A 143,735-nucleotide genomic window follows, 5' to 3' on the forward strand; every position below is an offset into this window, starting at 1 on the left:
TTAGACCTTTTGCTTCTAAAACTATAAGCCAAACAAACCTTTAAAAAAAAAAAGAGAGACTCCTAGCTTCTGGTGTTTTGTTATAGCAACAGAAAACAGACTAATACAAGGCTCATTGACAATCCTCCATGCAAACCCACCACACAGTGACCCTGTAAACATTTGTGAGTTTTAAGACCTTCTAAAACTGCCTCAAAGGACCTTTTATAATGTAAGAAATGTTAGGGAACCCACACAGTACACTATCCCAATGACCCAGTGATATTGTTCAAAGGCAAATAATTTTACTGTCTACAACAGGTTTGAGAAACTGTAGTGTGAAGTTGTTCTGTCCTATTTGGTATTTATGAGGGATACACAACCTGATGCAATAAACTACTTTTGCTAAAAGACAGGGGTCATCATAGGACTCAGCAAGATTGTTTATTTGTTTGTTTGAGACAGGGTCTCATTCTGTAGCTCAGGAAGGCCAAGAATACACTAACAAGCCCAAGCTTGTCTCAAAGTTGAAACAATCCTTCCCCTACCTCCCAGGTGCTGAGATTATTGGCATGAGCCACCATGTAGTGGGTAGCCATTCCAGCTTGGATCTGGAAGTTCCAACCCCCATTGAGACTCTGGCAACTGTCAGGCCTACGAGGCGGGGCAAGGGGAGGCACCTGGAGACTGGAGAGCTGGATGGGCCAGCTCTCTCTCTGTGCGCTCTCTTTGTGTCGGGATGCTGAACGGTGAAGGTGGACTGTGCAGAGCTCCGGAGAACACCGCTGGATTGCAATACACCTTCCTCAGACCCTGTGACCTACCTTTCACTTAATTTGTGAGTTACGCCATTAAATAAATGTCCTTTTAACTACATGGAGTGGCCAAAATAATTTCTCCAATACCACCACACTTGGCTCACCACTGAGTTCAAAAATTACACTTTTGCTAGGCCATTTCTGATTATTGCTTTGAAATCTCAGACTTTCCCTGCAATGCTTCCAGTGCATTTATTTGTTTGTTTAATTTTTTATTTTTGTTTATATTTTTGCTTTGTTTGGGGTTTTTTGTTGTTTTTTGTTTATTTTCTTTTCTTTTGATTTCATGACAGGGTCTCTCTATGTAACAGCCTTGGCTGTTCTGGAACTTGCTTTGTAGACCACACTGGCCTCAAACTCATAGAAATCTGCCTGCTTCTGCCTCCTGAGTGCCAGCATTAAAGGTGTGTGCCGCCGCCACCGCCCTACACTAATGCCATTATTTTACAAGTGAAGAAACAGAGGCAATAGACAATGAGTAAGAAAGACAAGCCCTCCACTGTTGTCTCCATTCCCATCAACTAATGTGTACTCTACAATCTGACACATCCTATCATCTGTAACACTTTATATTGTTTCCATTTAAAATTATTGCCAAGAGTATTTCTGTGCCAACACTAAAAAATGTTCTTTTGAGACATGGATTTTCTGTGTAGTCCTGGCTGTCCTGAAACTCACTCTATAGACAAGGCTTGCCTCCAACTCAGAGATGACTCTGCCTCTGCATCCCAAGTGCTGAGATTAAAGGAGAGTAACACCATATCCAGCCTATGAATAAATCTTATTCTTTGGGGATTATATGAATTTAGTGAGTGGATCTACTGTAATTCACTTAACTAATGGCCTTCTATGACCATTTCATTTGCTTGGCATTGTCCTATTGTGCTGATTGCTGTAGTGAACATGGTGTAACACTAATATTTTGTACGTCTGAGAAGATGATTCCTGTAAACTCCTAGCAATGAAATCGTAAGGCTAAAGATTATAAATATTCATGTCATAAATATTATTAAACCAGGAAGCAAATGTTTAGGTCATAGATGGTTTCCAGTCATTGTATTTAATGAGTAAAAACTTTTATATTTTTATAAAGGAAAGACTTATTTTCCAGGTACTGGTCTAAGTGCTTTTTAAAGTTTATTTCTTTGGCCTTTAATGTAGAAAAAACATGTGTTTCTATTGATGTTGATAATACTCTGCTACATAAAGAGTAGAACTTTCCCATAGTACTTTGGGCATGAGTACATATGTCTCCTGTAGTGTGAGAGCAGGTCAGAATCCTGTGGGGAACAGGGACGCTCCTTTGAGTGTGCTCCAGAATTATTGTAACCCTCATAGATAAACATTTCTTTGAGGGAGGGGAGTGTCAAATGAAGCCTTTCAACAGAGAACTAGTTCATCAGTTCAATGTTGTGGTTACAGGCCACTCACTTTTTTTCTGATGCCCACAAAATAATTTATTAAGGATATCATTTTGTCTCTTTTGGGAGTTTGGGGAGGGTGAGGCATAGTTTTATGCAGCCCAAGCTGACCTCAAACCTATAAACCTTACTATGTAGCTGCGGATGACTGTGAACTTTTGATCCTCCTGCTTCAACCTCCCATGTGACTGCCACATGCCACATCTACTTATAGCATCTATTTAGAACAATGTATCTAAATTTAGGAATTAAGGAAGGATTCTGATTACTGTACCCTGTAGACAACTTCCTTCTTCTTAGACCTTTTATTTTTCCCACAAGAATAATTTAATTATAATTCAGTAAGTGTACACTATAAAGTATAATTATAACATTATGTAAGTTTTCTCTAGAACAAAGACATTATAATGTAGACTAGATTTCTATTAAGCTACATACATTGAATATAGTAAACAAACTATGTCCCATTTAAACACTACAGAACTACTAGCTGGTAGTTGGCTGTGAACCACAAGACTGTGGTTCCCCTATCATGTGATTAGTAAAAGTACAGCAGAAATCTAGCTGAATTCGTGTGAATCACCCTTCCCTTCTCAAAGGAAAAAATCTGTCTCAGAGTCATCGTTTTCAAATATGAGAACATTTGTGGGTGGTTAACATTTTAATTTCTCAGTGAATACATATTTATTCATACCCATTAGAAATAAGTCAGAATCTAGGGGGGAAAGGCTATAATGCCACATCAAAAGAGAGCCATCCTTATCTTATTGTGCTTCTATTCCTATTGCACAGAATAATCACATGTGGTTGCAGGTTGTGATTTTCCTAGATTTTTTTAACTAGTATATATTGAACCATTTTCTCAGACCTGCAACATACATTGACATTATTTCCAAACAATATATTTGTAAATGTAGGCACACACACACACACACACACACACACACACACACACAAAGTTATATTGATGTGTTTTACTCTCCACCATTGAACATTTAAGTTTTTCTAATATTTTCTCTTTGTTTACCCACCAACTATGAATGTTTCCATGAAGAGTCAGAGGGTTGGGACGTTAAGTTGTATAAGCCATAGGTTTCCTTTGCAGCCATTCAGGCCTGCCACTGCAGGGGTGTCAGAGGATTTATAAATGAACCACTCAGATGGCATTGTTCCAGGACCTCTGCCCTCTTCCTTTCTAGCAGGAAGCACTTCCACTTTCCCTGGGATGAAAGCTCCAACACATCCTGCATCCTCTCTGGACCTTGACTCAGGTAACTCTTGTTCTTCTGAAGTTTTAAAAACCCTTTCATTCTTAATAAGGTGTGGTGATATATACATTTTAAACTTTTGTCATGATATTAATGGTCATATAGAGTACTAACTAGTTCTAGAAAAAAGGCTTCATCTAATTTCTTATACATGATTTCAGGTTTGAATCTCTCTCAGTTTTCTGCAGTGAGCAATAACCATGCCTAACAGTGACTTTGAAGTCTCTAATAAGATGATGGGACCCCAAAACAACAGTCCCATCAGGACTATGATAATGCCACCAAGCTGACAAACACCAACCAAAGATTGACCTTGGATGACAAATTGCTCAGGACAATATCCAGATGGCTAACAGATTACTATAGCCAGGACTTGAGACAAGCCCTATACTTTCGCATTATGCAGAGACTGAACAATAGATGATACAGCTACTTCTCCCAGGACTTGACAATTAACCCAAATTTTTTCTTTTCAAGATCCCCTAAAGATGCCTTGCCCACCTCCCCACGACCACCACAGCAGGAAGCAATTTTAAGAACACAATGCCCACATTCTCAACAGGTGGGGTGGGTGGCTTTTAGCCTTTCATGGGTTATGGATAATTGTCATTATTGAGGATGGTTGTTTACAAGTAGTTAATTGCTAATAGTCAGGAAAAAAAACTAAAACAAAGGAGACTAGATCCAGGGTTCTTATTTGAAAAAAAAAAGAGGGGAAAAAAGTATATATATATATATATATATATATATATATATATATATATATATATATATACACATATATGTGTGTGTGTGTGTAGAGAGAGAGATATGATAAGATAAAAGGTAGATTATTGAAACTACTCTGAAAAAAAGATATAGAAATGATAGGATAAAAGGGTAGATTATTGAATCTACTCTGGAAAAAAAGATTATTAATTGTTAGAAAAATATGGTACATATGTTTCTAATCAGGTTCAAGGTATTGTACCTATACAACTCATTTAACAATGTAATGCAATTTTCTAGTCCTTGAAAGTTATTACCAACTAACTAGGATATAAAGAAATGCAAGTTAGTATTTTGTCACCTATTACAATCAAACTCGTAGTCATATTAGGTATATTAGCTGCATCAACCCTAGAAGGTCACAAGAAAGACTACCTTGTGGGTTGTCAGTGAACCCAGAACACAAGACCTGGAGAGCTAGGTGACCAGGCTGAGGGCAGAAAGAGCAGCAGAGATGAGGGAGTGTGGTCTAGGCTTTGGGAGAAGAGGAAGAATAGGGACAAACTTGTACTTTGTGAAATGACCAAAAGTACCCCAGGATGCTGCCCTACCCCTCCCAGCTTTTCACTAGGAAGCACTGAAGAGGCCTGGCCCCCTCTTCACTCCTTTGTTTTCTGTCAGTGAGTGTGGATGCTGCAGTGTGAGGTCTGGGGCAAGTGGACCTTGTGAGTGAGACTGGGTCCATCATCCAGTTTCCCTCACTTGCACTACTTTTAGTCTGACTACAGCCTTGGTAGGCTGCATCTCCTACACAGGTCCCCAGAGGCTAGGAACATGAGGCATTTCCTAGGGACTACTAGAAAACATGCATCTGCTTATGTAGGCTACATGTTCTGTCTGCAGCACATACTCATCACTAGGTATCAATGCTTATTTGTGTACTAGAACATTCTTTGTGTGGGTCTCCCAAACTTGGTTTCTCTCTCCTCTCTCTCTCTCTCTCTCTCTCTCTCTCTCTCTCTCTCTCTCTCTCTCTCTCTCTCTCTCTCTCTTTCTCCCTTGTTCTACATAAGCTAAACCAACCCTTCTGAATGCTGCTGATCAGATGGTATTTTGTGTGTGGAAGAGTCTGGAGTAGCCAGTGTCTTCTGTCTGTGCTCACACCCCATGTTTGTTCCATCGATTCCAAACAACCTGGAAAGACTGATGTGAAGGCCCCACTGACTGAGGTGCCAAGTGCAGTGAGTTCCTATCCACAGCCCGTGCTAGCAGGTGTAAACACTGCATCCTTCCTCTCAGGTTCACAATCACAAACACCCCATCTCAGTCATTATGTTTGGTGTACCACTTCCCCCTCCAGCATGCACCCCACCTCTCGCCTCCAACTCCCTCCTTTCTCTTCCGTGATGTCACTGCTGGGGAAAGACAGTCTGTGAGGAACTCTTCACTTTCGGACAACTTCAGTTTCCTTACTCATGCCATGACATCATGTCTACTCAGGATATTCCGTTTTTTCCCCAGCACCCCCACATCTTTCCCAGGCCCCAGAGTCCCTATAAAGAGAAGTTCCCAGCTCAGATCAGCACAACACTCAGCCAGCTTCTGCAGCTTCTGGTCTCTGCAGTCTCAGCTCTGTTCCATCCTCTCCCTCAGCAACACCATGAAGCTGTGTGTGTCTGCTCTCTCTTTCCTCCTGGTCGTGGCTGCCTTCTGGGCTCCAGTGCTTTCAGCACCAGGTAACTGGACTTTGCTATGGATGCTCCCTTGGAGACCCAGTGGGTTCAGTTTTCCAGATGGGGCCAGACCAACAGTGGGATTTGGTCAGAGGAGAAAAAAGAGCTGGAAGAACCCCGACTCTGCTGTGAACAGTAGAGACTACCAGACAGTCACTAATAGTGAAGCTCCTGTTTCCTTAAGAATTAACAGCCAATAGAGGGAAAGGTGGTCTGGAAGCCAGATATTGAATTGGCTTTCTCTCTGGTTTAAGCTTGTCTGTCCCTATGCCTTGATTTCCCCCACCTGAAACATGAAGGAATGGAGAGGTGTTCTGACTCAATCCAGTTTCAATCTTGGAGAATTTTTCCCCTTCTTCGAGGACTGTCTTTCTAGAGTAAAAGTCTCATTCTGGGTGGAGGACCATGCATTCAAGGGACCATGTTTAGGGTTCTAGTAGTCCATAGGGAAGATCTGGAATAAATAGCAGGTTTGAACTTAACCTAGCTTTTTCTTCCAGTGGACTCTGACCGTCCAATTGTCTGCTGCTTTTCTTACACTGCTCGGACGCTTCCTCGAATCTTTGTGACCGATTACTATGAGACCAGCAGCCTTTGCTCCAAGCCAGCAGTGGTGTAAGTACACACTGGGGGGAGGGCAAGACTCAGAAAGGGCCAGGTTCAGGTGAAAAGGGTAACAGAAGGGATCCAGTTATAAGTGTTGAAGCCGTGCCAAAGAACAGTGAGGTCATGAGGTAACTTTTTGAGTTCTGATAGAAGCTGAATAATCATTAAAATGGGAGAAGAAGATAGCTACAGGCTATGAAATCAGAAACAATCAAAACGATGCATACTTACGTAGAAAAACCATTTAAAAGAGCAATGAAAAATTGGGATCATATTGATCATAAAACCCACCATGTCCTAATATAGGGAACCCCAGGGGTCGCAGCTACACACCCAGAAGTCAGAGTTCCAGGAAGTCTAGTGTCAGGGTTATGCAGGAAGGATCCCATCTACCATGGTTGCCCATAGAAGCAATGCTCAACAGAATGAGATGCCTATCACCCGCAAAGGACAGTGCTAGATATCCTCTAAGGTCCCATGGGATTCTCATCTGCCCTCTCCTTCTTCTACAGATTCCTCACTAGAAAAGGCAGGCAAGTCTGTGCTGACCCCAGCCTGCCCTGGGTCAATGAGTATGTGAATGACTTGGAGCTGAACTGAGCTGCAGAAGGAACCACTTCAGGGAAGGTCTCCTGAGCCCTGACACTCTTCATTGAGAAGTGCCTTGCTCCTTCCATTCAGAATTCCTCTCCCCCTTCTTAATCAAGTCTTTATATAGACTTTGTGATTTTATTCAGGGTTATTTCTACTACTTATATTTAGTTAAAGGACATGTGTCTCCTTGAGGATGGTCCACCATTTCTCTGCTATTGTGAATATGACCATGCAATTGATTTGAGGCATTTTCATAATAAATCTTTCTTTAAAATATAGTTTGTAATTTTAAATTGATCTTCATTTGGGTTGAAACAGCCTGGTGCTATTATGGATAAACTACAGTTTGTAAAAGCAGTGAGAATGAATAAATACTGAGACCTTAACATGTCTGCTTGGTTACATGGACTCAATACATCCTCTCAAAGCTTCTAATGAAAATGGAAACACCTATATGGGGGTGGGGAACCAGGGCCTACAGTTTTACAAATTAAGAAATAAACACAGGGGTTTTCTGAGGCTTGTAGATTTGTTTGGGAATAATCCTGAATGCATGACCCAGAGGGACAATGTTGATCCTAAGGGTCATTAGATTGACATCCCAGAGGTAAACTGTGACTGGAAGAACAACACAACACAGAGGGAAGGGGATGTGGTTCAGTCATAAGGGGACTTCATTGTCTTATTATCACTGTGACATTAGAAGAGTCACTTTACCTTACTATAACTCAAGTTTTCTGACCTGTAAAAAGAACCCCAGAAGATTTATCTCCCTCTTGAACTCCAGCTTGTGTCCCAGGGAAACAAGGATTTCTGGAGTTTATATTAGCTCATGAGTCAGCAATCTAAACCACAAAGCAAATGGGATTACAGAGCCTAAGTGTCTGGTTTGGCTGTAAAACATCGTGGACCCAAGCCATGACTACTTAACAATTCTCAGCCACACTTACTTCATCTATGACAGAGAGAAACGTAGAATTGAAAGAACAGTAGTTCTGATCAATATTTCATAGACTGGCAGTGTGTTGGAGCTGGGAAAGGACCCCTTAGGCCATCCAGTCTAACTCTCATTTTGTGGAAAGTGAGGTTAAAGACTGAGAAATAACTTAAGAAAGGTCACTTAGTGTGTGGCAGAACGACAGTGCAGCTGATGTCAACCCCCAGGTCAGTACCCTGTACTGGGTATCTTTCCTAGTGACACACTTCTGAGGTCCCCAAAGGGATGATGCCATGAGTAACATAGACAAGGAGAAGACAGCCTTGAAAGACATTTCATCGTTGCCTACTGCATGAAAGTGTAACCGGATCCTCTTCTCTGAGCCAACAAGCACATTTCCTTCCTTGGGCCACAGTCAGCCACTCCTGGCATCCAGGCTACTCCATAGAAAGGGACCTAGAGCAGGTCTGAGAGATGGGGACTAAGAACTGTTGGCTTCTGGTTTCCTTTCTCTAGATTTGAGCTGAGGTGTCCAATATGTTAGCACTGGCCAGAGTGCCTACTTAAATTTCAATGAAATTCAACTAGAATAAAATTGCATTCTGCCTCTCAGTCACACTATTCACAAGCACTGGTGCCTACCATGTTAGAAAGGACTAGTGTAGAATCTGCCCAGAACCACCAGTCATTACAGAAAGCTCTGTTGCATGGCACCATCCCAGCAATCCTGACCTAAAAAAGAGTGATGGTCAGGGAAGTCAGGGTAGCCTAGAAAGTTATAGATAGACTCAGAGATATACAATTCCATTCTGAGTGGATGGGATAGCAGAGAGAATGGATTGTCCTTAGATCTGTGTCAAGGTACTGATCGTTGTAGAAGACTGAACAGTGGCTTCCCAATAGGACCACATCAAAGCCCGAGAATCTGTCATTGTTACCACAGACAGAAGATGGGATTCTGCAGATAGCATTAAGTTAAGGATGCTGGGGCAAATACCCAGTTAGGCTCCCAATGTAGCCATGCACCCTGCTAAGGGAGGCAGAAGGAAATTGGAAGAAGGGGACTAGACAGCCATGTGACAACTGAAGAAGACACCATGCTGCTGCCTCTGCAGAGGGCCATGGAGGCCATGGGCAAATGTTTGGAGAGATGTCCCTAAGGTGAAGAGGGTTTGCTGCTCTTTCAGAGGACATGAATTTATTCCCAGCACCCATATGACAGCTCACAGTCATCGCTGACTCCTGTTTTTTAGGAAATCCAACGCCTTCTTCTCTTCAGGCTTCCATGGGTAGCAGGCACTTGTTTATACACACATGCAGGCAAACACATAAATTTTTTTAATCTTAAAATAAAAAAAATGTAGATCTAGAAGCTGAAAAGGGTAATGAAATGGTTACTCCCCCAGTATGGTTAAACTAATTTTGAACTTCTGACTCCCCCAAAGTTTAAGGAATTAAATGTGCCTTGTTTTAAAACATCAAGATTACCATGACTTGTCATAGCAGTAGTAAGAAACTGGTACAATTGACAGCTGAAGAGTCACGCACTGACAGTGGTGACCCTGCAGGTGCAGAAGAGATGGAACATTCTAGAAAATAAGCCAAACATCCCTAAAGAGTACTACAAGGTGAGGTAGACATACTCCAAAGAGTTGGACTGCAGTGAAATAAGGCTCTGTTTCAACAGGTGTCGATGAGGGCTGATTCTCCCCCGAAGGTTCCTGACCCTCAGAGGGAATATCTCTTAAGGTTCCAGTGGCATGTTGGGCATCTTGAACTCTTAGCTGGACATGAATCCATCCTCTCACTTGCAGATGAGGCCTAGAGTAGAGTCATGGCCTATTCGTGTTGGCATGATTGCTGAGAGAGCAGGGTTAGGACCAGGATCAGGATCTCCTCCTTCATAATTAGTTCTTGTTCCCATATGGCCACACCTGGGGCAAACAGGGAAGGAGGAAGTCAGCTCCACAGAGGTGGGATCCCAGAATTTCTGGGGCAGTTCTATGAGGAAAGGCTTCACCCAGGAACAAGAAAGGATGGGGCAACGTGGGACTCCACCTGCTGGATCGTGTAAAAGTTTGGTCTCCACCTGCTCCTCATGGCCAGTGACCTCCTTTTCCAGTCTACTATGAGATATCTTACGTGCTGGTGTGGTTTTACATATGGACTTTCTCCAGGTCTCTGAGTGTGCAGTAGAGCCTGAAGAGAGGAGGCAGAGCAAGGGAAGGGACCTGTGGCTTCTACAGCAATGTCTACATGCTAGTGTGTACTGCTCTCCTCCCTTAGGGCCTTCCTCCCACACTCTATTTCCAATAAGCATGGAGGAGGCAGGTGTCCCTATGACGTGGTATATAATGCTCTGGGTATACGCCTAGGGGCAAAATAGCTTGGTCACTAGTAGTTTTCTTTTTCTTTTTATTTTTGAGAAATTTCATATTGATTTCTACAATATCTGTATTAATTTATAACCCTACCAACAGTTAATAAGGGTTCCTTTCTATCCACATTCTGTGGTGAGAGGAGTGTATATGCACAAACACATACACACACACACACACACACACACACACACACAACACAACACAACACACATGTATATACTGCAACTTTATTGTGTTTTTCACATCCAGGAGTTTTCTAGACTCAGTACATCTGCAAACAGGGACAGTTGACTTCTTTCCTTCCTACTCTCTTTTTGCGTATTTTTCTAAGTGCTTTGGGAAGACTTAGATATATTGAATAAGAGAGAGGAGAGTTGGTATCCTTGTCTTGGTCTTGGTTTCAGAGGACATGCTCTCAGTTGACCTCCCCTTAATATAATGTTGGCTATAGGTTCCTAGTATATAGCATTATTCTTCTAAGGTGTCTTTAATCTATTCCTAAAGTCTCTGGAATATTATCATGAAGGCATGTTCAACTTTGCCAAATGCCTTTTCAAGTCCATCAAAATAATTGTGTACTTGACTTTACTTATATGTTCATGAAAGAAATTGGTTTGTACATTTTGGTAGTATCTTGACCTAATTTGAGTATCAGGATCATACTGGCTCTGTAGAATGAATTTGGTGGTGCTCCTTCACTAATATCTAGTGGAAAAATTAAGGAGAATTTGTGTGAGACCTTCTGTGAAAGTTTGCTAGAATTCAGCATGAATCTGTCTGATACTACAGCCTTTCTTTAAATGGACATTTTTAATAACAGCTTCAATCTCATTTCTTATAATGGTTCTGTTTAAGTTACTTATATCTTCAGGGCTTAATTTTGGTATATGATATGTATTTAGAAATTCTTCTACTTCAGCCATTAGGACCAGACAGGAGAATGAGACCCACATGCCTGTGTGGGGCAGCTTGCCATGGGTGAGTACTAGAAAGCAGACCCCTACTGGGCACCTTGTGGCACCATGCAGACAGGCGCCATAATGTGACAATACTTTATGACCTGGACACTGTGATGTGAAACTGCATCATAATATACTATGGAATGATTATTTTTTATGAAGATTTGTAAGTCTATTGAAGAGTCTTCCCTAGATTTTTGTGTAATGAGTATTTGTAAGGATTCCCTCTACTGATGGGCTATAATGTTCACTAAGCAGAAGTATATGTATTAAAATTAACAAGTTTCATGTAATATGAAAGAAAAGAAATTCTTGTATTTCTTCTGGACTATCCAGCTTTTCAGAGTACAAGTTTTCATAGCAATTTCTAATAATATTCTGAATTTCATTGAAGTCACTTGCAGTGACAACCTTTGATCTCTACTTTTATTGATTTGCATCTTCTCCCTCTCCTTTGTGTCAGACTAGCTAAGGGCTTTCAATATGATTAACCTTTCAAAGACCCAACTCTTTATTTAATTGGCATTGTTTATTGTCATTTTATCTCTGCTTCATTAACTTCTTCATTAATCTTTATTATTTCTTGAAGTCTAGTGTGGTTTGGACTGACTATTGATTTCAAGAGTCTTGGGATGTATTCTTAGGTTATATATTTGATATCTCTCAGGTTTTTATAGAGGAACTATCTACAATAATCTTTCCTCTTAGGATGACCTTGGCTACATCCTAGAGGTTCTAATAGAATATGTTTTAATCTCCATTTGTCTCTAGGAGTTTTTTTTATTTCTTCTCTGATGTCCTAGATCACCCACTGTTTGTTCATAATGCATTGTTTAGTCTAAAGAATTTTTATGGTTTCTGTAATTCCTCATATTGTTGATTTCTAGTTTTATTGCATTATGGTCTGACCAGAAACAAAGATTTACCTCGATTTTTTGTATTTGTTGAGTCTTAGTTCTCTCTTATAATGTAGTTGATGTTAGAAAAGGTATCACGTGCTGCTAAGAAAAATCCAATTCCATCTCTGTTGGGAGCAAATATATATAAGATAAATGTTAGTCCAGTTCACTCATAGTATATTTTAGCTATGAAGTTTCTTTTTTTTAATTTAGAAGATCTATTTAAGTATAATACTGGAATAATGAAGCCCTCACCAGTACTCTGCTAGGACTTATGTGCCTCTATGTTTTATGAAACATAAAATGGTCTCCAAAGTATATAAAGAACTCAAGAAACTAGACATCAAAATACTGAACAGTCCAATTAAAAAATGGGCTAAAGAGCTAAACAGAGAATTCTCAAAAGAAGAATCGCAAATGGCTGAAAGACATTTAAAGAAATGCTCAACATCCTTAATCATCAGAGAAATGCAAATCAAAACGACTCTGAGATACCACCTTACACCTGTCAGAATGGCTAAGATCAAAAACACTAATGACAGTCAATGTTAGAGAGGATATGGTGCAAAGGGAACACTCTTCCACTGCTAGTGGGAATGCAAACTTGTGCAACCACTGTGGAAATCAGCATGGCAGTTTCTCAGAAAATTGGGAATCGATCTACCTCAAGACCCAGCCATACCACTCTTGGGCATATACCCAAGAAATGCTCAATCATACCACAAAGATACATACTCAACTATGTTCATAGCTGCACTATTTGTAATAGCCAGAACCTGGAAACAACCTAGATGCCCGTCAAATGAAGAATGGATTAAGAAAATGTGGTACATATACACAATGGAGTACTACTCAGCAGAGAAAAACAATGATAGCATGAAAGTTGCAGGCAAATGGATGGAACTAGAAAATATCATCCTGAGTGAGGTAACCCAAACCCATTAGAACAAACATGGTATGTACTCACTCATAAGTGGATTCTAGATATAAAACAGAAAAAAATCAGACTGCAACCCACAGAACCAGGGAGGCTACATAGCAGGGGAGACCCTAGAATGACTGTGGCTTATAATAAGTTTTGGTTTTACTCAATTACTGGGCAAGCCTCAATCAAACATTTCACTATTAGGATAAGAATTTATACTGTATAAAGCTGATAATAGGAAAATTAATTGATTGATTGATTAATTAATTAATTTAAAAAGAAATCTAGAGACCCCAATATTTGGTGCATAGATCTTACAAATGTTATGCCTTCTTGATGAATTCTCCTTTTTATTAATGTGTATTGTCTCTTTTTATATCTTTTAATTAGTTTTGAAGTTTTCTTTGATATGAGTCTAACTATGCCTGAATTTTGTTTTCCATTTGCTTGGTAGTTTATCTTCCATCCTTTGATCATTAATTTTTGGTAGCTCTTTGCTTTTATGAACATGTTTCTTGGAGACGACACATAGTTGGTCCTTGAATTTTCATACATGCCATTAGACTGTACCTTTTGTGATAGGTTGAGGGCATTTACTGTTATTTAGAGAAATGAGTTTCCTGTTTCATAGAACTGTGGTAAGTGATCATTTTGTTTTGTTGGCTTGTTGCTGTTTCTCTTCCTTTCTCCTGTGTTAATTTTGAGGGTTTGCTGAGTTCCTCTATTGGGCATGGCTGTTTCTTTTCAAGGTCCAATGTGTTTGTTTGTAGTTCTGATAGAGTGGACATTTTGATGTATTTGCATGAAGAATGGCCATCTTTCTTCCTCCCTGGAAAGCATCCCACTAGGAAGGTTTTACAGTGCTGGGGTAGATGTTACAGATTGCCTTAATTTGTATTTGTCTCAAAATATCTTTACTTCTCCATAAATCTTGAAAAATGGGTTTGGAAAGAACCTGTAATAATGGACATTATATAAAATTTAAAGGAATTAAATATATCCAAACAAAAGTAAGTGTTCCCACACCTCCTTCCCCCCAACAAGTCCAACTCCCTTCCAGAGAATGACAGCTGTCACTCTTAGGAGTGCATTCAGACATTTACAAACATTCATAAAATGTCAGGAACCAGGACAATGTAAGCAACAAGAAGTGATCACTCACCTGGGCCTCAGCTCTGCTTTCTCAAATTTGTCCTGAAGGGGATCGGCTCTACTGTCATTGGTCTATCTTCTTGGTCACCTACCCAGACCTGCCTTCCTTCTGTACTCCATCTAAGCCTGGTCCTGCTCTTTGCTTCTGTGGCTAAACGTAACTCTATAGTTTTGATTTCAAGTGCATGACCTAAAGTGGCCAGACTTACAGTCACCATAGTTTCTTCAGCTTTTCCCCTCCACCCTGGTTCATTATCTTATCAATCTAGATTCTACTTACATTCCTCTGTTTCTCTATTCCTCAAGACTTCTGAAACCTCTTGAATTCTGCTGTGGCCTATTAACTCTTACAGCCATTTCTGTAACACATGTATATATGTATGTATGTGTATAGAGATAGAGAGATGGATTTATTGTGTGTTGTATATTATGTGATTTAAGAGTTGATATTAGTGATTAAGTTTGGAATAAAAAAAATCTGTGTTTGCATTTGCCAGGGTTACCAAGAAAGCAGAACTGCCTGGGAAGATGCTTCCATTAAAACTGGTGTGTATTAGGTCAAGTGCTGGTGGCACATACTTTCAATTCCAGCACTCAGGATTCAGTTTCAGACCCTGGAGGATCTCTGAGTTCCATACCAGTCTGGTCTACAGAGCAAGTTCCAGGACAGCCAGGGTTACACAGATAAACCTTGTCATAAAAACAGAAACAAACAAACAACAACAAACAATAACTACTGCTATACCTTGTGAATTTTTGGTTATTCCATAAATTATGACATTATAAAAGCACACATAAATTTGCCTATGTTTCTGAAACAACATGCATACAACAGAGGAGAGAGAGTTACAGGCATCCAGGAATGTCTCTTCAATCTGGAGGAAGGACTGGAAACACATGGAGCAAGGCTTGTGGCACACACACCCTCAATCCCTGAGAAGTAACCCTGCAAAAATAAGATAACTCCAAAGCCAGTCACAGGATGACAGGGTGTCCCACAGCTGCTGGTGTTTTACCACTACAGCTCTTTCTCTGAGGGTCTACAATTGGGACAGCAAGAGAGGCAGGCCCTCCACTCGGGGACTAGGACACTGCATGTTCTCCTATGGTTCCCACCCCTTCTCTGCTCATCTATGCCACCTTCTTTCTAAAGACCTGTCTTAAGCATTGGTCTAAGACAAACAACCATGCTAGGAAAGCCTGCCTCCTTACTTTCAACTGAATGTAGTCACTTTGAAATCTGCGAGTTTCCTTCTCTTCCAGGAGAGACTAAGAGGGATCCAGATTCCACACATGTTTTTTTTAGGGAATCTCATCGTCAAATTTATTCCAGCACAACTAGGTTCTTCGTAAGGGATAAACAACAGTCCATGGTATGCTGGAGCCATACACGGCATCTGTGCTTCCTCAGTTAGTGGGCACTTGGAGGGTTTCCATCCTGTAAATTTTACAAGACGCTCTCACCAACACTCAAGTAGCAAATTTTGTCTGAATGTGTTTTTTATTCTATTACTCCATTATGTAACAACTCTGTACGACTTTCTGAAGAATTTTCAAATTAATTTACAAAATCTGCTTCCTTACCTTCCCACCAGCAGTGGTTGAGGGTTCTAGATTCTCCACAGTTTTAATCAATATGTGTTGGTTACCTAGCTTTGTTTTTTAATTGACTAATTGACTATTTGATTACTTAACTGGGTGATGCATAAGTGGGGGTCAGAAGACATCTTTTGGGAGCCAGGGATCAAACTCAGGTTGTCAGGTTTAGGGACAAACGCCTTTACCCATCAAGCCATCTCAAAACCCTGGTACCTGACCCCAGAGCCTAATGCAAGCTAGTCAACCACTCTAGCACTGAACTGCAGCTCAGGCCTCTTGTTTTGTGTTTTACTTTTTATTTGGAGACAAATCTCACTCAATTGCCCAGGCTAGTCATGAACTTGCACTCTTGCCTCAGCCTCCCGGAGTGCTGGGATCATAGATACATAACAAAATCCAATATCTTTTCATGTGATTATGTGATTATTAGCCATTTATATAAATATCTTCTCTGGAGAAACATTTTTCACACCCCTTCTCTCTTTGAAAAGTTGTTTTCTTTTTGTTCTTGAGTCACAGGAATTCTTTACCTACTCTGAATCTAGTTTTTTGTTTGTTTGTTTGTTTGTTTGTTTTTTAAGTCAGGTTCTCTTGGCTGTCCTGGAACTCACTATGTAGACAAGGTTATCCTCACAGAGAACTACCTGCCTCTGCCTCCCAAGTGCTGGGATTAAAGCTGTGTGCCACCACACCCAACATAGTCCAGTCTTAAACATATGATTTGTAAAGATTTTCTCCCGTTCCGTGAACAACCTCTCATTTGTTAATGCCCTTTGATGCATGAAAGTCTTTAATTTTGATGAAATCCAGTTTTGTTTAATTTTATTCTATCTTGTTTTTACACCACATTTTTAAAATTATATTTAATCCAAGATCCACATCTATATGTCCTTTTAAGAGTCTTTATTTTCACTCTCTGTCCCTTTCATCTTAATAAAACTCTTGTTAGTGCAAAAGAAAAAGAGTCTTTATTTTGAGTGAGTGTTTTTTTGTGGTTGTTGTTGTTGTTTATATTTGATGATGTAGTGTGGCTGTGCACATGAACAGAGGCCACGCACACACACAGGTCAGAAGATGACTTTCAGGAGTTGGTTCTTTTCTTCCCACTTGGGTCCTGGGGGTTGAACTCAGATTGTCAGGCTTATGCAACAAACACCTTACTCCATGGGCCACCTCACTGGCCCACTGAGTGAGGTTTCATATGTGAGAGTAGGAATCCAAATTCACTTCTTCTCAAGTAGAAGTCCAAGGAATTTTCCAGCACCATTAACTGAAAGCCAGCTTCCCCCTTGGACTGATCCTGGTCCTTGTCATGTGTGCAGATCATGTTTAAAGGACAAAGTGCTGAATCACAATGTAGACTGTGTCACTATGCCAGATCATTTTCAGAATCTGTATTTGCTGAAGTGGACCTTTTAACCTGAATCTTTTGAATGAATACCTTATCCCAGGGAAAATATACTCTTGGTCTTGCTCACCCATTCAAAAGCATGTACTCAATAGTAATTGATGTACCCATGGAGACGTGAGAGAATGCCACTCCTTAATGGCCTTTATTTACCAGCAGTCCAGAACAGGCTCCTGCCAGAAAGAACTTCCAAGGCAGGGTCTCATGAAGCCAAGACCCACAGGGACCTCATACTGGAAGCAGGCCAGGGAGGAGATATTTCTAAATTTTCAGTTCAGTTGACTAAAACAATTTGTTTTATGTTGTAAAACAATGGACCTCCCAAAGCCACAGGTGCAGCTTCATGAGAATGTTCTGCTGGACAGGATGTGCTTGGAGGGCTGGGGTTGGGGCTGAGGGCAGGGCTGGGGAGCAGTTGAGAGGAGCACAACAGCTCAAACCAGGACAAACTGGAATCACTTTGCGGCATCTTTTTCTTTTAATTTTTCTAAGACACAGTCTTGCTAGACCAGGCTAGCTCTAAACTCTCATTCCTCCTGCCTCAGTCCCCAAAGAGTGCTAGGATTACAGATGCATGCCACCACACCCAGTGCAGCAATGAACGCTTTTCCTCCTTTTTTAAAGGCAGGGTCTCCCTCAGCAGAACTCACAGAAGTTCAGGTTAACCAGCTTCGAACCTGTGCCTGGTTCTCCCAAGTGTCGAGGGTCCAGGCTGGCACTACCTCACCTTGCTCCATCATAAACAGTACTTTAAATCATAACGCTTAAACAACATAAGATTGTCTTATCATCAAAATCCTTTCTCTTCCTTTATCAATATTTCTACTACATTTAATCATTCTTGACTCTTGTCAGCATGGGAACTTCTTTCTAAAAACCTCTCATGTTTTCATCTACCCAAAATACATATATATGGTTGAGAAGCAAGACCACAACAAAAACATCTAAAACTGGATCAACAATCTTGTTGCCCAGAGAAACATCACCGACCACCTTCCAGTGTATATTTGCCCACACTTCTGTGACACTGTCTATGTAGCCCAGCTTGTCCTTGAACTTGTGACTCTCTTCCTCAGTCTCCTGAGGGCAGAGACGTAGGTGTATGCCACTGTGCCTAGGTGATGTATCTATTCTGTGTGTTTAACCCCTCTCTCTCGCTGTTTCTTTTCCAATGGTGGGGATTGGAAATAAGGTCTTACCCAGGACAGGAAAGTGCCCAACATGGAACTGTGTTCATTTCTTGTGTTTTAATATGAGTAAGATTAATAAAAGAAACTAAGGCTAGTCTCTTCCTTCCCTTCTTTCCCACTTCTGTCCCTGAAGAGATGATTTGAAATAACCATATTTTGTTTCTACTTAGTCATTCTGGGGGAGCCATCCAGCTCACCGCCCTCTCAGAGGCTCTTTCCATTACTCTGGACTGGAAGGTTCTGTCTGGGTTCGATGTGGCTCAGTTTACCACATTGCCATGTTAGACAGCTCAAGTTCAGGTTTTATAGCTGACTTGACACAGAACAACTAGATGAACTCTGTAACTCAAAGCCTTACTAAGCCCTAGATGGTACAGAAAATGAAAATGTATTTGGAAAAAACTAAGCTTTGACCTGATGCTGTGTTTGGAGTAGCCTTCCAGCTTCAGGTGTCTCTATCTAGCTTTTCTAGAATGTCTAAAGAGCCTTAGACATACTCCAGTGTTCAATTAATTCCTACTAAATTCTTACTACTACCATAGCTTGTGATCTTGTGGACCACTTTGATGAAGGAACATCAAATTGGCAACATGATTATTGAGAAAGTCTGTATTACATGAAACTGCTTGTGTACATTGGCCTATATTTTAAAATTGCTCATATGATTTGTTTTCTTGCATTTTCTTTGCTGATTAGTTTGCCAATAAGACAATGAGCTCCCCACAACGTTTGACTGGTCTATTGGGGTTAGATTATCAGAGCACACAGTCAGTGTGTACACTGTTTGCTTAAATGATTGTCTGGGTTTATTTCCACAGCAATTATACATTTAGTGTCCTCGCTGGTCCCCTGGAGTCCCTCGCTGTCAGTTTGGTCAGATGATGCTGACTGCAGCAGATCCCTCGGGAAGTTCTTAGAGGAAACCTCAGCCTGATTTCAAGATTGCCTCACTGCTTTCCTGGTTTCTCAGCTGATTTAGAGAACTCTGGTGTCTGGGGGTGATGGGTCTATAGCAGCCCTGCCCATTTGTATTTTGGAACTGGGGGAGATGCCTTGTTTCTCGTTTTATTATCTATATGTTTTGAACATTGTTATTTGAATTGGCCTGTGTTTTCATGGCAAAATTTTTGAAGAAGAGTCAAACCTTATGTCAATGCTACACAGCTAAAACCACCTCGCCAGACATCAAGTTGAATTATTCACTTTTGTGAGGCATCTGAGCGGTCAATACTTTTGCTCATTTTCCTGCATTTCCTGTTGATTTGTAAGGGATTCTAGACATGAGTAGTTTGTTGGAGACTGTAATCATTTCACCTGGCACACCTTCTCTTTCCACTCTCTTGTGTCTCTGAATGAAGAAAACCCCTTAATTTTAATGCAATCTGGTTGACTTACTGTTATAAATAGCTGCATATGTTATAAAATATTCCCCCACAGTATCTCCTAAACGTTTGTTTTATCTGTCAAATTTAGGCCTGTGATCTATTTGGAATAGATTTTGGGGATGGCATGAAGTAAGAGTCATGTTTCCTTTTGGTTTATGTGAATGATTCAAGTAATAAAGGTATTCAAAAGATCATTCTTTTAACATTTGTTCAAACTCCTTTGGCTTCCTTATTATAATGTGAGATATATGCTTTTCTCACATTGACCAGTTTGCTATTGTGCATCCATTTACTGTGGCATTATAAGTCTTTAGAGCAGATACCTTAAATCCTGTGACTTTGTCTAGAATTATCTTGATTATTATTGCTTTTAGGTTTTTCATGTAAATTTTACAATAAATTTTTATTTTAAAAGCCTTTGTAATATTTTGACTAAGAATGTATTAAATTAATAGTTCAATTTAGGGAAAGTTATTTTCTCATAATAAATGATAAGTCATCTGAACATGGTGGTGCACACCTTTAATCTCAGCACCTGGGAGGCAAAAGCAAGCAGATCTCTGTGAGTTCAAGACCAGCCTAGTTTACAGAGTGAGTTCCAGAAGAGCCAGAGCTATACAGAGAAACTTTGTTTCATAAAAATAATAATGATAATAAATAAATACATAAATATGATAACTCTTTGAATCCATGAACATGGTGTATGCCTCCATTTTTTAAATTACTTAATTTTTAAAATAATTTATTTATTTGTATTTTATGTATGTACATTGGTGTTTTGCCCACATGTATATATGTGTAAGGGTGTCAGATCCCCTGGAACAGTAGTTACAGTTGCAAGCTGCCTTGTGGGTGCTGGGATTTTAACTCTGGTCCTCTAGAAGAAAAGTCAGTGCTCTTAATTACTGAGCCATCTCTCCATCCTCCACTTAATTTTACTGTAATATGCAATTTTCAGCACGCAGTTTGTTAGGTTTATTCCTAAGTAACTAATGTGTTTTAATGACAGATTAAGCATGTTTAATTTTTAATTTTATGGGTTATAAGGTGTAGACACTTTTAACTGAATCCCTTTCCTCCTTCCAGGCATTTGATGAAGCAGTGCAGAGAACACAGGGATGTCAGAAGGAAAAGGATGCCTCGGGATGAACTATGGCCTCCCATCCACCATGGTCAGCCTTCCATAGCCATGGATATATTCCCATAGTTTCATTCCTTCCCCAAAGACCTCGAAACATTGTCATCAGTGCTATACCCATTTTCCTTATTATTCCAGACCAATGGACACTTGAACTTCTCTGATATTTATTTAACCCCCAAATGATCCTCACAAACTAAATGTTTCCATGGACCCATGATTAGTTCCTTGTAGTGCTTTTTGTTCAAATAATGTGTGTGCTTATAAACCCAGAAATAAATTACCAAATACCTTTATGAGGATGTATTTTTAATGTCAAAAATTTTGATGAACCCACAAATGTAGGATAAGAACAGGTTTGGCAGCCTCTTTGCACTAGGTCTTTTCAAACACATTATTTTGTTTCATCTTGAATACTTCTCACGAGGTAGATATTCATAACACCCCAGTTTTCAGGTGGGAAACCAGAAAGGACCAAAAGTCTTTTCCTACACTTGCCTGGTTGTGTTGCTCTCTAAGTGCTTCCTGGAGTCGCTTAGACAACACTGTAAACATAGACACCTGAGGACATTGTCAGTACAAAGACAATCTTAAACCAATTCATTCAGAGTCTGAGCAATTATAAACTAAACAATGAAAAAGGAAAGCAACTAACCAATCTCCTCCACCAAAGCAGGCTGGAGAACACCAGCCAATAACAATATATGGCAGTATTTATAAGTAGCAGAAGGGCCAGAAAGAAACAGCACAACTAGTTACAACTTATATGGTTAATTGGTTACAGAGCCTCCTGCAAGTGTTGAAGTTAAACCACTCATCGGTAACTGCAGTTTCCAATAGGCTTAGTACAGAGCTTGATCCAAATTAATGGCTTCATCCAAATTGCACCCATTGGTGCCTGTCTCTCCCAACTTGCACTGAAGATTAGTGTCATGGCCCCTCCTCCAGAGGAAGCAGAGTCTGGCATTTGGGTCAGGAGCAAAGGTATGAATGGTGGTGGTGGTGATGGTGGTGGTGGTGGTGGTGGTGGTGGTGGTGGTGGTGGTGGTGGTGGTGGTGGTGGTGGAGGTGATGCGGTGGATTGTGCCATCTGCTGGCTGCTACTGTACAGTGCAGAAGGAGGAAATACCTGTAAACCTCACCTTTCTTCTGTTAATCTTCACACCTTTTCTAAATAAATACTATCAGTGTTTCTTTGGAGGGGGTTGGTCTTTTCGAGACAGGGCTTCTCTGTGTAGTTCTGATGCTTGTCCTGGATCTTGCTCTGTTGACCAGACTGACCTCGAAACTCACGGAGATCCGCCTGGCTCTGCCTCTTGAGTGCTGGGATTCAAGGTGAGCACCACCACCGCCCGGCCACTATCCATATTTCAATCACAGAGATATTGGGCCTCAGAGATATGGCACATGTGTCCTAAATCAAAAAGCTTGTGGATGGCCTAGCTGATGTCTTTGCTTCCAAAACCAAAACACATTTCTGCAAATCATGCACCTCCCCAAATGCAGTAAACATGGGAAGTCAGGGTCTTCCTCTTTCTACACTTTCCTCTAAGCTGTATAGAACAGAGTAAAAGCACCCAGCATCTCAGAGCTGTGACCACAAATGTGAGTGGCAGTGGCTGTCCCTACTGACTCCCTCACAGCAAAGCTCTACACTTGGGGCAGTTTCTTCTCCTCACATTCACCTTCCTCAGCTCTGAGCAAAGGCTAGCTAGGGCAGAGAACTTCTTCTCAGTGTATCATCTTTCTTGATGGTTGGGCTTTCTCTGCAGCCCCCTCCCCTCTCCCTAATCAGGACACCAAAGTTACTATATCCATGAGCCTCCTGGCTTGGGCAGTGGGGACATCTGTGCCTGGTCATTGTTCTGGTTTGTGAGTAAACATGAGCACTAGCACCACAGGCTTGGCAGGTGTGAGGAGGTTTCTTCTTAAATCTCCCTTGAAGGTTTAGTTCGAAAGCTCTGCCCATTCTTTCTTAGCTCTTTGCTTTCATGTAAGTTGTTTATGCTCTCAGAGCCTAGTTTTGGATTAAGAATTAAGGAACCTTTTTTCCAGAACAGGAATTGAACTTTCAGGGAACCCGAATTCAGTTCCCAGAACCCACCTAGGGCAGTTCATAATCACCTGTAACTCCAGGTCCAGGGGATCTGATGCCCCCTACTGGTCTCTGTGAGTACCTGTACTCACATGCACATACCCATACACAGACACATACACAATTTAAAATTTTGCAAAACAATAAATATTTTCCCTTTTATTTTATTTTACAATACCATTCAGTTCTACATAATAGCCACAGATTCCCTTGTTCTTCCCCTTCCTGCCCCCTCCCCTTCCCCCCAGCTCACCCCCTATTCCCTCCTCCTCCAGGGCAAAGCCTCCCCCAAGGACTGAGATCGACCTGGTAGACTCAGTCCAGGCAGGTCCAGTCCCCTCCTCCCAGATTGAGCCAAACGTCCCTGTATAAGTCCCAGGTTTCAAACAGCTAACTCATGCAATGAGCACAGGACTTGGTACCACTGCCTAGATGCCTCCCCAAACAGATCAAGCCAATCAACTGTCTCACCTATTCAGAGGGCCTGATCCAGTTGGGTGCCCATCAGCCTTTTGTTCATAGTTCATGTGTTTCCATTCGTTTGGCTATTTGTCCCTGTGCTTTATCCAACCTTGGTTTCAACAATTCTCACTCATATAAACCCTCCTCTTTCTTGCTAATTAGACTCCCAGTGCTCTACCCGAGGCCTAGCCGTGGATGTCTGCATGCAGATTCCTCAGTCCTTGGATGGGGTTTCTGGCACAACTATTAGGGTGATTGGCCATTCCATCACCAGAGTAGGTCAGTCCCTGCTGTCTCTCGACCATTGCCAGCACTCTTTTGTGGGGGTATCCATAAGTGGGAGCAATGAAGGGCGAGGGTCGAGGGAAAGAGAGAGGGAGATACCAGCGGGATCAAGAACAGAGAGGGAGAACAAGGAATAGCAGACCATGGTAAATGAAGACCACATAAGAAAAGGAAGAAACAAGGTACTAAAGAGGCCCACATAATGCACAACAATAAATCTTTTTTAAAAGGGTACTCATTTCATAGAGATCTCATGATAAGTAGATGAACCTCGATGTGAACCATTTATCTGGAAATGGCGCAACAATGATTTTGGAAAATGGTAGGGAAACCCAACAGGAAAAGGGAAGTGAGAGTTGCTGTCTGTGCAGACATCCTTCATCAAGAGGGAGTATTACTCACATGTGAAGAGAACCCACCATGTTTAGTGTGCTGTAAATCTCTAATGAAATCCCAGCAGGCCCACAGCCCTCTCCTCTTGCTACAAGTTTGGATAGCATCTGTACCCACAAAGACTCATGTGCTTCTACCTTGGTTCCCAGTGTGATGGTGTTGGCACTGGAAAGGGAACTCATGTGACTTTAGCTAGGTCCTTGGAGGACGGCCCTCATTAATGCCTGTCTCATGGGTGGGTTGAATCTTGCAGGGGTGGGTTAGAATCATCTAGAATGGGTTCTTATAAATGTGTGTGCCTGGGTTTTCCTGAGCTCTCCCTTCCTGAGTCACCATGTGATCTCTCCCTTCCTCATGCCACCAGGATGCCATCCACTGTTTTGATGTACTGAGAAGGTACTCACCAGTAGCTGATTGGACAAGGCCCCACCTGATCTTAGACCTTTTACTTCTAAAACTATAAGCCAAACAAACATTTAAAAAAAAAAAAAGAGACTCCTAGCTTCTGGTATTTTGCTATAGCAACAGAAAACAGACTAATACAAGGCTCATTGACAATCCTCCATGCAAACCCACCACACAGTGACCCTGTACACATTTGTGAGTTTTAAGACCTTCTAAAACTGCCTCAAAGGACCTTTTATAATGTAAGAAATGTTAGGGAACCCACACAGTACACTATCCCAATGACCCAGTGATATTGTTCAAAGGCAAATAATGTTATTGTCTACAACAGGTTTGAGAAACTGTAGTGTGAAGTTGTTCTGTCCTATTTGGTATTTATGAGGGATACACAACCTGATGCAATAAACTACTTTTGCTAAAAGACAGGGGTCATCATAGGACTCAGCAAGATTGTTTATTTGTTTGTTTGAGACAGGGTCTCATTCTGTAGCTCAGGAAGGCCCAGAATACACTAACAAGCCCAAGCTTGTCTCCAAGTTGAAACAATCCTTCCCCTACCTCCCAGGTGCTGAGATTATTGGCATGAGCCACCACACTTGGCTCACTATTGAGTTCAAAAATTACACTTCTGCTAGGCCATTTCTGATTATTGCTTTGAAATCTCAGACTTTCCCTGCAATGCTTCCAGTGCATTTATTTGTTTGTTTAATTTTTTATTTTTGTTTATATTTTTGCTTTGTTTGGGGTTTTTGTTTTTTGTTTATTTGTTTGTTTTCTTTTCTTTTGATTTCAAGACAGGGTCTCTCTATGTAACAGCCTTGGCTGTTCTGGAACTTGCTTTGTAGACCACACTGGCCTCAAACTCATAGAAATCTGCCTGCTTCTGCGTCCTGAGTGCTGGCATTAAAGGTGTGTGCCACCACCACCGCCCTACACTAATGCCATTTTTTTACAAGTGAAGAAACAGAGGCAATAGATAATGAGTAAGAAAGACAAGCCCTCCACTGTTGTCTCCACTCGCATCAACTAATGAGTACTCTACAATCTGACATATCCTATCATCAGTAACACTTTATATTGTTTCCATTTAAAATTATTGCCAAGAGTATTTCTGTGCCAACATTAAAAAATGTTCTTTTGAGACATGGATTTTCTGTGTAGCCCTGGCTGTCCTGAAACTCACTCTATAGACCAGGCTTGCCTCCAACTCAGAGATGACTCTGCCTCTGCATACCAAGTGCTGGGTTTAAAGGAGAGTACCACCATATCCAGCCTATGAATAAATCTTATTCTTTGGGGATTATATGAATTTAGTGAGTGGATCTACCGTAATTCACTTAACTAATGGCCTTCTATGACCATTTCATTTGCTTGGCATTTTCCTCTTGTGCTGATTGCTGTAGTGAACATGGTGTAACACTAATATTTTGTACGTCTGGGAAGATGATTCCTGTAAACTCCTAGCAATGACATTGTAAGGCTAAAGATTATAAATATTCATGTCATAAATATTATTAAACCAGGAAGCAAATGTTTAGGTCACAGATGGTTTCCAGTCATTGTATTTAATGAGTAAAAACTTTTATATTTTTATAAAGGAAAGACTTATTTTCCAGGTACTGGTCTAAGTGCTTTTTAAAGTTTATTTCTTTGGCCTTTAATGTAGAAAATCATGTGTTTCTATTGATGTTGATAATACTCTGCTACATAAAGAGTAGAACTTTCCCATAGTACTTTGGGCATGAGTACATATGTCTCCTGTAGTGTGAGAGCAGGTCAGAATCCTGTGGGGAACAGGGACGCTCCTTTGAGTGTGCTCCAGAATTATTGTAACCCTCATAGATAAACATTTCTTTGAGGGAGGGGAATGTCAAATGAAGCTTTTCAACAGAGAACTAGTTCATCAGTTGAATGTTGTGGTTACAGGCCACTCACTTTTTTTCTGATGCCCACAAAATATTTTATTAAGAATATCATTTTGCCTCTTTTGGAAGGCTGGGGGGGTGCTGTGAGGCATAGTTTTATGCAGCCCAAGCTGACCTCAAACCTATAAACCTTACTATGTAGCTGCGGATGACTGTGAACTTTTGATCCTCCTGCTTCAACCTCCCATGTGACTGCCATATGCCACATCTACTTATAGCATCTATTTAGAACAATATATCTAAATTCAGGACTTAAGGAAAGATTCTGATTATTGTACCCTGTAGACAACTGCCTCCTTCTTACACCTTTTATTTTTCCCAGAAGAATAATTTAATTATAATACAGTAAATGTACACTATAAAGTATAATTATAACATTGTGTAAGTTTTCTCTAGAACAAAGACATTATAATGTAGACTAGATTTCTATTAAGCTACATACATTAGATATTATAAACAAACTATGTCCCATTTAAACATTACAGAACTAGTAGCTGGGGGTTGGCCAAGACTGTGGTTCCCCTATCATGTGGTTACTAAAAATGCAGCAGTAATCTAGCTGAATCCCTGTGAATCCTCCTGCCCTTCTCAAGGGAAAATCTGTCTCAGAATCATCTTTTTCAAATATAAGAAACTTTGGGGTGGTTAAAATTTTAATTTCTCAGTGAATACATATTTATTCATACTCATTAGAGATGCGTCAGAATCTACAGAAAATAAAAGCTATAATGCCACATCAAAAGAGAGCCATCCTTAACTTGTTGGGCCATGTGCTTCTTATGTTCTTTCCTATTGCACAGAATAATCACATGTGATTACAGGTTGTGATTTTCCTAGGTTTTTTTTTACTAGTACATATTGAACCATTTTCTCAGACCTGCAACATACATTGACATTACAATATATTTGTAAATGTAGGTGCGCGTACACACACACACAGACACACACACACAGTTATATTGATGTGTTTTACTCTCCACCATTGAACACTTAAGTTTTTCTAATATTTTCTCTTTATTTACACCCCGACTATGAAGGTTTCCATGAAGAGTCAGAGGGTTAGGACGTTAAGTTGTGTAAGCCATAGGTTTCCTTTGCAGCCATTCAGGCCTGCCACTGCAGGGGTGTCAGAGGATTTATAAATGAACCACTCAGATGGCACTGTTCCAGGACCTCTGCCCTCTTCTTTGCTAGCTGGAAGCATTTCCGCTTTCCCTGGGATAAAAGCTCAATCACATCCTGCATCCTTCCGTGCATTGACTCAGCTAACTCTTGTGCTTCCCCAGTTTTAAAAGCCCTTTCTTTCTCAATTAGGCCTACTGATGTCTGATCCAACCAAGGCTAACCTGAAATTCCCTACTGAGCCCTGGCCCCTTTATTCCAGGCTATGGCACCCCCTTAGCAGCTCCATTGAGTAGGGGAGCCCCAGGACAACTAGAAGTATGGAAGAATAAGAGCAAAAAAACCACTGGACTTAAACCTCAGGATAGTCCCCGCAGTGTGTCAGGTGCACTGTGAATGTGCTACCAAACTGGGCTCACTTTGCTCCCAATACACAAACTCTGAAATGAAGGGATTTACACAAGAGAAATGAGGAGATGGCCAAGGACAGAGAGAGGTGAGAGATCTCATCTTCCTGAAGATAAGAGTTTCCAAATAGCTGATGAGTGGGGGAAAGATGCTTAGTAGTTAGGAAGTAATCGGAGCTTCCAGCATGTGTCATCAAACTCTCATGACCCCACATCAGGTGACCTCTATCCCTCTAAAATAGCAGCTGGTCCCATAGGAGCTGGGATGCAAGGAAAGCCGTGGTCCATCACCTCACACACACACACACACACACACACACACACACACACACACACACACACACACTCCTTCTCTTTAGTCATATTCCTGTCACCTAGAAGGAGGAGATGAACCTGAAATTGGAAAGCAGGTAAGACTCTTAGCCCTGGCATGATGATATGCTCTGGCTTCTACTCCCACATCTCTTAAATTGTGTAAAGGGCTTCCCATTTCCAGCAAAGAAACAGGAAAATCATAGACACCCTAGGAAGGCAGCACCCAAGCACTGTGGAGCCACAGCAGAGAGCTCTTCTCTTCTGCTTCATACTGTCTCTCTTTCTCCATGGTCAGGAAAGCTCCATGGTCTCCATGGTCAGAATCGTAGATGACAAGTCTGTCCCTGAGCATCTTGTCAGTCTAGAGAATAAGTGTGTGCAGGGTGAAGCCATCATTTAGCCACAGGCCTGAATTCAGAACACTTGGGTCTCATCTCTTTAGACACAGGAGCCTCATAGCCAGGCCATTGGGTAGGATGGGGGACCTGTGTGCACTCTGGCCTGGTTTCCCAACACCATGAGGATGCCAGTCTTGCGTCTGATAGACAAAGTCCCCACAGAGGAATATTTCTTGTGCTTGTCCTCTGAAGCTGGGGCATGAAAGCATTGTCCTACTCTGCACCCCAAAAAGACTGGTTGCACCATCCTTTAATTTGGCTTTCTCTGTCCTGCTTCCATCTCCCTAGCAACTTTTCCCCTGCATTCTTGGGACATCTTATAAGCTATAGACCCAGATTGTCACTCTGTTGTCACTCACAGGCTTTTCCTCAGATTTTTTTTTCCTGCCCTATGTAATTTCTTCATATCTAAATTGATGACAAAGTCTTTATTTTTTTTGTTGTTGTTGTTTGTTTGCTTGCTTTGTTTTGTGTTTTGTTTTTGAGATAGGGTCCCTCTGTGTAGCCCTAGCTGTCCTGGAACTCACTCTGTAGACCAGGCTGGTCTCCAACTCAGAGGTCCACTGCCTCTGCCCCCCAAGTGCTGGGATTAAAAGAGTAGCAACCACCTCCTGGCTTTTTTTTGTGGGGGAGGGCCTCCACTGACTATCGAGGTGGGTAATGAAAGGCTTGGTCCTGACAGACATTTGACCCTTTAAGTATAAGTAACAGAATCAGCCAAATACTAAAGCAAGGAAAGCCATTTCTTTGAGAGGGCACATGTGTGGCACAAGGGCCACTACTCAGTCCCCTGCCCCAGTTTCTCAAGTGCAGCCCTTGGCCCCACTGTCAAGAAGAGAATCAGGCACTCTGATTGAGATGACATGGGGACAAAGGCCTTGACCCCCTGACTTAAGTGTCTTTGCCTGCCTCAGGTTTATTGCTGTAGTGACACAAAGCAGCTTTTGCCTTTGTAAAGGTACAAGGAAAAGCAATGTTCAATGTCAGCAGTCATCACAGAAATGCAAACCAAAACCATGAGAGACATTATCTCACCCCAGTTAGAATAACTATTACACAAAATCCCAAAATAGCAAAGACTAGTGAGACTGTAGAGAAAGGGGAACTCCCGTCGGGAAATCTCGGCAGAAATGTATATTAGTACAGCTATTACAGAAAACAGCACCAGAGTTCCTCAAATACATGAAACCAGACTGCCATCTGATTCAGCAATCCCACTGCTGGGTATATACACAGAGGAAAAGAAATCACTATATCAAAGACATACCTACATTCCCTGTTACAGCATTATCCACAACGACCAAGATATGGAACCAACCAAGGTCCACGGATGAATGAACAGATAAATGAAATGGCACACATACTGGTGGTAGAATAGTATTTAGTCGTGAAAAGAATGAGGTGCTGTTATTTGCAACAGCATGGATGAAGCCAAACGACACTGTGTTAAGTGAAGTAAGCCAGGCTTAAAAAGACAGATACTGTGCATTCTCAGGAAAATGTTGATGTCATGGAAGTAGAGAGTAGAACAGTGATTATCAGAGGCTATCTAGGAAAATTATACAGGAGAAAGAGTTTGGATAATGGGTACCAAAAGACAGTGGAGGAAATGAGTCCTTGGTTCCATAGCACACTAGCTCACTCTGCAGTCTACATCAATTTCTTATCTATTTCAAATAACTAGAAAAGATTGAAGGCTCCCAAAACACAGATTGATCAATGTTTGAGGTGACAGGAATGATGATTATCCTATTCGATCACTACATGTTGTATATGTAAACTGAACTATCACACAGTACTCATAAATATGTATACATGATACATGTTAATCTATAACTTAAATTTCATTCAAAAGTTAAAGAATTACAGAAATGTAAGTCAAAAGACTAGATATGTCTATAAGTTCATCTCTTTGAAATAATCACCATTTATAGTTTGGTAGACATTATTCCCATTTCTTCTATAGTACAGCAGTAATTATGTACCTTCATATACATCCTATCTCATATTCCATTACAATATATAATAAGTAATGTCTAGATGTAGGCCCATTGCCTAATTGCCACCATGCATCCAGAGACATGTCTCTGAGGTTTATCTGTGTTCATGGAGGCTTTTCTGCCTTGAGGAATCTATGAAGGCTGCTGCTAAGGGACCTGGGACTGTGGAATCATTATATCAAGAAGGGACATGGTCCTGTCTGTTCTCCAGCCTAGAAATCAGGTAGATGCACTAAGCCCTGCTTTTATCCTGTTGTACAAGACATATGTGTTCCCTGTGGAAAATTCAGAAAAGGTATTATCCATAGTCTTCTCACATAGAAAGCCACACTGGCATCCTATATGAAAGCTTTTACATACATACATACATACACACACACACACACACACACACACCCTATACTATGTGCCCATGGCTGGACACAGCCCTACCTACTGACGTCAAAACCAACATCATAGCGGTAAGCCCTGCCTGGACACTAGATGCAAAGAGAAAGAAGGCAGCTACAGCATCTGAGAATTAGGAAACATATCATTTCTCCATGGTCAGAAGACCATGAAGACACAGATAGACAATATCTTGCTTAGAAGCCTTTACAAACTTAAATAACCTGGGAATATTCTCAGTTAAAAAAAAAAAACATGTTTAAAGAGCATTAGGATGTCAACTTATTCTCAACAAGTGCTGGAAAGAACAGGCTTGGAAGGAAGTTAGCCCAAGCCTTGCCTGCCGGCCTTTCATTCATTCCAACATGCCGCCGTTCATACTGCCACCTGGTGGATGGGGCTGTGTCACTGCGCCACTCCACTCCTCGTTTTCTCTACTGAAAGCCTAGGACTGATTGTTGCCACGGTAAATCTAGAAGATGCGTCAAAATAACCTGGGAACTAAAATCACAAGAGCAGAGATTGAATGAGTAATCCAAAAATAGCTTGCAAACACACATTATCTCGGGCTTATGGGCCAAGCCTAGATATGTGGGTGACAAGGACTGTGCAAGGGAATCCTGCTGATGAAGAGGTATCTCGAAGCACCAACTAGATCACCACAGTGTATTCACTTAATTATGTGAGTGTAGTATCCGGCATGCATCTTCCACACTTGTCAGAGTAAGGTGGCTTTTAAAGGGTTGCTGTGTAGCAAGGGCATGCATGAGAATCATTTCTGAGGGGAGTCTTATTAAACTCTAGCCTGCACCCCAAACCCAGAATTCCTGCTTCAGTAGGTCTGATGTGGAAGCTAAGAATCTTCATTTCTTCCGAGGCATCTGTGCAATGGACCGATAGTGGTGGCCCATGAGTCTGCTCCGATTGTAGGCTAACTACAAAGCGTTTGTCAACCCCACCCTTCTCTCTGAACGTCACAGTCTCATTCTTATGCTGAAATCCTGGAGGGTCACAAACATTCCCCCTCTTGTGTGACAAAATAATTATAGTGACATAACCCCCATTCCCCATCCACCCACCCCTGCCTCACTAGCCTGAAAGTACTATGGTTTTTGACAAATGTCCACCCAAAGACCCATGTGATAAAGGCATGGCCCTTAGCCCCTGGCACTATTCAGAGATAATGGAGTCCTTTGGAGGTGCCATCCCATTGGAGGAAGTTAGAGCATTGGAGGCATGAACTTGAAGCAGGTGTCAGGACCACTGATTGCTGCTCCCTTTCTACCTGTTGCCTGCCCTGAGGTAGGTAGTTTCCTCTGCCACGTGGTCCAATTGTGAGGTGCAGCTTTGCTCCAGGCCCCACAAAGCAATGGAGCTGACTGACTATGGATGGAAACTTACGAAACCATGAACCAGAATAAACTTTGCCTCTTTGTAAGTTGTTTACCTTAGATGTGTGCCATCACAATCACAGAAAATGATCTAACAGGCAGGCACAGCGTAACAACAGAATTACAGTATAGGTCGGTGCTATTTAAACGTAATAAGAATGTGGTGTTCCTCAGGAGCTGCTCCACCCGCCACTGTTACTTGGAAATGAAATCTCTAAACCACCTGTTCCCCCTAGGAGTTCAGTGTGGGGCACTGTTAGCATCCCATGTAGTTTAACCAAGTGAGGGATTCTAGGCATATTGGACATTGAAACAAAGAGAACGCCCGTCCCTATTCCTAGGCTAGGCTCTGTGCACCACCTTACTGAGATTTGGATCTAATGCCAGGTGAACACAAGGGGGAGCTATTCAAGTTACAGAGGTAAGGGGTGGATATGCAAATTCACAGAGGGAAGGTGTGGAGGAGAGAGCTTGGAGACAGGAAGACAGGTAATCAAGAAGCTGAACCGTAGCTAAGGAAATGACTCTGGATAAAAGCTCTTGCTGCACAATGGTGTGAGTTCAAATCCCTCATCTACACTAAAAGGCAGGTGTGGCCATCCATGTGCCTATAAATATAGGACACTCTATGGGGTGGAGACAGGAGGATCATGGCAGTTTATTGTCTGCCAGCATAGTTCTACTTCAGTAAGAGACCCTGTCTCAAGGGAATAAGGCCGAGAGTGATAGAGTGGGACATCGGATGCCCTCTTTTTGCCTGTTTCCATGAGCACATAGGTGTGTGTATCTGCAAATACACACATGCATACACCAACACACATATAGCCCACAAACATGAAAAAGAGGAGGAGGAAAAGGAAGATGCAGCCGCTGTGTAAAATTGGACTAAGTATGGCCATGTGTGACATGGAGCTAGCCCTTGAGAATTTTTAATAACAGGGATAATAATAACATTATTAATATTAATAACATAATAACTTAATAACAGGGATAGAGCTGGTATGTGTGTGTGTGTGAAATGAAGCATGTACAAGTGTCCAGTGTGTGCCAATTCCCTTTCTCCCCACCCCATTTCTCTTTGTCACTCAAAGTGGCCTCCATTCTTTAGTAGTCTCAATGATGAGGCAGAGGGGCTATTTTCTTCCCCTTGGCATGCTGGTATGAAAGTATGTCATTACTCAACACTAAGAAAGATCTTTCATTCAGAAATGTCAGATACCTATCAGGGTTAGGCTTCAAATGTCTATCTTGACCCAGGTTGCAGGTGCCAGTCTGGTTCAGTGGGAGGGAAGGTGTCATCCTCTCTCCGTCTTGGAGCATCGACGCTGTATCAAAGGAGACTTCACTCAGCAACACGATGCTGGAGTTAAAGAACGTGTCCTCAGTTGCACAGGTGTCTGCTAGGCTGGCATTGGGGTCAAGTGAAGACGTCCGGTCTGGCTCTGAAGCCCAGCAGACTCTCAGCAGCTACACTATCTAGATCTGGTTCTGATGGGAAGGTGCAGTGGGAGGACAGGTGCTTTTCGTTCTCATGGGGTGCGGACCTCTCACTATGGTCTATGCCAGGTCTCACGCTCTAGTTTCAGAGCGTAAGGGGCATGAGAGCTGGTATTTGGAACAATTCAGTTCTCACTAATCAATGTTGGCAACAACTCCTTTGTCTTGCAAGCATTCTTATGGAGGCGCTTTGGGTGGTGACAGTCTCCTCTAGACAATGTGGTGTTCTTAATTGCCTGTAACTTTTCTTTTGATCTTGTCCCAACGAATGACTCTTTATCAGAAATTGTTCACATGCTACACTTCTTAACTATATTTCTATATAGGAACCATGAATCCATGTGTGAGCACAGAGCCAACAGCAATGCTAGATTAAGCCATGGAGTCTCTTCATGGCTTAATTATGTCCAGTGGAAAAACTTGCACGGGTCCTGACTCCTTTTTATTTATTTACTTTGTAGTATTTCCTTAGTACCTCACACACTTTTGCACAAGTTGTCCATAAGTGGCCTGTTCCAGAGACCAGAAAGACAAAACAGCAATCCCTTTTGTAGATGTTCATAGTACCGAGAGCTGACAGTTTAAAGGATGTTGTGCCAAAGTGTGAACACACACATACTATATATATTTTTTTCTCATCTCATATGCCCGATAAAGGATGACCTCTGTCAGTGGTAGCAGGGGAAGCAACCCAGAAATGCCATCAGCAACCTGAGGAGTTCCCCTCCCACTTAGAGACTTCTACCCAACTATAGGCAGATCTCTGACTCTACTACAGAAAAGAACTTCGGGATAAGCCAGAAGAGGGCAAGATTAGTGAGTTGACGTATTTCGACAGGAAGATGGACAGGGAAAGGATGGTACAGAACATAAGCCTGAGTGTGTGGGCTTCTCAAGGCGAGAGTCATGCTTATGCGTCTTGGCAACATCTTTCTATGTGGTTTTGTGATTTCTAAATTACATTATTCAAAGAGTGTCATTTATCAAAAGGTTGAGAGACTAAGTAATGTGTTTTAAATCAAGTAAATTTTTTAAAAAGTATTTTATATATATGGATGTTTGGCTTGTACATATGTCTGTGTGTCATGTGGGTGCCTAGTATCCACAGAGGCCAGCAGGGGACATTAGATTTCTTGAAAACTAGAGTGACAGACAGTTGTGAGCCACCATATGGGGGCTGGGACTCGAACCCAGGTCCTCTGAACCATCTCTCCAGCTCCCAGCATTAAAGTAAAACTCTGTGTAAATGAAATAATAAGATGGTTTGTGAGGTGTGTTGTTTAGATTTAGAGATGAAAAAGGAGGGCCCCAAACACTCTGGCCTCGAATAAGCAGAATTTGTTCTTTTAAACATCCTTGATAACAGGAGGTGCAAACTAGCTCCCAGGGGGAGGGGCTCCTTTCCCTTCCTATGACCCTTTCACCTTTCCCCTCTTTCCCTCCTGCTTCATCCCCACTTCACAGATGAGACCACTGAGGCTCAGCGACTCTACCTGTACTATTACTTGGAAAGATGTCTGACTAAACCTACACTGATCAAATCCTCACCTTCAGTATCCTGGGGACCACTCCCCTTCACGTGGTTCGAGGCAGATGAAGAAGGTGAAAGACAGCTGAAGTAACAGTGGAGCAGACATGGCTCTGACATTCTCACCTGCGGTTTTTCTCACTTGAGGTCCCCTCTTCTAAAATGACTCAAGCCTGTGTCAAGCTGACACTGTCTTTGTTCCCAGCCAGCAGGGTTTCTATAAATTTGCTTTCATCACGGGCTATTTGCTTGTCTCCAGCTCCCTCCTTTAAAGTGGGAGCTTCCTTGAGAACAAGTCCCACGCCTGTTGCCTCTATCACCCCTGCACTGAACACGAGCTGTGTTGCTCGGGAGCAGACTCACAAGCAGGGTTCAGAATTAATATAGCTCCTTCTTGCTGACATGAATTCGTATCTACACTCACACTTTTAGTGGCCACATGGTGGGATTCCAATGGGGGTTTACTGAGCTCCAGTGCTGTCACTTTAGAGTGTATGCCCATGGAATACCCAGTTTGGCAAACTCAAGATCCCAGTATGGGTCCTAGGTAGGCCCCCCTTCCTGTCCTCCCCCAAACCTTTACCATTCTCCCATTCTTATTCGTCTCTCTAACTTCATCATCTTGTTAGAAAAAAAGAAAGTAACCACACCCAATAATCACTAAGGACGATAAACACCTGTCATGCATCACTGATGACAAACCCCTCCCAGCTGTCAAGATCCTCCCAGGAGAGAACATAAGGCAGTGACAGTAGTAATTAAGTATTATTCATTAACAGAGTTCAATAAGAACTATGACGAGTCTGAAGACCAAGTTACGCTCGTAGGGGTTGGGCTTAGGAAAGTTCTGGAGGTGACATTTGAGCTAGGATGATTGATAGATAAGGACTCGACTTTTGACAAACAAGAATGCCCACATTCAGAGAAGAAAGGGAAAGGAATTCCACATTCCAGGCACAGCCGAGCTGGGCAAGTTAAAAAGCTACCGTACTCACCAATGTGCATGGAGTAGAGCAACCAGGACTGCCTGGGTGGCAGGGACAAGTGGGGCCCGAGAGATGAGATGAAGGGGCAGGATGGAACTCACCAAACTCAGAAGTCCCCACTCAGCTCTGAGTATCCCTAGGGACCCAATTAGCACATGCTTAGAGAACCAAAAATAAAGTCAAAATAAGGCTATATGAAAAGAAATGAGAATGATTTCAATATACCTTTGACTTTTGTGCAATTTCAGAAAATATATTTTTATTTCAGGCCTTGATATTGTTAAAAAAAATATGGAAATGAGCTGTGTAATCTCCTCAGTGTTTAAGATCTCTAAGTCCAGATGTTACTGGACTGGACATTGTTAATATATAATGGAGTTTTTATCTAAATCTGTCAAATGTTAATAATGGACTAAACATAATTAATGTAATTTTTGGCTGTATATACTGTATATACTTATTGGATAGATTTTCTTGTATTAGTTATAAGCTTTCTTTAGTTTTAGACAAAAAGAGAGGAAATGTGGTGGTATTGTGTTCCCCAAAATATCGTGTACCTTAATAAACTTAATAAACTTAGAGTGTTATGGGTTGAACATGAAATGTCTGCACTATGGGTTGGGTGTTTGGACCACTTGATCCCAAACTGGTGGTGCTGCTTGGGAAGGATTCAGAAACTTGAGAAGCTAGAATTTGGCTGGGGGAGGTAGGGTACTGGGGATACGACGTAGGAATTATGATTTGATCTCTGTGTCTATGTCTGTCCGTCTGTCTTGTAGTTGGAAGTTTTCCTGGTCTCACTCGGCACCAAGGTCCCACAGCCATTTATAAAATTCCTGTGTCCCACCTGGCCCTGCAACCACTCAGACCCAAGTAAACACACAGAGGCTTATATCAATTACAGACTGCATGGCCATGGCCTATGGCTCAAGCTTCTTGCTAGCTAGCTCTTATATCTTAAATTAACCCATTTCTATTCATCTATAAGTTGCCACGTGGCCATGGCTTACCAGTCTGCTGGCATGTTGTTCCTTCAGTGGCGGCTGGAATCTGCTTTGCCTTCCTTTCTCTTCCTGCCTGTCTGTTTGGATTTTCCACCTGCCTCTAAGCTGCCTTGCCATAGGCCAAACAGCTTTATTTATCAACCAATAAGAGCAACATATTTTCACAGCATACAGAAAAACATTTTTCTCTCTCTCCCTCCCCCCCCCCTCCCTCTCCTGCAAAGCTGTGAGAAATCTCAGCTGCATACTCTGCCATACCTTCTCCACAATGATAACAGTACCCTCAAACAGTGAACAGTGAACTGGAGTAGATCCTCCTTCCAGTTACATTAGCCAGGTATTTTTTCACAGTGACGAGAAGTCAGTGGTGTGCCAGGCTTTAGACCTATTGCAGAAATTGTACACCAACGGCCCTCCCTTTGGGCTAGGCAGAGTGGGGTTAAAGCAGCTTGCAAAAATACTTTCTGCATGGCCCATAACTCTACCTTTTAACCCCCGTGGGGGAACTAGCAGTGTATGGAGTCAGTTGTTTATCCGAAGGACCTCCAACTTGTGGCATTTAAGAACTGTGACAAATGAAAGGAAGAGGCTCTCCCTGTAGCCCCAGAATTAGGAAACAGGGTCCTTGCAAAACATCAAGTTCTCTCTTCCTCCCTCTCTCCCCTCTTGTTCGTGTGTGTGTGTGTGTGTGTGTGTGTGTGTGTGTGTGTGTGTGTTCCTAGGAATCAAACTTAGGGCCTCATGCCCTCTACCATTAAGCTATCATCCCAGCCCAAGTACTTGACTCTCTAAACTGAAATTAGCCATCTTCCCAGGGACCTACCAAAAGGGACAACAAACTAACCCCTGCTACCCCTTACACACACACACACACACACACACACACACACACACACCCCACACACACACTTCCACCTCATTTCGTGTTAAGGTATTTTATAAGACACAGTGTTCGTGGCCAAACATTATGTGTGCCCCTCCCCCACCACTAGGGAAAAAAGAGGGTATATCCCCTGACACCCAAATTAGATTGGTAGGCATGTCTACAAGAAGGAGGAAATGAAAGTTCACACCTAGGCAGATTGTCACTATTACCCCATTCCAAGTCCCACAGCAGTGGTGCAGCCTGAGAGGCATTCTGGGAGAGTTTAACATGGATATTACCAGCTAGGGTTCCCGGAAACGCAGGTTCCAAGCAGCAGAGATAATCACATCCAAGCGGAGGAAAACCACAGTGGCTTACTGTCTCATCAACAGGTGGCTGCACCCCATAGCGTTCCCGCTGCCTCCCCCTGTCCTCAGTTACAAGAACAATTATCACAGCGCAAGGAGGAGGGGAGTGGAAAAGCAGATGTGGTCCTTCCTACCCACACCCAGATCCCCGACTGTAATTCCCCGAGGACACATTGCTTATCCCAGCACGGTCCTGGCCCAGAGTCGGCCTCTAATACTTCTTTGAAAATGAACGAGAGCCCCTCAGCCACCCCAGCTTTCCAGCTTCAGGAGTCCTATTTGTGGGGCAGAGGAGGGTGTTGTTGGCACAGAGCCTGGCTTGGGTAACATGGCACTACCCAGGACGCACATGGTGTGTGTATTTCTAGCAATGCTAGTTTCCGGGCGGGGCTTTGGCTTCCACGGTGTGCAGACCCGCCCCTGACTTTGCATTCTAGCTCAGTGGGTGGGAAGGTTTAAATTCTAGCAGCTCTCAGCTCTGCTGTGTGTTGGTTAAAATCCTCCACTAGCAGCATGAAGCTGGGAGCCTTCCTCCTCTTGGTGTCCCTCGTCACCCTCAGCCTGGAGGTACAGGAGCTTCAGGCTGCAGTGAGACCACTGCAACTTTTAGGTAAATACGGGCAAAAAGTAGCATTGTTCTGCCTTGAATGAAGGTATCAGAAGTTAGGCCTTCCAGAACCAGTGCGCATGCGCGCAGGAAGTGAGGTGGAAAGGGAGAAAAGATTCTTTAGGATCCTCCTTGATGGTCACCTCTTAGCTCCCTAGAACAGAATCCCTCTTCTGCCTTTTCCTTCTCTCTCCATTTGCCTCGTCACCTACCTGGACTCCCCGCTCCTGCTTGCTCCGCAGCCATCTCCATCTCTCCGCATCTCCCTCTCTACCAGCTCCTTCCTCGAACTGTCTATTGAAAATCTCTCTCGATGTTAAACACGGGTCAGTCTCAATCTTCTTTACCAACAATATTCTCAAAAAGGGTTTTGTTGCCATAGGGTTTTTGTTGTTGTTTGTTTGTTTGTTTGTTTGTCTGTTTTGAGACAATCTCAGACTACAGCCAAAGCTGGCCAGGAACTTACTATGTAGCCCAGGCTGACCTCAAACCCATGGCAATCTTCCTGCCTCTTCCTTCTATGCTGGATACAAGCGAGGAGTATTCTTAATTCTCTGACCATTCTTCCTTAACCCTTTGGTGACACCTCCTCAAGTCCTGACCCATTAAACCCCTGATGCATTCCTCTTGGGTCCTCTGGAGGAGACTCCTGACTCTTCTCAGTAGTAATGTCTGTGTCTCCACTGATCCTGCAGCCTGCTCTTGCTGTGAACCGTCTTCAGATCCAGCTTAGGCCTCTCTCCTTCACTCTCTTCCCCACTCCATCAACTTCCTGGTTTTGAAACACTGCATCTCTCCCGTCCTTGGCCCTCCCGTGGCCTCACTGTGTCCAGCCCTGATTACTCCACGACCCTGCCATTGCAATAGCTTCCCCCAGAGCTCTCCCTGTCCCTCGCTTCCTTCTTCAATGTGGTCTAGTTGAATCTTCTCTGCCTATGCTTTCACAGCAGATAATCTTCCCAAGTGACAGCAGTCACCTCATTCTCTCAGCCTGTCAAGTGGAATCCCAAATCCACAGGTCCTGGCCACCCGCCTGCCCTCGGCAGGGTCTGCTTCTCCTGCTTTACTTCCAGAGGCTCCCAAACTTGCTCAGCCCTCTCCTCGCCATTCCTCCTGGCTCCCCATATTCCAGGGGACACAGAGAGGCAAATGCTATGTCTAAGGGACAAGACTTGAAGAGTCAGTCTAGAGTTGTGGGAGTGTGTCTGTAGGTCCTGTGTCCTAGGAAACACACCAGCCTCTCAGAAGCCCTGCCCTATTACATTTCTGCCTGGTGAAGTTTTGCATCTTTCCTCATAGCACTCTATCTGCTTTCCTCTACTACTCTTACTTGAGAATATTCCTGCACTTCAAGGCTTACTTGTTATGATGAAGAAGAAATGTCTATCTCCTCTGAGCTTTTGGAGCCCTCTGGATCTACCTTGCAGGACACTTGTGAAACACTGCTTTGTTTGCAGGACCTTAAATATAAGTCTTACTTGCATTGGAAAGCTCAGGGAGCCTTATACTTTTTGAGTGCTTTATATATAGCAAAAGCTCAGCACATAAACACTTAATGATTGACCAAACTAATGTGAATAGGGATAGGGAGTCTTCAACTTTCTCATCCTAGAGCAACAATAGCACTGGAAACACTTGGTGGTCGTGTTACAAAACAGAGCCAGGGAGACTAACCTCACAGAGTGGCTGCAAGGCAACCAGCAGGTCAGAATCTCCCCTTCTCTTCTCCATGTCCTGTGCTGTGGGGAAAAGATTTCATATAAGCAATGTTCAGCCTTCTTTTCCACAAATACAGTCCCTCTGTCCATACCTCTAAAGTAGGCTTGCTTTAATAAGATTATGTGTGTGCCTTGTTTTTAGCAGAAATAAACAGTAACAGTTTACAAATTAGACTATGTATTGAGCTAAAAGAAACTAGTGAAATTTGTCTCTTTGTCTGTCTGTGAGAGGGTAAATTCATCATGTAGTTCAGGTTGGCCTTTAGCTGATGATCGGCCTGCCTCGGCCTACGAGTGCTGGAATTACAGGTTTATCCCACCTGCCTGGCTTTCAAATGATTTTTTTCTGACTTAGGCACCTGCGCTGAGCTCTGCAGAGGTGACTGGGACTGTGGGCCAGGGGAGAAATGTATCAGCAGCGGATGCAGTAGCATCTGTGCTACAAATTAAGAACAGGTAAAAACATCTGGCCCTTACTGTTACCTGAAATCTTGCCTAGACCGGGCAGGTTATACATTTGACCCCCATGAGACTTTCCAGAAATTGGTAGGATAGGATCCTATGTGTCTCCCTATAGCTTCTCCCCCTTTTTTTTCTCTATGAAGAAGATGCACCTACCACAGGATGGTTGTTTTCCAAACCTTTAGAATAATTTCCCAGCCCAAGCTACCCAGGAGGAAAAAATCAGGCAATATTTGAGCAAGAAGATAAAAAAATCACCCATTATTTTTAACTATGCACAAATATAAAAAATATGTTTAAAAACAAGAATCTTGTAGCCTTTTGATTCCTTAACTATTTAATTTAAAAATAATGAATCAACAATTTTAATATCAGTACTTATCCTCAGTCCCAGCCCATCTTTGCCTTCTCTGTAGTCCTTTGTATAGACTCTTTTACCAGCAATCTCTGTAGATGTACATTTAAGATTTTTGTCTTATAATATTAACATGACCATAATGACTATTAAAATGTGCACGCCCTTATTAATTCCTTTGGGATACAACCTGACATAATCAATGATCAAAGAATATTCTCACATGAGGCCCTTGATTCACATTGCCATATTGACCTAAGCACATGCTTTCTCTATTTAAAATTTGATGGGATTCATATTATTGTATAAATTTCCCTTTTTAACTTTCAGTACCCATTAACTGAAAAAAGGATAATAGAGCACTACTGTGATTAAGTTGTATTAATATGGTTAAATTGCATTAGCAGATTTAGAATGTACTCTAAACACCAAACTGTTTGGGCCAACAGACTGATCAATGGGTAGAGGCTCCTGCTGCCAAGACTGTCGATCTGAGTTGATCCCTAGAATCCACATGGTGGAAGGAGAGAACTGGCTCCCCAAATCTGTCCTCTTTCCTCTCACACGTATGCCATAACAAGCACATAACTGCACATACACAAACATAAACATGCACACAAACACTAATAAATTAAAACAAACCCAAACTGTTCATGTTCAGGACACTGTATTTGTCCCGCCCACCTGTAGTGCTTGCTGGCTTCTTGACACTGCTTTAGATTTCCAGAATCAAGAACTACTGTTTCTCATTGCATTCTGGGTAGCCAGGTACCCCCAAACAGCAGGTCTTAAGTATAATTTTTATATCTATTTCTCCAACTAAGAATGGTCTCAAGGGCCATCTTCTCTCATAATTGCTCCTCTCTTTCTATAGCTTCTACCCGGGAAAAATATGCCTGTCTGGAGCTCCGTGCCCAAGAAAGCAGTTGAAAATGGAGGCCATGGATGAAGATTACAAGGAGCACAGTGGGGAGGGACCAGGACGTGTTTCTTTTAATAAATCATCATTGTAAGAGTCTCCATGCTACTTGAATTATTTGGTTGGAGGTTGTTATGGTTTGAATATGACATGTCTCCCACAGACTCATACGTTGAGGGCAACTGGTCCATAGTTGAGGGCACTGTTTAGGAAGCAGGGGCATTACTGGAGGAGGTAGGTCACTGGGGCATTTTGCCCTGGGCCCACCTTGTTTCTTGCCACTTCCTGGTTGCTTTAGGTGGACAGCCTCAACCAAACACACCTGTTGTCATGATAAATTCTGCTTTGTTACATACAGAGCAAAACAGAAGATCCAGCCAAGCACAACCCTAAACCTCTGAAACAGTGAGCCAAAATAAATCCTCCTTCCTTTAAACCGTTCCTCTCAAGTATCTAATCCTAACAGTGGAAAAGCTACTAATGCCAGTATGTTGAGTTCTGATAGCATCTATCCTTGGGGGGGGGGGGGGATGTGAGTCCACCAAAAAAAAATGAACATACCTATTCTGTGGTCATCACCAACTGAAGGGGAAAAAAAAAATACAGAGTTCCCAGAGAGGCCTTTGAAGACTTCTTGCATTGGCTTGAGTTACGTGGTAGCAGCCCCTACACACCAGCCTCCTACCCTGAGACTGGAAACTCACAGCTGAGCAGCAGTATATTCTATAATACCGGGTCATTCAGTCTGGAATAATACTTTATGTGGGTCATTGTGGGAGCCCGTTCTCGGGTTCCTCGTGGCTTTACCCAGCAGGTCCGAATAGAGGATGATCAGGACCACAGGCCTGAGTGCAGGTGTCTGAGATGGTCTGCACTTGGCTGTGCTGGGGGAGGAGGTCTTTTGCTCCACCCCTTGGCATCTCTATAAAAAAAACCCGGGCCAGAGACAGTCCGGGCCCGTTGGAATAGGTTCCAGGCCCTCTCGAGGCTATCCTTTATTTTCTGTCTGTTTATCTCCGCAAGATTCTCCACTATAAATCCTTCTATCTAATATTTCCTGCTGATTGCACTCAAGAAAACTCTAGGGAACTGTGGGGGTGGTGGGTAAACACCCCACAGGTCATCCATGTTGCTAACCCCAGACTGTTCGCACAGTCTCTTCATACCGCTACTGTGGTAAAAAAAAAAAAAAAAAAAAAACGAGGCTCTACATCCTTTCAGCTCCGTGCAATGTTTTGACATGTCTTAAACACTGCTTCAGATTCTTGGGGTCAAGCAAAGAGAACCACTGCTATAACCACCAGTTTATCTCACTGGGTGGAGGTACTTTTGTGCCTGGGGGTAAAGGAGATCAAGGATTCTGATACGATGTATCAGACGATGTAGTGGACGATGTCCCATAGTTAGCATTTCTATCTACAGGAGTGCTTCCCAACTCCAGCCCGAATCTCGAAACTCTAGCTATGCCAGCCCTGCCCAGGAGCAAACTTTGTGAGAGGATAAGGAGGTGTGGATGACGGAGTTTCCAAGCCTTCTTTCTGCCACCTTTTACAAGACACCAGGCTGAAAGAATGATACCCCAATAACACCACCGCTTGCAGACCTATAGCTCAACAGAGCTTTCCGGAACTAGAGCACACCGCGAGGCCCTGCCCCAAGCGGTGCGCCGGAAGTGTTTCCCAGCCAGCTCACGTAGGAAAAATGGCGGCGGTGCAGGTCGCCTCCTCGCTTCCTTGTGGGCAGCCGCGAGAGGCCCGGCGGGAGCTGTCGCCCGGGCGGGACGATGGGTTCCGCCGCTTGTCTGCCCGGCTCCGCGCGCTGCAGCCGGATGACAGCACCGCGTCCCGCATGGAGATCCACCTGCTCTTGGACCAGCTCATCTCCGAGAACTACGGCGAGGGAGGCGGCGTGGCCCCCGAGGTAGGCGGCGCGCCGCACCCTTCCGGGACTACGGCCGGTTCCCCTCTCCGGCCCCTCCGGGTGTCACCGGTCCGCCGGATGACTTAGTTCCCGACTGGGTTTCTCCCTCTGCCGGTGCCACAGTCTCTGCCCTCCATCGGAAAGTGTGCAAGCTAGCGTCTTCCAAAGGCTTCTGCTCTAACGCCCTCAGCTGCCAACCCTGGTGAGCGGTTGCAGCAATGTCGAGGATAATGTTTAGTTGGTTTCATTGATGAACACACTGAAACTCACAGAGGTCCAGCGTCACGGTTTTGGCAAACGGCAGAGCTAGAATTGGAGCCTAAGTTTGCCTTCGTGCCCGTCTTTTCTGTTTTGTTTCCGTCCTGGCTCCTCCTCGTTTGCCTCGCTTCTACTGCCAGAGTCATCTTACTCATCCACACCAGACCTTGTAAATCACTAATTCCCCGAGTCCTTGAGCCAGTCCTCCCATGGCCCACTAACACCTCCAGCTTGATAGCTTTCAAAGGTGAATACTCTGTCTCCCACACTCCGGTCCCCAATTCATTCTACCCCACCCCGCCCCAAAGACCCACAAGGCGCACACGCTGCTTCTCCCCTTTATCCTGGAGCCTGTCCGATTAAATTTCTTCAGAGTCTGTCTCAAACATGTATCTCAGTTCGCTCTCTCTTTTTTATTCCCATTGTCTGTGCTTTAGGCAAAACAATTCTTGCCTAGACTGTTCCCCTGGTCTCTCACTGATCTTCCTCCCGTCTAGCCCCTTTCCAGACTAGTCTTTGCCAGAATCTACTATTTGGTTAAAAAACAAAACAAAACAAAACAAAACAAACAAATCCATAAAAGTGTAAACCTAATTAGAAATTTTCAATGTATATTGGCAAATGGCAGAAGCAAGCTGCTTAATAAAACAGTCTAGGGTTGGGGATTTAGCTCAGTGGTAGAGCGCTTGGAAGGCCCTGGGTTCGATCCTCAGCTCAAAAATAAATAAATAAATATTAAGTAAATAAATAAAATAAAACAGTCTATAGAGTAAGAGACAAGTGTGGGGCTCAAGGAGAGAGGAGAATTTTAAAAATAAGTGTACATTTACATATGAAGGGGGGGGGGGGCGAAATCCAGAAGAGCTCACCACGGAAAAGGGAGCAGAGTAGAATTAATCCCAGCACTCGGGAGGCAGAGCCAGGCGGATCTCTGTGAGTTCGAGGCCAGTCTGGGCTACCAAGTGAGTTCCAGGAAAGGCGCAAAGCTACACAGAGAAACCCTGTCTCGAAAAACAAACAAAAAGAGTGAAGTTAAGGGAACTTTGATTTATATGCTTTGATATTTTGTGCAACAGCAACAGGTGTGCCTTCCTACTTTTCTCTCCCCTTTCTCCTCTTGGACCCTGGGTGCAGTCTTGTGCAGCTTGCTGCTGTTCAAGCACCTGGGGACTTTTCACATCTCCAAGGCTTCCCATACTCCATTCCCATCATTTGCTTTTTGATTACTTGTCTGTTCATTCTTCAAACCATTCCAGATTCTGCTTAAAATTCATCTTCAGGAGTCCTTCCTACCGAGTTTATACAGAATTCTTTCTGTTCTTAATTTATTGTCATTATTTGTGTTTTCTGTCTCCCTCGCTAGATTGTAAATTCTTTGTGGTTCAGGGAAATGTTTGTTTCACCTTTGGAGTCAAAAAAGCTAGCCTTTTAACCTGGCTCAGAGCCTTTTTGTTTAGCAATCAACAGTAGCTGGTGTAATTTGTGAATAGCGTCTTCTTCTTTTTCCTTTTCCTTTTTCTTCTTTTTTTGTAATTTTTCTGATTTCATATAAGAGTCATGTAAGGGTTGTTTCTGATTTGCTCAATAGCATTGAATGTCTGGCTCACTTGGTATTTTTAGCCGTAGTGTGTGTGCTTTTCTATGCTGGAAGCCCTTTTGTTATGTAATTGTACTGTATGGTAAAAGTTCTTTTCCTTCTTTTTAGTACTTCTTAATTCTTGTTATATCCTAATTCCCCTAACCCTTATTTTCTGCCTCAACTTTCACTCAGATATTTTTCCTCACTGAGCGTGGAACATTCACTATACTTTTCCCATTATTTGACTGTGCTTTGGGGTGTTCACTTGGCTGACCAGTGCATTTATCTTTTTTTTTTTCAATAGGATGTCAGTGCTCTTCTTGTGCGGGCTTGTCAGTTGGTGCCTCTTAATCAGAATCACCTTGTCAGCAAAGTGTCTCAGCTGATCCATCTTCTACTTAACAGATTACAGGTAATCATGTATGCAACTTTAGGACTCAGATTGTGAATGCACATATGATAGGCTCATCTTTTTGTTTTGTTTGGAGACAGAATCTTCAGTCAGGTTGGCCTGAGAAAGACCTTGACCGTCTGATCTTTTTGTTCATGTTTAAAGTGTTGAGATTACAGATGCTTGCTACCATGCCCAGGTCAGTTATCCTATCTTTTGAAAAGCTTGGAAAAGCAAAATGCCCTGAGCTGAGAATGTAACTCAGTGATGGAGCCTTGCAAGGCCTGGCACCCATGAGGCCATGGGTTCAATCACAGCAACAGTACCACCAAAAAAAGCAACGCTTACTAAGAGTATATCTTAGATTTTTTTTTCATGGAAAATAGAATGACCAAGATATATATCCCAGAACACAATTACATGATTCCCTATTTCTTTCCTACAAATATTTTTCCTTTTTCTTAAGACTATTATTTTTGTGATTTACATAAAACCCCACAAGTATCTTGGAAACAGAGAGCCCCAGGATAAAAAGTCCACAGTTATTTCTATCAAGGTCTGTTCTGCAGTTCTCCATCTGTAAAACTGAGTAAATCCTTGTGTAGATGAATGTACGCCTATCGTTTGGCATTGTGTCAACCAGAATCCTTCAGACTGCCGGAGAGGAGAGCATTCAAATGAAACCAGAACCCTGCTACCGGGCAAGAGGACGGATGCTGGTGTGAAACCGCTGTGTGTGTTAGATGCTGGTGTGTAACTGCTGTATGTGTGTGTGTTAGATGCTGGTGTGTAACCACTGTGTGTGTTAGATACTGGTGTGAAACCGCTGTGTGTGTGTTAGATGCTGGTGTGTAACTGTTGTGTGTGTTAGATGCTGGTGTGTAACCACTGTGTGTGTTAGATGCTGGTGTGTAACCATCTGTGTGTGTTAGATGCTGGTGTGTAACCGCTGTGTGTGTTAGATGCTGGTGTGCAGCCACTGTGTGTGTTAGATGCTGGTGTGTAACCCCTGTGTGTGTTAGATGCTGGTGTGCAACCGCTGTGTGTGTTAGATGCTGGTGTGCAACCACTGTGTGTGTTAGATGCTGGTGTGCAACCACTGTGTGTGTTAGATGCTGGTGTGCAACCACTGTGTGTGTTAGATGCTGGTGTGTAACTGCTGTGTGTGTGTGTGTTAGATGCTGGTGTGTAACCGCCGTGTGTGTTAGATGCTGGTGTGTAAGCAGCTGTCCATGTTAGATAAGATGAGGTTGCTTCCAAGTTCAGAATGTCACAGACAGATGTGGAGTGGCTTCTGAATTTTCACTTTTGTCATGTGCTTCATCTCTTTGTCACTGGCAGTTGGATAACTTCATGTCACCTGTGGCGTCTACAGCCCATAACCAGCTTTCTAGCATTTGACGACACTAAATATGAACTTGAATGTCCATAAATTGGTTTTTGATTAGAACATTCTTTCTCAAGATTATAAGCTCTTAGGAACAGGCATGTGTCATATCTTCTTGTTGTATTCCTCTTACATTGTGACAGATACATAGTTAACAGATATGTTTATTTGCTGTGTGTTCGTTGAACAATTTCTATGGATTAAATCAATTTAATTGAATTAAGATGTTTCAGTATATTGAATCTTGTATCTGTATTTAGAGTTGTCAGTTACTGATTAGTTCCAGGAAAAGTTCCAGGACTACCAGGTTCTACTTTGGAGATATCAAAGGGGATAGAGACTCTGTAGCAAGGAGAAGGTCTCCCCCATCTTGATCAAACATAGAGCTAATGCTTCGGTATAAAGAAGATGAACGTGTACTCTCTTATGTTAGATCACCTGTATTTTTTCCTTTCTTGTTAGGTGGTTGTGGATGAGCAGAACTTGGATTTCCTGTTGACCTATACGATCTCAGCTATTCAGCAGTGTAGCTCTTGGACACACATGGAAATTCTTCAAGCCCTGGCAGCTCTGGTTTACTGCAATGGTTCAAAATGTCAAAAGGTAGTGTCTTGGGTTGTGTTCCGTTGCTGTGATAAACACCACAACCAAAAGCAACTAGAGGAAGGAAGGGTTTATTGCATTTTACAGCTTCTAGCCTGTCATCCAGAGAAGCCGGGGCAGGAACTGTAGCAGAAACCACAGAGATGGTGCTTACTAGCTTGCTTCCTCTGGCTTGCTCAGCTATCTTTTTTTATACAGCGCAGGCCCAACTGCCTAGAGATGGTGCCACCCACAGTCGGCTGGAACCTTCTACATCAGTTAGCAATTAAGAAAGTGCCCCACAAATATTTCCAGTCTGATGGAGACAATTCCTCAGCTGAGGTCCCCTCTTCCCAGGTGCCTCTAGCTTTGTCAGGTTGATTACTGAAGCTAACTGTGACAGGTAATTTAAACTGTTATGTCTTTCCTTTGAAAGGCTATTAGCACAGACCGGAGAGTCAAGATACCTGTTTCCAAGCATCCATCCTGCCACTAATCGCATGTATAGCCTTACTTACTGAGTCCCTTGGAGCCTTACTTATTCATGTGTAAGATGTCGCTCTGAGGATGAAGTGAAACAGTGCTTGTCACTCTATAACTGTTGACTATTGCTATCATCATCATCATCCTTCATCCATGTATCCAAGACTAAAGAGCCCCAGCAATTACCTAATGATTCTTACTACTGATTCCTGACATATGTTTGGATAGCCATTGATGGATTTACCTAATAGCTAATTTTTTTTGATATTTAACTGCCCTTTAGTTAAGAAAATATTGCCTAATAAGTACAGTCTTCCTAGAAGCTGTTCTTATACCCACACTGTTGATATTTGTTTCAGTATCTCCCAGACTTGCTAGGCAAGAGCGGCCTCTTGATGAAGTTAAGTGACTCAACATACTCTGATCCTGAAGTCCGGAGAGCTGCAGTGCACTGTATGGCAAATTTATGTCTCAGGTATGTGGATGCAATCAGGCTTCCCAACAGTAGAAGGTAGGACCTCTCCTGGGCCCTTCGTAGATTGTTCTGTCTGCCTGAAGCCAGAACCAACTTAGAAAATAACCTAACTTAAGGTATGCCCTGTGATGCGTGCCTTTGATCCCAGTACTCAGGAGGCTGAGGCAAAAAGATCCTTAGCTTCAGGCTATCCTACATAGTAAGTTCCAGAACAGCTTGGGCAAAAGCTGTGAGACTGTGTCTCAATAAACAAAAAGAGAAAGAACCTTCTCCATGCCATTTAACAAGGTTATCTTATATTGTTTGTTTTTAATTAAAGAAAACCTATCAAGAAATGAAGGGAGAAGAGCACACTAGAAGTGAGAGGTGTGCAATATGTCAGTTTATTTTCTGTTAGTGTAAGTTTTTATCATAATTCTTTTGGAAAGAATATTCATGTGAATTTAGACTCTTGTGCAAGTTTTTAAGTCCAGTTTCTTCTTTAAGAAGATGGAGCTGGTCTGTAGTATGCAGTAGCAAATGGACAGCACAAACTTGACCCTGTCTCTGGATAGCACTGTGTTGTCCAGTGCCTGGGAAAGCAGACTTATCATGGTCTCACTCTGCAGGATCTGTCTGCAGTATTTCCCTCCTGTGACTGAATGGCAGAACCAAAAAAAAAGATTGTTTCCTCTACACACCTCCTCCACTACACTTCTCTGACATTTTTCTATAGAAACTTCTCTTTCCCCTTCATATGTGTTCAGGCCTGTGCTAGTCCAACAGTAACTAATCGCCAAGATGCCATTTCTGGAGCACAGTAGTATTCAGAGATGTGTTCCAGACTTAGCAGTCTGCATTGCTGTTGTTAATACTTATCTATCGATAAGCACTGTTTCAAAGGAGACTATTTGAATTGTTTTCTCTGCTGTGGGATGATCCTTCTATACACTGTGAATGTGTGTTGCTCTTATTGGTTAATAATAAATCTGTTTTGGCCAATAACCAGGCAGGATAAGGTTTGGTGGAAAAAACCAAACTAAGGAGGGGATGGAAATGGGCAGAGTCGGAAGAGTCATGAGCCAGACAGAGAACAGAGGTAAAGACTGTGAGCCTCAGGGCAGTACATGGAATAATAGAAATGGGTTACATTGTAAGAGCTAGTTAGTAATAAGGCTGAGCTAATGGCCAAGCATTTATAATTAATAGAAGTCTCCGGTAATTTGGGAAGCGGCTGCCTGGTATTTGGGAACAGGTAGATGAGACAGAAAAGCTCCATCTCCATTTATATTTCTCTACATGTGTTTTAGTGTGCCAGGACAGCCATACCTGGAGGAGTCCTACCAGAACGTCTGTTTCCAAGCTTTCTTGACCATTTTACAGTCTCCAAAATCATCTGATATGGATGATATAACATTTTGCATGGTAGGTGGGACTGCTATTAACATCCGAACATTGCAGCCATAGAACAAAGGCTAGAGGAGTGACTGATGTATTAGTTTGTTCTGGAAAGATAGAGCTACATGTATGTGTAAATGGTGTCTATAAGTCAGGGCTGAAGCCACATCTTTGGATTCAAATGATAAGGAACCATTTGATTTGCTTTAAGTTTTGTTTTGACAACTTTTAAAAGCCCATATTCTTTCTCCTCCTGAATTTAAAAACAATATAGTAATTACGACTGATTTTAAGGTAAGACAGAAGAAAACCTGTTCAATAATCTTTTCTTAATGACAAATGTGATACGTGCTTTAAATTCAGAAGTATATATTTTAAAAATTATAGATCCAAGGTAGTAAAAGTTATTTTTGGTACCTGTCTGAGATACAGTTTATTACAAAGCTCCTCACTTCTCTCCACTTCTTTAAAAAAAATTTTTTTTTTCTTTTTGAGCTAGGGTTTCTCTGTGTAAATGATTCTGGCTGTACTGGAACTCACTCTGTAGACCAGGCTGGCCTCGAACTCAGAGATCTGCCTGCCTCTGCCTCCCAAGTCCTGGGATTAAGAACATGCACCACCACTGCCCAGCTAAAAATTTTTTAAGTGGCACATTATGTTATATGTATGTGAGCATGTGGGCATGCCATAGCACTTGTGTGGTCGTGCTGAAGAAGTTGGTTCTCCCCTCTCACCGAGTGGGTCCTGGGAACTGAACTCAGGTTGTCAGGCTTGGCGGCAGGTGGCTGTACCTGCTGAGCCGTCTCACAGGCCCTCTGTACCATCTCTACTGTCTCACTTACCCCCTTTCTTGCTCATCACTTACGCTTGCTGGTTCCTAAGTGTGTACAGTAAGAGAGCTCTTCTGGAAGGCTGCCCAGAGTGCTCCTCAGCTCTGTTCTCTGGATCCCCATCTCTGCTCTGGATGCCTCATGAAGTTTTCCCTCATCCAGAAGACTTTTTTCTCTTCCCTTCTAACTGCTACAGAGTTGGTCCCTGCGGAACCAGGTCTCATTCTGCCTTCTAACTTGCGTCTCTGCCTCCCCGCCCTCAGTTGTTACAGAACGCACTGAAAGGCGTACAGTCACTTCTTAACGGTGGGAAGATGAGGATGACACAGACTGAGCACCTGGGAGCGCTCCTCGCTGTGCTAAAGGTGAGGCATGTCTTCACAGTTTCACACCCCAAGTGTGAGGGACACACACCCCAAGTGTGGAGGCTGTCCTATATCCTCTCACCTCTCTGGCTAGCTGTAAGGTATTAGAAGTTCATACATGGATAATAAGAGCACAATAAAATGTTCATATTCAAGCATGCTCAGTTAAAATTAAGAGCAGAGAAAAAACGCAATCAATAGATCAAAGTTTTAAGAATTCCTTTGGCGCCGGGCGGTGGTGGCACACGCCTTTAATCCCAGCACTTGGGAGGCAGAGGCAGGCGGATCTCTGTGAGTTCAAGGCCAGGCTCGTCTACAGAGTGAGTTCTAGGAAAGGAATCAGTGGTGAGATATGATCTGTAGATAATTTAATTACAGATTTTCTTGAACCCGCGTTCAGCTTTTTGTACTGAGGCAGCAGCAGGCTGCCATTACTAGCTTCTGAGCCTGCACACAACGGGAAAGTCAGGTCCCCTGTGAGACCCAGTGATCCTCAGTTCAGCCAGGAAGAGTCAGAAGCTCAGTGTTCACCTCAGGTCAAAGTCATCTGTGACAGTCTAGCTTTGTGACCAATATTTTAATTATTTTCTCTTAATCCCTAAATAGGGACAAACAGATAGGGATATAGATGAATAAATAAAAACGATAAATTAGGGACTGGAGAGATAGCTCAGTGGTTAAGAGTACTTGTTCCTTTCACAGAGGACCCAGCACATACTTGGTCAGTCATAATCATTCACAATTCCAGTTTCAGGGGATCCGACCCCTCTTCTGACCTCCACAGGAACTTGGTACATACATGGTACACACACATACATGCAAGCAAAATACTCATGCACACAAATAAATCTAAAAATAAAAATAATAAAGGACTGGTATTTTAAAAAATGAATTAGTTTAAACAGTTTGTGATCAATAAAATAACGGGATAAAAGTGATATGATAAACAATTAGATGCACTAAAACCAAGCCTAATGTGGCATGGCCTTTGCAGATCCAGCTGTATGTAGACAAGATTAAGTTCCTCCCTCATCCATTCCAGTACTTGCCACGCCCAACCCTGCTGGCTTGCGAAATCAGATGAGATCAGGAACATTCAGGGGGGCATGGACTCAGATGAGACTAAGCACTTCTTTGAGCACTGGCCTTAGGTATCTCCTTTGTCTCTTTCATTCTGTAGTAGTTTTTAAACGTTTTGATTCTGTTTATGATTCATGTGGCGTTTGTTCTTCCTCGCTTCTCACTGTTAGAAAGCCATGTTTCACGGACTCCCTGGATTAAACATAGAGATGCCCGTGGTGCTGTACCCAACTCCGCTCCCTCAGTATGATGGGCGATCGCCTGTTAGACCACAGCAACCGGAACCCAGTGCTGCTCGACCGTCTGCGGTACGTTTCTGTCTGCTTGCTGTGTGTGCTTTCTATGATTTGCTTCTCAGCTGCCTCAAAAGGCCACTGCGAGTTTGTTTTCAAGTTAGTGTAGTTAATGTAGAAATGTTAAATTGATCTGATTGCTGAGAATACCAGGTAGAGCGTTTTGTACTTCTGAGAGGTCTAGGCAGTGTAACTACTACAAACAAGCATTTGCTTTACATCCAATGCTGTGAAGGCTCATTCCTAGCCTCTCAAAACCAAGAAGAATCAATACACTTCTTTTGTAAAGGGCTGGCTACCATGGTACCATAATGCAAAAGCAACCAGGGATTCTCTGTGGAAGCAGATGGGCTGCAGTTCCAGTGAAGCTTAACTATAGAAGCAGGCTTTGGGCCATAACGTAGCAGTTCTTCTCTAGAGCCACAGAAGCCCACCTGCCTGTCGGGTCACTGTCTCCATGATGTTACTGTCACATTTCCCAGCCTTTGTAGACAGCTGTTTTTCTCACTCAGTTCCCTTGGGGACTCTGGAGCATACAGATGTGTGGCCAAGATTTCTATCTAGAAATGTGACAGCAGACAAAGAATACTTCAGTTGGAAACTCCTTCATCTGTTTATTTATTAAACATGTGCTGTACTAAGACAGTGGGGAAACATGAAGAATGGAGGCACTAGAGGCTGGGTGGGTAAAGGACCACCTGCACAAACACAAGGATCGAGTCCCTGTCCCTGCCACCTGTATCAAACAGACAGACAAACCAACCTGCTGTCACACTTCTGTAACCCCAGCACTGCAAGTGTGGAGACAAGTGGATCCTGAGACTCACTGGCCACCCAGTGTGGCTGTTCAGTGAGTTCCAGGTTCACTGAGAGAACCTGTCTCAAAAAATGAGGTGGAGAGGGTTAAACAGAGATACACAAGGTAGACTCTGGCCTCCATACACCCATGCATGGGTGTATACATGTTGAACACACACACACACACACACACACACACACACACACACACACACACAGATTCTGCCTATCCTTAGGAGTTTTGGATAAAGATGGATAGACCATTACAGGCCTGTAATTTCCTTCACCAAAGGAAATTACTCCAAGGGCACATCCAGAGCACACAGTCCAAATGGAGGAGAAAGAGGTTTGCTTGAGATGTGATGGCTAAGTGGAGACTCCAGAATGAGTAACAGGATGGGGATGAAGGGAAGCAGAGCCACATAGACACATGGAGTAAGAGCGTGTGTGGTGCATGTCGCCAGCAGAGCCGCATTGCAGGTGTGTGGAGGAGTCTTATACAGGATGCTACAGTCTGGGATTTATCCTGTAGGTGATGGAAAAGTCATATAGAAAAATGACGTGGTCAGATTTGTGACTGAGAAAAACCACATAGTTTTGCAACTAGAAAGGGTAGGTCAGGACCACTTTAAGTAGTAGATGAGGGGAAGGTACAGATCCCAAGGATACTTGGATGCCAGATAGAAAGAAGTAGAACAGAAAGAAAGTGTCTTTACCTAGTATCTTTACTGCATAACCCAAGGGCCTAGAACAGACATCGTGTGCAACGCCCGCCACCTCCCATGCTTCTGTCTAGAGGGACACTTGCTGCCCCGGGGTGACAGGTGCTGTGCTCATGTTCCCCAGGCTTTGGAGCTCTGGCAGGAGCTCTGGAGAAGGCCTGTTTTTCTACAGCTCTGCCTGGAGCTTGCAGTTAAGGGAGGTGACGCCCAGAGAAGTGATTCCAGAGTCACTTGGGCAAAGCCCAGGCTACACGGTTGCTGTGTCCATGAACCTCATTCCTTGTTTCTAGTTGTTTAGTACTGTACATCGTGCATCATGCCTGGCACATCCTGCCACACTTTACTTCTGTCCTTTTTTTTTTCCCCTTCTCCAAACTGCATTTCAGGAACATCTCCAGTCACTTTCAAATGAAAAAGTACCAATGATTTCAGTTAAAAAGTAGTTTTGGAATGACTATCATAATATGTATTTTTATGTGTATGTATAAATATATTTAAGTATGTATATATGTGTATGTATGTGTGTGTATATATATGTGTATGTATAGATTATGTCTTTGCTTCTAAAATCAGAACAAAAAGAAAAAACACAAAGTAAAACCAAAGAAAACCCAGCAAGGAGAGAAAGAGGAGGAGGAGGAGGAAGAATCCAGCAGTGAAGTGGAAGCGGCCCCAGGCCTCAGCACGGGCAGGGTAAACGCGTGTGGCGAGAATGCTTGGTGCTCCTCCCCCCGGGGCTCCCAGAGTTTGCCTGTGGATGGGGGCAGAGCTACAGGAAGAGAGCAGGTCTCCTGGCCCTTCGCCTCCTCCAGCTGGAAAAGAGTCAGCAGCAGTGAGTCAGACTATTCCGACTCGGAAGGAGGCATGCAGGGTAAAATGAGGTAGTAGTATTTTATTATAATGTTCTACCTGGTATTTGCAGTTGCATGTGACTTAAGAACCTGTCTGCTGTGTGGTGTTGACCTTGAAGGTCCCCTTCACATGGGGTCTTTGCATCCTTTGACGCATGACTACTTGCAGGATCTGCTTCTCTGACTCTTTGCTTCCCTCTGGCCTTCTCATCTTGCTAACCACTAGACCTCTTCACAGTGAGCTCACAAGTCATGTTTCCTGGGAACCTTTTCCAACACCTCCATTCTGACTTAGGCTCTCTGTTACATGACCCTGTTATTTACCTTTGCCCTGGTGTCGTGGAAAGTGTGGTACAGTTCCTTCCTGAACCGTCTGTCATTTGCACTAAAAAGCCTGTCAAAGGCAAGGGCTGTGTGTGTGTACGGCCACCTCAAGTGCTGGGGCCCACGTAAGGTCACTGGGGAGGGGGGGGGGGGTATCCATTGAATAGATGCATGGATACTCTGCACTGTTTCTTGTCTAACTCTGGTTTCCTAACCAAGATGTTACTTGGTTTATTCTCTGCTTGGTTTTTAATCACCCTTATTATTAATAGCTTGTAGCAAAATTACATGTTTTGATCATACTTTGAAAGAGATGGTAATATCCTTAGGGATACTCAGGATGCTTAATTTCTCAAATCATTTGAACTGGTTGGAATAAATAGCCTTTCCGTTTGCATTTTTAAAAACGTATTAAAACTTTCTTCTCATTATCAAAGGTCATACCAAGCCAAGGTTCGCCAAGGGGCATTAGCTTGCTTTCTTTCTACTGTCAAATCGATAGAAAAAAGAGTTCTCTATGGCTACTGGTCGGCCTTTGTTCCTGACACACCCGAGCTTGGAAGCCCCCAGTCTCTGTCCTTAATGACGCTCACATTAAAGGACCCATCTCCAAAGGTAAGGCGCATTTTTATGTCCTTTTCTCCCCTCGCCCTGTCTGATCTTCTCGGAACACTGCTCTCGCTCGTACCATCCCAGGTCCTGACTTGAGAACCTTAACAGGCAGGAAATGAAGAGGGGACAGGCCTCTGTGGACCGCATGCTAAGATTCTGTCTTACCCCAGGGCTTTGCTTGAGGTCAGAGCACACTGAGCTATAACTCCGCTGTCTCCCGTGAGCCCCACTGAAGCTGTGGTGTTAGGAACAGCTCAGGAGTGGCTGAACTCAGTGCAGTGTAGTGTGCATGCGTGTGCAGGCTGACTCAGTACAGTGTTTATGTACATGCGTGTGTGTGCAGGCTGACTCAGTGCAGTGTTTACATGCATGTGTGTGCAGGCTGACTCAGTACAGTGTTTATGTACATGCGTGTGTGTGCAGGCTGACTCAGTACAGTGTTTATATACATACATGTGTGTGCAGGCTGACTCAGTGCAGTGTTTACATGCATGTGTGTGCAGGCTGACTCAGTACAGTGTTTACATACACGCGTGTGCAGGCTGACTCAGTACAGTGTTTACATACATGTGTGTGCAGGCTGACTCAGTGCAGTGTTTACATGCATGTGTGTGCAGGCTGACTCAGTACAGTGTTTACATACACGCGTGTGCAGGCTGACTCAGTACAGTGTTTACATACATGTGTGTGCAGGCTGACTCAGTGCAGTGTTTAAATATGTCCATTCCTCTCTGGAAACTTGCTCTTAATCAAGGAAGGAAAGGAGTGTGTTCTCACCCTTACAGCAGTGAGTATTAAAAAGTCCCGCTGAAACCGCCGGGCGGTAGTGGTGCATGCCTTTAATCCCAGCACTCGGGAGGCAGAGTCAGGCGGATCTCTGTGAGTTCGAGGCCAGCCTGGACTACCAAGTGAGTTCCAGGAGAGGCGCAAAGATACACAGAGAAACCCTGTCTCAAAAAACCAAAAAAAAAAAAGTCCCGCTGAGGAGCACCTGGCTCTCCTTAGGTGGCCCACATACCCATTGAAAGTGAGTATTTTAATTGCCCCATTGCATATTTTACCTATTTTTAAGGTTTCTTTCTAAAAGGAAAGTATAATCCACAGTAGACTGGAATACTCCATAATCATTTGAGTAGATAGTTACAGTATTAGATGGGGTCTGGAGAGATGGCTCTGGTTAAGAGCACTAACTGTTCTTCCAGAGGACCAGGGTCGATTTCCAGAACCTACCTGTCAGCTCACAATCATCTGTAACTGACTCCTCCTTAAAGAAACAGCAGCCCTTGACTAAGGTGCATCTTTTTCCCCTTTTCATCTATAAGATGGTATTCAGGGTCCATGTTATAAAATGCTCGCTGTGTAAGCATGAGGGCGTGTTCAGATCCCCAGCTCCCATACAGAAGCTGGGTGGTGGAGGCAGGTGGATCCCTCAGGCTTGCCGGCCAGCCAGCCGAGCCAACTCAGTGAGCTCCAGGTTCAGTGGGAGACCTGGTCTGTCTGTCTCCAAATATAAAGTGGAGAGCAACTGAGCACATACATGTGCACACACATGTACAAATACATATACATATACAACTCACATTCTTTATCAGATACCCCACTGCAAACAGTGTTACTTTCTACACCCAGGTGTTTCTAAGTGTTGAATTGCCGTTGTTAGTATACACAAACACACACTCAGATGCTTCAGAGTAGAAAGTAAGTGGATACCTCGGGAGCTGTTGGGTTCTCTTCTCATTGGCCTTGTGCGTAGATCTCTAGGTCTCTAGTCTCTAATCAGTTCCACACTTAGGACTTCAGATCTGTGTGTTGTGGTAGAACTGAGTTCTGTCTCACTGCTGCCCCGTGGCGGTGTGGTGGAGGATTCCTTTAGGTGTGGTGCAAGCGGCCCACCTTGTAGCTGCCCTCAGTACATGACACATCCTCCCTCGCCTTCATTCTTCTAAGAAGATGGCTCTGGATACTTGGAGAATTGAGTCTGTATAGAAAGAAGGGAGCCTGGATCCCGACTTCTAACTGATTGCTGTGAATCATCTTGAAATTCCAGACACGTGCCTGTGCCTTGCAAGTTTTGTCTGCCATCTTGGAAGGCTCAAAGCAGTTTCTTTCTGTCGCTGAAGACACCACTGATCACAAAATGGCTTTCACGCCCTTCTCTGTAACGATTGCGTCCAGCATTAGAGAGCTGCACAGATGTCTTTTGTTAGCTCTGGTGGCGGAGTCCTCGTCCCAGACCCTCACTCAGATAATTAAGGTAAGCCCCAAGTTATCTCCATTTTCAGAGAGGCCTCAGTTTGCATGTTTCACATCACCTAAAGGTAATTGACCTAAGAGTATATAAGTAATAATTATATTAAAGACACCTGTCTGGAGGTCTGTACCTATTTAGCTAATCTAGCTATAGACATTAAAAAGACTGCGTTTCTTTTAGTAAATAGCCCTTTAAAATTGGGTGAGGGGGCTGGTGGGATGGCTCCATGGGTAAAGGCTCTCGCCACCAAGCCAAGTTTGATCCCCAGAATCCATGTGATAGAAGGAGAGAACAGAATCCCACAATTGCCCTCTGATCTCCACATACACACTCACCAAAATCAATAGGAAAAAATATTTGTGTGTGTGAACAGATGTTTCTGTTCTGTTGCAGTGCCTTGCAAACCTAGTATCCAACGCCCCCTACAACCGCCTGAAACTCAGCTTGCTGACCAAAGTCTGGAACCACATAAAGCCTTACATCCGCCACAAAGGTTGGTAGTGCTAACTGCTTCTTTCTGTCTGTCAAATGTAGACTGTCGGGGTTTTTGTTTTTGTTTTTGTTTTTTTGTTTTGTTTTTTTTTTTAAAAAAAAAGAGAGAAGTAAGTATTCAGAGCATTTCTCCAGCTCTAAGATCTTTGCTTAGTCTCAGCTTGTCAAGGGTATCAACTATTATTTTATGGCCATTTTGGGGAAGGGAATGAACTGGAGAACTGACTGAGTACTGCTTCAACTTCTGAGGACAGTGAACAAACTGCATCTTTAGTAAGAGGGAGAGAGGGGTGGATGGATGGATGGATGGATGGATGGATGGATGGATGGATGGATGGATGGATGGATGGATGGATGGATGGGCGGATGATATCATGCATTGGGGAGAAAAACTATAATCCAAAAACTTGACTTCTGTAACATGATCTGTATCATTCACATAAAGTCCTTTGAAGTTGATTCTCATCTCTAACTGCAGACTTCCTGCTTGTGTGTCTTGGCTTTTCCCACACATATGTACGGGCCATAAGCACCTGCCTTTAGAACGTTCCTTTTTGTTTGTTCACAAGATTTCAGATCAGGCTCTCTCTTACATCTGGATTTTCAGTCAGAGTTTTTCTGAAAGGTGCAGCAGTTTCTGGAACATTATGGGGTCGGGGGGACGACACTGGTCCTGGAGTCAGTCTGAGGAACTGTAGCCCACTCCCACTTCTTCTGCCCTTACCGCTCTGGCCCATCTAGAACCCCGATTTCCTCATAATATGAAGGCTTGCACCTGTTCTGTAAGGTTTTCATGAGGCTCGAATCCGAGTTCAGCCCACTCCTTACAGCAGTCAGTAAATCAGGACACAGATGAGCCTGTCCTGAGTGGTGGGTGAGTACACTTTAGAGCCCCAGGCCCCCGGTACAGGCGGCTGCTCATCTAACTGGACCTGCTTCTCTTTAGTTGCATCTTCAGCTCCAGGGGAATGGACACATCTCAACAGTCCCTTTCAAACGTTTGACTTTGTACTTGAATGTTTTCGTTGTTAAAATGTTCAGACTCTAAAATGCTCAGGAGTGAATCTAACAAAATGTATCGAAGGTTCATATGAACACTAGAAAGTGCGGGATGAAATGGAAGAGTCCTTGTTCGTGGATAGGGCTCTGTATCAGTTCTTCCAGACTTGATCTAAAGTTTAGTGTAATCCCAATCCAAAGACCAGCAGGTCATTCTGTATAACATCAGCAAATAGGTTCTCATGTTTATCAGGCAAAAGACCTGGACTAGGAAACAGTACTGATAGAGAAGAAGAAGTTAGGGTGGAGGTCCAGCTCAGGGGTGGAGCACCTGCCTAGAATGTGCAAGGCCCCAGGTTCGAGCCCTAGCATTTTCTGGGAGGGAAAAAAAAAGATCTGAGAGTGTCAATGCCTCAAACCTCTTATAAAACTACAGTAAAGACAGTGTAGAATATAGATCAGTAGACGAGAGTAGAGTCTAGACACATACCCGAATTCATCATCGCCAGCTGGTCACAGCAGAAGAGCCACGATAACTACAACAAATGGTGCTGGAGATCGAGGACTTCGGGGGTCCAGCCCTGCATAGTCCCCTCCCGGGTCCGGGAAGAATCTACAACCAGCTGATGATTAATCTTTGATGAAAAAAATGAATCTGTGTACACGAAATTCCTTAGTCCATACACTTCATTACTCTGTCAATTCTCTCTCTACAAGCTTATACTCTGCTCTCATTTTTAGCTCCTTTCTTGCCCAATTTCTCTTTACATTTATCTGTTATCCCCTCTAGGTTCTATCTTAATTCCTTCATCTAGTTCTGTCCCTTCTAGGTTCTCATCCATCTAGTTCTTTCCCATATCAGCTCCTCTCCCATCTCCTTCTCTCTCACCTGGCTCTTCCTCATCTTGTTCTTTTCCATTTGGCTCTTCCTCATCTCCCATCTCTTCTCTCTCATCTTATTCTTCCCCATCTGGCTCTTAGTCTTCCATCTTGTTCCTCTAGTACTCTCTTCTAGCCCTTCAATCTAGTTCTTCCCCATCTCAGTTTGTTCCTCTCAAGTTCTTACCCATCTAGTTCTTCCATTCTCTTTTCTCCGTCCTCCAGTGCCCTGGGAGTCCCGGTATATATACACAAGCAGTATTTCCTTAGCAGTGCAAAGCCAGGCTTCCAGGGTCAAACGGAGGGGTGATAAGAATCACATAGAGAGGCAATAACCATTAATTATCATTTGCAACCCCAAAGGGAAGTGACCAGTGGGGAAATGAATTAACTAAAGGCTAAATTCAGGTAATATCTAAGAAGAAGGATCTTATATACTCAACTATAGTCTTAAACATGATTAGTAGAAAATTTAAGAATCTATAAGTTGCTAGGCCAGTGGGAGAAAATAAAACTGCCTTCTTTTTTCCTGTGGCTCCTATCTGTCCAAGCTATCTGCCTGCCATTTTTCTGCAGGGTGGGGGGAAAGTGTGCTCGGTTGCTAGGCAACCTGTGTACAGGTAGATACCTCTGGTGATAGTTAAAGGGAGATCTGGAACTGGAGGTAAGATTTGGGAAAGGAGGAAGTTAAGTTTAATTGGCACATCTGCCAGGCCTTCTCAAACAGGTAGCCTGGATGCTTAAGTCTGTTCTTAGAGAGTACAGAGGTATCTCTAATAAGGCAATTTTCTCCATCTGAGGATGGACCTGACCAGATGCTGCCAATGATGATAATTACAGGGAGGCTTGAACTGGGGTTCTGGCTGAGCATAGTTGTCAGTGCAGAAGGTTTTCTAAATATTCCTAGAAGTGGTTAGGTAAGGAGTTAGAGGTCTATAAAGTTAGTAAGAATGTAAGAAAGGAGGGTCCAAGTTAAATTGTGTAAAGCTATTACTTGACGTCCACCTGACCTAGGCAGTGTCTCCTTGTGGAATTTATCTTAAATCAGGAGACTTGCATGTGGACTGTTATTATTGCTAGTCTTTGAAAGTGGCCAAGGGAGATATCTGATTCCAGAGGAAGCCTTTCCTGAGGCTGTTCTCCAAATACCTGGAATGTGTATGTCCAGAGAGTGATCAGTCCACACTGTTAGCCCTTCTTAGGGAAAAGTCAATTGGGAAAACTATGAAGGCACACATGATTTTCATAACAGAAGACAGCTGATATATAACAAGCCAAGTAACACCAAAAGCTCCTGGGAATTTGGCTTCCTCTGGAGGAATTCCTTGATCCCTCCAGGTGGTGACTTTGCCATAACCAGCTGAGTTCTTAGGATATATTCCTGCGGCCCGCAGCACTGGGGCTGCTAGACAGCCACATGCAAAAACTAAACCGGAAGGCAGGCCTTTTAGCTTTTTCTTTTCCTCCTTTGTTATGTATGTGTGGTGTGATTGCATGTGTGTATGGGCTTTTGTGTGGGGGGGGGGGCACATACATGGGAAGGCCCAGGGTTGACATCAGGCACGTTCTTCAGCCTCTCCACATCGTTCACTGAGCAGTGTTTCTCAGTTGTACCCAGATCTCTGGCTAGACACTTTGCTCCTGGGATCCCGTCGCTTGTCTTCCGAGCGCTGGAAGTATGTGTGGGCTGCCATACCCACTCAGCATTTATGTGGGTTCTTGGGACCTGAACTCCAGTCCTCGGGCTTATGGGCGATTGCGTCAATCACTGAGATACCCCCAACCCTGGTTTGTGTTTCTAATAGCTTTTTTCTTTTAAATCCTGAGATCATTCAAGTTCATGGATTAATTACATTCTATTACTATGTGTACGACTATAGTGTTTCTATTTGTTTTGTTTTTGAAATGAGGTCTCCCTATGTAGCTCAGGTTGGCCTCTAATGTCCTCCCACCTCAGCTTCCACAGAGCTAGGATTGTAAAGATACATGGTTTTTATTTTTGTGACTGTGGGTAAGTATGTGCATGTGTATGTGGGTACCTTGGAGGCCAGAGTAGGACACAGAATCCCCAGGAACTGGAGTTACAGGCATTTGTGAGCTGCGCTGTGTGAGTGCTGGGAGCCAACCTCTCAGCCTCTGCCAGAATAGCAGCACATGCTCTCACCAACTGAGCCATCTCTCCCACCCCCACATGCCCGGATTTCAAGTACACAGCTCCATGCCTGGGTTCTGTGGTCTTTTTAAATCAAGAAACCTCACGACCCATTTTGATTTTTTTTTCCTCCTAGTATTCACTTTGGTTACTCCTAGTCAGTCGTCTTCTAGATAAGGTTCTTGATTTCTCATATTGTTTCTTCACGATATTGTCCCATATTTTCTGTGAACTGAAATTAGGAGTTCCTTATACCTAATTAAAGAAGAATCTAGCAATTCTCAATTGCCGGCAGGGGCAGACTACAGCCCTTATGACAGTGGTTCCGTGGTGATACGCTGACTTTCTTCGGACAGATGTTAACGTTCGAGTGTCGAGTCTCACGCTCTTGGGAGCGATCGTGTCCACTCACGCGCCTTTACCGGAAGTCCAGCTGCTCCTGCAGCAGCCCTGCTCCTCTGGGCTCAGCAGCAGCCACGCAGCAACTCCTCACCTCAGCACTCCTGACTGCTGGAAGAAAGCCCCCGCAGGACCCTCTCTGGAGGAAGCATCGTCGGTCAGCTCGCCCAGGGCGTCTTCGGAGCCCTGCTGGCTCATCCGACTCTGCATCTCCACCGTGGTGCTGCCCAGGGAGGATTCCTGCTCCGGTAGCGACGCCGGCTCTGCCCCGGGCAGCACCTACGAACCGTCCCCCATGCGGCTGGAGGCTCTGCAGGTAGGAAGCACCGCGTTCCTGTCTGCGTGGAAGGGACCGTTCCTTCTCAGGAGGGTGACTGAGGGGCAGGTGCATGAAGTGGCCTCACCTTTAGGTGTGGCCTTTCCTTTCTTGTCTTGTTTGGGGCAGTCCTTGTAAACTGTTGAGTGCATTCCTTTCTGTTCTCTTGTTACAGACTGTTGTAGTCACTGCAAGTATTGTATGAGAGGTGGATGTAGTGGTTAAGTTTGACTTCAGCAACTTCGAGTTAATTCCCTAAAATTCTTTGTTGTCCTCTTGTATCTATTTATTGAAACAAAATGATTGCTCCTTGAAAGGAAGAAAATACCCCCCTTTCAGGGCATGTTGGCCTGTGTATTTAATTCCAACACTTGGGAAGCAGAGGCAGGTTCTGCATCTCTGCAAGTTCAAGGCCATAGCAAGTTCCAGACCACCCAGGTTTACATAGTAAGAACTCATCACAAAATAAGATAAATAAACAAATAAAAAATTTTAAAAGAAAAGAAATTACCCCTGTACTCAGATGTAGTCTAAGATGCAGGCTTGTGTATAGTTAGGGTTGTCTAGAGCAGAGTTTCTCAACCTGTGGGTTGTGACCCTCTTGGGGGTCATATATCAGATATCTTGCATGTCAGATATTTACATTACAATTTGTAATAGTAGCAAAATTACAGTTATGCAGTAACAACAAAGTAATTTTGTGGTTGGGGGTCGCCATAACATGAGGAACCGTATTAAAGGGTCACAGCATTAGGAAGACTGAGAACCACTGCTTGAGAGGAACAGAGCTGATAGAGTGAACATATATCTCCATTTCATACATATGTAGGATTTATTAGAATGGCTTACAAGCTGTGGTCCAGCTAGCCCAACAGTGACTGTCTACCAACAGAAGGGCCAAGAATTTAATAGTGTTCAGTCCACGAGGCTGGATGTCTCAGCTGGTCCATGGTATACACCAGAATCCCAAAGAAGTGAGGGAATGGACTTGTTAGTGGAAGTCGGAGCCAGCTGGTAAAGAGCAAATGCTTCCTTCTTCCATGTCCTTTATATAGGCTGCCAGCAGAAGGTGTGGCCCATCTTAAAGGTGGATCTGCCCACTTCAGAAGATCCGGATTAAGCCGGGTAGTAGTGGTACACGCCTTTAATCCCAGCACTCAGGAGGCAGAACCAGGCAGATCTCTGTGAGGTCAAGGCCAGCCTGGTCTACAGAGTGAGTGAGATCCAGGACAGGCACCAAAAGTACACAGAGAAACCCTGTCTGGGGGGGGGGGGGCGGGGGGATCCATATTAAAAGTGGGTGTCCCCACTTCAAATGATTTGATCAAGAAAAAAATCCCTCACAGTTGTGCCCAGCCACTTGGGTTTTAGTTAACTCCAGATGTGTCGAGGTGACAGCCAGGAACAGCCATCCCAGCTCAGTTCTACTGTTTGTCTGAGGACACTGAGCACGCCCTTTTACCCTTCGGCCTTGGTCCTTTCACTATCAATCCCATAAAGCCTACATCAGAGGCCCACCCTGAGGCTTGAGCGAGACTTCTCGAACCAGGAAAGCATCATGGGATCAATGCCAGCAGTAGGTAGATTATGGCTGCTTCTCGCTTCTTCTCCCACTGCCGGACTTGCGGTCCATGTTAGGTGTGAGCGGCTGCCAGACTGTTGACCACTCGTGGATTGTGCAGCCCTGCCTGCTTTCAGATGCGCTAATCGCCTGTTCTTGGTGCAGGTTTTGGCTCACCTGGCAAGGGGCTATTTTTCAATGGCTCAGCTGTACCTGATGGAGCTTGGCGAGGTGATCTGCAAGTGCATGGGCGAAGCAAACCCGTCCATTCAGCTCCATGGCGTGAAGGTAATTTCATTACGAGTGACATGGTTCCTTCTGTGGTTTCTCAGGTTTCAGGCAAGGGGATGCGTTCCTCTCCTGGTTCTTACGTGTGAGGTCGGCTAACACCATAGATGTCTGTTTTACTCCTTCAAAGAATCTCTCTCATAGTTGCTGAGAAGAGAAAAACTAGTTAGAAGTTACTTTTCCTAAGTTGTGTGCATGCCTTTAGCCCCAGCACGAGGGAGGCAGAAGCAGGTGGATCTCTAAGTTTGAGGCCAGCCAGGGCCTCATAATGAGGCCCTGTCTCAAAAAAAACCAAACCAAAAAGGAAAGAAAGAGAAACCACTTTTCCTGTTGATTTGAGGGATCTCCAGACTGAAGGCATGGTGTTTGTGGCCTCCAGAGTGCTGATGCTCTGCTCTGACAGCTCATTTCTTGTGTCTTGGCAGCTTCTGGAAGAACTGAGTACAGGCTTGATACAGCAGTACAAGCCAGATTCCAGCGTGGCTCCCGAGCAGAGGGTACCGGTCTACGTGGTAAGCACACCACCATTCCCGTGTTCTCTCCAGAGTGCTCTAGTGTGCTTTTTATTTTGAGACTCAGTAATAAAGTGGAACAGATAATATCATTTCTTCCAGTGTCGAAAACCGTGGTGTGCCAACAAAATGGCGCTGTGGGTAGAGGTGCCTGCCACCCAAGGATGCGAACCTGACAACCTGAGTGTGATCCCTGGAACCCACTTAAAGAACCAGCTCCACAAAGTTTTCCTCTGATGTCCCCATGTGCATTGTGACAGATGTGTCTACATACGTCATATGTGTGCACACTAATAATAATAATAATAAATGAAATTCAGAACAAGTCCATGGTGTTCCTGTTGTGGGATAGCACAACAGAACTTTTTAATTTTAATTTTTTTTATTGAATTTTTACTTGTTATTACTGGGTATGGCATGTGTGCCAGGGCCACATGTGGAGGTTAGAAGATAATTTGTGGAGTTGGTTCTCTGCTTCCACCTTTCTGTGGGTTCCAGAGTTTGAACTCAGGTCACCAGGCTTGCCCAGCAAGTGCCCTTACCCACTGAGCCATCCCACCAGCCCCAGGACTTCTTATTCCTTCTGTCTACTCAACAGGTAACCTGCTCTCTGTTGATGAACCCTAGTACCCACTCTCCACTCTCAATTCCTGTGAGATTAACTTGTATAGGCTCCAGGAATGAAAGATGCTGTGTGATACTTACATTTCCATGCCTGGCTTATTTCACTTAGTATGATTACCTCCATTCATGGTGCAGTCGATGACAGGATTTCATTCTTTTCTGAGGCTGAATTGCATGTGATTGTATATATGTACCACATTTTTTTTTATTTTATCGGTTGTTTACATGCATTGGCAGTTGTGAGGCATAGTTCAGTAGACATGTGCATGCTAATGTTCTTTAAAAGGAACTAGTATGTAACCTAGCATGACATGAAACTAACCGGAATAGGTTTTCTTTACAAGTCAGTATGTAGCTGGATTATTTACACAACCAACCAGCAATGGTAAACCCAGGGTTTGCTTGCAGAAAGCTTAATAAGAAACAATCTAGGATTGTGTAAAGAGTCCATTGTGGCCTTGCCTGGAGGTGGAGGACCAGGTGGCTCACCCATGTACCTAGCAAGTTCAACAGGTTGTTGGTAAAAGGTTCGCTCATTTTCTCCTCGGAGAACGTCTCAGTGAGGCTCTTGGGTGGCCTGCTAACATGGCATCCATCTTTCCCACATCAAGATCTGAGAGAAAGAGAAGCCAGAAGATAGATGTTTTGTGGCCTAGCTTCCAGAGTTTCACACTGTCATCTTCACAGTATCTTATTGATTACATAGATCGGCCCCATTCAAAGTAGGCTGGGACTCCACACGTGTAAATATCTGAAAGTGAGAGTAACTGGCCACCCAGGAGGGTGCAGCCATCCTATTGACACATTCTGAGGTAGGGAGGGTCCAGACTGGGTTTCCAGGAGCTGAGGTAGGGCTTGGACAAAGACAGTGCACAGGGACCAAGTCTATAGGACAAAAACTAGAAAAAACGACGAAAAACAGACAAATTCTGAAATGAGTTGGAAATCCCAGGGATTTTATAAAGGATAAGAAGGACACCATAGATACCTGCCTGAGGGGTTCAGGATGAGAAGCGTCTTCAGGTGCCTACAACAGAGCCTGCTTCTCCAGCTAAGGGCTAGCGTGACCTAGTGCTGGGACTCAGCTCACAGTGTCATGTCTTAGTATAGACTTTTAGGGAGATGTCTCTGCCCCATGTGGTTGCAGAGTAGCCCAAGCTTACACAGATGAAGTCACAGGCAATGCCACAGACAGGAGGGACAGGAAACAGCTCCAGCTCTCCCTGTGATCCGTTGACTGGTGTACACAGCCTCCCTGCTCAAATGGGGTCACAGTGAAAGGGCCCTCAGGATGGCAGCACAGCCGGATTCTCAGTGACCCTTGCTGCTGACGAGCATGCTTATAATGTATTTTGGGCCTCTGTTTTCTTGATAGAAATCCCGATAGTGGTGTAGACTTCATTTAGTTGTGCTGAGGATTAAAATGGGTTGATGTATGACAGTCACTTAGAACAATGCCTGGCCTGGGACAAGGCCTCCACAAAGCAGCTGCTTCTGCTGTTGTTGCCACTGTCACCATATTACCATCATCATCTCCACCATCACCATCACCATCTCCACCATCACCATCATCATCTCCACCATCACCACTGGCATCACCATATCACCATCATCACCATCATCATCTCCACCATCATCATCACTGTTGCTATCAACTCCATTACACTGTACTCCTACTGGGTCTGGCTAGTTTTTTTGGAAGTTGTTTCCATCACTGTGGAAGGTGACCAGTGAAAACACTTAGGGAAAGCTACCACTTCAGCAAACCGTCTCATCTCCAAGGCGCCGCCATCTGATGGGCATGGCTCTAGTGGGTTGACTGTGGGTGTTGTGCTGTGGTTCTAACTGTGCCTCCATTCCAGGTGGTGAAGTTCTGGACTGCGATGTTGAATGGTCCTTTGCCCCGAGCCTTGCAGAATTCAGAGCACCCAACTCTCCAGGCGAGCGCCTGTGACGCCCTGTCCTCCATCTTGCCAGAGGCCTTCAGCAGTCTGCCGGTAATGTAGCCACATGTCCTCACTCTTGGACCATGTCCCGGGCAGCAGGGCTTCAGTGTGACTCTGTTTTGAAATCTTTCAGCCTCTGCTCTAGAACTCTTTCTGTTGAGTTGGCAGTGAGAGCAGTGACGTCTACTCCCCCAGGCGAGCCTTGCTTCCTGGGCCTTAGATGGCAGGTGTGGGTGTGAACAGCACAGCTCTGAAGACAGACAGAGCTCCGAAATCCTTCGTGTCCAGAGTTGGAAGTCTTGAGTCTGCATCCTCGCCATTCCACCCCAGCTCTTGGACTCCTTGGATTTCTTTAAAGCTGTGTATTATCCACTTAGCAGAGGAGTAACATGAGAAACAGCAGAGTATGAAAACACCTAGGCGTAAGGTCTCCACACGGGGTATTCACTTAGCATTAGCCTGCCGCCTCCTCATCCTGTTGCTTTGAGTGAGGATTCCGAGTCTGATTTGGGGTACACAAGCATATTCATTCTGCTCCTGTTCTTTATTGGTCTATTCTTAGCTATGTAAATTAGCTTTTATAAAGGAGGCGGCACTAATGAAGCAAAGGATAAAAATGGCCTTGTTACACAGTTAAAAGGTACAGCGTGATGAGATGCTGTGTGTGCCTTACCCAAGATCATGCCTCAAATACACACACACACACACACACACACACACACACACACACACACACACAAACCCGTGTCCAGTCACCTGCCCTTTAATCAGCCGAAGATGACAGTGTTCAGTTGCTTGTGAAAGACTTCGGCTCACAGTGATTGCATTTCTGACTTCTCCTTTTGTGAACCTTCTCGCTGCAGAATGACAAGCAGATTTTGTGCATTACAATGTTGCTCGGCCTCAACGACAGCAAGAACCATTTAGTGAAAGCTGCGACCTCCAGGGCCCTTGGCGTCTATGTGCTCTTCCCCTGTCTCAGGCAGGTGAGAGGAAGCCAGCTTGCCCTCCTCTGTCCCCGTAGATCCTTTACCATAGTGGATTTGTGAGCATGTAGCTTCCGCATTGAACAGCGAAGGAAATGAACCTGCCGTATAATCGGATTTCCTTAATTGCTACTACAATGTGCAGTACCTGTGCTTCGTTTGTTAATTATTTGACACACTGCCTGGGACTGTGGTGTGTAGCAAATGTTTAGTTAATGGATGATTAACTAAAGATGAAAAAGAGGACATTACCATGTGGAAGTAATGACTGAGAAAGCTAATACCCAGTTTTCTAAGACGGCAGCGAAGTTTTCCTTTATTCTCACGTGTGATGATCATCTCTAAAAAGGGTGTGTAGTACAAAGAGTGTGTTTGGAAAATACTTTCCCTGTCAGAATAATGATGCAGGAGGTGGAAATGAACCCAAGCACAGAACACACAGGTAATGGTCACAGGCTCATGTTGAGTCCATAGATCTTTAGTTTCTAAATCAAAATTATCGTAAAGGCTGATAGCCTTCTGAAAATAAGCTGTGAAGCTCAGAGGCAGCGCTGTGACCCCGAGTAACAGAGCCGGTTTGTCGTTGCACAGGATGTCATATTTGTTGCAGACACAGCGAATGCTGTGTTAATGTCACTTCGAGATAAGTCACTAAACGTGCGGGCCAAAGCAGCCTGGTCCCTGGGCAACCTGACAGACACTCTAATCATCAACATGTAAGTGGCTCAGCTTGCTTTCCCTGGGTGGCATCTGCTTCAGAATTCCTAAAAGGTGTCTTTCATCCTCACTATGAAAGAATTAGCAAGAATTCCCCCATAGTATGCACAGTTTTACTTTGTTTTGATATTCCTTTAAGCAATAAACCTAGTAGGTTCTTACTATGTATTAAAATACATATTATTCTATAACAGAATATATATTCAGAAACACCATGTGCTGACACAGCTGTATGCCCACACTGTAGAAAGCAGCACAGTAGAAATCTGAAACCTTAGTAGCAGTTGCCCTGCTCTTAGGATCCAGAGGTTTTTTTGTTTGTTTGTTATTAAATATGTTTACATACAATATATTTTAATCATGTTTTCCTTTAACTCAACTCCTCCCAGATCTCCCTCACCTCCCTATCCACCCAACTTCATGTTTGTTCTCTCTCTCTCTCTCTCTCTCTCTCTCTCTCTCTCTCTCTCTCTCTCTGTCTCTCTCTCTCTCTCTTTTTCACAAACAAACAAAAACCAAGAAACAAAAACCAAAACAAACAAAAAACCAGTAAGACAAAAATTACCCACAAAAACCCCATGGAGTCCATATTGTGTTATCAGCTGCTCCTGAGCGTAGATGAAGCCTGCCCTGGAGTGCAGTTGATGTACCCAGTGACAGTCCACTGGAGAAAGCGGGTTATATTATTTAAGGAATACATTCACAGGTCAAAAGAATTGGAACAGTACAAAGGGGTATGTAGTATAAAATCCGCCTCCTTCCTATAACACCGTCACATCCCTAGGGTGGCTGCTGGTGTACTTTCTGTCACCTAATTCTGCACAAGAGATGTGTGTAGCACACAGAGACATCTTCTGCACTGAATGTTTAGTAAACACATGTTCCACAGAGCCCACCGCGGGACACATCCTTTTCCATCCTCTTCTTGAATGGTTGTTCTGCTTGGGCTTCTGGGCATCTATATGCAGTGAACACTTTCAGGTGTGAAATGTTTATCTTGAGATATCCCCTGTGGTTACATTCTTAAATGGGGAACTGTCTGATTGAAACCTAGATGTGGTACACATTGCCTGCAATCCCAGCACTCAGGAAGCTGAAGCAGGAGGATCACCATACTAAGTTCCAGGCCAGCCTAAGCTCTATAATGAGGCCCTGTCTCAAAAACAGACAAACAATAAGATGTGTAACTTCTCAGTATAATCTGAAAAGATCTGTCAAGCTGTTTTCCTGAAGTTTTTATCCTCGTATACTTGGTGACTATATCTTTGTGTGCACACATTTAAGTGATGTTTTCTTTTTACTCCACCGTGTGCCATGGGTGGAACAGGGACTCGCCAGACCCCAGTTTTCAGGATGAGTTCTCTGGGCTCCTGCTCTTGAAAATGTTGCAGTCTGCGATACAAGCCTCCACGGACAAAGACAAGGTACGCACCAGGTGTGGAGGGTGCGCACTTGTAGCCGCGCTGCTCCGGCAGGGTGGTCTGACGGCCCTCAACCGTCCAGCAGTGTTCGCAGGCACTCAGTATGCCGCCCACTCCGTACTTGTACAGTTTATTCTAGTGCCTCCTGTCCCATGGAAAGTACCAGCATTCCCTCGTCGTCATACTGCACATCTGTTATTTAAAGAGAAAGAAAGAGAAAGTAAATCCTTAAATGGAATTGATAAGTGAGAAAGATAAAGAGCTTGCATGTGGCTGTTACGTGGTGCATTTAAAAAGCGTGGGCTCAGACACTCGGTCAGCTGAGCATGCACAGTTCCAGGTCTCATTTATTCCCTTGCTTTAAGACATGGAGGGTCTGTTTTAAAGTGGAATTTCTACTTTCTGTAACATCTCCAGCACAATAACTCTGAGGCCTTTTATGTTTTATGCTAGGTCAAAAGCAATGCAGTCCGGGCCCTTGGGAATTTGCTTCACTTTCTACAGCCCTCCCACATGGAGAGACCCGGGTTTGCTGAGATCATCGAGGAGTCTATCCAGACTCTGATTTCTACTGTTGTAAATGAGGCCGCCATGAAAGTCCGGTGGAATGCTTGCTACGCGATGGGGAATGTTTTTAAAAACCCTGCCCTTCCACTCGGTAAGCTGTGTTCCTCTCTTTCCCTCTCGGGAAGGTATATGCCAGTCTGTGCTGTTGTTAAAAACGTTTGTGACAATGGATTTTGTCCCAGGACTAGAAAACGGCAGGAATCCAGTTTAGTGGAAAGATGAAATAAGTCATTGTGTTTGATGAGGTGTTTTATTGCCAGTTTTAAAGTATATTTACAAAGATCATTTTCATAATCTGAGAAAATACTTCATATGTTAAGCAAACTAAAACAGGATATTAGCTTATTTCTACAATGTCATCTCATTAAATACTTAGGAGAAAAGATGGGAAGGAAATTGGCCAAATCTACAGTGTTACCTCTGGCAGAGAGGGCGCAGGTTCAAATCTCACAAGTTCTGGGATCATAAATAGATGCTATGGGCTTCTGTCCCCATCATACTGTCCTGAATACCATGAGCCTTGGTTGGCATGTCATCTTGGGCTAGTAATTTCTTCTGTGCACAGACCCTAGCCACTGGGAATGCCAGCACTGGCCCTACATCTCTGCCTCTGACAGGATTGGAGAGCTAAGGGTGTGTCCCCGGAGAGGGGAAAAACCACGTGGGCCCGCAGAGCCGGCACCATGTGAGGGGAAGCTGGCCCAGTACCCTTACCTCCCAGGATGTCCAGGCAGAGCAGACCCTTGCAGACAGTGGAGAAGTTGCCTGGGGGCTGCAGAGCTGTGGGGAAGCATGTAAGAATGGAGCAGGAACAGGCTGGACAGTGAGAGCTGAGGCCCTTGTAAATGGCACTGGTGTTCACAGAATGGAAAGAGTCTGTTTTTCTGGGGCAGCAAAGAAGGAAACAGGCTGAGAGAATTGCCATCCATCTTGAGGAGTGAGACACATAAGCCAGAGAGGCGAACAGCACCTCTGAGGGGTGGGAAACGTGCTCATTTGCAGGGGGCGGAGGCACAGAAATGGGAAAAAGACCGTGTAAGCATCTTAGTCTTGACATTAGCAGTGATCTTATGTCTTAACAATAAAATGCACAACGTGCTGCAGTAAGTCGGTGCCTGGTGCTGTCTGGGAAGGGAGTACTCTCTTTGCTAGCAGGAATGGGGCTGTTGATGCCGTGTGCAGCCATGCACTGCCAGGAGCAGTTTGGGTACAGTGCCATCCATGCATCTCCCACCAGGCTTTGCCCCTTTGGACAGATAAAATCCTATTTGGGTAGCAGAGGCTTTGATCATGTTGCAGGCTTGTCTGTCTAGGGAAAGAGGGAAGTCAGAGGTCAGTATTCAGTCCCTTCCCTGGGATCCCACAGGTTGGCTTTCACTGCCCTGCTCTTATGAGGAGTCTGAGTCTCTGTTCTATTGCCGTGAAGAGACACCATGACCAAAGCAACTCTTTTTTTTTTTTTTTTTTTTTTTTTGGTTTTTCGAGACAGGGTTTCTCTGCGTAGCTTTGCGCCTTTCCTGGAGCTCACTTGGTAGCCCAGGCTGGCCTCGAACTCACAGAGATCCGCCTGGCTCTGCCTCCCGAGTGCTGGGATTAAAGGCGTGCGCCACCACCGCCCGGCCCAAAGCAACTCTTATAAAAGGAAAGTATTAAACTGGGGGCTTGCTTACAGTTTCAGAGGTTTAGTCCATTATCATCACGGCAGGATTGTGGTGGCACTCATGGAGCTGGAGCAGTAGCTGAGAGTTACATCCTGATCCACAAGCAGAGAGAAAAGTTAGGCCTGACATGGGCTTTTGAAACCTCAAAGCCCATCCCGAGTGACACACTTTGTCCAACAAGGCCACACCTCCTAATCCTTCTCAAGTAGTGCCACTCCCTGATGACTAAGTATTGAAGTATTACTATTGGGGCCATTCTTACTCAAGTGGGGTTATGGGAGTGGGGTAAACACAAAATGCATTATTCCTCCACCCATCTCCTGCCCACCCTGCCTATCTCTAAGCCTTCACTAGTTTCAGTGTCTGAATTCTTCCCAGGGTCAGCCCCATGGACCTCCCAGGCCTACAAGGCCCTAACATCGGTTGTGATGTCTTGCAAGAACTTCAAAGTGCGCATCAGATCTGCCGCAGCCCTTTCCATCCCAAGCCAGAGAGCACAGTACGGGTCTCTAGAACAGTTCGCTCAGATCTGGAAAGCACTGGTCACTGCCTTGCAGAAGAGTGAGGACACCACAGACTTCCTGGAGTTCAAGTACTGTGCCAGCCTACGGACCCACATCTGCCAGGCACTGGTTCACCTCTTGAGCCTCGCCAGTGCCTCTGACCTCCCCTGCATTCTGGAAACTCTTGAGCTGAATGGGGAGATGATCCGGTCCTACATCCTACAGTTCCTAAAATCAGGAGCAGGGGGAGACGATCCCGGAGCAGTCCACACCCCACAGGAAAGAGACCAGATGGTCAGAGTGGCCCTGAAGTACATACGCAGAGTGCAGGCTCTGCCCGGAGACACAGCCAAGGGGGCCATCGTGGCCTTCTTGGAGGACATCCTGGCTGTTCACTGTGACTCCTCAGGACAAGTGGCACTCCAGATCAGTGACCTTCACGTGTAATAAATGGGAGTCAGAGACCAAGCTTGTTCATTTGATACATGGAGTTTAATTCTAGGGCAGGAACATCCTGTCAGCGTTTATTTAGAATGGATTAGTGGCTATTTAACTTTTTCTCAAAGGGCTCAGTCACTTTGGGGTGTGGTTCCATTACTGGCCATTCTAACCCAGACAACCAAGATATGAGGAGTCAGGGTATATGTAGTATGGGCCCAGACAATTGGAGGTTGCTGTGGAATACTCATTCTGTACACTGTGAATATATATTACTCTCATTGGTTAATAAAGAACTGACTGGCCAATAGCCAGGCAGGAAGTATAGGCAGGACAGCCAAACAGAATGCTGGGAGGAAGAAGGGTGGAGTCAGAAGAGTTGCCAAGAGACACAGAGGGAGCAAGACGTGCTGGAGGACAGGTAAAGCCACAAGCTACATGGCAGTACATAGATTAATAGAAATGGGTTAATTTAAATTGTAAGAGCTAGTTAGTAATAAGCCTGATCTATCGGCCGAGCATTTGTAATTAATCTAATTAACACTAAGCCTCAGTGTGTTTATTTGGGAGCTGCTGACAGGACAGAAACTTCCACCTACAGGAGGTCTTGAAGTGTTTAGTCTCAGAAAGAAAGATGTGTAGAAACTAGAATTGTATTAGAATTGTGTTTTCAAAACTGGTTTTAATAATAAACTGATTCAAAACAAAACCAAAAGTAGCAGCAAGTGGAAGAGGTCCCTGTGCAGTGTGCTGGCAGCTGCAACAGCTGCAGAACTCCTTCCAGTGCCCCTTGATGAGTGTGCAGCTGACCACCCGGCATCGGCATGCATCCGAGGCTCCTCCACCTCCCCGTGGTCCAGGAGCCTGGCCCTCAGTACCAACTTTTGTCTGAATTCACAACTGACCTTCAGAATAACATGGTCCTATACACTAAATATGGCTGTTTGACCAGCCACCTTCTAATTTGTATCTTCAAAAAAGGTTATTTGTGTGATTTAGATGTTTTCAAAGATTTTTTTAATTATATCTATTAATATGAAGCACCTGTTAATTTCTTGCTGAATAATTGTTTACATTTAGATTTTGCACTTGTCTCTTGACTACCAACAATTTAGTAAAATTATTTCCATCAGAAATGTAGGGTTAGCCGGGCGGTGGTGGCGCATGCCTTTAATCCCAGCTCTCGGGAGGCAGAGCTAGGTCAATCTCTGAGTTCGAGGCCAGCCTGGTCTACAGAGCGAGATCCAGGACAGGAACCAAAAGTACACGGAGAAACCCTGTCTTGAAAAACCAAAAGAAAAAAGGAAAGAGGAAGGAAGGAGGGAGGGAGGGAGGGAGGGAGGGTGGGTGGGTTATAGCCTGGTAGTAGTGGCGCACACCTTTAATCCCAGCACTCGGGAGGCAGAGCCAGGCAGATCTCTGTGAGTTCAAGGCCAGCCTGATCTACAGAATGAGTTCCAGGACAGCCAAGGCTGTTACACAAAGAAATTCCGTCTTGGCGGGGAGCGGGAGAATGTAGGGTTATATAAAAACAAACCACACATATATGATGTGGAATACATTAAAAAATGTAGAGATTGCCGGGCGTTGGTGGCGCACGCCTTTAATCCCAGCACTCGGGAGGCAGAGGCAGGCGGATCTCTGTGAGTTCGAGGCCAGCCTGGGCTACCAAGTGAGTCCCAGGAAAGGCGCAAAGCTACACAGAGAAACCCTGTCTCGAAAAACCAAAAAAAAAAAAAAAAAAAAAAAAAAAAAAAAAAATGTAGAGATTTAGTTCTGGTGAAACTTGTTTAGTTATTGAGACTAAATCTAGGCGTGGTTGCACAATTCTTTAATTCCAGCACTCTGGAGGCTGAGGTAGAAGAATGGCGAGCTTGAGACCAGCCTGGGTTATATGTAGCAAGACTGTCCCAGAGAACTGAAGTGATGCTAGATGAGGTGGTCCACACCTTAAATCCCTGCACTTGAGGATGCTAAGGCAGGAGAGCCTGTCTCAATGAATAAACAAACAAAAATACCCAACAGAGACGGAAGAGACAGGCTCCCCGGGAAAAGCACTTGTGCAAGCGTGAGAACTAGAATTTGAATCCCTAGAAACCACTAGAAAGCCAGGTGGGCATGATGTTAGCAGAGACAGGATCCCCAAAGCAAGCTCTGGGTTCAATTGAGAGATCCTGACTCAGTGATTATGGTGGAGACCAATCGAGGAAGAATCCTGACATCCACCTCAGGTGCTCACACATGCGCACATGCGCACACGCACACAAGAAATAAGACAGAAACCAAAATTGTTACTAAATACATATTTAAGGGCATGCTTTTTTTTTCCTCTCTTCTATTACAGTGGCCCATCAACTACTGTGTAGACAGTGGTTGGGGGACCATAGGACTCACACTGACTCAAGTCTTCATGTTCCATTGGTAGAGGGCTAGCCTCTCCAAAGAGGCCAACTTTGGGTAAGGTTCCCACATAGAACCCTCTGTGAACTTGCATTCCCGCAGAGGTGATTCCAAAATGGATGGCTGCAGAGGGCTCCAGGGGTCGAGCTGAACCTGCCCTGGCCCTGCGTGACTCTTCCACATCCTTGGGACTTCCTTCTCCTCCATGCAGTCTCAGCAACGGCTTCTTTAACACGTTTTCATAAGAGTGAGAATGGGACATATCCTCTGGGCTTTGAGATTTTGCCCCTGTGTTTCTTGGTGAAAATATTTGTGAAACAGGATCTAATGGGTTTGTTTGATGATCTGCTCCTGTCCTTGGCTTATCTTGAATAAAATTTCACATTTCTTTGTAACTCTTTGGTTTCTGGGTCTATGGAATGGATGTCAGTGTCCCCCTAAAGGGAAAATGTAAAAGTACCTCTAAGATGTTTCAGGTGTCCGGGTCCCCACTTCTGTCTTCAGGGGACAGATTCTCTCTCCGGCATCCTGGGCCTGTAGCACAAGGAAATGCTTTTCCCAGGCCACCTGGTACAGGAGCAGTGGGTACAACACTCGGCCACCCAGCCTGCAGCAATAGAATTTGCTCTAATACCGAGACAGCAGAAAGGTGGCGGATTTGGAAAAGCACTAAAATTCCAGACTCCGGTGTGGATCAGTGCTTACCTCCCCTCTGTGAGGCCCTGGAATTGATCCCTAGTACCACATAAGACATGGGTAATCCTGTCACCTTGCCACTTGGAGCAGGTCTGTGAGGGGAGAATTAACTCAGTCCCCTACCCACCCCACCCCACCCCACGCCAGAGAGCAACACCTTCCGGGAGAACCCAGGTACAGAGAGCCGAGGGAAATTAGCACTACTCACCTGCCTGCCTGCCTGCTTGGTGTCCGGCTTTAGCGTCTGTCCCCCCTCTCCCCACAACCCCCTCCCGGCTCCTGCCACCCCTTGCTGGTGTCAGACTCCAGCTTCTCCAGCCTCCCAACATGGACTGAAGACCACAGCTCTCCAGGATCTTCTAGCCTTCAGCACCAGATTGAGACTCTGGCGTTCAGCTTCACGGAGTGAGCAGGGACCGAGTTCTCAGCCTCTCCACTATGAAGATGGCCATTGGTCTCTACTGCAGAAGCCATTCTAGTAGGTTTTTTATGGCATATATATTCTTTGGCTCTAGAGAACACCACCTAATACAACAAAGCCTCTAGACTTTTAGGTATTTAATAGTTCGAGTCCAGGGCTAGAGGGACAGCTCAACAGTTTAGGGCATTTGTTGCCCTTCCAGAGTACCCCGGTTTGATTCCCAGGACCCACACAGCAGCTCACAACCATTTGTAAACTCCAGTCCCAGGAAACCCAAAGCTTTCCTCTGGCCTCTGCAAGCACCAGGCACACACAAACACATAAAATAAAAATAAATCTTTTTTAAAAATAAAAGAGGTGCAGTGGCCTTCATTCATTAGACTAACAGCAGTGTGACATTGCTTCTCAGCCTTTCCTTTGTCCGGGGAACCTGCCAACTGCCCACTTACAGAACCCCCCAAAGGCACCCACTTGTCACCTGAGCAGTATTAGTGAATGGGACAAGAGGTGCCCTGTGGTGATCCAGTGGATGGAAATCTGGCATACTGAGGAAAGAGTTCCTGGATTTTGATGGGTTTGGGCAGCCACACCTCCCCATCTCCCCAGTGTAAGCTTGATGAGTATTACAGATCGTCAGTACAGTTCAGTGAGCAGAAGTCCTGGCTCTGTGATTTCAATCTGCCAACTATTTAATGTCATCTCTCTCCTTCCTCCATCCGTAAGATGGGAAACAGGCACTGACCTCATAAGGGGTTGCCATGGTGATTAGTCAGTACAAGGGAAGCCCTTTAGAATAGCCCCTGACTTAGGCCATACCTATGTCCTCGCCCTTACAGAGCACTGGACAGAAATAGTCAACACGCCATGGGCCTCTGTGCTGGCAGATGCCAGGTTCCCCTCAGTGTGATCTCACAGGACTGTTAGCTAGACTGCCCGGAACCTGGATCCAGCAGTGGAGAGAGATGCCACCACAGGACAGACTCTGGCCTGCTCCAGGTCCCTCGAAAGGAAGGAAGGAACTTGAAACAGAAGAGCCAGCATAATTTCCAGATCTAGTTCTGGACCCATCCCACATGCCAGGCCTCGGAAACCACAGCTCCAGCTCTAAATTCCAGAAGTCACCAGGCCTCTAAAGGACAGCTCTGCTACACAACTACTGTGTCCTCAGGGGAATCACTTGTCCACTTAGATGTGAAGTTGGGACATTTGGGGAAGCTTTGCGGAGGTGTTGAGGAGCCGGTCATGGGACAGCCTGACAGAGCAGCACTCGGGAATCAATGGTGCCTTGGCTCTGTTTTCTTTGGCTTCCTCCTTGCACCTGAATATCCTCGGTCCTGGGTACCAGATCCTGGAGAAGAAAGTCTATCTGCCCCTAGTCCTCCAGTCCTCCCAGTCCTCCCAGTCCTTCAATCCTCTAGTCCTCCAGTCCTCACAGTCCTCCAGTCCTCCGGTCCTCCAGTCCTCCAGTTTTCACTGTCCTCCAGTCCTATAATCCTCCCTATCCTCTCAGTCCTCTCAGTCCTCCAAATCCTCCCAGTCCTCCAATCCACACAGTACTCCTAGTCCTCACAATCCTCCTAGTCCTCTAGTCCTTCCCAGTCCTCCTAGTCCTCCAGTCCTCCAGCCCTCCAGTCCTCACAGTCCTTCAGTCCTCCCAGTCTTCCAGCCCTCCAGTCCTCACAGTCCTCACAGTCCTCACAGTCCTTCAGTCCTCACAGTCCTCCAGCCCTCCAGTCCTCCCAGTCCTCCCAGTCCTCCCAGTCCTCCAGTCCTCCAGTCCTCCTAGTCCTCCAGCCCTCCAGTCCTCCAGTCCTCCCAGTCCTCCAGGCTTCCAGTCCTCCAACCCTCCAGTCCTCCCAGTCCTCCCAGTCCTCCAGCCCTCCAGCCCTCCAGTCCTCCCAGTCCTCCAGTCCTCCAGTCCTCCAACCCTCCAGTCCTCCCAGTCCTCCAGTCCTCCAATCCTCCCAGTCCTCTCAGTCCTCCAGTCCTCCAGTCCTCCATTCCTCCCAGTCCTCCAAATCCTCCCAGTCCTCTCAGTCCTTCAGTCCTCCCAGTCCTCCTAGTCCTCCAGTCCTCCAATCCTCCCAGTCCTCCCAGTCCTCCCAGTCCTCCAGTCCTTCAGTCCTCCCAGTCCTCCAGCCCTCCAGTCCTCCCAGTCCTCCCAGTCCTCCAGTCCTCCCAGTCCTCCAGTCCTTCAGTCCTCCAGTCTTCTAGTCCTCCCAGTCCTCCAATCCTCCCAGTCCTCCAGTCCTCCCAGTCCTCCAGTCCTTCAGTCCTCCAGTCCTCCAGTCCTCTAGTCCTCCAGTCCTCACAGTCCTTCAGTCCTCACAGTCCTTCAGTCCTCACAGTCCTTCAGTCCTCCGATCCTCCCAGTCCTCCAGTCCTCCCAGTCTCTGTGGGTGATAAAACAGTAAAATGCAGATTCTTTTTCCACTCAGAACTCCTCTTCAAAACTAGAGAGGAGGCACTGGAGAGTGGCTTGGGGGTGGAATACTCTATGTTCTTGTAGATAACATGAGTTCGGTTCCCAGCACCCACATCTGACAGTTTACAGCCTCCTGTAACTCCAGCTCCAGGAGATGAACTCAGTACTCTCTTCTGGCTCCGTGGGCACTCACTCTTGCACACAAATCCACACACACACACACACACACACACACACACGTATACATGTAATTTAAATTTTTAGTTGGAATCTATTTTTAATATATGTAAAAATAGGAAGAATTAAAAGGTCGTCCATTAGCTAGGTGTGGAGGTGCATGCTTTTAATCCTAGCACTTGGAAGGCAGAGGCAGGCAGATCTCTTTTGAGTTTGAGGCCAGCATGGTCTCAGAGTGAGTTCCAGGACAGCCAGGACTATATTGTGAGACCCTGTCTACAAAAAACAAAAGGTTGGCCGGGCAGTGGTGGCACACACCTTTAATCTCAGCACTCAGGAAGCAGAGCCAGGTGGATCTCTGTGAGTTCGAGGCTAGCCTGATCTACAGAACAAGTTCCAGGACAGCCTGGTCTACAGAGTGAGATCTAGGACAGGCACCAAAACTACACAGAACCCTGTCTAAAAACAAAAAAGAATTAATGGCCAATGTGATTAAAGCAAAATAACATCTAAAAAACATTTTACAAAAGATTCTAAATAATCATTTCTTATATAAAGCCAGTCTGAGATACAACATATGCAGAAACCCAAGAAAATGAACTCAGAAAAATAATAAAATATATAAGGGCTCATAAGGCAGCTGGCTAAAAAGTAAATATGCCAAAATCTGTAGCCTTTCTATATATCAGCAATAATCAATCTGATTTTTTAGGTTAACATTCACAGCGGTAACATGAGTAATAAAGTACCGAGAAATAATACAATGAAAGTCTTTGTACATATTTTATGATGGAAATAAAAAATGTTCCTGAAGGTCATAAAAGAAGACACAAGAGAAAATATATCATGTTCCCAGGCTGAAGAACTCAATAGTATAAAAAAAAATCTATAAATTTATATTTTTATCAGGACCAAAATTAGATTTTGTGTGTGCATATCTTTGTTGTGTGTCTGTGTGTATGTGTCTGTGTGTGTGTGTATCTGTGTATGTGGTGGTGGTGTGTGTATCAGATGTGTGTAGTGGTTGGGTATATGTGGTAGGCATGTGTGGAAGGTGTGTCTGTGTGTGTGTGTGTGTGTGTGTGTGTGGTAGGTATGTGTGTGTGTGGTGATTGTATATGTGTGTGGTAGGTGTGTCTATAGGTATTTGTTTGTCTGTGGTAGGTGTGTCTGTGTGTGGTAGGTGTGTCTGTGTGTGTGTGTGGTTGTGTATGTGTGTGTGTGGTAGGTGTGTCTGTGGATGTCCATGGATGTGTATGTGGTAGGTGTGTCTCTGTGTGTGTGGTAGATGTGTCTCTGTGTGTGTGGTAGATGTGTTGGTGTGTGGTAGGTGTGTCTGTGGGTGTGTCTGTGTGTATGTGGTTGTGTATGTGTGTGGTAGGTGTATCTGTGGGTCTCTGTGTTATTGGTAGGTGTGTGGGTGATGGTTGTGTATGTGTGTGGTAGATGTGTCTGGGTGTGTGTATTGGTAGTTGTGTGTGGTAGGTGTGTCTGTGGGTGTGTATGTGTGTGGTAGGTGTGGGGGGCGTGCACCCATAGATGTTGGTCAGAGAAAGGCGTCTGGTGTTCTCCACTCACTCTGCATTATTCCTCTGAAACTGAGCCTCTTGCTGAACCTGGAGCTAGGCTGGCAGCCAGCAACCCGCAGTGATCCTCCTCCTCCAGTTTCCACTCCTCACAGCACTGCGGTTACATGCACTTGACCATGGGTGCTGGGGGTCTGAATTCAGATCCTCAAGCTTGCATAGCAAGTGCTCTTACTCACTGAGCCATTTCCCTAGCCACCCAAATTAGATTTTTTTCCCCATTTTGTTTTGTATGTGTGTGGGGGTGTTTTACCGGCTTGTACGCCTGCGCATAGTATTGCAGTACCTGCAGCAGCCAGAAGAGGGCATCAGATTTGCCCCTAGAACAGAAGTTACAAGAGGTTGTGAGCTGCTGTGTGGAGGCCGGGAACCAAACCTGGGTCCTCTGCAAGAGCAACAAGTGCTTTTAACCACTGAGCCATCTCTCCAGCCCCAAGACCTGAATTTACCACCACCCCTCACCACTAAGTACCCATGACCAACAATAAATATATCAGGCAAAATAGGACTAAATATACTTTGAATGCATTAAAACAATTCACTGAAAAGGAATCACTGGTACCCAGCAGAGGGAGCATAACTTATACCAAATTATAATGGCAGTTAAGTGACACTTACTGGCTGCTTTTTATTTTCCAAATACTCCCCAGACTAATGTATTTAAAAACTTAGAGAACCTCATTATAGGAAAGGATATAATTTGTACACATTTTTATTACTTAAGATTTTCGACTCTGTTTTTTGTTGTTGTTTTGTTTTGTTTTGTTTTGTTTTGTTTTGTTTTGTTTTGTTTTGTTTTGTTTTTTTACCCATTCAGCAAACGTTTTTAAAAGTATAAATAGCAGCCGGAGGTAGTGGCACATGCCTTAATCCCAGCACTCAGGAGGCAAGGCAGGAAGATCTCTGAGTTCTAGGCCAGCCTGGTCTACAAATTGAGTTCCGGGACAGACAGTCAGGCCTACATAGAGAACTCTGTCTCAACAGTAAATTTTTTAAAGAAGTCCATAGCAAATTATATATGAAATGTATACAAAGTGCATAGTTGAACGTCTGCAGTTTGGAGTAATGGCCAGCAGATGGAGACAGAGAACACAAAGTCATTTAGATGGAGCGCCTCCCCCCTCCCATGTGGGGATGGGGTGGGGGTGGGTATCAGGTTGTTCTCCTTAGAAACAATGGCATGGCCCGACTTTACATTGAAATCACCTGGGACAACTTTAATACCATGACAGTCCACAGATTCTGAGGTCAGTGGTCTGAGGTATACAAGACGCTGCCTTTGGGAGCTTTTGTACCGGCTGTATTATTGCCTCTACTTCCAGCAAAGTCTAAGACTTCAGAACGTGCAACAGTGACGGGTCTCAAGTTGGGGCGTTGCATTATCTTCAGGATGTCCTATGAAACCCTGGCAGATGTAGTCTTTGTTCTCAAAAACCAGTGTATTCTAAAATAATGATACAGTAAACCTGAGTTAACAACATCATCAGGCTGGGTCCATGACTCACACCTTTCACCCCAGCACTCAGAAGGCAGAGGCAGCCAGATCTCTGAATTCAAGGCCAGTCGGTTCTCCATAACAAGTTCCAGGCCAGCCAGGGTTACATAGTGAGACCCTGTGTATAAATAATAAATGAATGAATGAATGAATGAATGAATGAATGAATGAATAGATGAATAAATGAATAAATAAATAAATAAGAATTTTATTAACAATAAAAAATTAAAGAGAGAGAGAAATGTAGCTTGTACTAATCTCATTCTTGCATGAGCTTCCTCTATGGATAGTGACCATGGGGGTCCTATGATATTTCCCAAGAAGTTTTTTCCTGTAGTGCTGAGGATGGAAGCCAGGCTCTCACACGTGCTGGGGGAAATCTTCTGTCACTGAGCCCCCAGCCCCCAACAACATCATATGGGAAATTTCTGATAAAGAAAAGTTAGGCCAGATGGCGGCGGCGCACGCCTTTAATCCCAGCATTTGGGAGGCAGAGCCAGGTGGATCTCTGTGAGTTCGAGGCCAGCCTGGGCTACAGAGCGAGATCCAAGAAAGGCGCAAAGCTACACAGAGAAACACTGTCTTGAAAGGAAGGAAGGGAGGGAGAGAGGGAGGGAGGGAGGGAGGGAGGAAGAGAGAGAGAGAGAGAGAGAGAGAGAGAGAGAGAGAGAGAGAGAGAGAGAAAGAAAGAAAGAAAGAAAGAAAGAAAGAAAGAAAGAAAGAAAGAAAGAAAGAAAGAAAGAAAGAAAGAAAAGCAGATCTCTGTGAGTTCAAGGACAGCCTGGCCTACAGAGCTAGTTCCAGGACAGCCAGGGCTACACACAAAGAAGCCTTGTCTGGAAAGAAATGAGAGAGAGAGAGAGAGAGAGAGAGAGAGAGAGAGAGAGAGAGAGAGAGAGAGAGAGAGAGAGAGAGAGAGAAAGAAAGAAAGAAAGAAAGAAAGAAAGAAAGAAAGAAAGAAAGAAAGAAAGAAGAAAAAATTAGCAGCTTTATTTTTCCCCTGGAAATGGAGGTATGAGCAGTCTGGTGACCCTGGACCACCTTGTGCCACCCAAGTGCCACAAGCTTTCCTCTGTGGTGCCTTGTCTGTCGCCCCGTGATGGGGCATTAGGGGAAGCCAGATAGCTCAGCCCAGTGAACTCGCAGTCTTCATGGGCTCTGCTCCCCAAGGCTTTTCTTCACTTCCTTGTACAAAAGTGTGTGCATTATTTTTATATTACAGCCATTATAACTTAATTTCTACATAACATCTACATAACATCTATTACCTCCCACATTTCAAAAGTAACAGATCTTCGTGTGGAAAAGACAAAATCAGAAGGATGGAGGTAAAAATGACGTCACCATGCTGAGGCCATCACTCCTCTGGTTTTGATACCCTTCATTACAGGCTCTTTTGAGGATGTGTGTGTGTGTGTGTGTGTGTGTGTGTGTGTGTGTGTGTGTGTGTGCATGTGCACGTGATCCTGTATACACTGTGGATGGCTAATGTCCACAACTGGGGCCTCACAATATATTGTTTACAGTGGGATGTTTGGCTTACCAGGCAGTGAGCATTGGTGGTTCTTCTGAAACATGACTTTAAGGACTAGCCTGAAGTCCTCTGCTCCGAGACACAGTCATTTAACCAGATTCTTCTGGTGGGATGCTATTTTCCAACCTCGGGGTGATTTACACATAACTCTGGTTTGTTGTTTGTGGGGAGAATTTTTGGTAGTGTTGTTTAATTTGTTATTTGTTTTTTTTTTAACCATCATCTAAAAACATTTACTTTCCTGTTTATTGTGTGTGTGTGTGTGTGTGTGTGTGTGTGTGTGTGTGTGTGTGTGTGTGCCTGCTTGTATGTGCACATACCTGAGGAAGCCAGAAGAGGGTGTTGGAGCCCCTGGAATTGAAATTACAGGCATTGGGAGCCATCTGATTTGTGTGCTGGGAACCAAACCCAGGTCTTCTGCAAGAACAGCAAGTGCTCTGAACTACTGAGCCACCTCTCCAGCCCCCTGCTTTGGGGTTTTTTTGGGGGTGGGGTTGTTTTTGGTTTTGAGATGGGGTGTCATTGTGTGCACAGGCTACATTTAAGTTCATGATCCTCCTGCCTTAGCCTCCCCTGTACTGGGATCACCGGCTGCACACCCAGCTACATAACTCTTCAGTAGGCATTTGGATCTTTCAATACACTGGTCTGAGGTAGAAATGACCGAGTTTCTAAGCACTTCACTGATTGTCCCTGTACCACTGGTCTAGTGGACCGCCCCTTGCTCCAGATCACATCCTTACCTTCCCGGAGCCCGTCCTGCTTGGGAGCATCCACTGAGGTAGTCGTCACTGAGCATTCAGTATTGGCTTGCAAAGTTGCTCTTCCCAACCGAGGGGAAAACTTGCTCTCCTCGCTACCCCCAGTTCCCATCTTTAAGAACATCCTTTACCACCTGGGGTGTTTAGTCATCTGCTGTGTCCCTGCTGGATATATGTCCCTTCATGTCTTGATGGCTTTTCTTGCCTGGCCAGCCCAGCCAGGCACTGAACAGGCTCTGGGAAGAGTCTGTTGAGTGAACTGGAAAGGTGTCAAATATTCCCTTGTACAGATGAGCACCGAGGCCTCAGAGGGGGTGGACATGGTGGCCCCGGTTACCAGGTTCACAAGGGAACAGCAGGAATGGAATTTGGATCTCAGGGGTGCCTTCATTTCGTACTGTCTCCTACACAGCTCTGCTGCCACACGTGTGAATCTCAGATATGAGGGAATTCAACATCTAAAGAACACCATTTCCAAGCTTGAGGTTTTATTTTTGTTTTTACCACATCTGACTATGGTCTTCCCAAACACAGCTCTTCAGAGCACTCGGGACCTGAGATTAAAACTGTCCCACAAAGGCTAGTGCTGAAATAAAGCCAGTGAAGTTGAGTTCAGCCTCCTGGGTCATCCCAGTCTCTCCCGCCTCCTGTCACCACAAAGCAAACCTTGAGAGGGACACAGGGACACACACACACACACACACACACACACACACACACACACACACACTTTATTTTATGTGTATGGGTGTTTTGCCTGCTGTGGGACTGTGTGCCACATGTATGCAGCACACACAGAGGCCAGAAAAGGCCATTGGATCTCCTGGAACTTGAGTTACAGGTGGTTGTGAACTGCCATGTGGTTGCTGGGAATCCAACCTAGGCCCTTTGGAAGAGCAGCCAGTACCCTTAACTGCTGAGCCATGTCTCCTTCTTCAAGAGGAGGGCATCACCTTTCCAATCTTAGAGATTGATGGCAAAGGAGGAACAAGGAGCCTTCCACTCAACTTCAGCCCTTTTTTTTTTCCAGAGCTGAGGATCGAACCCAGGGCCTTGCGCTTGCGAGGCAAGCACTCTACCACTGAGCTAAACCCACAACCCCAACTCCAGCCCTTTGGATGTAGATTTGCAGCCTGTGTCTTCAGGTTGGGGCTTTAGCCCTGAACTTCAAGAACTGTCCCACCCTGACCCTGCATCGCTTGCACTCGTACTCATGGCTGGAGAGGTGACACACACCGGACACACACCTGAGCCCGGGAAAATGCAGGCAGGTGTCCCTGTGGCACAGAAATATGTGGGACTCACGGTCAAGGAGTCAAGGGAGTGCCTGGCCCGCCCTGGCATCATCATCAGGACTCGGGGCAGCTGGCAGGATTGCCTCGATGGCCCCTCTCTACCTAAGCAGCAGTAGACACTCCTCTCCCTCATCCCTTCATGGGTCGTTCCCCCCTAATGCACAGCAAGAGCCACCTACTGAAAACCAGACAGATGCAGGTTTTTGCGGATTCAAAGGTGAATGTTAAGCCAGTTCAAGGCAAGAGGCACTCCCAGATGAGGGCAGTTGGGGCTGGACAGAGGCCAGCACAGGACCAAGGAGGAGAGCCAGTCAGGCAGTTGGTTCTTCCGGCCTGAGGGTGCAAGGGAAGGAGGAGGGAGTGGCCTATCCCAAGGCAGGAAGGTGTGGCCTAGCAGATGGGCTAGGTTAGTGTGGGGTGCTCGGCATGGTGAGAGGGTAGAGGTCATGGCGGTGTTGGGGAGGCTTTCTAGAAGTACCCTGGGCAGATTTGCTTTAGGAAACACCCAAGTAGCAGGTGGAGCGTGGACCAAAGGGAGGAGAGGAGGGTTCCCAGCTGAGGTTACAAAAGTCACTCAAGGTGTGAGGAAGTTCTTGCACCCAGTCCCACCTGAAGGGAGTGGCTATCACCTGCTGCAGGTGTGGCTGAGCCCTGGGGTATCCAAACTCCCTCCCTTGTGACTGAGGTGTTGGCCATAGAGGGATCCCCTCAAAAGGCACAGGAGCCTCCCAGACGGGAAATGCAGAAGAGATTAAGTAGAGCCCAAGGCAACATGGACCAAAGAAGCCCAGCCCTTGGGCTGGATGTGGATTCATGAAGCCAGGAGGAAAGTGCAGCTGGCAGTGGCCCCCCAAAGTTTCCACACAGTCACCATGCAGCTTAGCAACTCCAGATGACACCCCAAGAAATGAGGATGTGAACAAGTGCAGATGCCCATAGCAGCATCATGTAGGCTAGCCCCAAACTAGAAACAGCTGGCCAGCTGATGACTGGAGAATGGCGTGTTGCATGTCTACTCAATGGAATATTATTAAACTATAGAAAAGGTGAAATACTAATATACTGCACATCACGGGTGGGCCCTGAAATGCTATGCTAAGTCAAAGAAGTCTGTCACATATATTGTAGGTTTTCATTTACATGAGAAGTTCAGAATTAGCAAACCCCACAGGCGGAAACAGATAAGTGGTTGCCTGAGCCTAGGCGAAACAGGTGTTGGGGATGAAAGGGGGAAGTACCTGAATTGGGTTCCCAGCACCCATGTACAGTGGCTCAAAGCCACCTGTCCTGTCACATCAGCTCCAGGGGATCCAGGGCCCTCTTCTGGACTCTGAGGGCAACTGTACTCACATGATACTTAGGTGTCAGACAACCATGATTTCATAAAGAAACTATATGGTCAAAGGAGCAGCTGGGGAACGGTGTGATTTTCATTCATTCATTCATTCATTCATTCACTGGAGAAGAAACCAGAAGAATTTAGCAAATATATCGTGAGAACCAGGCAGGAGAAAATATCAGAAAACAAGACCTCTCCTCAAAAAAATCCCTCCCTGCAGATCTCACACTTCAGCAAGACAATAAAATAACACCATCCGTGAACTGGGGTGTCAGAGGATCAGAGCCATGGAAAAACAGATCAAGGGAGGGTGGAAAGCTCTGGGCAGATTGTAGCAGGTTGAGGTGTCAGGGAAGGCCTCCCTGGGAAGACGATCTTTGAGCAGAGATGGGCAGGAAGTGAACTTGGGGGTGACCACAGAAGAGTGGTACATGCAGGTGGCACGTAGGGCACATGGGCCATGTTGCAGGGACATCAGGCAGAAGAGCAGAGCTGCAGATGGGGAGGAGGGCCAAGGAGAGGGTGGACATGGCAGCTGGGGTGTGGGACCCTACTGGACTTGTCCCCCACCGTGAAGAGGAGAAACATGGGAACCATGGGGCTGTGAGCAGAGTTTGCCGTGACCAGACCCCTCCTTATGGAAGGCCCTCTAAGTCTGGGTTTTCAGCCATGGCACTAGTGACACCTGGGGCAGGTTGGCTCCTTGTGATGCATTGTGGGAGACTTGGCAACATCTCAGACCTCTTACCTACCAGATGCACGTGAGAACCCCTGCCCCCCAGCTGTGACAACCCAAAGAGTCTCACACCTCCTCAAATGTCTTCTGGAGGGCCAAGACACCCACAGTGGAGAACCATTCCTCTAGGTTATGGGGGGCATAGGCCCAGGGAGCTCTGGTTCTGAAAGGCAGGATTTGAGGTGGCCACGAGACCAGTAGGTCAGGGTGTCTCTCGAGCAGTGAGGCAGAGTTCAGCAATCTCCACACCCTGGGATGAGTGTCTCAGAAGAAAAGGAGCAATGCCCATAGGCTTGGTCAAGCTTAATTCCTTGAACAAGGGATGTGCATAAGGTGCTGGAGAAGGTACCAGAAGAATCGCTTGAGCTTTCGGCCCCACCTCACAAGCATAGAAAGACAACAGCATAGGGAAGGGAGGGGGAGGCAGGAGAGTGAGGCCCGATCGCCTGGGAGGGGTGCTCATGGATTATTGGGGCGTTTTGTGACTATCTTCTATATGTGAGGCAGTCTCACTAACAGGGTATCATCTGAAAACAAATTTTCACAGGGAGGGCAAATATCCCCTTCCTGTTCCATGCCTCGCAGATTGGGAAACATTCTCAGATCGCTGTCCGGGACGCATGCTCCTTAATGCCGAGGCCTGCTGCTCGCTCCTTGAAGTTCCAAGTGTGGTTTGTGCTTAGCATTGAGGGCAGTGCAGGTGGAAGTGGGACTGGGAAATGGAGCAAATGCCCCGGCTGCTTGGATGGAGCTTGGATGGGGAGTAAATTAGACAGTGGGACTGTTTCTTAAATCATAAGGCTTGTCAATATCAATTTTACTTGGCTATGCTGGGGGGGGGGGGAGCACAGCATGCCTGCACAGGTCGGAGGACAACGTATAGGAGATGGCTCTCTCCTTCTGCCATATGAATCCAAGGGATCATACCCACGATCTTTTCCAGGCAACTCTCTCATTGTCTGCTTGTCTGTCTGTTTCTCTCTGTGTGTGTCTCTGTTTTGCCTCTGTCTGTCTCTATCTCTCTCTTGCCCCGTCTCTTTCCATGTGTGTCTCTGTTTCGCCTCTGTCTCTCTGAGATGTCTGATTCGTGTCATGGGTAATCATTATCTCTGTAACACAGGGCAGGGGAGGCACTTGGAAACTGCTAGGCCACTAAGTAGAGTGCAGTTGGCCCAGCCCCGGGCCCTGACACTTGCCCAGCAAGCATCAGCTAGTGTGAGCTCTTTGTGAACCTTTCCCCTCAAACGGGAGGCTTTTCCAAACCTTCCCCACCCCCTACCATCAGCTGACACCGAAGCATCTTGGGCCATGGCAGGTTCTTTTCCAGAAGGTCCTTTGGACCCCTTTACACGAAGGGAAAGTTTCCCGGAGTGTGACGGGTGGCTTATGCACTTTCCAGCTGTGAACAGGAGACCCAGGCACATGAGCAGTGAGCACACTCACTCCAGGACTTCTGAGAAAGGGGAGGTTGGAGTTACACCAGCAGGAGATGGTGAAGGTGATGGATGGGCCAAAACTACAGGGTCTGAGCCTGTTCAGCACCCGCCCTACCTGCACACAGAATGTGTCCTACCACGGCCTTCAGGGCTGAGGAACCTCAGGTCCCATACTTCTGAGAAAAGCCTGCCAGCATGCATCCCAATGCTTAAAAAAATACATCTTCTCACCCAGAAACACTTCTTCCAGCATCTTCCAGAAATGAAGACCGAGATGTTTGTTGTGAACACACACTTCATGACATTTAAATGGTTGAAATCAAAGACAGTCCAACAGCCTGGGCTACATAGTGGATTCCAGGACAGACAGGGCTACATAGACCCTGTCTCTAAATAAAATAAACAAACAAACAAACAAAATTAAGAAAATAATGTGGAATATGCTTGGACTATAGTGTTAAGGAAATAGAACACACACGTACACATTCACATGCATATAGTAACAACAACTCTGACACAAAGAGATTTTCCCCAACATATTAGAAGTGGTTATTTCTGAGAGCTGAGACAATGGGTGATTTTTGTCTTTCTTTTAAAAATGTTATGTGTATGGGTGTTTGCCTATGTGTGTATATGTACACTGTGTACAAGTCCAAGAAGTCCAGAAGACACCATCAGAGGCCCTGGGACTGGACCTACAGGTGGTCATAAGCCACCAGGTGGATGCTGGGTTCTCTGTGAGGGCAGCCAATGCTTTTTTTTTTTTTTTTTTTTTTTAAACAGGATCTCATTATGTAGCCTTGGCTGGCCTGGAACTCATTGTGTAGACCAGATTGGCTCACAGAGATCCACCTGTACTTCCCTCTCAAGTGCTGGAATAAAAGGTGTGCAGCACTATGCCCGATTTAATTTAGTGCTTTTAACCACTGAGCCAACTGTCCAGCCCGTCTTTGTCTTTCTCATCTACATATTTTTCCAAATTTTCTCCGTATGCTAATGTTTTTCTGTATTCCTAAGTGATAAGGAAATTATCTTAAAAGATCAAGAGCTGAGTTACTGGGAAGTGTCAGGACCCAGTGGAGCTAACTGGTCTACCCATGCCAGGGAGTGCCGCTCCTGCCATCTTCCCAACTCCAGGAAGCATTTGCTGGATGTTGTCATATCTGTGAAGAACCTACATTATTAATATTTTTATAGAGAGACTTTGTTTTTGTTTGTCTGTTTGTTCGTTATTCTCTGTGTAACAGCCTTGGCTGTCCTGGAACTTGCTCTGTAGACCAGGCTGGCATCAAACTCACAGAGATCCACCTGCCTCTGCCTCCCAGGTGCAGGGATTAAAGGTGTGCACCACCACCACCCAGCAGGACTTTGTTGTTTTGGTTTTTTTTAACTTGAATGTGTATTCAAAAGGACTTTTAAACTATTCTAAATGGAATAAAAAGATGATATTTCTTGCCATTAATTAGAAGTAACCACAAAAACAAACTCAATAACACAAAGTGATATTATTAAACGGGAGAGTGGTGAGGCTTCTGCGCAGACGCTCCTGTTTCCTCCCTCCGCAGAAGGCATGCCTGTGTTTGTGGAGAGGAAGAGACCAATGAGTAAGGATGTAAGAGCCACTAAAAAGTTTCATCCCAGCAACAAACGCCTAAGGGCTCAGAAAGCCTGAGCTCCTCACTGGAGATTCGGGGTTATTTTTTAGTGATTTGCCCACCTGCTGTGCAAAGCTGGCATCCTGGAGAGCGCGGTTCAATTTTTCTAGCACCTGTGGCTTTCACTGTCTGTGATCACTTGCCCACCTGGTTTCAAACATGGGGACAGATGTTTCTACTGTCAGCACCTTTCCATTCCTCTTACAACCCCAAAGGGCCTCCTTGTCCAAGAACTAGGTGTTTGTCTGCGATCATTCAGTGTCTTCACCGTGTGTTTACATTTCGGGGTCTGTAAACCCATAAAGTTGTCAGGCCTGTGCCAGTTCTGAGTCTGAAACAGGCTGGGCAAGTTAAAGAGGACAAAAGGCGGCCACCAGTTCAGGGAAATAATGGAAGCCAGATCAAAGTGGAGGGCCAGCAAAATGGCTCAGCAGGTAAAGGTGTTTGCAGTCAAGCCTGATGACCTGAGTTCGATCCCTGGTACCCACATGGGAAAGACAGAACTTGTGCAAGTTGTTCTTAGCCATCTACACACATGTCATGGCATGCCCTCCCCCACATACACAAGTACATTTTTAATGGTTATAAAAAAAAAAAAGTTGAGAGGCTAGAGTTGTGCAGTGGCTAAGAGCACTTACTGATGTTACAGAGGACACACATTTGGTGCCCAACACCGACATGGTGACTCACAGCCATCTTTATCCCCAATTTCAGGGATCCAATGCTTCTTCTGACATCTGTAGACTCTTGTACATATTCGAGTCACATACACACACTCAGGCCCATGCTCACATACACATAAAATAAATATTGTTTTTCCAGATGAGTGCGTTTGCATCCACCCTGCACACAGATGAGGAAACTGACAACTGAAAGGGAAGACTGGTGACCCTGGTTGGGTTAGAACCCGGGTCTAATTCCCGGTCTGATCTCTTCCTTCCTCCTTAGCCAGCTGAGGAGTACTTTTTACACCTTTCGACCTACAAGATCAAAAACTGTGACCTGAGGCACACACAGCAAAGACCAGATGTCCTGGGAGTGTTTCTCTTCAGGTTCTTGACACTTCAGGGACATGTCCACCCAGCTGTGGGGACCCCAAGAAGAATCGCAGACACATGGACTTCAGCAGAGGGGGGACTCCGTAGCACTCATCTGGACAGATCCACACAGACCATCTCTTTCCCTGTGTTCCAGGCCCTTCATCTTAAAGAGAGGATTGGAGGACCAAGAGGAAGCAGGACTGGCCTCTCTTCTGACTGAGAAGCAGCCATGCAAGGACCAGAATGTAAGGCTGGTGCTCATTTAAAAAGAAAAAAAAAAAAAGGTTGGGGTTGACCAGATGGCTCAGCGGGTAAAGGCACTTGCTGCCCAGCCTGATGACCCAGTAGGAGAGAAATGACTCCTATAAATTGTCCTCTGACCTCCACACACAAAACTTGTGACATGAGGACACGAGGGCACCACACACACACACACACACACACACACAAATGTGACTTTTAAAATTAAAAAAGGATAAAGGTTACTTTTAAGCACCATAATCACCCTTCCTTCCTTCCTTCCTTCCTTCCTTCCTTCCTTCCATCTTTCCTTCTTTCCTTCCTTCCTTCCTTCCTTCCTTCCTTCCTTCCATCTTTCCTTCTTTCCTTCCTTCCTTCCTTCCTTCCTTCCTTCCTTCCATCTTTCCTTCTTTCCTTCCTTCCTTCCTTCCTTCCTTCCTTCCTTCCTTCCTTCCTTCTTCCCTTCCTTCCTTCCTTCCTTCCTATGTGTGATATTTGACACATGTGGAGGTCAGATCACATCTTCACATCTCTTGGGTGTCAGGTTTCAACCCTCTAGCCTTTTCCTTCAGCACAGTGCACGATCCTGGTTAAGCCTTACTCTCCCCTCACACCTCACCCATGTCACTAAACAAGATCTGTGCTGGCTGCTGTCACTTTAGATTCTCCACTGTGGGCCTTATGCCAGCACACTGCACATCTCATAGGCACCTCACATTGCCATGTCCCACTCAGTGTTGTTGGCTGAATAAATAGTTTTCAGTTTTTGTTGTTGTTTTGGTTGTTTTGGTTTTTGAGACAGGGTTTCTTTGTGTAACAGCTCTGGCTGTCCTGGAACTTACTACATAGACCAGGCTGGCCTTGAACTCACAGAGATCTGCCTGCCTCTGCCTCCCTAGTGCTGAGATTACAGGTGTGCTCCACTGTCCCGCTGAAAAATAAATAGTTTTATATTGAGGATCCTGCCCATGCTAGTGTTCTGCTTGTTAAGTTTTTTTGGATTCTATGTTATTTATTATTTATGTAGTGTTCTTTGGGGAGGGGCAGGTATAAGTCCAACGACAACCTGGAGGAGTCATTCTCTCCTTCCACCACATAGGGCCCAGGGATTGAACTCACGTTGTCAGGCTTGGCAACAAGTGCCTTTACCCACTGAGCCGTCTTGGCTGCTCCTGCTTTCCTCCCCTTACCACCCCACCACCTCCCACCACACCTCACCACCACCCACCATCACCCACCATCACCCACCACCACCCACCATCACCCACCATCACCCACCACACCTCACCACCACCCACCATCACCCACCATCACCCCACCACCACCCACCACCACCCCACCACCACCCCACCACCACCCCACCACCACCTCACCACCACCTCACCACCCCCCCATCATCACCCCACCACCACCCCATCATCACCCCACCACCACCCACCACCACCCACCACCACCTCACCATCACCCACCACCACCTCACCATCACCTCACCATCACCCACCACCACCTCACCATCACCCACCACCACCTCACCACCACCTCACCATCACCCACCACCACCTCACCATCACCCCACCATCACCAACCACCACCACCACCATCACCAACCACCACCCCACCACCACCTCACCACCACCCTGTTTTGTCTCCTGAGACAGGGTTTGTGTGTTTAACTGCCCTGGCTGTCCTGGAACTGGATTTGTAGACCAGACTGGCCTTGAACTCACAGAGATCCACCTACCGCTGCCTCCTGGATGCTACTGCCCAGCTTTTTTTTTTTTTTTCATAATGTTTTGCCTGCATGTATGTCTGTGCACCAAGTGCATGTTGGTGCCCTCAGAGGCCAGAAGAGGGCACTGGATTTCCTGGAACTGGAGTTATAGACCATTATGAGCCACCATGTAGGTGCTGGGAATTGACCCTGACTCTCTAGAAGAGCAACCAGTGCTCGTCACCACTGAGCCATCTCTCCAGCCCCATTGTCCGGGCTTTAACATGTCACAAAATGAAATTTGGCCGGGCAGTGGTAGCACAGTGATCCCAGCACTTGGGAGGCAGAGCCAGGTGGATCTCTGTGAGTTTGAGGTCAGCCTGGGCTACCAAGTGAGTTCCAGGAAAGGCACAAAGCTACACAGAGAAACCCTGTCTCAAAAAAAAAAAAAAAAAATGAAATTTGAAGCTAGATTATAGTAGCCTCTACTTTGCCTGGGCTGCTTCAGACTGGTAATTTTGAAGTTTTCCAGGCCCCCAAATGTACTTATCACCCCCGTAAGAAAGCTGTCTTTGTGGTATTTGCTGGGCCGCTTCCGCTTAACTAGTTGGGCCAGCACTCAACCCAAGAGGCCAGCATTCTCCTTCCTTCCTCTGGAGACATATCTAGAGGTCAGTCCAAAGCTCAGGAGCCACGACTCCGCTTATACAGCCCTTTTATAGCATTCTGTAAGCATAAGTAAACAGCTGGCTTCCTAGTTGGAGGAAAGATGTGTTTGCTCTCGAGGCTGCCTTGAGTCCTGCTCACCCTCTAGGACGGTGGGAAGCACACCTCCGCTCTCCTGCTGGGGTTTTGAAATCGCCAGGGCCACTGGCAACCTTTAACCGTGACAGACGATTGCAGGTAAGGCTGTGGTTCACGCCACACTGCTTCTCCAGCCTCTGCCCGCACCCCCCCACCCCACCCCTTACTCAGAATCTGTCCTTCTTTCCACTCATCGTGGGTCCTGTGCTGGGGACTCGCATTCCTTGCTTTTCATTGATGTCAGCAGTGTAATGATTAAGTAGAAACCCTCCAGCCCATTCAATAGCTCACGGTTCCCTACAGAGCGCTGCCGAGAACCCAGGTACCACGCACCTGCAGGCGTTTTCCCTACAGGAGAGGTGACAGTAGACAGTAAGCCCTTCGGATTGGCGTCATGCATGCTACTGCCATGTCCTGTGGAATGTCTACCTCCTCCCTAGCCCGTGCCTACCCTTGGAAAAGCCCAGACCGGGTAGCTATGAACTTGAAGATACAACTGAAGCAGTAATATATGCGTAATGGGCCAGTGGCGTGGCTCACTGAGTAAAGACACTTGCTACTGAACCATAGGGCCTGAGTTCGAGCTTCAGGATCCACGTGCTGGAAGGCAAGAACTGACCCCCCACAAGTTGTCTTCTGACCTCCACACGAATGTTGTGTGGATGAACTTTTTAATGTGTGCAAATCGTAATTCAAAAGAAAAACATAAAGGCAGAATCAAGGCCGTAGTCTAAGCAAGGCAGGAGTTGGGTTAGGGCAAGCAAGAGAGCTGTGACCACTGTAAGATCCCAGCTGTCCAGAGAACACCAAGAGAGTGAAAAATCATCGACAAGTGTTGTTTTGGGGAAACAAACAAACAAAAAACCCAGAACAGTAAGAGTGAAAGCAGCCCTCCCCTACATCCCTGCCCTCACATTCTCCATCCTTCCAAGAGATTAAAAAAAAAAAAAAAGGCCCAGGAAATTCCAGGCAGGAATGCCTTCCCAGATAAGACAGACACTGAAGACAGCCAAACTTAAAAAGTAAGCATTTTGATCTTCATGCAAACATAGAGTTAATCCTGGGACAGCCAAGCACAATTGCACAGATGAATTCGTTGTGCGGAATGGTCACTGAGCGCAGAGAATGCCAGTGCTTGCTGTCCAGAGTCCACGCTCCGTAGGGGTCATACCTGAACCTGCTGAGTGAGGCGCACGGAAACTGCCGTGTGCGTTCAGCCTTGACGCTTCTTTTTGAATCTGTTTCACAGTTGCTCACCTGGTGGTTTCAGGAAATGCAAATCAAGTGTCCAGAGCGGTATTCGAAGACGTGTGTTAAACTGAAAATGCAAATCAAACTCTTGGGGCCTCTGCTCACACGTGGCAAGGTTGATCTGGCTGGGCTGTGTTTCTGCCATCCTTTGTCCCTCCAGCCACAGTTTGTCTATGCAGAGAAGCAATCACAGTCAGGAGGCATGGGACATGGCAGGGGTTGACTTCAGGTCTGTCTCATATGGCCCTGGATTTTGAGGGCCTCTTTCCTTAACTCTGAGCCTCCAGGTTTGTAAACTGAGGTGATGGAGCATCTGATGACATGGGTCGGCTCTCCGGTTCAGAGGTGTTGCCTCTCTGCATCTGCAAATTTGACTTGAATCAAATTGGAGGTTCTTTTACAGTGTAAAATGCTTGTGACTTTGCAGTCCATCAGCCTCCCTCAGGCTCAGGGCCATGGTTAGGAAGAAGTCATTGATTTATATGCTTTATTCCAATCCAAAGAAGATCTTGCCAGGCGGCGATGGCACACACCTTTGATCCCAGCACTAGGGAGGCAGAGGCAGGCGGATCTCCGTGAGTTCGAGGCCAACCTGGGCTGCAGAGTGAGTTCCAGGAAAGTCGCAAGGCTACACTCAGAAACCCTGTCTTGAAAAACCAAAAAGAAGGAGGAGGAGGAGGAGGAGGAGGAGGAGGAGGAGGAGGAGGAGGAGGAGGAGGAGGACCCAAGGCCAGCATGAGGGAAGCAGAGGTAAATGGAGCTCAAGGCTAGTCTGGTCTACAAAGGAAGTTCCAGGGCATACAGGGAACATAGTGAGACCCTGCCCTAAAACAAACAAACAAAAATGAATAGGGAATTCTCAAACGTGGTACCACAAAGGAACTGGATTATGGAAAAGACTCTGTCAGTGTTTGTATTTGTACAAGCAGGATCCTTAGCAGGCACTGAGCCCCGAGAAGTTATAAACAATTAGCTGAATCAAGCCCACCATGCCAGTCTCTTCCCTCCTAGGCAGCAATGCTCCTGCCCACGTCCTTCTTCGGGGTTAGACCTCTGCACTGGTCTGCCCATGCCCACGTGCACACTTAACCAGACTGGAAAGGTTGCGTGTCAGGCTTTAGGGTTAACTGGTGAAATGGCCTTGTCTCTTCTATCAGACAGCTTTCTGGAGAAATTTCAGTGGCCTTCCGTTGAAGCTGCCCCTCCCTGGGACGCAACAGTGACCAGGAGGCAGGGGAAGGAGGAGGCCAGCTACAAAGGACAGTGTCATTTACCAACAGGAAGCAGCCTCGGAGAAGGCTGTGCTGACTTGGAGGTTGTTGTGTGCGGTCTTGGACATTGGACCCAGGGCCCTGGCCAGTGTAGACAAGAACTCTACCCCCGAGCCACTCCCTCAATCCCTACACTGACTTCAAAGCATGACCCAGAAAGGGTCCTGGCTCACCAATGAGGCACAGGCCTAGGAAAGCAGGATGGTCTTGGTGTAAACTAAATGCATGGCTGGATGCTGCCCTACAATGTTCCTGGGCCCCACAGCTTTAAGAAGGGGGCTCCCATGTCCAGGATTCTTAAATACCGGAGTCACCTGGGCAACTGTCTCCCTGACCCACTCTTTTATTCAAATGTGTGTAGATCCCCTGGGAGTGGCAATCAGAAGTTGAGTCTAAAAGACATTGGTCTGGCCCTAAAGAAATGGCATGGCACCGGGAGAGGCAGGCTGACTTTAGACAGAGGCTTTGTCCTGTCCGCTCCTCTGTGAGATATGGGAAATGCTACTTTTTAAAGCACCATCAAGAGGACGATTATATCAACTCCCCTCCTCTGTCCCTTGCCTTAACAGGGTCTCTGGAGAGAGGCTACTGTTTACCAAGCACCCCTAGGTGCCAGGTGCTCGCACATCACTGAAGCTGCTTCTCCAGGTGTCCAAAAGAGAAATGAATAGTACCCAAGGATGGCTTTCATCTTGACTCCCCCACCCTCCGACAGCCCAAAGTCAACTATCCCAGTCTCTTGGGAAATGGGGATGGTTTGTAGCATATAACTCCCAGATGCTCTGTGAGCACAGCCTCTGTCTTTCCCTCCCTCCCTCCCCCCTCCCCCCTCCCTTCCTCCCTCCCTCCCAGTGTCACCTGGGATGCCACCCTGAGACTGATAGGCCATCACTCCCTTAGCTCCCACCACCCTTGTGATGGGCACCATGGCCTCTTTCTGAAGAAGCCGCCAGCACGGAGTTCAGATGTAGAAGCAAGCCCCTGCCCAGTTCTTCCCCCACCCTGTGACCTAAGCCAAGTCCTTTCTCGCTGAGCCCCAGTTTCTCTGCCATTAGATGGATGGGTCTGGAAGAGGGGTCTCTTGAGGGCCACTCTAGTGAAGCCTCAGATTTGGTGACCCCATGAAGAACGTCCTCTTTCTCCAGACAATCATGTTTCCCTTTCCACGCTCCCACACAGCAACACCTCCTCTATGCTCTCTATGTACTGTGTTTGGACTTCTCTTTCACAAGATCTGCCTTTACCAGATTTTCCATCCCCCAACCCTGCACCTACCACAGAGACCAGACTGGTCCCGATGCCAGTGGCTGAAAGAATCCCCCTTCCTCATCTGAACTCAGTTTCTGCTTTGAACCTTATGCCAAGTCTAAGGCTTATCAGCCCGCGTGTGTATGAATTACCATATGAAAGAACTTAGTTGGACCCTATTTAAAAGAATCATCACTTCAACAGAGTTAAGGAAAACAACTAGTTCTTTGGGGGAAAACACACACAAACGCCTCTCTCAATAGCCAAACCGATTTATGCCCGTAGAAGATGTAATGTCATTTTAGGATAAAGGAACTCTCCGGCAGTTGGGGAAGGGCCAAGAGACAACCCGCTCTGCTTAAGAGGGGTCTCATCAGAGGCACCGCAGAGGCTGTCTGCATTGTCCACTACACAGGGGTGCCTGGCTCGGGGGAGCAGGTTGGTGAACACAAGTGGGAACTAGAATCCACTGGCCAAGACCCGTGCCTCATTCTGTCCATTCAGATGGAGGTCCAGGTAGAACTCATCAGGGGCACCTACGTGTGCTAGCAGGCTGCGCCGGCAAGGAGCAATGGGTCTTTGCTTGCTTACATACATCCTGTTTCCCAAAGGCTTGAACCAGAGCAGAGAGCGGGAATGAGGAAGCACAGGCTGGGGGTGGGGGGCGGGGAGAGGGGATACCAGGACATGCATGTTTGAAAAATGGTCTTGGTTGCCTCAAGGGATTCACTCTCCCCCCATGCCTCCCACTCAAGGCTCAGTCTGGCCCCCTGGCCCAGCCTGACCTGGGGCCCTCATTACAGGTTTAAGCCTGATTTAAAAATCCCCAACCCACCAGGTGTGGTGGCACACGCCTTTAATCCCAGCACACAGAAGGCAGACAGAGGCAGGCGGATCTCTGCGAGTTTGAGGTCAGCCCGGCCTGTATAGTGGCTGCCGCTGGCAGGGTCGCCATCCCTGACACCCACAGCCACACAGCTCCTGTGGAGCAGGAAGAGTCATTTTATTCTACATGAGAGCAGGCACAGACGGACCTGCACATCTAGTCTCACTTCTGTCTTTGGGGGAAGCCAGACTAAGGCAGCTGAGGCAGAGAGCGACGGAGGGAGGCCTGCAGGATGGGGGTGCAAGTCCTCAAAAACCCGCTTCCCTGGGGATTCTACAAGCTCTCTGCCTCCCAGCCCTCCCTCCACATCTCCTAACCACCTCCTTTCTTCCCCCACACCCCACTTTCAGTCCCACACAAGTGGCCCCCAAGCCTGGCGGGGCTAGCATGCCAACCTAGCAGGCTTGACTATTGCCTGGACAGATTTTCTAAGACAAACAGCCACAATGGGGAGAGAGGAAGGGAGAGGCCTCAACAGGTGCCTGTGAGGAAACAGTGAAGATCTGGGAGCTCCCAGCCTCGGCCGGCACCGGGCTGCACACCCAGGTGTCTTCTGAGCCATGCCCCGCCACAGTTCAATGCCGCCCGCTGAGACCTCAACTATCTTGTCTGCTGTCCGGTTATAAATTAATCCCTCGTCATCAGTGATTAACTTAGGCGAGCCACAGGAGCTGCTGAACCAAAACAGTCCCTTGGGGTGAAAGAGTCTCCACTGCAGTGCACTGCGTGCGCATGTGGATCTGTCTGTGACCCTCCTCACTCTGGCCTTTGTGCTGTGTCAGCAGGGGTGTGGAGACAGCCAAGACAAGGGTCCTAATCTTGGGTGCTGCCACCCTGGGATGCTCACCGGGTCCCTGGAGCCACGTTGTGACATTCTGGGGCTTGTTTCCCTTGTGAAATGAGATGGGGGTAGAGAGTGTCTCACGTAAATACGACAGCCTGGACTGATACGGAAGAAAAGGGACCCCAGGCTGTGGCAGTCACTGGACAGGGAGGGGAGCTGGGATCGTTTTGTAGTGCATAAGCTGAGAGTGGAAAGGAGAATAGGCTTAACCATGGCTGGAGCCAACCTCCCAATTCTACAGAGACCAAGAGGGAGGGCTGGAGCAGCCCAGCATCACCCCAAAGAAACAATGAGGGGAACCAGAATGAGTGTCAAGTCACACGTATCTGTCAATTAAAGACTCATGTATTCATCTTGTGCACAGCCAAGGCTACATAGAAAGGACCCTGCCTGAGAGAGAGAGAGAGAGAGAGAGAGAGAGAGAGAGAGAGAGAGAGAGAGAGAGAGAGAGAATGTATAAAAACCATCCTAACCAGTGCTGGCCAAGTAAGAGACTCAGTATCCTCTGGGTATATTTCTCATCATTATCGCCAAGTTTGGATCATTTAAAAATAAATTTCCGCCGGGCGGTGGTGGCGCACGCCTTTAATCCCAGCACTCAGGAGGCAGAGTCAGGCGGATCTCTGTGAGTTCGAGGCCAGCCTGGGCTACCAAGTGAGTTCCAGGAAAGGCGCAAAGCTACACAGAGAAACCCTGTCTCGAAAAACCAAAATAAATAAATAAATAAATTTCCATGCTGGGCGTGGTGGTCTACTCCTACAGGAGAATCATGAATTCAAGACCAACCTGGGCTGCAATAGAGAGTTCTAGGTCAGTCTCAGCCATGTAGCAAAACCCTGTCTCAAAACACAAATCCAAAACTAAAAATAAATCTCTGTCAAAGAAAACCCTCCCTGGGGCCGGCGAGATGGCTCCGTGGGCAAGGGCGCTTGCTGCCAAGCCTGACAGTCTAAGTTCAATCACGAGGGCCCACAGGGCAGGAGGAGGTTGTCCTCTGGCCTCCACACCAGCACCGTGCCTCACATATACACACAAACTAAATGAAAACATAATAATAATAAAAAAAATTAAGCCCTCTCTAATTTACTATAAAACCTACTCAGAAAAAAAATTGAGATTTTTTTTTTTTAAATCCTGGACTAAATGGCAAATGGAGTTTCTGGAATGTTTTGTACTGAGTAAATTATGAAAAAAAAAAAAAAAAAAGACCAAAACTAGCAGGGCTGAATTTTAGGTACCAAAACCATTCTGCCTTTTACCCTTGTCTATAAGACAAAATGAGACCAAAAGTGTAGTTCGGTAGGGAGGGTTTGTCAAGCATTCACGAAGCCCTGGCCTGGCTCCCACCACTGCGTAAGTGAGGTGGACACTATTACCCCAGGGAGGTAGGTGCAGGAGGATCAGAGGTTCAAGGTCATCTTTGGCTACATAGCTATTTCCAGAGCTACAAGAGACTGTCTCAAAAATTAAATAAATAAGCAAACGAAACAGATGCTGCTCGTCTTAGTGGATATGGTAGGAGTGAGAGATTTTTGACACACAAATACTTAAAGTTTCAAAACAAAAATCTGATTTCAATGTTCATTTCTTTTTCTATAGTTTTTAAATGATTTATTTATTTGGGGGGGGCATGTTTTTGAGACAGGGTTTCTCTGTGTAGTTTTGGTGCCTGTCCTCTGTAGACCAGGCTGGCCTCGAACTCACAGAGATCCACCTGGCTCTGCCTCCCGAGTGCTGGGATTAAAGGCATGTGCCACCACCGCCCAGCCAATTTATTTTTATTTTTATGTGCACTGGTGTTTTGCCTACATGTATGTCTGTGTGAGGGTGTCAGATCCCCTGGAACTGGAGTTACAGACAGATGTGAGCTGCCACATGAGTGCTGGGAATCAAACCCAGGTCCTCTGGAAGAACAGCCAGTACTCTTAACCACTGGGCCATCTCTCCAGCTCCTCAATGTTCATTTCTTATGTCTTCAACATTGCATGAAGCAACACCATAAATATGTGGAAATGCTCATGGTTTAAACAGGAAGAGAAAGCAGAGAAAGAGGAAGCAGCTGTGAGGGCAAGCCCTGGACATCCCTCGTGAAAAACATCCAGACAATATTGGATGTTTCCAGAAAATCGAGGATGATGTGTCATAGGCAGAATTCCAGAAGCCAGGTTGGCCAGGTTGGTAGTACCCGAATCTACCAATTAGCATGTACTTCTCCACAAATACCCAGATGTTTAAAGTTGTCTTCTGCCTGCCTTCTGGATCAGACCCATCCTTAAGGATCAAACCCTCTCTCCCCTTGGTCTGTAGAGACCACCCATCATGCTTTGGCTTTGCGTTCAGCAAACGCACTCCGCAAACCTTGTGGTTAACTCAGGAAATAGACAATTGGTGGTGGTTGTTTCTAAATCACCCTCCCATGTTTGCAGAATTTCTATGGCATCCGTGACATGCTGCTGAAAAGCCTCTGATGACTGGGACTGGATTCCTTAGCAGGCTGTTCGCAGCCAAACTTCAGTTTCCCGATACTTCTGATCCTCAGTCATGTCCCAGTTCCCCCTCCTGGCTGCAGAAGGCAGTTCTCACTTCTGCCTCAGCAGGGCTGACTTCCTGGAGGAAACTACCCCTTCACCTCCAGTGTGAAGAGCACAGCCACATTTTCTGAGAGTCTGCCCTGTGCTCCCAGGCTAACTATTGAGCACAGCGACCACCAAAGACCTTGGCAGGTGAGTGAAATGAGAAAATGGCGACTCAGGGGGGTGAGTAACTTGTTCAAAGATCACACCTCTTTTTCATACAGTGACACTTCACTAGTAGAATCATTCAACCCCAGCTTCATTTCTGGGAAGCCTTTTTAAAAAGAAAGAAAGCCAGCGTGGTGGTGCATGCGTTTAATCCCAGCACTCCAAGGCAGGCAGATTTCTGTGAGTTCAAGACCAGCCTGGTCTATATATTGAATTCCGGGACAACCAGGGCTACACAGAGAGACACTACCCAAATCAAAACAAACAAACAAAAAAGAAGGAAGGAAGGAAGATTTTTACACTCTAAATGTGAAAATCAATGACATCACTGTCTCCCACTGTCTCTGGGGTAATTCCCAGCCTTTATTTCTCCAGCCTTGGTGATAATAATTATGAGCCAGAGACAAGACCTTTGCCACTGAACTCCATGCCAGCCCAGCAAGATAGTAAACTGGAAATACTTGCTTCTTCTGTGTCCCTGCCGGGCTCCTCCATGGGTTTAATAACATCACACCTGCCTGGCACTGTATGTGCAGCTGCAGCAGACATGTCATATACTTCTTACAAGATAATCACTCAGAACTCCAGGGACCCTGGTAGAACAAGAGCAAGGCTGTGTGCCAGCCTTTATATGCTGATAGAAGAGCCCAAAGCCTTTGGCTGTTCAAATGCTTGGCCCATAAGGGATTTATATATTCACTGCTCAATCCAAGTGGTTGACCTCATCATCCAGAACCAGATAAGGTGGTGCACGCCTTTGATCTCAGCTCTCTCAGGAGGCAGAGGCCAGTGGACCTCTGTGAGTTCGAGGCCTGCTTGGTTCACATAGAAAATTCTAGACCAGCCAGAGCTACAGAGTGAGACCTTGTCTTAAAAATAAATGAATAAATAAAACTATAAGAAAGAAAGAAGGAAGTAAAGAAAAATTTGTTTTTAATTAAAGAATAATTGTTTCTTCTTAACTTTTCTGTTGCTGTTTATTGTTGGTTTGGGGTCGCTTGCTCACCTCCTTGATACTGTAGCCACTAGGGGGTGCACGTTCCAAAAGCTAGCCCTTTGTGGGACTCCTTTGGTCACTTTTCAATACTAGAAGTCAATGGGGGTGGGTGGGTGCTGTGCACCAGATTTAGCAAATGAAAATATACGACTCCCATTTAAATTATAATTAAGCAAAATGTAATGCAGAACTTATGTATACTTTAAAAAAAAAATGACTCAATGGTCATTGCCATTCGAATTCAGCTGGTGACTTATGGGTGTAAATAGCTGTTAGCTTTCTCCAGCCCTGGGATTTGGGTATGGCCCGGCTGAAAAACATTCAGAGTGACATGAGTCAGCGAGCAATTATGACAACACAGCCACAACTATTGTGTGACATTTGGAGTGGCCCAGAGCCTTAGCATACCCTACCCCTCCACGCCCTGGCCTGCCTCCTGTCACCATGCCCCTGCCCTGACCACATCTCTTGTATAATCAAGACAAAGGTCTGGAACGCTCCACTGACCTCCTTTGCTGTCTTTGGCAATGGCTCGGTGTGATTTGCCTCCCGCCTCCCGAACTAGTGTGAGGCCCGGAACCTCAAAGTTCATTTTGACAGGACAGCATATGTAGGCCATGTGTACGAAAAGGTTTATATGGTGATCAAAGTGTAAATGGCACACGGTGTAAATCTTTCTGTCCCACCCCTGCCTTAGCTGACGTCTCCTGGGCAGCCTCGAGTTTAACATTTTTTTTTTTTTTTTTTTTTGGGTGGGGAGAGGAAAGCAGGAAAGTGACCTGAATCCGGGGCTTTCTCTCCACAGGCGTTAACCTCTCTCCCTGCTTGGCCATAGGATCCCCACAGGGTCTTTAGAAAAGACCAAAGCTGCAACACAGCCTCAAATTCGCAGCACCCCCCCCCCCCGAATCAGCGTCACACTCACTATATTGCCCACACAACCATGCCGTGGCCGTGACACCAGCTGTGGTCTGTGACTCTACCTGTGTGAGGGAGTTGAGAAACTGGCCTTGGAGGTCACCCAGCCACACCCACTCAGCTGCAGGACTGCTCTCCTCTGAGGAGGAGGAAGGCCTGAGGGTCAGAGGTCTCAGCCTCAAGCCACTACCCCTGCCTACCTGCGGGATGCATGGCAGGGTGCCCATCCCTTCCCCCACATGTCTGCTGACGTGTTGAGAGGAACCCACTCACTTGTCCTGAAACTCGTCCAAAGTAGGACACCCCAGAGGATGCCACTGCACTATCAGGACAAAAAGAAAGACAACGTCTGTTTGACAAGGGGATGGGGTGCAGGGACCTCTTCGTAGATTCCTGACAAGCTGTGTACGTTTTCAGGTTCTGGGGAATTTAGAGAGGATCACGAGGTTTCCAACCTGCAGAATGGGTACACATCCCTGTGCTCCCCCTAGCCTCCTTCCTTCCTTCCTTCCTTCCTTCCTTCCTTCCTTCCTTCCTTCCTTCCTTCCTTCCTTCCTTCCGTCCTTCCTTCCTTCCTTCCTTCCTCTTTCTTTCTTTCTTTCTTTCTTTCTTTCTTTCTTTCTTTCTTTCTTTCTTTCTTCTTCTTCTTTTTTTTTTTTTTGTAGAGCTGGGACCCAAACCCAGGGCCTTTCACGTGCTCAGCAAGTGTTCTACTATGAACTACAACCCCATCCCCTCTCAGGGACTGTTAATTGGTATACTCTCATTTAGAGAAAAACAAATACCCTGTTTGACTGCCTCATGAGAATGGTCTTTGAAGGAACCAGCAAGATGGCTTTGTGAGTAAAGGCACTTGCTGCCATGCCTGATGACCTGAGTTTAGTCCCCAGGACCCACAGGGTAGAAGGAGAGAACTGACTCCTGAAAGATGTCCTCTGACCTTCACAGACACTCTGTGACATGTCTGTGCCCCCCTCAACACACACACACACACATACACACACACACACAGAGAGAGAGAGAGAGAGAGAGAGAGAGAGAGAGAGAGAGAGAGAGAGAGAGAGAGAGAGAAACAAATGTCTGTATTCCTCATAGGAACACATGGGTAAACATGAGAGGAAACAGGGCCAACAGTTTCCAGAGCTTCCTCACAACTCTCAAGGCTCACAGTCCCGGCAGACAGAGAGCACCCCTGCTCAGGGAAGTGGCGTGACCATCAAGACAGACTGGAGCAGCCTGTCCACACTCCCCTCTGCGAAGTCCCTTCCTGTCCTGGGAACTCTGCCGATTGATCAGCACAGACTCCCTCTGCACACACTGTGGAGCACCTATTCTGTGCCACGCGCCACAGATAAAAACACCAGACCATGCCGGGTGGTGGTGGCGCACGCCTTTAATCCCAGCACTCAGGAGGCAGAGCCAGGCGAATCTCTGTGAGTTCGAGGCCAGCCTAGGCTACCAAGTGAGTCCCAGGAAAGGCGCAAAGGTACACAGAGAAACCCTGTCTCGAAAAACCAAAAAAAAAAAACAAAACAAAACAAAAAAAAACACCAGACTGTTTTGCTAGTGGGAAGACAGCCTGAAGAGGCAGTGGGACTTTAACCTCAGCGGGCTGGCTTCCATGACAATTCCAGTTCAGACCCTTTTTTCAAGGAGATCCTAACTAATCTAGCGAGAACAGATAAAGGAGTCGATAATTAAGGGAAGCTGTATCTGCAGTAGAGATGAGTAATACAGACAGGCCGAGGAGGCTCCACCAGAGGCGGGAGATGAGAGGAGGCAGCAACAAAGGGCCTTTTATACACACCGAAGATTAGATTTTATTTTGAAGCCCACAAGGAGCCACTTAGGGCTTATAGACGAAGAGGACAAGGGAGGTCTTCTAAAATGTGACCTCCGTTCATCGGAGCCACATTGTGAGAAATGGATTGGAGGTGGAATGGAGGCCATGGAAGCAGAAATGATAATATTCAAAAACATCTCCCACACCTGCTCCAGCTGTGCTCCCAGCCCCCTCCAGCGGTTCTCCAGGGCTAGGAGCTGGCGTATGGTGGCATCTGGCTTCACTGTCCCCCTGCATTAGCTCCCATCTTCTGCTTTAGAGGTAAAATCTCTGAATTCTTGAAGTGTCTTTAATTAGTCCTCAGGTGCTTTTTGTTCTTTCTGAAGCAAGGTCTCCCGGTGTGGCCCAGGTTAGCCTCAATCAGGAACTCCTGCCTCCACCCCCTGCCTACTGGGATTTACAGACACGCACCAGTACAGCCAGACCCTGCCCTTAGGTGATGTGCAGCAGGATGTGGCTGCAGACCCAGAGGGCCCTACGTGTAAAGCCCTGAAGGTGAGACCCAAGTTGTAGTGGAACCTTGGAGGTGTTGGAAATCCCAGGAGCAGGGCCAGCTGCAGGCGCCAACGGACCTGGCCCGAGAGAGAGGCCAGGCATTGCTGAGGTGGCCGAGACGCAGAGGTGGGGCTTTCATCCAGCCATCGTGTGCCACAGATGGCAGACGTGGAGCTACAGGCTGTTTGCCCTGCTGGGTTCTTTTCGGCCTTGCGTTAGTCAGGGCTTTAGTTCCCAGTCTTCCTGTTTGGATGAGAATCTCTCTCTCTCTGTGCCATTGTGTATTAGAAATAAATATCTTGGTGAGGTGTTTCTGCTGGCTGTTTGTTGTTTGTTTTTAATTTTAGAGAGACTCACAGCTAAGAGTTTTGAGTCTTTCAGAAGAGTGTCGAGCTTTGGACTTTGGACCAGTTCTGGGACGGTCACATCTGTGGAGACTCCTTAAGGAGGACTGAATGCATCTTGTGTTATGAGACGGCCATGAGCCTATGGGTGCCACACAGGCAGAGTGGTGTGTCTTGAACCTGAAAAAGTTCCCATGCTCATGGGCTGAGCCCTCATCTCAGCTGCTGGGACTGCCAGAGGAAGCTGTGGAATCTTAGGTGGATGAAGGTGACTGGAGGCAATCCTTCAAGGTGACATCCCAGCTCTGCTTCCTGGTCAGCCAAGATATACCAAATTCACAGTCTCACTTTTTTTCTCTATTCATGTAAACAACAAAAAAAAATCTAACAACATAAAATTTCAAATTCCTACCTCACACTATTCCTGAAAATGAATCCAAATGCTTTATCATTCTAAATGTAAAAGAAACTATTCTAAATATTCTAGAATAAAATATAAGTAGTCTTCATGACCATGTAGGATGGCTGAATCTTAATCGAGACACAAAAAATATAAACCATTAAGACAAAACTTAATGAGCCAGACTAGATTAAATTAAAATTTCATGTTGATTTAAAGACATTAGATGAGTAAAAGAAGGAAGATGCCAAATCATGTAACACGCGACACAGATGCTTGTCTTTAAAATACACAGAGCTGATAAACTCCTTCAGTAAAGTGGCAGGATACAAGATCAACTCAAAAAAATCAGTAGCCCTCCTATACACAAATGATAAAAGGGCTGAGAAAGAAGTCAGAGAAACATCACCCTTTACAATAGCCACAAATAATATAAAATACCTTGGGATAACACTAACTAAACAAGTGAAAGACCTTTTTGATAAGAACTTTAAATCTCTAAAGAAAGAAATTGAAGAAGATATCAGAAAATGGAAGGATCTCCCATGCTCATGGATAGGTAGGATTAACATAGTAAAAATGGCAATCTTACCAAAAGCAATCTACAGATTCAATGCAATCCCCATCAAAATCCCAACACAATTCTTCACAGACTTGGAAAGAAAAATACTCAACTTTATATGGAAAAACAAAAGACCCAGGATAGCTAAAAGAATCCTATACGATAAAGCAACCCTTGGAGGCATCACCATCCCAGACCTCAAACTCTACTATAGAGCTATAGTAATAAAAACAGCTTGGTACTGGTATAAAAACCGACATACGGACCAATGGAATCGAATTGAAGACCCTGACATTAATCCATGCACATATGAACACCTGGTTTTTGACAAAGGAGCCAAAACTATACAATGGAACAAAGAAAGTATCTTCAACAAATGGTGCTGGCATAACTGGATGTCAATATGTAAAAGATTACAAATAGATCCATATCTGTCACCATGCACAAAACTCAAGTCCAAGTGGATCAAAGACCTAAACATAAATCCAGTTACACTAAACTTAATAGAAAAGAAGATAGGAAGCACTCTTGAACGCATTGGCACTGGAGACCATTTCCTAAATAAAACACCGACAGCACAGACCCTGAGCACAACCATTAATAAATGGGACCTCTCAAAACTGAGAAGCTTTTGCAGGGCAAAAGACACAGTCAATAAGACAAAAAGACAGCCAACAGATTGGGAAAAGATCTTCACCAACCCCACATCTGACAGAGGATTGATCTCCACAATATATAAAGAACTCAAGAAACTAGACATCAAAGCACTGAACAGTCCAATTAAAAAATGGGCTAAAGAGCTAAACAGAGAATTCACAAAACAAGAACTACAAATGGGGCTGGAGAGATGGCTCAGAGGTTAAGAGCACTGCTTGGTCTTCCAAAGGTCCTGAGTTCAAATCCCAGCAACCACATGGTGGCTCACAACCATCTGTAATGAGATCTGGTGCCCTCTTCTGGCCTGCGGGGATATGTGCAGACAGAACACTGTATACATAATAAATAAATAAATCTTAAAAAAAAAAAAAAAAAAAAAAGAACTACAAATGGCTGAAAGACATTTAAAGAAATGCTCAACATCCTTAATCATCAGAGAAATGCAAATCAAAACGACTCTGAGATACCACCTTACACCTGTTAGAATGGCTAAGATCAAAAACACCAATGACAACCAATGTTGGAGAGGATGTGGAGCAAAGGGAACACTCCTCCACTGTTGGTGGGAATGTAAACTTGTACAACCACTATGGAAATCAGTATGGCGGTTTCTCAGAAAATTAGGAATCGAACTACCTCAAGACCCAGCCATCCCACTCTTGGGCATATACCCAAAGAATGCTGATACATATGCTCAGCTATGTTCATAGCAGCACTATTTGTAATAGCCAGAACCTGGAAACAACCTAGATGCCCATCAACGGAAGAATGGATGAAAAAAATGTGGTACATATACACAATGGAGTACTACTCAGCAGAGAAAAACAATGAAAGCATGAAATTTGCAGGCAAATGGATGGAACTAGAAAAAATCATCCTGAGTGAGGTAACCCAAACCCAGAAAGACAGTTATGGTATGTACTCACTCATTGGTGGATTCTAGATATAAAATGAACAATCAGACCACAACCCATAGAACCATAGAGGCTATATATATAGCATGGAGGTCCCTAGGACGACTGTGGCATATAATAAATTTCAGTTTTACTCAATTATTGAAAAAAAAAAACAGCCAAATGAATGGAAACACATGAACTATGAACCAAAGACTGAGGGGCTCCCAGCTGGATCAGGCCCTCTGAATAGGTGAGACAGTTGATTGGCTTGATCAGTTTGGGAGGCATCTAGGCAGTGGGACCAAGTCCTGTGCTCATTCCATGAGTTGGCTGTTTGAAACCAGGAACTTATGCAGGGACACTTGGCTCAGTCTGGGAGGAAGGGACTGGACCTCCCTGGACTGAGCCTACCAAGTCGATCACAGTCCTCGGGGGAGGACTTGTCCTGGAGGAGGTGGGAATGGAGGGTGGGCTGGGGGTAAGGGGAGGGCGTGGGAGGGGGAAGAATAGGGGAACCCATGGCTGATATGTAGAACTGAATGGTATTGTAAAATAAAAAATATATATCAAAAAAAAAAAAAAAATAAAATACACAGAGCATTTTTCACAATTAATAAGAAAAAGGCCGACAACGAAGACTTCCCAGTAGAAACGCCAGCCAGAGACTTGAGCAGACACCGCACAAGAGAAGCTGTCCACGTGAAAGCTGTGCTCAGGAGCTGGGGAGGTGTCTCTGTGGTCGAGCACGCGCCTAGCGTGTTCAAAGCCCTGGGTTCAATCTCCGGTATTGCAAAAGGAGGGAGGGGGTTTCTAGAATTTGTCTAAGCAATGGTAGAATGCGTATTTATCAGTCCCTTTGGAAGTAGACATTATAGTAGAACATACACATATTCTATGACTTCGCAAGTCTGCCTTTGGGCTGGAGAGATGGCTCAGAGGTTAAGAGCACTGGTTGCTCTTCCAGAGGTCCAGAGTTCAATTCTCAGCAACTACATGGTGGCTCACAATCATCTATAATGAGATCTGGTGCCCTATTCCAGCCTGTAGGCATACATGCAAGCAGAACACTGCGTACATAATAAATAAATAAATAAATAAATAAATAAATAAATATTTTTTAAAAAGCAATTCTGCTCTTGAGTAAATATCACATGTGTGCATGTGTTCACCAAAATATATTTATTAAAAGGATGTTCAGGGAGCTGGAGAGATGGCTCAGCAGGTAAGAACTCTTGAATTCAAATCCCCAGCACCCACATACAAAATTGGGAGTGGCCACATGCTCCTGTAATCCCAGCATTTGGGGGGTGGGAGGACAGCAGAAAGGGGAGGGTCACGGGTTTGCTGGCTGCCACCCTATGGAAAAAACAACTAACTCAGGGTTCAGTCAGCATCCCTGTCTCAAAGGAATAAGGCAGAGAGTAACAGAGCAAGAGACCTGGCATCCTCCCCTGGTCTCCACGTGGGTCAAAGCACATGTACCCACATGCACACGTGTGCACACACCATGTGCAAACACAAACACATACACACACACTGCTTTTAAGCTGATATTTCAGTTGGAATCATAGTCATTCTATCCATCAATTTGAGAACATAATGCTTTGCATATGGAGCCATCCCTCATCCAGAAAGGGCAAAAATGAGGTTTGGAGAGACTGGGTAACTTGTTCAAGGTCACATGGTCAGGATTTGAACCCGACCCTGCACTTTTCTATGTCTGACTTCAAAGCCCTTCGCGCTAGTAGACTGAAGTATTTCTACTGCTGCTGTCACCCACTGCCCCCTGAGGACGCATTATATTATGCACAGTTGTGGCTCCTCAGCACCTAGCCAGGTCCTGGGACTTAGAAAACTCTCAACTCTTAAATGACTGCTTATTCCAGCCACGGAGTGAGTGAGTGGAAAACCTGACACCACACTGGGAGCTAAACGCACCACATTCCCCTAGATACAAATACCTAGCAAAAGACAGCGCAAGATAAATGTTGCTCTATGACACTGAACCCCGCTAAGAACCTAAGTCTATTTGATCTCCAACAAGTTTCTGTGCAACTCCCCACCCCCACCATGGCTGATGTGGAATAGGAGCCATGCTGCTAGAAGACCAGTAGTACCAGGCATAAGAGAACTTCGCTACATTTAGACTGGCTGTGCTGTGTCCCCTTGCCATCTAATGACATCCTTGTTTATTTTTAATTCTACTGAGTGTGTTTGCACGAGTGTATAGGTGTGTATGCATGTGTGTGCATGTGGGTATGAAGGCCAGAGGTCAAGGTCAGTGTCTTCTTCAACTTACCTGCACCTTCTTTTTGTCTTTTAATTGAACTCAATTTTTTTTTCATTTTCATTTTATGTGTATGAGTGTTTTGACTACAAATACATATGTGTACCTCGTGCAGGCCTGATACCCACAGAAGCCAGAGAAAGGTGTTGGATCCTTTTGGAACTGGAGTTACAGACAGTTGTGAGCATGCATGTGGGTGTTGGGAACCGAACCTGGGTCCTGTGTGTGAGGTGAGCAGTCACCACTGAACTATCACTCCAGCCCCTGGGCCTTAGTTTTTGAGAGAGAGTCCTCTCACTCTCAGACTGGCTAAACTAGTCATCCGGCAACCCCAGAAATCTTTCTGTCTCTGCCTTCCTAGTGCCTGCATTACAGATGTGGACTACCACATCTATTTTTCATGTGGGTATTAGAAATTTGATCTCAGGTCTTCCTGTCTGCGCATCACTGACCCAGCCTTCTCCCCATCCTCTTCTCTGTCACCTTTACTGGATTTTCCTCTTCTGCACCAGGCATGGTCTGGTGGGTCCTTCTTATCTTTGACTGAGCAACTGGGGAGGTGACTGATGAATCTGATGTTCCTTTCTTGGGCTGGGATTTGAGCAAAGGGCGAATAAGCAGGGATTGGCTGTGGCACTCTGACAAGCACTGAGAAGCGAAACCCCTCCTTGGGTCCATGGTAAGACTTCCCAGCCTCATCCTCTAGCTTCCTGCTAATGTTTTAAGCCCCTGGTAGCCTGCCATGAAATACATTCATTCATCCTCTCCATTCATTCATTCATTCATTCATCCTCTCTCCATGTCTGTCTTAGGGTTTCTATTGCTGTGAAGAGACACCATGACCATGGCAACTCTTATAAAGGAAAATATTTAATTGGGGCTTGCTTACAGGTTCAGAAGTTTAGTCCATTATTGCCATGGTGGGAAGCATGGTGGCACATAGGCAGACTCGGTGTTGGAGACGTATCTGAGAGGTCTACATCTGGATCTGAAGACAACAGGAAGGGGGAGAGAGAGAGAGAGAGAGAGAGAGAGAGAGAGAGAGAGAGAGAGAGAGAGAGAGAGAGAGAGAGAGAGACTAGGCCTGGCTTGAGCATTTGAAACCTCAAAGTCTAACCCCAGTGACCTACTTCTTCCAATAAGGCCACAGAAATCCAACAAGGCCACACCTCCCAATCCTTCAAAATAGTGCCACTCCCTATGAGTCTCTGGCCTCCTTTTCTCTTTTCTTCCCTCCCTCTCCCCTCTCCTTATATTGCCCAAGCTGGCCTCAAATTCCTGTACTCAAGTAAGCCTCCTTCCTTGGCCATCTGAGTAGCTACTCCACCATGCCTGTCTAATAAACTTTTCTGCTCAAGTTCATTTGAGTGGCAATCCAAAGACTCCTGGTTAACACAAGATCTAGTATCAGAAGGAGGGTGTTACAAGGCCAAGCTCTGGCATTTGAGCAGAAGGACAAGAGTTGGTCCATGAGAATTTAGCCATTCTCTGTCACATTGCAGTGGACAAATGAATCATCTATTGAAGCCTTTCCTGGCTTCCTGGGGCTGTGACCGTGAAGGATGCGGTAGGGAAAGTTTTGAATTTTAGAGTTGCTCTACAGAAAGAGAAGGGGAAGAGCAGGCAGAAACAGGCTGCCTTGAAAGCGTGAGAGGAAGACACAAGGGAGCCAGCCGAGAGCTGCCTGTTTGCCAAGGGCCTACACTTGTCTGGGAGTGAGGGGAAAGCCGCGTTCTCTACCTTCAGGTGAAAATGAGCAGAGGGAAGCGGGAACAAGGGGCCCTGGCATGCAAGCTCTGTTTTCTGATTTTTTTATTGCTTTGTGACTTATTTTCCCAAACTGCGACGCCACCAGTTTCCTACCTCACGGGGCTGTCATGAGGCTTGAGAAAAGGAAAGCCAACATGGAGTGATCGGTAATGTCACCCTCAGTATTTTTGTGGTTATTGTGAAAAATGGGTGAATTTGTGAACTCTTCACTACCCCGCCCCCAGCCTATGGTTTTGCATATTTTTGACTAGAGGCCAAGACAGAAACACTGTGCTGGAGGAACAGTTAGGGGATGCCAGGGCACCTGGGCCGACCGGCAGAGAGACAGGGCCAGGGAGGTTCTTCTTTCAAAGCTGGCATGTGATAAGATCTCTGACTCCAAGGACTATTTACAGTGTTGGCCAGAAGCCCCGAAAGCCAGAATCTCATGAATGTTTTAAGAGTGTCATTTGGCCAAAGGAACCTCCAGCCTGGGGCACAGACGGTCTGTGATAATGATTTCAGACCCCCAACTCACATTCCCGGGGAGAGACCTAACAGAATAGTATGATATTCAAAGGGGACTTGCTCCCAGGTGTGCACGCTGTTGGATCCCATAAAAGACAACCCACAGGAGAGATTTTCCTAGAGAGAAAAGCTGGGGCCACAGGGAAAGGGAGCCTTTTACGGGGAAGACTCGGGGGAAGCCATGTATGTCCTCACGCCCAGAGCAAGACATCTGTGTGGTTTCTGGCAGAACATAGTAGGCAGCAAACCAGTGACCACAGTGAACGGTTTCATTTCTCAAATGAGGTCGGGGTTTGGGGGCATTTGTGTGGTGTATGGGTTGCATGTATGTGGGCACACAAGTATGTTGGTGTGTTACATGCATGTAGAGGCCGAGGATGACTTTGGGTGTCATCCTTGATCACGCTCCACTTTATTTTTTGAGACAGAGTCTCTCACTCGAACCCAGGGTCTCTGATTCAACTAGTCTAGTTAGCCAGCTGGCTCTGGCGTTCCCCTGTCTCGGCCTCCTGAGTGCAGGGGGATTATGGGTGGGCCACTGCACCAGTCCGGTGTTTACATGGGTGCTAGAAATCTGAACTCAGGTCCTCGTGTGTCATCAATGGAGCCATCCCCCAGTACCCTGGAGAGTTTTTAACCACGATTTCCTTGTGTCTCCTCCACTACTACTAACCCAGTGCATTGGTGGTGATTAGATTTAACCATTTAGCCTCCCAGGACCAAGACGTGCTCCACTTGTGAGGACGCATGTCCCCCCGGAGAGTCACCATCAGAAGAATTATACCCTATTTCTGGGGAAATGGCCTGACTACCGAAGGTGGACATTTTTGAAGGGATGGTTCTGGTACGGATCTGGACCAGCTAAAATGGGTGGACTGTACAGGATACACGTGGATTTTGCATCACCCAGCATCACCCCTCTGATGAAGTACCTCTAAATGTATCTAGGCTGGCATCCCTATCCTGTCTGCAGATCCAGGACCCGGCTTTGAGAGTCTAGTCTCCCCCCTGCTAGTAAACAGAACTATTGAAATCTGAAACAGAAGCTAAGTCTGGGAAGGAAGCTTCTCTCCTATGAGGAAATTATTAGGGAGAGAGAAGACCTCTCTTCCCCTGAGTGGCATCCCATGAGGAGGTGAGACTTGCAGTCATTATAGGTATTTGTGGCCCTAAGGACATGGTTGAAGCCAGAGGGTGCTACCACAGCAGGTAGAGCGAGGGGGTGGCGAGAAGACCATGGGGACATTGCTTGACCATAGTCTCACCTGAGTGTCCCAGCTCGCTCTTCTCATGAGTTAAGTCAAAAGTTCTCCTTGCTGAAGGCCATGCTGGCCTCAAATTCCAGACCCAGCATAAGGAGTTGTAGGAGGAACATGAGCACTCTAAGTATTTTTTTTTTATCTTTTAGTAAATTTTTTTTTTATAAAACCTGCTATGAATCAAGAGTTTTATAAGACACATGCATAGACAGATGTCCTTTGGTCTCATTGCCTATTTAATAAGATGGGTAGGATTTACATAACTGTCTTCTTTGTGTACATGAAATTGACCTTGGAGAAAGTCTAGTTTGCCCTAAACACTAAGTCAGTAATCACTGAGGGAGTTAAACCTAAGCCCAGGTCTCTTCGTGTTTTGGTTGGTTTGTTTTTATTTATTTATTTTTAAATTTTTATTTACTTATTTATTTTGAGACAGGGTTTCTCTCCGTAATAGCCCCAGCTGTCCTGGAACTCACTCTGTAGACCAGGCTGGCCTTGAACTCACAGAGATCCACCTGCCTCTGCCTCCTGAGGGCTAGGATTAAAGGTGTGGGCCACCATGCCCTGCAAGCTCAGGTCTCTAATGCCCAGCAAGTGTCGCAGCAAAGGAGTCTATACCCATCCCTCACAAAACGTGGCTTCTGCTCTCAGTTCTGCAAGTAAAATGAGATCGACGTGGACTAACCCACCTGATGTCCTCACAGCTTCAGACTCTCTCCACAGTGCCTGGGTTTCAAATCCTGAGTCCCACCCAGCCCAGTTGCGTCTGCGGGAGGGTAAGGACTGTCTGAGATATCTGTGGGGCAGTCATGCGGGAGATCACTGTCCTCGCGGTTTCATTGATTTTTGTGGAGAGGGAGTCTGTGATCTTAGCTGGAAATATTTATGCTCCAAGGAGAGAAATTGGGGAGTCTCGGTCATGTCATTAGGCCACTCGCTCCCAGCGACCTTCTTAATTCAGCGAGTCCTCCCCTGTGGCTCCAGCCGCTGTCAGTCTTCCCTTACACAGGGCAGGGCTGGGGGGGTGGGGTGGGGGGAGGCGGCCCTGTATTTACCAGCAGAGCCTCCAAAGCCCGAATGGAGGAGTAAATTGTAAGTGATGGTACCTACAAGAGGGGCAGCCTCCCTATCCAGGAAGACACTTCCAAGTTTGCCCCCCTTGGTCTCAGCAGGGGGCTTCCTGGGCCCTCTCCTGTCTAATCAGATACCTGTCCGCAGAGTCTCCGGGATTTGCAGAGCTCAATTCCGTTTGTCTGCACGAGCCTTTCACAGTCAGTGGGGCCACTGCGGCTCAGTGGTGACCAGTTTGTAAAGTTAGCGGAGAGGAAGCTGAAGCCACACTCCAAAACGCCAATCTGGGGTTTCGCCAAAGCCACCCCCACCCTCAAAGGTCAAGACTGCTCCCTCTCTATCCCTGACTACAAATTATAGCCAATAGCTAAGGCTCTGTACCTTTTTTTTTTTTTTTTTTTTTTTTTTTTTGTGTGTGTGTGTGTGTGTGTGTGTGGCAATAGCTGACTTACTTTGCTGTCTGGGTCTTTAGGCCAAACTTGATTCAAGTCCAGACTTTGAATTTGCAATTCCTTCAGGCCTCCGAGAACAAAGAGCGGGAGATGCTCACAGACACTGGATCGTGTCCAATCTGATTGCCCAGTAGCCAGATAAAAATTCTTCATATTAGTAAAATTGCTTGGCAATTCTCAAAGCCCTTCTGTTGGATCCGGCCCATCATCCCTAAAACCACACACCCAGCACAGAGACAAGAAAATGACGCAGAGAGGGTGTCATTTGCCCAAAGTCACACCGCTGAGTCCAGAGCTCTTCTCTGCATCCATAGCAACGGCTCATTTTTAATCCGTATTCTCGGGGCCAAAGGGGGCCTCCTGGAGAAGGAAGAAACCCACCCTGGAGTGTGACAGATCTAAGGAAGTAATGGAGCAGGAAGATGAGGGCTGTCTCTGAGTGACTCCCATTTCCCGAGACCACTCCCCCCCCCCCCCGCCCCCCCATGCCAGGTCCCCCACCGCACTTCCAGGGAAGGGGTACCCAAATTTGACAACAACCTTAAAAGTGTGTGTGACATGGTGGGTAATGACCCGTGGTGCTGAGAGATAAGCCCCCAGTGGACACCAAATTTTGATCAACTATGCTAATTAAAATGGGATGATCTTTCTTGTCCAAGAATAGAAAATAATACGAATCATTGTTATTTTGGACAGTGATGAGAAATTACGGGTGAAAGCTGGACATGGTGGTGTGGTGGCAATACTCTTGAAATCCCAGCACTCGGGAGGTACAAGCAATTGGATAAAGAATTTCAGGCTAGCTCAGCTACACAGAGTGGGGCCAGCCTGGGTTGTATAAGGCCCAGTCTCCCAAAGGCTATCGAAGTTTATGTAAGGATGTATTTCAAAGATATGTACAATTGGCTAATGTTTTAAATTGCAATGTCTCCGGATTTCATGATGTTTGTGGTATTTGTTGGCTTAAAATATATTATTTTTCTTGTTGAGACAAGTTGTCACTATGTAGCTCAGGCTAGCCTCAAATTCACAGCCTCTCTGTTTCAGCAGAAGCGTGAGTAGCTGCACATTCCCCCTGTCTGGCCAGTTTCCTGTGTCTGAACGAGAACAGTCAGGAAAGGTGTGTGTGTGTGTGTGTGTGTGTGTGTGTGTGTGTGTGTGTGTACATGTGATCGCACATGGTGCATGTGTGGCTTAGAGGACAACTTTTCAGTAACCAGCTCTCTCGCCTTCTGCCTTGTTTTGAGGCAGGGTCTCTTGTCGTTTGTGCTGATGTGCTATGTACTCCAGGCTAGCTGGTCCTCAGGCTTCCTGCCCATTCTCCAGTCCACGGCTCACTTTCTCCCTCAAGAGCACTGGGATCACAGGTGTTCTCTACTGGGTCCAGCTTGTGACCTGGTTTTCTTGGATAGAACCCGAGCCGCCAGGCTTGCATAGCAAAACTGAGTCACACTTAGCCCTGGCTTTTTCCTCTTGGACTCAGCCTCACATGCTATGCAGTCAAGCCTGCTCGTTTCACCTATGGAGAACAAGTTCCTAACGGTATCGAGGTTTGTTTCTTTTAACCTGTGAGTGTGAATGGAGTCTCCCCTGTGGTTTCCAGGAAAGGAAGGGCAGGACTTTCCTCTCTGCTGTGTCTGGGTGATGCTCAGGGTTGCAGCAAGAAGCCAAGGCTCCATCCCACCCAGTAGAGACGCTGGCTGCCCAGGCTTGGCCTGTGGGAACAACCCCACAGCCTTACGAATCCAACCTCAAATTTCACACTGCCCAGATGGCTGGGGCTCTCATATGGCCACGAAGCAGATCAGCCTGGGCTGCATCCTCTGTGACCAGAAACTTCTCACGCAGCACACCCACTGGAGAGGTCTGAGGACATCACGCATGTGCAGGACCCTTAGGTCCTGAGGAAGTAGGTACACAGGTTTAGATGGACACTGTGAGTGTGCAGACAGAAACCTCTATGTGAAGGTCTGTGTGTTTGCCTGGAGATAAATCTCAGGGCCCCTACCCAGGCAGACAGATTCAGGGAAGTGCCTGGGGTTTGATGTTGGACCCGGAGCCGGACTCAATCAAAGCAAAGGACTTCTCTGGGAAGGCTGTGATGGGTGTGGCAGGCTGTTCATGTGATCCTGTTTGAGGCAATCCTCTTCTCACCTGCCTCCCATTTCTTCATTAAGGACTAAAGTGTTCCCTACAGAGATACCCTGAGTTTGGACTCCTCGGGGCCAGGCCTGCCAAACCTGGAAGATGGGGAAAGCATGAGGAAGATTGATATACTTTGTCTTCCCACCCTAGACAGTGTGCTCTTCTGATTTCCAAGGAGTGCCCCTCTCCCAGCACCCCTGGGACTTCCCGGTCCCCCTGAATGACAGATAAGAGTGATCCAGGACAGTTGAGGCATGTTAGTTTGCCCAGGAAACTTTGATTGCCAGGTTTCCCAGGAAGTGGGATTTTCCATGCTAAGACAAGGACAACGCCAGGCAAATAGGATTTTGTTTACCCTAATGGTATTTAGATCACAGTGAATCAAGGTAAATGCAGATTGATATTTTCAAATAAAAAGCTAATGGGAAAAAAATCTAAATATCACCACTCGCCTCCAGGAAATCCCATGTTAACAAGAAATACAATTCTACATCGAACTCACCTCGGGGAACATGGAAAAGGTGGACTTCTTTACCTTTGCCTCCCTGCCTGTGGGCTCAACTCTTTGTAAACAGACTTGCAAGTGACAGCTCACCCGAGGACTTGGCTTTCTAGAAAATTGAGCAGGTGACAGGTACATTGTCCTGTATGTAAACATGCCTGGTAGGGAGAACGAAGGATGCTTAATTTTAAACGTTAGCAAGGCTCCCCAGGGGATACCTGGTTTATCTTGCAGGATATGAATATCACACAAAATCGATTGTGCAAAATCGAGTAAATGTTTTGTTTCAAAGGATTAGGAGAAACAGCTCCGTAGGGAAAGCACTGACCATGTCTTAGTTTGTTTTCCTGTTGCTATGATAAAATTCCCTGACAAAAGCAACTTAAGGGGAAGAGAGTTAATTCTGGCTCAGGGTCCAAGGAAGTCAAGGCTGCAGGGACCTGGAACAACTGGTCACGTTGAATCCAGGATGGGAAATCGGAAGTAATGACGCATGTCAAGAGTCCAGTTTGCTTTCTCCATTTCATACAGTCCAGGATCCCCTGCCCAGGGAGTGGGTCTTTCCACATCTATTAACACAGAGATAACCCCTCACCTACAGGTCTGCCCAGACGCCCACCTCCCAGGTGAGTCTGCACTCACTCAAGTTGGTAATTAACACTATCACATCTCACAAACATGAGCTCTTGGGCTCAATTCCCAAAACCCTCGTTAAAAGAAAAAAAAGTCTTGTGATCTCAGCCTTGGGGAGGTGGAGCCTTGTGGCTCGCTAGGAGCTCACTGGACAACCAGCCTACCCTAATCAGTGAGGACCAGGTCCCACCGAGAGACTCTGTCTCAAAAACAAGATGGACAGCTCCTGATACCTGAGATTGGCTTTTGGATTCTATACCCACACACAATTATACACCAACACACACACACACACACACACACACACACACACACACACACACACACACAGTGTTTTAAAGGCCTCAGCTTGATTTCGATCAGGTCCCTGTTGTGCTATAGTGGGAGCCCCATTTTTTTTTTCTTCAAAGGTGACATCTAAATCTGAGTTGGGTAGAGGAGGCGCTGGGTCAGGGTGGGGGCAGCGGCATGGACGGCTAGAGCATGAAGTGGGTCACATACGTCTATCTCAGTAAGACATTAGCACCATTTTTATCCCCCATTTTACAGATGAGGCAAAGAGAAAGTAGAGGTTTGCAGAGATAGGAAAAGGCACAGTGAGGTCTGAAAATCAAAGACTCAAGGCCAGAGCTGCCACCAACTGTCATTCAGGCACCTACTGTTGACTGATTGCTGTGTCCTGACCTAGGTGGACGGGACAGAGCAGTGAAGGAAGCAGAAGTCCCCAAAGAGCTTTGGTTTGGCTAATTCCAGCCACTTCCTTCTTACAGCAACCATGAATGCTCTCCATTTCCTGGTTCTAGGCACCATGTCCCCCCCGGGCTACGTTTTCTCCTGTTCCCGTCCTAAGGTCTAATAACCGTGCATTTGTTCCACATCTCCTAGAAAGATGTGTGTTCATTTTGCTGGCTGCCGTGTTGTGTTATGCTAGAGGGAAACTTCTGGGCTGAGGCGTCCCTCCCACCCCCTGCCGCCTGTTCTCAGACCCACAGCGGCACGCTGTCACCCCCAAAGCTCCCAGAGAACAAACTTCGTGCTACTTCAGGCACAACACTCCAGCCATTACTGCTCAGGGGCCTGGCTTGCAGAACCTGCTCAACGTCTAGCTCACATGAGATATATTCCTTAGAAAGCTAGAAACCTCCTGGAAAATCATCCCATCTAACCTCCGTTTACAGAGAAGGATCATGAGCGCAGCAAAGAGATAAAGGGTTAGCGGTCACTGATTTGAGGCAGAAGGAGGACTTAAAATCAGGGAAAGGGGGATGTTTAGTCACTTCTTTTGTGTGGCTGTTCTTGAGCTCATCTCTTCCCCATACTCCTGACTCACTGATGGACCTTAATGCACACTCACTGTCATATGGAAAGAGTAGATGATGCCCAAAGGACCAGACCCAGTCCCACCACTCGGCGTTGTATCGATAAACAAAGCCTCACTTTCCTTCATGAAGCAGGACAATAATACTGAGTCTGCAGGAGTTTTGTGGGGATTCAAGGAACTGGGGGCTCATACTTGTAGCACGCCTGTTTCCCTTCCTTGCATTCCAGTGTCACATAATAAAGACAGGATCCTTGTCCTCAAAATTATCATCAAAGCTATGACTGTGAATGCATACCAGATGGAGGGTGGGAAGAGATAAGCTAGCTAAAGGGTAAGTCAAGGCAGGGATGAGAGGTGATTGGAGCACTTTTAGTCAAAGATGCAATCCATGCTTGGAAGTTGAGAAAGAAAGGTGAGTTGCTGGAGTGTATGAGAGGTTTTTCCAGAGAGGTCTTCCCCAAGCGCCTTCGTAAGGCAGCCTCCATCTTCACTCTGGGCTCCTTTCCCGGCTGTGCTTGCTCACAGCACAATGCCTGATACATTTGTCCCACACTAGAAGGTAAGCCCTCCAGAGAAGCAAAGAACGGTCCGAATGGAACAGGGATCGTGTCTAACTGCGAGAGACACGGTGGACAGACAGGCTAAGGTTCCGGTTTCCGGAGGCAGAAGCGAGTCTGCTCTGTGGAGCTGGGGAGGGACTGCCTTGTCTGGAAGGCCCACATTCCTGACCATAGGCTGTCTCCTTTCATTTTCATTCCAACTGGTGAGCCCAAAGAGACAAACCCCCACTCACTGTAGACTTCAGGTGCCTGGAAGTCGGCCCTTGACATGGGGATCATCAGAAGTCACCGGGAGCTCTCAGGTGCATCCAGTTGTGTTGCGTATTGGTCCAGAAAAATGTTAGACAGATGTGTGGCTCAGAGCTTTGGGGGGGGGGCATGATTAAATCACCAAGTCTCTTATTTGTGTTGGATAGTGAGATAAACTATGGGAGCCTTCACCCATAAAACTGTCTGCAGCATTGAAAACACACTTCATTTAAAAAAAAAAAAAAAAAAAAAAAACCTCCCCGGTGACCAGGAATGTACCCCTCTAAGATGGGAGCTGGCTGAAAATGCTTTAAAAAAAAAAACAAAACAAAACAAACCCACAAATGATCAGCGCTTGTCTCATTGCGCCGGTGGGCGGTAGGGGGCGCTGTTGATACAAAGTTTATCAGTTACCAGTTGACTCCATTACAGAGACTGCAGACTGTTTATAGCGGGCAAGTCCCGATTCTACTAAGTAATGAGCAGTTGTGCTGGAAGAATGTGGCTCTCTCAGTCTGAAGAGTGATCTTTTCCTGGTTGGCATCCTCTTTCCTGGTGCTAGCTCTCTTTCTACAAAATTGTCTCATTATTATTTTGAACTTTGCCACAGGATTGGCCTGGCTCCTGAAGAAGTTATCTGTTATTTGTCTCAAGGACAAACGTTTGCTGTCCTAAGAATCCTCAAGTTGGAATGTTGGCCTATCTGGAGTGAGGGAACACAAGTCCCACTCACTAGCCTGAAGGCAGTCTAGACACAGTAGGATCAAATCCACCCCTTCCAAATGACCCCAGGAGGGCTGCAAAGGAAAACATTGAGAAAAGTACTCTTGGGTTCACCTATAATCCGGGGGGAAGAAAGCTGCCCCTAGAAATGCACAGAAGTGCTTCGAACAAATGGATTGTTTGGGGGAAGAGTGTAGAGGTTGATCCTCAGCATTTCATAAACCAGATATAGTAATGCTTGCCTAGAATCTCAGCACTCAGGAGGTGGAGACAGAGGTTATTAGACGTTCAGGATTATCCTTGGCTATTAAGTGAGTTCAAGCCAACCTGGCATACACTAGACCATATCTTTTTTTTTTTAAAGTTTTTTGTTTGTTTGTTTGTTTTCCATTCTAAAGACTAAAAGATAACTACCCACAGGGCACCAGGCAGTAGAATTGTGCGTATCCAAATGTTCGGTCCTTACAGCCTGAGAGATGAACAAGGATGCCTTCCTTACCTCCAACCCTTCACCCTGTCTCAATCAACCAGCCTCCAAGGCCAGCTCAGCTTCACCAGATCCTGCAGGGGTTACTTTGGGATGCCCAGGTCACCACAAGGATCAAGAAAACACCGACATGGTTGGGGCTATGCTGATATTTTGATCTTTTCTGGAGTCTAGAACCTTCACTGTCCTGGGCAGGCTTCTCCGTTCTTCTGCAAAGGACACTAAGTTCCCAGACAGTTCAGGCACTCGTCATGGTTCAAGGTCCTTGAGACTCGGGGATCCAGGCTGAGTCGGTGTCTCAGGACCCTCACCTGCCTGCACACAACGGCATTCGTGGAGGCACCAGAGAAGGGCTGGGAGACAAAGGTGGCTTTCACCCAGAGCCCGCTGAGCGGGGATGGCTGGGGCATGGTCTGTAGCCCTGAAGCAGGGTGCCGTCCTGTGACTCTGAGCTCAAAAATGTGTGAAATTTCTTTTTGCTGGGCATTTCACATCAAGCGGAACCTGTTCTCAGAGAAACATTCCATTTCACAGACCCTAATGGTTTTCCTCTGTGCCGATGCATTAATGAGGCTCTGGCTCATTCTAATCAGAAGGAAGCCATGCAGATAATTGCCTGAATTTTTAATTCAGGGTTATGATAGGAGAATCAAAGTCACACTGCAGTTGCTGAGGCTGTCTTTGGTTCCAGGCCATTGACTTTTGCAATTTTCTTTGATTTCCCCCTCCCTGTCTCTTTCTCCTACCCCCACTCCCACCTCTCTCTCTCTCTCTCTCTCTCTCTCTCTCTCTCTCTCTCTCTCTCTCTCTCTCTCTCCTCCTGGAGGCAGTTTCGAGTTGGGTGGCACAGAGAAAAACAGGGGCTGCCCTTAGGATCTTTCTTCCTCCTCCTCTTTTTTTTTTTTTTAATTCCTCCTCCCCCACCATTGAAGGGGTTGATCGCTAATACACCTGTCACCCCAGGGCTGGTTCTGGGAGAGTGCCCTGCCACACTGGCCTCCCCACTCAGGGTCTCCGCGCTCATAAGCAAAGACAGGAACTCTGCCCCAGGAGAGGACCTCCCTTGGCAATTTACTTTTCATTTCATCTCAGATTCTAGGGAAAGTGGGTGAGACTTAAAGACTGTGTTTGGTGCTGAGACGAGGGCAAGCAGAATGCTGGGGTCCTTTCTGAGCAGATTCACCTCCTGATGCGACTACCATGGAGGGCTAGAACCTTAAAAGACTTTCAGAACTCTGGGGAAGGACCAGTCATAGAATGAGGTGAAGGCAAATCAGTTGTACTGCGTATTGCCACCACCCTGCAAATGTAAAACACCCAGAGGTGTACAAATAGAGGCTCCCCGACATTGGCCAGTTGACCCCACTGTCTGGGACCTGGGCCTGATGCAGGTTTTGCTAGGGAGGACAGTCAGCCTTCTTGGCCCAGCTCCAAAAGGGCAAGCTGGCTCTTCCAGGACAGTGACTATTCCTGAAAAGGGAATTTCTTCTCCCAGTATCCCCTACAGCCACACTACCAACCAATGTTTACACTTGAAGCCAGTATCATTGGAGTGAGCCTTTCCCTGGCACCTGGGCTCTGAACCAATGCCCACAGCTCATGTGGCCTCTAGGCTCAGGCTGTATCTCCACATCAGGCTCTAGGATGGGAAGGAGTCTTACTTTTAAGAGACAGAGGTATTCGCACCGTGTGTGAGCATCTTCTAGCTGCCGAGGACTTCCCCATGCTATCCGGTCCTTAACTCCTCACAAACACCTTGTGAAGAAGACATGACTATCTCTACCCACTAGGAAGTGGGTAAATCAGCAGGAGATAGCAGTCTTGCTACCACCTGCAGCTGACTGCCCAGGAGGAAGAGGGTGTCTGTCTGTCTGCTTTTGCACTTGTCTTTTCGCAGGATACAGAAATACCTTTACAAAGGATTGCATCCCCAGGATGTAGCAACACCACCGCCACCAGTTCCTCCTATTGCAAGATCGCAGAAACTATGGGGGGACAGTCACCTCTATTATCCCACGGCGCTTTTGTTTCCTCAATCAACTGTGGCCCCATGCGTGAATGGCACCCGTGTCTGGGGAATGCCAAAGCAACTTCAGACATACGCTGCCTTTGCTCAGAAGTCAGGGACACCGGAGAAGACTGACATCTATTTGAGACCAGGGGACTTCACCCAGGTTCTGCTACTGTACAAGAGATATTTGCACACTTATGTTGGAATTTTTATTCTTGCTGCTGGGTTTTGTCCTGTTTTGTTTAAGACAGGGCCTCACTGTGCCCCCTGCCTGGCCTGGAACTTTCGATGTAGACTAGACTGGCCTTGAACTCCTAGAGATCCACCTGCCTTTGCCTGGGCGTTAGGAGGAACAGAATGCTCCACCATGTCTTGCTCTATTGGAATTTTTAAATAAAATCAGCTGTTTGGCTTGGTGGTGCAAACATGGAATCCCAGCACTCAAGAGACTGAGGCAGGAGAATAGCAGGTTTGAATGCAGCCTGGGCTACACAGTGACACTCTGCCTCAAAATTAAAAATAAAAAAAGAAATAAAACAAAGCTGGGGTGTTGCTTCACATCTGTAATCTCAGTGCTTGGAAGGCTGAAGCAGGTGGATTGGCTTTGAATTCCATGCCAGCCTGGGTTACAGAGTCAGGCTTTATCTCAATAATAATACAAAAATTAAAATTAGTTTCCATTTCTTTTTAAAAAGGGGACATTTAAAAAATATTTTTAGGCAGAGTTGGAGCTTCATTCGATCAGCAAATAGTTAATCAGCACTAATTATATTCCCGGTTGTGCCAGGCACTGAGGCTGCTGGGAAAGAAAGATGGAGACATGCCCTCCATGGGCTACACTGAATGAGGCAACTGTTTAGGCAAACCCTTATCCTATTGGCTGAGAGCTGTAGCAGACAAAAGTACAACCTACTGTGAACATTGAAGGACATCCTGCAATCAAGCTAACAACACATTGTATAAACTCCAGCAAAACAGTCTCAGCCAGAACCCTCGTCCCTGTACTCAGGGTGCGTCCATTCAGGGATGAGCAAGCCCATTCTAAACTTTGCCCCCTTCACCTCCAGAACCATCTTTCTCCTGGCTCCCTAGAGACTCAGACTGCTCCCCAGATCCTGTGCACTCCAGTCCTGTGAACCCGGAGTTAATGATTAAACCCAGCGTTGGTGCTGTGGCTGGAGGCTGAAGCTTCCTCGGGGTGAGCCAGGCAGCTCTGTCTTGGAAACTGCCCGGGGTTCCTGGCTCAGCTCCATCCTGGCACAGGCCAGAGACAGATCCAGCTCCCACACCCACAGGCAGTACCTTCTCAAAGTCGTCTGGAACCTCAGAGACATGCAATCTCTGGCCCTTCTGGAGCAAACCTGAGGTGCTGGGGCCCACTGAGGGGGTGTGTGTGAAGAACGGGATCTTAGGACAGATTCCAATTCTGCTACTAATTAGCTGGGTGACCATGGGGGCATTCTCCTTACCTTTTTGGGGCTTCGAACTCCTCATCCGTAACAAAAGAAGACTGTGAGCAGATTGGGCCCTGCTCTGTGCCTCTGCACAAGCTGAGCTGCCACCCTGGCCTGGTATGTTCTGTTTCTCCTGTTTTCTCACTCATCCTCCAGGGGTCACCTCAGCGAAGGGGTCACCATCGTCAGAAAGCCATCCTTGGCCCTCTCCCTACGTCCCGCCCCTCAGCCTCAGGGCACTCTTTCCCTTTTCATGACCTAGCCTAAATCCCTTCTAATTGTCGATAGCTAGACAGAGACGGAAGAAGTTGTTTACCTCTTCTGTTCCAGCACAGGGTCTGACATTGAACGTGCGCTCAGAAATGTCAGGTTTCATCCGATTAGAATGGTCTCCATTAGTGGTGTCCATTTTATTATTTATCTTACGTGTAGGAGTGCTTTGCTTTGCCTGCATGTATGTCTGTGCACCGTATTCGTGCCTAGGTCCCAAGGAGGCCAGAAGAGGGTGTGGCTGGAGTTAAAGACCTTTGTGAGGCACCTGGTGGGTGCTGGGAATCCAACTTTGTCCTCTGGAAGAGCAGCCATCACTCTTAACCCCTGAGCCGTCGCTCCAGTCTCTGTTCATCTTTTATCGTCTTCACCCCTTTGGTCTACGTCTCTCTTTCCACTTTAGCAAATGAATCTTATTTCCTTTATTTCCCTTTGGTTTGGAAACTCTACATTCTATTTCTTGTTTTTATTTCCCAAGGTAGGAACCCTTGAAATATTAACATAAACGCTTAACGAGTCTAAAGTTGATATCTCCAACTCCTTCCCCCAAAACATAAAAACCTGAGAATACTGTAGTCATTCCCAAGTTTGTACCTTGTCTTGGTTCTTCAGTTTCATCTTATTTTTATATCCAATTATTGTGTGGAATCATTTTATAGTCAATATTATTTTAATATAAATGTATGATTATATATTCATTTTATTTATTTTTGCTTATATTGCTTCTTATAGGGCCACTCCATATAGGTTCAGTTGACGTCTTGAAGCATGCCCTTTAGTAATCCTCTCATTGAGGGATTATGACAGATAATCTCTTCTTTATCTGAAAAATGCCATTCTATGTCCTCACTCTTGACTAATATCTTAGTTAGGCATGAATTTGTACATTAATGACTATTCTTCTTGTGTATTTTAAAGATCACTCCCACTGGCTTCTAGCATCTTTGATAGTTGATAAATCTGCTGTCAGTCTGACATTGCTGTATATGAAATGTGTTTAAAGACGGAGTGTGGTGGGCACACCTTTTATCCCAGCACTCAGGAAACAGGCAAGTGGATCTCTGTGATTTAAGGCCAGCCTGGCCTATAGAGAGAGTTCCAGGTCAGCCAAGGCTACTCAGTGAGAGCCTACCTCAAAAATACATACATATTGAAATTCTAGCTGGGTGGTGGTGGCACATACCTTTAATCAGCATTTGGGAGGCAGAGGCAGGCAGATGTCTGAGTTCAAGGCCAGCCTGGTCTACAGAGTGAGTTCCAGAACAGCCAGGGCTACACAGAGAAACCCTGTCTTGAATATACATATACATATACATATACATATATATATATTCTCTACGTAGCACAAGCTGGTCTTGAGCGCAAGGCAAACAACCCTCCTACCTCAGCCTCTTCGGTGCTGGGATTATAAACATGAACCATCAGTTTTTAGGGTTTTTGTTTTGTCTCTGTTTTTGCTGCTTTATTGTGCTGTGTCCAGCTATAAATTTTTTTTCCTACATTTCTTTACCTGAGTCTCTCACATCATTTTTTTTAAGTGTGGATGCCAGAGTTTCTTTAATATCTTCATCTGTACGTTTTCTCTATGTTGTCTCTTGGAACATCTGTCAGAAGCATGCTGGACCTTCTCACTCTGTCCTTCCTATCTCCTAACCTCCTTTTCCTGAGGTCCCCCTCTTTAATCATCCATGTTTCATGTGAGATGACTTCTTCAGGTTCATACTTTATATCACCAATTCTTGCAATGGTGTTTTATACTTTTTCTTAGATTAAAAAAATGTGTGTATGCATGTGTGACCATGTGTGTATCTGTGCATGTGAGTGCAGATGCCAAAGGAGGCCAGAAGGGGGCATCAGATGGAGGTGGAAGAGTTTATAAGCCACTCAGACATGGATAGAACTCAGGTCCACAACATCAGTACACCATCTTAACCACTGAGCTATCCTTTAGGCCCAGCTGCTGTTTTGAGGCAGGATCTCATCAAGTTGCCTGGGCCATTCTTGAGCTCATTCTGTAGCTCAGGCAGGCCTTGAACTTTCAACCCTTCTGCCTTAACCTCTTCAGGTGTTGGCATTACAGACCTTCACCACCAGACACACTTTAAAAAAAATTTTTTTTTTTTGTTGCCAGGCAGTGCTGACACATGCCTTTAACCCAAGCACTTGATGGCAGAGGCAGGTGAATCTCTGTGAATTCAAGGCTAGCCTGGTCTATAGAGCTAGCTACAGGCCAGCCAAGGTTACACAAAGAAACCCTGTCTTGAAAAAACAAAACAAAACAAAAAATTGTTTCATCTTGGGTTGTTTTTGTTTGTTTGTGTTTGTTTTTGAGATAGTGCCTTGTAACTTAGGTTGGCCTGTGTTGTGTAACAATTTCCTTTGAGACTGAAACATTCTCTCCTGCAGGGTAGCTCCTTAAACCTGAAGGTAAACAACTCAAAATAGCTTCAGGAAGTCCCTGAAACAGACCAGAATTCCTAGGCTGCTCCCTGTCCCAGTCAGCAAGAAAAGTTTAGAATCCCTTAGAGACTGGGGGGAGAGAGCCTCCAGCAAGACCCTCAGGGGAGCCAAACTGCAAAGAAGACTCCCAGAGGAGCCATGCTGCAGAGACTGAGATCAGAGCAGCTGCCTGGAGGGAGCAGAAGCCAGCCAAGCTGCGGGAAGGAGGTTTAGACCAGAGTCACTTAAAAAGGATTCTCTCCAACCTGTTGAGCTGCCTGCAGGCTGTGCAGTGTGCTCCAGAGTCCCAGCTTTGTGAGCTGTCACCTGTGCTGGGGTGGGCCTTGGTGATGTAGCTGTCCTTAAGTTATTTCTGCTCCTGTAAATAACCCTACACCCTATTCCTGTAAGTAAACCCAAATAAAACTCATGGTTTACCAAATTGGACTTTGGTGGTATCCATACTCTGGTCTGGTGTGGGCTCCCTATCTGGAGCCCTTGTGTTGCATCTCCCTAGGGAAAGTTACTTCACACAGAAGTCCGGTGTTTGAAACCCCCCAGCCTCAGCCTCCTCAGTGCTGGGATTATAGGCGCCTCTACCACATCCAACAAAGTCTCACCAACTCTTTCTTCGTGTGTAGCTATTCATCATCTTGCTCCTCTACTACGTCTGGAGTTTCAATAGCTGTATTTTCACTTTAAAATGTTCCTCTTTTCCATGTTTGTTCTCTTTTGCTATTCTGTTCTTGGCGTGTTTTAAATATTTTAAACACGTACCTTTCATAATCCCTTTCGGAATACTCTGTTTCTGCAGTTCTGTCGACGCTGACGCTCTGCTGACTCCCTGCTGTCAAGAGTGCTTGTTCCTGCTGTATTTTGTAACGAGAGAGAGAGAGAGAGAGAGAGAGAGAGAGAGAGAGAGAACATGCTCTACCCCGAGCTACCCTTCCAGCTCAGCTCAGTTTGTGATTTTCTGTGGGTTCTTCTTCAGCAGGCATGGTCAGTGCTGTTCCACCGATGCGTGGGCCCTGGGGAGTTTAGACAGATGAACCAGTTGCTTTACTACCCCACCTGGCAATTGTGATTCAAATGTCATGTCTTAGAATTAGACGAGTCAAGGTAGGATTTTTTTTTGCTCAGTGTGTTTTTCTACTTGAGTCCCGAGCATCAAGGTTTCTTGTATGTTCCCGATGCTGGAGCAGTTTTCCAGTCCCAACCTTGTAATCCAGGTCTCATCGCCCCTTCTCTCTGTCCTCAGGGTTTGTCTTCTGTGCCCCTATTGAGTATTTAAAACTAAACTTCTAGGGCTGGAAAGATAACTCAGCAGGTCGTGTACCGAGCAGCTGTGTACTGATTTTGCAGAGGAGCCGAGTTCAGTTCCCAGCACCCATGTCTGTCAGCCCACAGTCACCCGTAACCCCAGCCTCAAGGGGAACCCGACTCCTTTGGCTTCCATAGACACATCCCACACACTGACACCAACACACACACACACACACACACACACACACACACACACACACATTTTAAATTTTTTTTTCTTTTTTTCTGGAGCTAAGGACCGAACCCAGGACCTTGCGCTTGCTAGGCAAGCACTCTACCACTGAGCTAAATCCCCAACCCCTAAAAAATAATTTTTAAAGATTTAACTCCCATGACCTATCACTGTATCTGTGACCCACCTTCCTTCCCATTTAATGTGTTTGAAAAAGAAAATCTTGTGTTGTTTTCCTTAATCCAGACTTTTATAACACAAGGAAGCACAGAAGTCTCCAGATATTTGCTAATATACGAGTTTCTTTCTAGTTCTGCAGTCTGATTTTTCTGGTGTGCGAAAAAGCAGCTTAATGTCAGAAATAGAAATCCCAAAGTTGCCCGGCTTTCCACATTGCTCTTCCTGGGGAAACTTGGATGGTCCAGTAACTCTGGTGAACTCTCATGACAGGAGGGCAGTGTTATAAACACCACAGTCCAAGCTCTTCTCCAGCTGTATTTTGGGGGCAATGGACATAGACTGTGCCAAGGAGAAGCTTTTTAAAAGAACTTTCCACATGAAGGTTTTGTGCCTTATGATTTTTCTTCAACAATGCTAGCAGTCCAACATCATCCCCTCCACCTCCTGCAAGTCTTTATGGGCTTTAGAAATGTGCTAGGCCACTGGAGAGGGCTGAAAGATGGTCCTCAGAAAACTCAAACCCATGCTTGAGAGACTGAAGATGTGCTTCCTAAGCTGAAGACAAGATAACCATTTGCCACACTGTAGGATTTTGTTCACACCGTCTTGAAATTGCTCAAGATCCCATGTTCCCTAAGTATACAGGCTTGCCCATGAAAACCATCTGTTGGGGTCCATTCTTTGGGGAGATTTGTTGTTGTTTGTGGTACTAGAGATTGAATCCAGGTCTCCCACATGCCAGGCAAGCACCCTACCACCAGAGAGTTACATTCCCTTCCCAGTTTGGTCCCATTCTGCACACACTGACTTGAGGTCAGTATTACTGGATCTTCCTGTCCTGTGCCACACCCTGGGGTCATAGAGATGAGCAGGGAGGAGGAGGCCTCTGCCCTCACAGTACCTGCAGGTTGGATGTTATCAAACATGGGTAGAAAGTGAAAGCTTTTATGAGCTTTCATTTTTCTTTGTATTTTCAGTTACTCACCCCGTTAGAATCTGTGACATGAACCTAAACAATGCCCTTCGATCAGTCCCACTACACTTTCTGTGGCCCTTAGACATTCAGCCTGGTCAGCAGTTAGAGGTCCCGAGTGCATGTTCCACATGAATCTGTTTTTCTGAGCAGGACTTCAGTGTGAGCTGACAGGGCCTCTTCCCTTCCCGAGTCCTGGAGCACCACTGTGGCTCTGCTCCTGGGCCACTTCCGTTTCTCACCTTGTATTATCATTGCCTGTATATCTCCCTTATTTCTTCCCCAGACTGTAAGCTCTTTGAAGGCAGGGCTCATGCTGGTTCATCTTTTATACAGGCTCAAAAATTACTTTGTATCATTTGGTGTAGTCCAAATACCTCATGTCAACATGGAAAAATGCAAGGCCTAATGTCATTCAGTGGCTTGCTCAGTCTTGTGGATAGATGGTGGTAGCTGCTGGATGAACCATGCCTCTTGTTGAGCTGTCCTTTCACACTCCTCAAATATCAGTTCCCTAATTCAATGCTTCTCACACTTTCAACGAGCTACCCACTCCCCTGGAGAGCTTGGTGAAACACTGACCCTGCCTGGGTTTAGGTGGGGCCTGGTGATCTGCATAGGCAGTCTAACAAGCTCCCAGATGATGCTGGTGCCATGACCACAGACCATACCCAGACCAGCTGTGGTCCAATGCAAGCCAAACTGTGGTAGGTGCCGAGACAGTGGGAGTTGGGAGTGATAGGTAGAAAAGAGCAGCCAAATTTAGAACGATCCAGACTCTCAAAGCTTAGAATTCAAGAGGCTTCAGGAGAATGCAGGCTGAACACAGGTATGGCAATAACAGAGACCCCTTGTCCATATATAGTATCCTAAACAGCCCCCAAAAGGAAGAGCAGGTCGTTTTTCCTGGGGGAGCCATTGAAAAGGAGCTTGGGCCCTCTAAGCTCCCTTGCTTGAAAAGCCATTCTATAAAATCTGTCAGTGCCTGAATTTTTGGGATGGTGTTGAAACGGAGAGGATCTAGCTGGGAAAGCTGAGTCTTTGTGAGTTGTCATGCCTGAAAGCTGTAGTGTCCCAGCGAAGACCTCTCTCCATGTGCTACGGTGACACCATGAACCAGTTTGTTTTTAATCTTAAAGAGTTAAAAAATGGTTTACAATAGTTTCGTCTGTATTTGACTAGATTGCCCTAGGGATTTTTCTTTCACTAGCAATAAATGTGGTCTTCAGATTCTGTCTGAAGCTTGCAGTCACTTCCTGATTAGGTCCCTTGAGAGCTCAGAGCTGTGCAGAACCTACATGGGTCCCTGGTGGGGTGGGCACACCCAGTCTACCCACGAGATCCCCAAATAGCTCCTGGAAGTTGGTCTAAGAAAGAGAACAAAAATGAGAAGGAATTTCTCCAGAAGGCTGTCCAGCCAAACTTTGTTAGCTTATAGGGCTCTGTGTATTTAATCTCTCCTTTCTGGAAGGAGGATGGGATAAAAAGCTAAGCTAAGTGGAGATCTAATCTACAGATCCCAAATACAAGGTCAGAAGGAAAACGGTGGTCAGCATGGCAGAGCTATAGCACCCTTGACATTAGCATGGGGGCAGAGGGAGGGGAAGCGTACCTTCCTTGTAGATACCCTTAGAGGGCTCTAAGTACATTTATTTGTTTATTTTTACAGTGTGTGTTTGGATCAGAGGACAACTTGTGGGAGTCAGTTCTCACGTGATTGAAGAATCACGTGGGTTCTGGGGATCGAACTTAGGTCCTCAGGCTTGGTGGCAGATGCCTTTATCCAGTGAACCATCTCTCTGACCCATAAATGCATCTATTGAAAGATGGATTATTTTATTAAAATCTGTCTGGTATATATTACAAGAACTTAAGAACTGACTCATAAGAGCTCAAAAGCCATAAACCATCCGTCACTAGGAACGTGGCCACCCAGTATGGGGTCCCCACTCAGAGGACTCAGAATCTGCAAAATAGTAGATCATCCTTTGTTATGGGTGAAATGATGAAAGATCTAGCCCTGAACCCAGATCACTCAAGTCTCCGCCCTGTGCTTCTCTACCCACCTGCCGAGATGCACCTTGAACACCAACACATACGTGAAAACAATATAGTTCCCACTCCACACCCCAAGCAGAACATGGAAGTTGTGCACCAAGACTTACTGAGTGACTAAGTAACACATAAAAACAAGCACACTGGTAGACTGGAGAAGTCAAGCTTCATTGTATTATTAGAATGAAAATTAGAACAGTGGTGCACTCAGGAGGCAGAGGCAGGCGGATCTCTATGAGTTCAAGGCTAGCCTTGTCTACAGAGTGAGTTCCAGGACAGCCAAGGGCTGTGTAGAGTGACCCTGTCTCAGAAAACAAACAAAGAATCGAGATGAGATGTTTGGAGGATTTGTTGTTTTCAGGGTTGGGATTGAACCCAGAGTGTTCTAGATTTAGGACAAGTGCTCTCCTACAGCATCGCATCCCAAACCTTTCTTTGTTTGAGACAGGGTCACTCTGTAGCCCATAACAGCTTTGAATTCATGATCCTCCTGCCTCAACTTCCCAAGTGCTGAGGTCACAGGCCTGGGCCACTCTACATCTGACTGGAAACTTGGTTTTATAGGTTACCAAATTCCTCAAGAAAAGAAAGAAATGAATGAAGGGAGAGATTTTGCTGTAAACTCAAGACTTGGGCAAATTCCATCATGGGCTAATAGCAGAGATCAACTTGGGAATAGCTGTGTCTTAGTATCAGATACATGAAGGCCCAGATGGTGTATATGGATTCACACACACACAGCATCTATTACTTCCCTGATGCCCTCAAATCCCTGCTTCCATCTGCTGCTGCATCCTTGATTCTGAAGACCCTGCTTATCTTCACAAAGTCTGTATGATAATGGGCCTCCTCTCAAGTCTGCTAACTTTGGATCAAATACTCCATACACTGTCAATGACTATCTGAATTTTTAGATGGCAGAGGCAATGCACCCTAAAAAACAAACAAATAAAAAAAAAAAAACACAAAAATGTCTATGCCTCTGAGCTCAATAATGCCACTCCCAGGCCTCTTCTCCCAACAAGAATGTCAAAGGTGAAAAAAATGTTGTAGAAGGTGCCCATGGTGGCATTCTTAGAGACAGCTCATCTCCAATAGCAGCTGTGAGTCACTGACATGCCCAGCCAGTGTATACAGGGTCAACTTCCAACCCTCTCAACTGTGGTCTCATGTCTGCCGCATCTCTGCTTCACAGTTGGGAAACTGAGGCTGCAAACAGGAAGGCAGTTACTGTATCAATGTCACGTGAACAGCAAATGGCAGCAGACACAGGGCTTGAACCCACGGCTTAGTAACCTTCGATGTCTCTGATGGTTCCATCTCCCCGACCCCTGGGATTAGTTGGAGACTGTGGTCTCCAGAGACACTGCAGTGGCAAGCGTAGAGGAGACATGGCAGTATCTAAGTGTTCGGGGGCAAGAGACGGATCTGGATTAAGTAGTTGTTTGTCATTTTCATGAAAGTACCTTTAAAAACTGAAAGTACTCACAAAGGGAAATTGCTGGGCAAGCATTTTGGAAGGCAGGGGAAGGGTAGGGGCTTTATTGTGCTTTTATTTCCTTAAATGTGGTCGTAGCGAAGTCTCGACAGCAAGGCTTTTTTTAAAAGCAGAGGGAGAAGGCTGATGCGGTCTGCACTCACTAAAGCACATGTGTGGTTTTTCTCTCTCCTACCTTTGAGTGACTTCTCTGCTCCGCCACTTCTCTCTCGGTTTCGTGATGCCTGCACCTTGGTGAAACCACAACTCCCCGACTGGGGATTGCTGAGTGCCTAGGAGGGAATCACAGCCAGGTCATTCTCAGTAGACACAATGCAAATAGTGGTGGTGGGGGGGACCTCACCAGCCAGGAGAAAACCCATGGCCGTGGGGCTCCATGTTGGAGAAGTGCCTGGCTAGGTGAAAGGTCAGGTGCTGACGTGTCCACTGGCACTGGAGCATTACCTGAAATTGTAAAAATAGAACCTCATAAAAATTCATAAGCTCACAAACACACACTTGGCCCTATAGGTTAGGGGTACCAAGGTCAGGACTTTGTCAGCCTCTAGACAAAAGGAACTTTCTCAAAAAAAAAAAGTGCTGATATTATGATACTATTATGCATTGAGTGCTTACTGTATAACTGTACTGTGTGGAACTCCTGTATCTGCTATCTCAATTCTTATGGATAATCCTGGTAGATACTAGATACTATTTATTGGCTTTCAGATGAGCAAATTGAGAATTGAAAAGATATTAAACACTTGCCAGTCACAGATTCAAGCTCAGGTCTGCAGCCTCTCATGACGTCAAATTCCCCAAAGGCCTAACTGCTCCTCTCAGTACCATGTGTGACACTTAGGGCTGTCTTCTTGATGTGGAAGATGAAGCCCATCACCGGTGTGCCTAGATGTGAAAGAAAGCTCACTAGGCCTTCTGCCTTTTGAAATGGATAGACAGATGATGATGATGATGATGATGATGATGATTATAGATAGATAGATAGATAGATAGATAGATAGATAGATAGATAGATAGATAGATAGGTAGATAGGTAGATAGGTAGGTAGATAGGAGATAGGGGATTCAAGGCTCACTAGACCTTCTGCCTTTTTTTTTTTTTTTTTTTTTTTTTGGTTTTTCGAGACAGGGTTTCTCTGTGTAGCTTTGCGCCTTTCCTGGCACTCACTTGGTAGCCCAGGCTGGCCTCGAACTCACAGAGATCCACCTGGCTCTGCCTCCCGAGTGCTGGGATTAAAGGCGTGCGCCACCACCGCCCGGCTTTCTTCTGCCTTTTTTAAATGGATGGATGGATTGATGGATGGATGCATGGATGGATGGACGGATGGATAGATAGATACATAGATACATAGAAAGGCAGACAGATAGATTGTGTGTGTGTGTGTGTGTGTGTGTGTGTGTGTGTGTGTGTGTGTGTGTGCTTGTGTGGTGTACATATGGTGACTGCATGTGTGTGTGTGAGTGTACACACTCTTGGACATATGTACAGAGGCCAGAGTAGGACATACCATTCCTCCATTGCTCTCTACTTTCCACCTGTGGCTTTGAGACAGGGTCTCTCACTGACCTTGAAGCTGACCTTATGGCTAGGCTGGATGGCAAGCGAGCTATTGGGGTATCTGCCTGTCTTTGCCTCCAAAATCTGGGGTGACAGGCAGACACATGGAGCCATGCTTTGCTTTTTACATGGGTGTTGGGGATTCAAATCAGATCATCATATTTACACACCAAGCATTGTTACACCTCCCCATCCCCAGTCAGCCCTCCCTCACGACCTTTGTTAGTGGGCCAAAAAGGTACCATGACCTGTGATAGAAAGAATGTGTCCCTTGGAGGTTAAGCTAGCCAGGCTTGCATTCTGATTTCTGTATTTAGGAGTCATGTTTTAACTGAGTCATGGATAGCCTTGGCCTCAATATTCTCATCAGGAAAATGGGGACCCACTGTCAAGGGTGAAAACTGGGATCTAACACAGTGCTTGGCTCTAACAAGAGCTTTTGCACTTAGTTGCACTTGTAGAAGAACCTCTGAGGTCTATGAAGGGTCTGCAAGCAGCAAAGTAAGACTGAGCAGTTCAGCATCCTCATGACAACAGGCACTGGGTATGGGGATGCGCCTCCAGGCCACTACCCTTGGCCACTTCCTTCCCCTTCACATTGCTGCCAGCCTTTGTCTGACCCATTCACCAATGAGATTTCACTTTACTCTGAAGGGAGGGCATTCTCTGTCTTCTGACCACCTGAATCTAAAGACATTTATCTAAAGCCTCATTGTAACCTGCCTTTGATGTCCTGGTTTTGCGTTCCTTTCCTAGCGCACACACTGTGGTGTGCTTAGACTCTCCACACTGTCCCTTGTATCTAGGGACAAGAAATGGCCAGGAGGATTTTCTACACTCCACAAGGCCACTCCACTTTCCTTCCCTTCTTTTCTCCAGAACAAACTGACATAAGCCTTAATTGCTTGAGTTCCAAAGGCCCATTCAGTACCTTTGACCTACGGTAGGGTGTTCAATAAATGAGTGAATGGAGGAATGGTAACTCCGTGGTTAGGGGTGCTGGCTGCTCCTGAAGAGGACCTGAGTTTGGTTCCCAGCACCTACAGCTCACAACTCCCTCAGTTAGAGGTCCCCAGCTTCAGGGGACCTGACTCTCTTCTGGACTCTGAGGGCATCTGAATTCTTGTGCTCTCTCTCTCTCTCTCTCTCTCTCTCTCTCTCTCTCTCTCTCTCTCTCTCTCTCTCTCTCTCTCTCTCTCACACACACACACACACACACACACACAAATATTAAAAATAAATAATTTTTAATGAGTGAATGAAGGGCAGGAGAGACGGCCCGATGGTTCCGAGCACTTACTGCTCTTGCAGAGGAGCTGGGTTTGCTTCCCAGAACCCACATGGTGACTTACAACAGTTCATAACTCCATTTACAGGGGCCCCTGTGCCCTCTTCTGCCCTCCATGGGCACCAGGCACACACACAATGCACTTCCATACATGCGGACCAAACACCTACACCTAAAATAAACAAATCTTGATTGTAATTAGTGAGTGAACGAGTAAATGGTTAGGCAAGCAGCTTATGAGGCCTGAGTGGAAAGAGGCTCAGCCTTACAGAGGAGGAGGCGGGTGCTAAGCCACACTGCCCGGAAGCTTGAGGCTGGGCAGATGCCTCCATCAGCGAAGGGCTTGCTGTGCGAGCATGAAGACCTGAGCTTAATGCCCAGGACCCAAACAAAAAGGGGGGGTGCACACCTGTAACCCCATGACTGGGGAGGTAGAATGAGAAGAATCCCAGGGACTTGCTGGTGAGCTCCAGGTTCAGTGAGAGACCCTGTCTCAAAAAAAAAAAAAAAAAAAAAAAAAAAAAAAAACCAAGGTGGAAAGTGATGGAGGGAGACATCACACAGAAACATGCCCAAACAAACACACAGAAGAAAACAGAAAAAAAAAAAAAAGTGGTGTGGGCTCTGTAGGAATAAGGATGAGAATACCGCAGCCTTTCTGTTGGGTGTTTTGTAGACATCGTCTCATTTAATACTCAGAAGAACCTAGATGTGCAAGTAGAAACCTCCAAAACTGAACTTGATTACCTAGATCAATGGAGATGCTAACCTCATCACCCAAAGTCATTGTCACTTTGAATTCACCTCTCAGTCCTCTTCTTACCAGCAGGGGGAACTCTGACAATTCATGGGGTTCTCTGAGTCTTCACTGTCTCATCTGTAAAACAGACATAGTGATCTTTCTAACTTTGAGGTCATGATGCTACAAGCCAAGCACACAGTGAGACTTCTGTAGCTGCAGCATCAGGAGAGGGACTTGTAGTAGTACCCGGGTGATGGTACTCTCTAATCTTTGCAGTTTAACATGACTCTATTCTGGGGGTCGGAATAGGAGTAGGGCCTGGATTCAAATCCTCAGAGAGGACTTACCCAACTTGGTCCCATGAACACGGTGGCTGCAATTCCCAGACACCACCACAAGGTGGGACAGGGCTTTGGAGCTCATGGTACCTGAACCCTCCTCCCGGGGAAAATGGCTAGGTTAGGAAGTGGGAAGAGCCCCAAGGAAACAGGGAACTCCTCCTTGATCTGTGAGGAAGAGCTGGCTACCAGATCTTTTGAGGGGATTCATTCCTAGCATTCAAGGAGGACTCAGGAAAGCAAGATGAGCCTCAGAAAGAGCGTATGCACGTGGGTAGGGAGCCACAGGCAATGTCTCGATCCCTTTCCACCGAGCTTAAGATGCTGGGAC

At 45.6% G+C, this 143,735-nt stretch overlaps 3 protein-coding genes and 1 long non-coding RNA gene across 5 annotated transcripts; 3 read left to right on the top strand and 1 right to left on the bottom strand.

Moving 5' to 3' along the window:
• The first annotated feature begins 5,769 nt into the window (after positions 1-5,769).
• On the top strand, positions 5,770-7,405 carry LOC102909716 (C-C motif chemokine 4-like). Its single transcript, XM_006983152.3, has 3 exons — positions 5,770-5,930; positions 6,428-6,542; positions 7,046-7,405. Exons 1-3 carry the CDS (start codon positions 5,855-5,857, stop codon positions 7,131-7,133), a joined length of 279 nt encoding a protein of 92 aa, XP_006983214.1. The 5' UTR covers positions 5,770-5,854; the 3' UTR covers positions 7,134-7,405.
• A 31,979-nt stretch (positions 7,406-39,384) lies between these two features.
• LOC102910362 (protein Wfdc21) lies at positions 39,385-43,093 on the top strand. Its single transcript, XM_006983154.2, has 3 exons — positions 39,385-39,543; positions 41,614-41,714; positions 42,950-43,093. Exons 1-2 carry the CDS (start codon positions 39,447-39,449, stop codon positions 41,706-41,708), a joined length of 192 nt encoding a protein of 63 aa, XP_006983216.1. The 5' UTR covers positions 39,385-39,446; the 3' UTR covers positions 41,709-41,714; positions 42,950-43,093.
• A 1,577-nt stretch (positions 43,094-44,670) lies between these two features.
• On the top strand, positions 44,671-76,566 carry Heatr6 (HEAT repeat containing 6). 2 transcript variants are annotated; one of them, XM_076543042.1, is made up of 20 exons: positions 44,671-44,914; positions 47,056-47,163; positions 48,992-49,132; positions 49,954-50,069; positions 51,359-51,473; positions 52,540-52,641; positions 53,892-54,029; positions 56,108-56,415; positions 57,147-57,324; positions 59,369-59,575; positions 59,966-60,065; positions 64,451-64,809; positions 66,536-66,658; positions 67,084-67,170; positions 69,657-69,791; positions 70,604-70,726; positions 71,318-71,442; positions 72,771-72,867; positions 73,318-73,522; positions 74,798-74,882. In XM_076543042.1, the coding sequence occupies exons 1-20, from the start codon at positions 44,696-44,698 to the stop codon at positions 74,866-74,868; spliced, it is 3,057 nt and encodes a 1,018-aa protein (XP_076399157.1). In that variant the 5' UTR covers positions 44,671-44,695; the 3' UTR covers positions 74,869-74,882. The 2 variants fall into 2 exon arrangements, with proteins under 2 accessions (XP_076399157.1, XP_006983215.1); XM_006983153.4 differs by lacking the exon at positions 74,798-74,882 and adding an exon at positions 75,471-76,566 and having other exon boundaries at positions 44,672-44,914.
• Positions 76,567-78,321: 1,755 nt separating this feature from the next.
• Positions 78,322-80,256, bottom strand: LOC143266969 (uncharacterized). Its single transcript, XR_013041814.1, has 2 exons — positions 80,029-80,256; positions 78,322-78,870 (listed from the first exon to the last, which is right to left on the bottom strand). It is a non-coding gene; the product is annotated as an uncharacterized LOC143266969 (long non-coding RNA).
• Positions 80,257-143,735: the final 63,479 nt, after the last annotated feature.

The sequence above is a fragment of the Peromyscus maniculatus genome, chromosome 8 (genome assembly GCF_049852395.1).
Source record: "Peromyscus maniculatus bairdii isolate BWxNUB_F1_BW_parent chromosome 8, HU_Pman_BW_mat_3.1, whole genome shotgun sequence".
Taxonomy (NCBI): domain Eukaryota; kingdom Metazoa; phylum Chordata; class Mammalia; order Rodentia; family Cricetidae; genus Peromyscus; species Peromyscus maniculatus.

Bases quoted from the DNA above. Each gene is read 5' to 3' on its own strand.
- LOC102910362 (XM_006983154.2), top strand. From the start codon at position 39,447: ATGAAGCTGGGAGCCTTCCTCCTCTTGGTGTCCCTCGTCACCCTCAGC. The intron at 39,544-41,613 runs GTAAATACGGGC...TTTCTGACTTAG, and splicing joins GAGACCACTGCAACTTTTAG to GCACCTGCGCTGAGCTCTGC.
- LOC102909716 (XM_006983152.3), top strand. From the start codon at position 5,855: ATGAAGCTGTGTGTGTCTGCTCTCTCTTTCCTCCTGGTCGTGGCTGCC. The intron at 5,931-6,427 runs GTAACTGGACTT...TTTTTCTTCCAG, and splicing joins TCCAGTGCTTTCAGCACCAG to TGGACTCTGACCGTCCAATT. The intron at 6,543-7,045 runs GTAAGTACACAC...CTTCTTCTACAG, and splicing joins TGCTCCAAGCCAGCAGTGGT to ATTCCTCACTAGAAAAGGCA.
- Heatr6 (XM_006983153.4), top strand. From the start codon at position 44,696: ATGGCGGCGGTGCAGGTCGCCTCCTCGCTTCCTTGTGGGCAGCCGCGA. The intron at 59,576-59,965 runs GTAAGCCCCAAG...GTTCTGTTGCAG, and splicing joins CCCTCACTCAGATAATTAAG to TGCCTTGCAAACCTAGTATC. The intron at 73,523-75,470 runs GTAAGCTGTGTT...AATTCTTCCCAG, and splicing joins AAACCCTGCCCTTCCACTCG to GGTCAGCCCCATGGACCTCC.